This window comes from Corylus avellana, chromosome ca6 (assembly GCF_901000735.1).
Source record: "Corylus avellana chromosome ca6, CavTom2PMs-1.0".
Taxonomy (NCBI): Eukaryota; Viridiplantae; Streptophyta; class Magnoliopsida; order Fagales; family Betulaceae; genus Corylus; species Corylus avellana.
Window position 1 is genome coordinate 3,798,249 of NC_081546.1, and position 115,202 is coordinate 3,913,450.

The following is a 115,202-nucleotide window of genomic DNA, read 5'->3' on the forward strand; positions in this document are numbered from 1 at the left end:
CAAAGTTTCAATGATACAACTCATTGTCTAATTGAAAGTTACGGGATTAAATGTGATAAGGACAAACTCCACGTGGCCATTGTTGGATTCTTAGCTGCCAAGTTTGATTGGCTAACAAAAGATTTATCCGTTTGAGTATTTGACAAAACCTAATCCAAGTGCCCCCATTTTCTTGTTATCCACTGTTTCTGGTCCAATTTGAATAAATAAATCGGCAAATCGCAATTTCTGCTTCACACGAAAGTTAGAAGAAGATAATAGAAACGTGCTCGCCACGCGCGTTTCAATTATTTTGAACCATTTCGAGGTTCCTTCCGACGAAAAGTCTAAGAATAAACCTTTTTGTATTTTTTTATTTTTTTTGTGGTAGCCAAGGCAAATACAGAAATACTACAATGACTTTTGAGGAAAGCTTAATCTGCGTCTATAAAAAGCCACGCTTCTGCTCTCTCTTTGCACAACAATTATAATAATTAACCCACCATGGCTGGTTTTGCTTCTTCATTTGGTTGTTTGCTTTTGATTTCTTCGGTTCTGCTGGCTTCCTACCGTTGTGCGTCGGAGGTGGAACTAGACTATTCGTCACTTCCTATAGTGAAGGGACTCTCATGGTCATTTTACGACTCTAGCTGTCCTAAGCTTGAATCCGTCGTCAGAAAAGAGCTCAAGAAGATCTTCAAGAAAGACATTGGCCAAGCCGCTGGCTTGCTGCGTCTCCATTTCCATGACTGCTTTGTTCAGGTAATTAACAAAAATATCACTGTTTTAAGTGTAAAATCCCAACTGGGATTTTGTTGAACTGATCTGGGTTATTGATTTGTTGGTGTAATTTGCAATGCAGGGATGTGATGCTTCGGTGTTGCTGGATGGATCAACCAGTGGTCCAAGTGAGCAGGACGCGCCTCCGAACTTGAGCTTGAGAGCAACGGCATTTGAGATCATCGACGACCTTCGTGAGCGTGTCCACAAACAGTGCGGACAGGTCGTCTCTTGCGCTGACATCACCGCTATCGCTGCACGTGACTCTGTTTTCCTGGTAAATGCTTTACCACCCCCCTCTTTACTTCCGGGTAAAATTTGTAAAAAGGACGATAGTAATAAGAAGTAAGCGGGTAAATATAGTTTCACGGTTACCCCCATAAATTAGAGAAATGTTATAGGTGAATATTTGTTTTTTTTGGTTAAATACCAAATGCCTCTTGGGGTTTGATATCTTTATTTTTACCCCTTTGAGGTTTCATTTTTATCACAGGACTCTATGGGGTTTTGATAAATGACCAAGTTAGTCAATCCGTTAGTTGACCGTTACGACTGACACGTGGACCAATCAGATGTTGATACGTGGCACATATTTAATTTTTTATTATTATTATTATTTTTTTAATTTTAAAAAAAAAAATACTGGTGATTTGGGGCAACCAGGGTCGTACAATCTGCGTCTTCCATGGGTGGGGTTCTAGTGAGGCGGCAGTGGCCGAAACCACCCCCAATTTTTTTTTTTTAAAAAAAAATACTTTTTTTTTTAAAATTAAAAAAAAAATTTAAATATGTGCCACATGTCAACATTTGATTGGTCCACGTGTCAGTCCTAACGGTCAACTAACGAATTGGCTAACTTGGTCCTTTATCAAAGGGGAGTCCTGTGATAAAAATGAAACTACAGGAAGGTAAAAATAAAGGTACCAAACCCCAGGGAGTATTTGGTATTTAACCTTTTTTTTTTTATATATATATTTAATTATTTTATGTGAATTTCATATAAATTAATAATAATAAATCTCACAAATTTAAATAATTGATGTATTGAATTTGTAAAAGAATTTAGGTTAAATTGAATTTGTAAAAGAATTTAGGTTAAATATAATAGTGGGTACAGCTAGGATGAAAAAGGCCTTGATAGCTATGAGAATTAGGGTGTGTTTGAGACTAGAATTGTAATTTTATAAATAACAAGTGCATGAATTATTTAAAATTGTATTTTTTTAAAAAATATATAATTTGTGATTTTTAAATCGCAAGTAAGAAGACGAAACTACAATTTTATTGAATGCTTAATTTGTATTTTAAAATTTTTTATGTTTTTAAATCGCAATAATTTTTAAATCGAATTTTTGAATTGGCGACTTAAAATTGATAAATAGTAGATAAGCACCGGCTTCAAAGTATTGAATAAAATATCTAAAGTAGATACCACTTTCTGTCTGCTCTCCATTAATGTCGGAGTCTGGATTAGCCATGGCCCATGGGTCATGACTCATGAATCATTGAGTCTCATGACTTTTTTTTTTTTTTTAATCATTTTCTATTCAAATAATAAATTTTTTAATCATTTTCTATTTAAGGTAATACTTTTTTTTTTTTTGGTTCTATTTTTAATCGTTTGTTTCTTTGGTTTAAGAAATTAATATGAAGGGAGATTTCTTTAAGAGTTTTTCTTACAAACCTCTCGATTTGTGCATTTTGGTCACCGCAGTCAGGAGGTCCCGACTACAATCTGCCATTGGGAAGGAAGGATGGACTAACCTTCGCTACAAGGGAGGTGACGTTAGCGAATCTTCCGGCACCCTCAAGCAACGCCAGTGTCATTCTCGACTCTTTGGCCACCAAAAAGTTGGATGCCACCGACGTGGTAGCCCTCTCCGGTGGCCACACCATCGGCATTGGCCACTGCGCCGCTTTTATTGAGCGGCTCTACCCAACTCAAGACCCTACCATGGACAAAACGTTCGCCAAAGACCTCAAAAAAGATGTTTGTCCCACGGAAAATTCCAACGGCAGCACCGTGCTGGATATCCGGTCGCCCAACAAGTTCGATAACAAGTACTATGTTGACCTCATGAATCGCCAGGGCTTGTTCACCTCCGACCAAGACTTGTACACCGATAAAAGGACAAAGGACATTGTCACTAGCTTTGCTGTCGACGAGGATCTCTTCTTCGAGCAATTTGCCAAGTCGATGATTAAAATGGGGCAATTGAGCGTGCTGACGGGCAAGAAAGGGGAAATTCGTGCCAATTGCTCTGTGAGGAATTCTGATAATATCAAGTTGAAATCTGTGGTGGAAGACGAGGAGGAAGGTGGTTCTTCTGAGTTGTAATTAAGGGTGTTCCATGTCTTTACCTGTTTGGTTTATATATGAACATGTCTCAACTTATTTCATGTTTTTTTTTTTTTTTCCTAAGAAGATGAGTGGGGGATGACTTGTTTAATTATTATGTGTTTCAGACTTTGGAAGGAGTATATATATTGTTTGTCTAATGTGATAACTTTTTCTTTATTATGTTTAGTTTATAATTTTGTTTGACAAATTAAAGAATGATTCTGCTAGTTAGTGTATATGTTTTGGAAGCATTACCATGTGCCAAATAATTTTTTTTTTCCTTTTATTAGTTTAAGCTTTTAAAATTAGTGGCGATTGAATTAAAGATTTGAGTTCAAATCTTGTTTTAGTCATTTACTCCATTTTAATCAAATATTTCACGTGTTTTGTATTATTTATTTTTAAAAAAAATAAAATTTGAGCTTACACGTGAGAATGATTGTTAAAATATTAATTGAATGACTAAATTTAGTCCTCCATATAAGCAACGAAAACAAGAATATGGTAAGTGCCATTAAATTACATGAGGCAATTAATTATATGGTAAGATGTATATATCTCATACAAAAATAAATGACCAATATTGGTCCACTTAAGGGTTCATAAAATCTCAAAATTCTTGCTAATTAGATAGCTATTAGCCTCTTACATATATGTGTTTATTATGAGGTAAAAAAGAATCGGACAACAATTTTCTACAAATCGATTCGTAAGAATTTCCAACAAATCGGTAAGAACAAACGGGTGCACGATTTGGATATCACAACCGAAAAGTTAAAGATAGCGAGCAAAATCCTCTTTTTTATGGAGATTCTAAAGAAAAAGCCTATACTATTATGGTGGTATACGTTTTTGCAGTTTTCTGGTTCTCTCTTTGGGAGCTATCTTAAAATCTGTAATGATTAAAAAAAAAAAAAAAAAAAATCTGTAATGATTATGGCTAGTGTGAAAGACTAAGTTAGAAGAAGACTTAGGACCCATTTGGGTGCGTTAGGGGGCTTAAAAGTGTTTTTAAATACTTAAAAAATACATTTGAAGGAAAAAGTATTCTTTGATAAAAAAAATTAAAATTGCTTTTAAGGGTTCAAAAAACCTAAAAATAGTCAAAAACGCACTTTTGGCACAAACTTAAAAATGAAGCTTTTGTCCAAAAACTCTTTTTAACTTAAAATTCTATTTCTCAAACGCAGTTCCAAACATATTATAGAAGAAAAAAAGACTGATTTGATTTGAGAGTAGAAGAGAGACTCACGTGAGAGTTAACAGCCGTTTTGAAGTGTTAAGTTAACTAAAAAAAAATCATGTGAGATGCATATTTTTAAGGACATTTGACAGACAATTAGACCGGTTGGTAAGAAATTCTTACAAACCGGTTTGTAATTTTTGTTCCTATTTGTCCAAATTTTTGTTTCCTGGTTAATGAAATTGTCTTTGTTGAATAGGTGGCCATTTTTTTTTTCTTCTGTTTGATAATTAATTAGGATGTCGTGAAGTACATTAGTAGATAATATAATCCTGTAATCTATATCTGTAACGGGCATAGATATCAAATTTAAGTTTACGGCAAATTGAATTTTTTCATATATATATATATATATATATATATATATATATATTTAAAAAAAAAAAAAAAATCAAGAGAATTCTTGTAAAATATCAAATTTATACCTCCACGCCTTGCCGCTAGACTTGGATCCTCTCCATTTAAAATGAAATGAAGAGGAACAAGTTAGTTATTTTTAGGGGACAATTTTATTATTTTTGGGCTTCTTATTTCTCATTTGTACAAAAATACCTCATTAAAACAACTAAATGAATTCCCTCAATTTCATTTCTCCTTCTCCTTTGTCGCCTTGGGGCATCGCCATCCTCTCTACCTAGTACCTACGCGGCTATCGGGTCATCAAGTTCAAAAGAAAACTTTATTTTATTTTATTTTATTTTAGCCTTTTTAGGTGTGTATCCTATCTATCTATTACCCTCCGCAAGATTGGCTGCTATTTTTTTTTTTTTTTTTTTTTTTATAGAAAAAGAAAATTTTATTTCCCTTAAACTCATTATTAACTACTATTTGCGACTTAAATAATCATTTCTTTCCACGTGTACCCCTTTGGTAGGTTGTAGGGGTGCACACCATACTAAAACCACCTTAGGCAGTCAGCTATTTTGAGGTATTGCACCGCTCGTCCTCATTCACGAGTGGACGGTTATTTATGCCCTAACCAACCGCTTATCAAGTATGAGTCTTTTAAGCCTATTTTAATTTTTTGACATCTTTTAAAGGCCTGTTTGGATTATTTTGAGCATGTTACAGTGGTTTTTTTAATAGACTTTGTTTCAATGCTATTTAAAAAAAAAAGAAAAAAAAGAAAAAAAAATAGACCGACATAAAACAAACAATGAAGCTACAACTTTTTTTTTGTTACATAGCAAAAGTTCACAAGACGCAAAGCAATAGATTGTCTACGATTCGAGGTGGTCAAGAGACACAAAGAGAAACGAGTAATAAAATAATTCAAATACCAAACTTTAAGTACGATTTTTTTTATTTTTTTTTTATTAGGGTATCCTAATTTCACCTATGGCCCGAAACAGTACCTTGAGCTTCGCTCATATAATATACATTTTTATTTATTAAAAATGTATATTATATTAAGAGTAGGCATATACCACCACAAACCGCCTGTAATGGTCTATTAGTTGGGAAGGCTGATTAGCCATTTATGCGGTTGGCAAATTAGCGATAGTGGTTACTAAGCAATAGAGTGGTAACTTTTTTTTTTTTTTTTTTTTTTTTTCGACATGTTCGCACAAGAGGGGGAGGATGATTCGAACTAGTGACCTCCGCTTTATTATGTGTGGTCCCAGCCGATTGAGCTACCTCTTGAGGACGCAATAGAGTGATAACTAGTAAGTGGTGCAGGTCGATTATTAACCGGCCTGCTTGAACACATCCTTTGAGTTGCTGGTGTTATATGAAGAGAAAGGACTCACATGACCTATATGTGTATTTTTTGGAGTTAAAATACTCAATTTTCTTTGAACAGCATATGATGTTTAAATTAGCAATGATTTTGGAAAGAAAACCGTACAAGGGGAATGATCATAATGTGCTTTTTTTTTTTTCTTTTTTTTTTTTTTTCTTTTTTTAATTATTATTTTTTATTTTTTAATTATTATTATTATTTTTAAATGTGTGCAATTTTTAAGGAAAATATTTTTAGAGATGGTCCTTGAATATTTGCCGTTGAGTAGGGGTGCAAAGGCGGTTACGGTTAGCGGTTAGTGGCAATAACCGCTAACCGTAACCGTAACCGCCTTAGCGGTTAGTAGATTTCACTAACCGCAACCGCTAACCGCCTAATGGTTAGCGGTTAGCGGTTAGCGAAATAGATAACCGCCCGCTAACCGCTTTTTTAAAATTGGGCTTTTTGGGCTTTCTTTAGGGTTTTTTGGGCTTTTTTTTACCCTCATTTTTTTGTTTCTTGTATTTTTAATATCTTCTAAATCCTAAATTCCTAAAGTATCTAATAATGCTTTAATTAAATTGTAGACTTGTAGTTATAAGTAATATATTGTTTAATTCAATTGAATCAATTGTGATTATCATTGTACATGAATCATATGATTAACTTGTAGACTTATGACTTATGAGTTATGTCATATTATATATGCATTATTTATTATTATATAATCATATGATTTAATGATCAAGTCATCATGTGATATAATCATATCAATTATAGTGATAATATATAAATTACTAAAATTATAATGATAATACATTAATACTTAAATTGTGTTTATAAGTAACACATTGGTCATTGTTTAATCCAATGTCAATTACTTAATTTGATATTATACGAATCATATCATCATTGTACATTAATAATATGATTCACTTGAAGTCTTGAATAAAATATTTGAATTGTCATTGAATCATATGATTAAGTATTGATATTATACATTTATATTATTCATATACATATGTAGACTTATATAGACTTATAACATATATAGACTTATAAGTTTATAACATACATTGGAAATAAGTCTCTAGATATTTAATTGTTGTATTAGTATGAATTGATATACTTATGAGTTATGTCATATTATATATGTATAATTTGTTATTATATAATAAAATGATTTAATAATCAATCTCATGTGATATAATCATATAAATTATAGTGATAATATATTAATACTCAAATTGTGATTTAATTATTTTTTAAAAAAAATTGTAATTTAATGATCAAGTGATTATATGATATAATCATATAAATTATAGTGATAATATATTAATACTCAAATTGTGATTTAATTATTTTAAAAAAAAATGTGATTTAATGATCAAGTGATTATGTTATATGTATAAATATTTTTATAATTATAATTATAAAAATATATTATATAAAAAGGCGGTTAGCGGTTACGGTTAGTAGACCCAATAACCACTAACCGCTAATTGCTAGGCGGTTATAGCGGTTAGGCGGTTAGCGGTTAATGCGGTTAGGCGGTTAGACGGTTAAGCGGTTGGCGGTTAGCGGGCGGTTTTTAACCGCCCGCCTTTGCACCCCTACCGTTAAGAGATCTCTGCTTCATTCAGCGTGATCCTAGTCGATTGAGCTAGTTCCACGAAGTTGGTGATTATTGACCATCTTAATACAAGTGTTTGAATGGAACACACGGTATGACGGTAACACCTCTTTTAATTTTTTTTTTTTTTTTTTACAAGTATTTCTTAAAAAGGGAAAAAAATTGTGGTACGTAACCAATATGCGCGTGTGTGACCCGATCGATTCCTTCTAGATGAGTAACTAGGCTCGCCTATGACCTAGCCGATTGATCTAGTTCCACAAGGCCGGTGATTATTGACCATCTTAATACAAATGTTTGAATGGAGCACACGTATGACGGTAACACCTCCTTTAAAATTTTTTTTACAAGTATTTCTTAAAAAGGGAAAAAATTGTGGTACGTAACTAATATGCGCGTGTGACTCGGTCAATTCCATCTAGATGAGCAACTAGGCTCGCCTGTTTTATTCTCATAATTGTTATTAATTGAGTCTTATATTTAATTTATTCGCAAGGCGTTAAATTAATACCTGATCGTTTTTGTGCTTGTGATTTCATAGTCATGGACATCTTAGTTGGTCTTTTATCTTATTTACTCTTATTTTTATCTAAAATATTTCATATATCTGCAATTGATTTTGAGCTAATCATTTGATGAAGCTTTTCTATGGGAGGAATTTTTTTTAAAAAAAATTAATCTATCTCTATCAGTTTAGTTAAAATACTAGATCTTATAAAATTTAGACAATAAGGCCTTAAAAACACCTTGAGCACACTAATTCTATTAAATTCTCTAAATCACACATACATTTTATTACGGTGCTTGGTTAATCTTATTAGTATTAACTGCGTTGAATCATACTGATGTCTTGATGGATTAAATCAGACTATGACTTAATCGAATTTCAAGAAGTACTTGCAGTTCTCACTCCGACTCTTAATTACTATGATCATGTAACTATAATAATTAGAATTAGTTTCCCGGCTGCCTTTTTGAGAAAAAAATAAAGTGGACCATTATCTTGAACTATTCCGAGGTTACATTCCCTCCCAGGTTCTTTGTATTGGAGGAGCCCAAATTGTACATTTCTCTTTGTTTTTGTTTTTGCTTTTTTTTTTTTTTTTTTTGCGATTGTGCCCATCGAAATCGAATAGAAAGAACCGGCGGCTGAAATGGAGAGGTTCCTTTTCCCTCCAGTAGTCTACCATACGGCCAATGAGCAAAAGAATATCATAAACTTTTTTGTTTTTGTTTTTGGTTTTTTTTTTTCAAGCAAAGACTTTTCAAATTTGGCGGTACATCCATGACTTTACTGTGTTCTAAGCTATTGATGAAAGCTTAATCGGCATCTATATAAAGCCCCCGCTTCTGCTCTCTCTTTGCACAACAATTATAATTAACCCACTATGGCTGGTTTTGTTTCTTTTCCTTGTGTGCTTTTGATTTCCTCTCTTCTGCTGGCTTCCTACGCTTGTGCGTCGGAGGTGGAACTAGACTATTCGTCTCTTCCTATAGAGACGGGACTCTCATGGGATTTCTACGACTCTAGCTGTCCTAAGCTTGAATCCATCATCAGAACAGAGCTCAAGAAGATCTTCGAGAAAGACATTGGCCAAGCTGCCGGCTTGCTGCGTGTCCATTTCCATGACTGCTTTGTTAAGGTAACACAAATATCTACGATTTAAATGTAATTTTGTGGGAGGATAAGGATTTGAGTTTGGTTGCAGTTGGAATTAATAATATCCGTTTGATTTGTTGGTGTGATTTGCAATATTGCAGGGATGTGATTCGACGGTGTTGCTGGATGGATCAGCTGAGAAGAACGCGGAGCCGAACAAGTTCTTGAGAGCAACGGCATTTGAGATCATCGACGACCTTCGTGAGCTTGTCCACAAGGAGTGCGGTCGGGTTGTGTCTTGCTCTGACATCACTGCTCTCGCTGCGCGTGACTCTGTTTTCCTGGTAAATTCTCCACCACTCTATTTACTTCATAAGAAATAGAGAAATGATATGGGCCAATAAAGGGACTATTTTTTGTCCATTAGAGTCAGAGGTTATAGGCTCTCTTCATAGTTGATGTGGCTCATCCACTGATGAACCTATAAATTCTTGTCACCTAAGATTTTTATGGGTCAAAAATAATCTTTTTATTGTACTATATATAACATATCTCTAAGAAATATTAGGAGATTAAACATTAAATTGGCAAAAAACTTTATTTATTGGTATTTTACATTTTTTTTATTAATTATTTTGATATTTTTTAATAAATAAGTTTCTCATCGATTACGACCATTAGTAAAGATTTGATACTTTTAGTAATTTTTTTCCTTAATGTGTGTTTAATATTTTTTAAAAGGATAAAAATATATATTTAATAAGGCAAAAAAATTTTTTTTGGGTCTATGAAGGGTATTTTTGTAATTTTGATTGCATGAAAATATTACAATTTTGATAGGAACATTGCAAAAATTTTAATATGACTAATGTTACTTAGTAAATCACGATATAATTTAATGATATGGCAGTGATATTTAGCTCTTTAATCAACCCTCGGTTAAAAAAAAAAAAATGAACCCTTTTTTTTTTTTTTTTTTCTTAAAAGTTTAATTTTACTATTGTGACATCTTAATTGTTTGACAATTAATTTAATAAATATAATAACAGTATGAATATTGTAATTTAATCAACAAGGAATAAGGATACCCCATGGCCGGTCCATCTTAAATACAATGGACTAAAAAACAAAAATATCCATCTCATTGGGACATTTAGGACAAGGAAGTAATTTAGTTTGGAATATTTATCCTCAAACTTCTGCCCTTTACTTTACATCTTTGTATAGCTTTTGTAGTTTTAGATAAGGTCATAAAAACTCTTTGAGTTTTTTTTTCTCTATTTTAGTTAAATATTATTTATAATCATTTTTTAATTCTTTCTTTGTTCTTTATTAGTAGATAAAAGAGAGAAAGAAAATAAATATATAAGCTTGAAAAACTAAATAGCTTTCACTCTTGATATTTGGAGAGTTTGTTAAACGAAATTTGTGAGTTCTTTCAAATTTTTAAAGAAAATATAAATTTGAAAGAGTAAATTAAAAATGCTCAAAGAAACGTATAATACTTTTAGAAAATGAATTGAAAAAACGTCTTCTAACCCAATTTGAAATGAATTTCTGTCCATTTTTTAATAAAACTATTAAAAAATAATAATTTATGTCCTTCAAGATAATCTTGTGTTTATGCTAAGTTAACCTCTGTTTTTATGCAGTCAAAAGGTCCCGACTACAATGTGCCACTAGGAAGGAGAGATGGACTATCCTCCGCTACAGAGGAGGAAACGCTGGAGAATCTTCCCTCGCCTGATAACAAAACCGGAATCCTTATCGACGCTTTGGCCCTCAAAAATTTGGACGCCACCGATTTGGTAGCCCTCTCCGGCGCCCACACAATTGGGTTGGCCCACTGTTCCGCTTTTTGTAACCGCCTCTACCCAACTCAAGACCCTACCATGGACGACTCTTTTGCCGCAGACCTCAAAAAGGTTTGTCCCACCGAAGATTGTCCCCCCACAGATTCCAACACCACCACCGTGGAGGATATCCTGACGCCCGACGAGTTCGATAACGCGTACTACGTTAACCTCGTGAATCGGCAGGGGTTGTTCACGTCCGACCAAGACTTGTACACCGATAGCAGGACAAAGGACATTGTCACTAGCTTTGCTGTCAACAAGGATCTCTTCTTCGAGCAGTTTGCCAAGTCGATGATTAAAATGGGGCAATTGAGCGTGTTGACGGGAAATGATGGGGAGATTCGTGCCAATTGCTCGGTGATTAATTCTGATAATGTCGAGCTGATCAAAACTGTGGTGGAAGAAGATGAGGACGCTGCTGAGTTTTAGGGTGTTTATGAACACGTCTTTAACCTATTTTATGTATTTCTTTTTCTAAGAAGGGGGGAATTATGAGTGGTTTAATTATTATGTGTTTTAGACTTTGGAACGAATATATTTCTTGTTTAATGTTATAACTTTTGCTTCAGTTGGTTTTCAATATTACCTTTTTTTATTAAAGAAAGTTGGGAAAATATATAGGCATCCTCTAACTTCCATGCAATTTGTAATATTTGTCTTAACTTTCAATTGCTACAATATCCCATCAAGCTATCAGTAAGGTTGCAATATATTTCCTTCCTGCAAAAAAATGAAAAAATAAAAAATAACCTTGATAAAATAATTTAAAAATAAGAATAAATGAAAAAAAAAATTTCTTAAATTTTTATCATGAATATTTTTATATTTCTTGTACAGAAAAGATATACATTGTACCTCCAATTGTAATTGGGAGGAACATTGCAAAGAGCTAATAAATTGGAAAGGGTATACGTACTTTTCAGTATTTCCCTAAAAAATACTTCACCGGAGTTTTTGATGGCTACAATCTACATTATGTTAAATCACCGCTTATTTTACAAGTTTAAACTGATAGAACGGTATAAATTTAATCGTTTAATCCATAATTTAGCCAAAACATTTTTTTAATATATAAAGCACAACACGTGAAATATTTAATTAAAATAGAAATGAATATATGAAAACAGATTTCGAACTCAAGAAAAATTTGAGAGTAGAAGGGAGACTCACGTGAAAGTTAACAGGCGTTTTGAAGTGTTAAGTTAACTAAAAAAAAAAAAATCATGTGAGATGCATATTTGACAGTCTATTAGACCGGTTGGTAAGAAATTCTTACAAACCGGTTTGTAATTTTTGTTCCTAATTTGTCCAAATTTTTGTTTCCTGGTTAATGAAATTGTCTTTGTTGAATAAGTAGCCTTTTTTTTTTTTTTTGATAATTAAATTGGATGTCGTGAATTACATTAGTAGCTAATATAACCCTATAATATATATCTGCAACGGCCATAGAATTGTCTCCAAGTCATTAAATAACAATCAATGACATGGAAAATGAACATTTCCACAAAAGGAGCATATAAAAAATGCACGATTGAAACATGTGCTGAAGTTGACGAAGAATTCTCCACTAAATAAAATCTTAGGTGTGTATGCTAATTTCGATGGATTTTTTTTTTTTTTTAAAAAAAAAAATAGATACCTATGATTTAAGTTTACGGCACATGAATTTTTTCATATATAGTCTTTTTTTTTTTTTTTTTAATTTCAAGAGAATTCTTGAAAATATCAAATTTATACCTCTACGCCGCCGGACTTAAATCATCTCTATTTCATTTGAAATTAGTTATTTTTAAGGGGTAATTTTGTTATTTTTGGGCCCCCTGTTTCTCATTTAGATAAAAATACTCTCTTAAAACAACTAAATAAATTCCCTCAATTTCAAATAAAATGGAGAGGATCTTTCTCCCTTGTCTCCTTGGGACATCTCCTTCTTCTCCACGCGGCTATGGGGTCATCAAGTTGAAAGAGAAAATTTTATTTTAGCCTTTTTAGGTGTGTATCTTCTCTATCTATTACCCTCCACAAGATTGGTGGGTATTTTTTATTTTATAGAAAAGGAAAATTTTATTTCCCTTAAACTTATTATTAACTACTATTTGCGACTTAAATAATCATTTCTTTTCACGTGTACCCCTTTGGTAGGGGTGTACACCATACTAAAACCGCCTTAGGTGATTAGCTATTTTAGGTGGTCGTCCTCAACCAACTGCTTATCATGTATATGTCTTTTAAGCCTATTTTGATTTTTTTGACATCTTTTAAAGGCCTGTTTTAGATTATTTTGAGCATGTTATAGTGTTTTTTTTAATAGACTTTGTTTTAATGCTTTTTTTTTTCTTTTTTTTTTTCCTAAAAAAAAAAGACTTTGACATAAAACAAACAATGAAGCTACAACTTTATTATTATTATTTTTTTAATAAAAAAAATTAGCAAAAGTTCACAAGACACAAAGAGAAACGAGTAAAAATAATTCAAATAGCAAACTTTGAGTAAGATTTTTTTTTTTTTTTTTTTTTTTTTAAGGTATCAGAATTTCACTAATAGCCCGAAAGAGTACCTTGGGCTTCCCACACCTAAGATGTGGGTTGCCAAGTGTAGAGGCTTCAGACAGGATCCACCAAACTAATCCCCTAGCTTAATACCCCCTCCACTAAAGATATTAAGCATTGAGACTTGGGCTTCGCTCATAAAATATACATTTTTGTTTATTAAAAATGTATATTATATTAAGAGTAGGCATATACCACCACAAACCGCCCGCAATGGGCTATTAGTTGGGAAGGCTGACTAGCCACTTATGCGGTTCGCCAATTAACAATAACAGTTACTAAGCAGTAGAATGGTAAGTGGTGCGAGTCAATTATTAACCGGCCTGCTTGAACACATCCTTTGACTTGTTGGTGTTATATGAAGGGAAAGGACTCACATGACCTATATGTGTATATTTTGGAGTTAAAATACTCAATTTTCTTTGAACTGGGGAGCATATGATGTTTAAATTAGCAATGATTCTGGAAAGAAAACCGTACAAGGGGAATGATCATAATGTGCTTACCTCAAAATTTTTATTTTTATTTTATTTTTTTAATGTATGCAATTTTTAAGGAAAATATTTTTAGAGATGGTTCTTGAATATTTGCCATGAAGAGGCCGGTGATTATTATTATTTTGTTTTTTTTTGACATGTCTGCATCAAGAGGGGAAGGAAAATTCGAACTAGTGACTTCCACTTCATTAGACGTGATTCTAACTGATTAAGCTAATTCTTGAAGACGAGGCTGGTGATTATTGACTATCTTAATACAAGGGTATGAATGGAATACACGGTAACACCTCTTATAGATTTTTTTTTTTTTACAAGTATGTCTTAAAAAGTGAAAAAAATTGTGGTACGTAACTAATATGAGCGTGTGTGACTCGGTCAATTCCTTCTAGGTGAGCAACTAGGCTCGCCTATTTTATTCTTATAATTGTTGTTAATTGAGTCTTATATTTAATTTATTCGCAAGACGTCAAATTAATACCTGATCGTTTTTGTGCTTGTGATTTCAAAGTCATGGACATCTTAGTTGGTCTTTTATCTTATTTACTCTTATTTTTTTCAACTTTTTATCTAAAATATTTCATATACCTGCAATTGATTTTGAGCTAATCATTTGATGAAGCTTTTCTATGGGAGGAATTTTTTTTTTTTAAAAAAAAATTAATCTATCTCTATCAGTTTAGTTAAAATACTAGATCTTATAAAATTTAGCCAATAAGGCCTCAAAATCACCTTGAGCACATTAATGCTATTAAATTCTCTAAAACACACATTTTATTACGGTGCTTGGTTAATCTTATTAGTTGAATCATATTGATGCCTTGATGAAGTAAATCAGACTATAACTCAATCAAATTTAAAGAAGTACATGCAATTCTCACTCCGACTCTTAATTACTATGATCATGTAACTATAATAATTAGAGTTAGTTTCCCGGCTGCCTTTTTGAGAAAAAAATAAAGTGGACCATTATTTTGAACTATTCCTGAGGTTCCATTCCCTCGGGCCTCGCAGGTTCTTTTTGTAGTGGAGGAGACCAAATTGTACATTTGTTTTTGTTTTTGTTTTTTTTAGCAATTTTGCCCATCGAATAGAAAGAACCGGCGGCTGAAATGAAGAGGTTTCGTCTCCCACCAATAGTCTAGCATACAGCCAATGAGCAAAACAGTAATCATAAACATTTTTGTTTTTGTTTTTGTTTTTGGTTCTTTTTTTTCAAGCAAAGACTTTTCAAATTTGGCAGTACATCCAAGACTTTACTGTCTGCTAAGCTTTTGATGAAAGCTTAATCTGCATCTATATAAAGCCCCCGCTTCTGCTCTCTCTTTGCACAACAATTATAATTAACCCACCATGGCTGGTTTTGCTTCTTTCTCTTGTGTGCTTTTGATTTCTTCAGTTCTGCTGGCTTCCTACGCTTGTGCGTCGGAGGTGGAACTAGACTATGCGTCTATTCCTATAGAGACGGGACTCTCATGGGATTTCCACGACTCTAGCTGTCCTAAGCTTGAATCCATCATCAGAAAAGAGCTCAAGAAGATCTTCAAGAAAGACATTGGCCAAGCCGCCGGCTTGCTGCGTGTCCATTTCCATGACTGCTTTGTTCAGGTAACCGATTCTCATACGGTTTAAATGTAATTTTGTGGGAGGATAAGGATTTGAGTTTGGTTGCAGTTGGAATTGATAATATCCGTTTGATTTGTTGGTGTGATTTGCAATATTGCAGGGATGTGATTCGTCGGTGTTGCTGGATGGATCAGCCAGTCGTCCAAGTGAGCAGGACGCGCCTCCGAACGTGTTCTTGAGAGCAAAGGCATTTGAGATCATCGACGACCTTCGTGAGCTTGTCCACAAGAAGTGCGGTCGGGTTGTATCTTGCTCTGACATCACTGCCCTTGCTGCGCGTGACTCTGTTTTCCTGGTAAATTCTCCGCCACTCTATTTACTTCATAAGAAATATTAGGGGACTAAATATTAAATTGGCGAAAAGTTTATTTATTGGTATTTTACATTTTTCTTTATTAATTATTTTGATATTTTTTAATAAATAAGTTTCTCATCGATCACGACCATTACTAAAAGATTTGATACTTAATAGTAATTTTTTTCCTTATTATGTGTTTAATATTTTTCAAAATGATAAAAATATATATTTAATAAGGTAGAAAAAAATAATATATATATATATATATATATATATATATATATATATATTTGTCTATGGAGGGTATTTTTGTAATTTTAATTGCATAAGGAAATATTGCAATTTTGTTAGGAACATTGCAAAAATTTTAATATGAATAATGTTACTTAGATTGTGTTTGAGGAGTTTAAAAATGTTTTTAACACTTAAAAAGCTCGTTTGAAGAAAAAAGTATTCGTTTGATAAAAAAAATTAAAAGTGTTTTTAAGGGTCTAAAAAACTTAAAAATGACAAAAAAAAAACAAAAAAAAAGCCACTTTTATTAAAAGCTTAAAAATAAAGTTTTTGCTTAAAAAATTTTTTTTGACTTAAAAGCTCTATGTGTCAAACGCAATTTCATACAAACTCTTAGTAAATCACGATACAATTTAATAATATGAAAGTGATATTTAGCTATTTAATCAACACTAGTAAAAAAAAACAAATGAAAGGCTTTTTTTTTTTTTTTTTTTTACATAAAATGCTAAATTGTACTATTGTGACATCTTAATTGTTTGACAATTAATTTAATAAATATAATTACTCTTAAGAGATTTGGTAAAAATAGTAAAAAGGACGGTAAGGGTAAATATAATCTTACAGTTACTTCCTTAGCTGAAATTAATGATTAGAGCTGTGGCTATAGAGCCTTCATGATGGAGGCACGGCTAGCTGCGAGAATTAAAAATGGATAAAGTAGATAAGCACGAGTTTCAAAGTGCGACTTAAAAATGGATAAAGTAGATAAGCACGAGTATCAAAGTGCGACTTTTATCCAACGCGCTAAGAATAGCAGATAGAAAAATATCTACTTTCTGTCGGTTCTCCGTTAAAGCAAGGAATAGGGATACCCCATGGCCGGTCCATCTTAAATACAATGGACTAAAAAACAAAAATATCTATCTCATTGGGAGTCGGGACATCTGGGACAAGGAAGTAATTTAGTTTGGAATATTTATCCTCAAACTTCTGCTCTTTACTTTCCATCTTTGTATAGCTTTCGTAGTTTTAGATAAGGTCATAAACTTCCTCCTACTTGTTAGAAATAGGTCTTGGATCTAACTCAACTCAGACCTAACTCAACCTAAAAGTTAGGTTACCCAGGCAATGTGGGACTTCCAATACGCCCCCTCACGTGTGGCGGGAGGACATCCAAGCCAACACGTGTGACAATGGGTGACGGTGGGCCACAGCCAATTAATTGGGTTAGGCTCTGATACTATGTTAGAAATGGGTCTTGGGCCTAACTCAACCCAAAAGCTAGCTCATGAGTTGAGGTTTTTTCTCACCTTATAAATGGCCAATCTACTTAATACCCAGGCAATGTGGGATTTCCAACACTACTGAGGTCAAAGCAGCATTCTTTGGGCTTGTAAGCACCTGACTTTTTGTAGTTTTAGATAAGGTCATAAAAACTCTTTGAATTTTTTCTCTATCTTGATATTTGGACAGTTTGTTTAACAAAATTTGTGAGTTGTTTCAAATTTTTAGCTAAATTTGAAGAGTACATTAAGAATGCTCAAATGAACGTATGACACTTTTAGAAAATGAATTGGACGAACGTCTTTTAACCCAATTTGAAATAAATTTCTGTCCATTTTTTAATAAAACTATTAAAAAATAATAATTTATGTCCTTCAAGATAATCTTGTGTTTATGCTAAATTAACCTCCGTTTTTATGCAGTCAGGAGGTCCCGACTACGAGGTGCCACTAGGAAGGAGAGATGGGCTATCCTTCGCTACACAGGAGGCAACGCTGCAGAATCTTCCCTCGCCTCAAAACAACACCGCAATCCTTATCGACGCTTTGGCCCTCAAAAATTTGGACGCCACCGATTTGGTAGCCCTCTCCGGCGGCCACACAATTGGGCTGGCCCACTGTTCCGCTTTTATTGAGCGGCTCTACCCAACTCAAGACCCTACCATGGACAAATCTTTTGCCGCAGACCTCAAAAAGGATGTTTGTCCCACCACAGATTCCAACAACACCACCGTGGAGGATATCCGGACGCCCGACAAGTTCGATAACAAGTACTACGTTAACCTCGTGAATCGGCAGGGGTTGTTCACGTCTGACCAAGACTTGTACACCGATAGCAGGACAAAGGACATTGTCACTAGCTTTGCTGTCAACGAGCATCTCTTCTTCGAGCAGTTTGCCAAGTCGATGATTAAAATGGGGCAATTGACCGTGTTGACGGGCAATGCAGGGGAGATTCGTGCCAATTGCTCGGTGAGGAATGCTGATAATGTCAAGCTGATCAAAACTGTGGTGGAAGAAGAGGAAGCTGCTGAGTTGTAAGGGTGTTTATGAACATGTCTGTAACCTATTTTATGTATTTCTTTTTCTAATAAGGGGGGAATTATGAGTTGTTTAATTATTATGTGTTTTAGACTTTGGAACGAGTATATTTCTTGTTTAATGTTATAACTTTTGCTTCATTTGGTTTTCAATATTACCTTTTTTTATTAAAGAAAGTTGGGAAAATATATATGCATCCTCTAACTTCCATGCAATTTGTAAGAGAAATGTTTCGGTTCATTAAAAAGTTCATCTTTTGACTATTTTAATCTTAGGTGGTATGGACAATTTTTCAGAAATTTATTAATTTATTGTTTAAAATTTATTAACCAAAAAATTGACTATGCCACCTAGGATTAAAATAACTAAAAAAATAAACTTTTTAATAAAGCCAAGCATTTTTCAATTTGTAATGTTTCTCTTAACTTTCAATTGCTAAAATGTCGGATCAAGCTATCATTAAGGTTGCAATATATTTCCTCCCCACAAAAAAATGAAAAAAAAAAAGAACAAAAAAACCTTGATAAAATAATTTTAAAATAAAAATAAATGAAAAAATATATTTCTTTCTTAAATTTTTATCATGGATATTTTTATATTTCTTGTAGAGGAAAGATATACATTGTACCTCCAATTGTAATTGGGAGGAACATTGCAGCAATTGAAGAGCTCATAAATTGGAAAGGGTATACGTACTTTTCAGTATTTCTCCAGGAAATACTTCACTTGAGTTTTTGATGGCTACAGTCTACATTATGTTAAATTATCACTTATTCTATAAGTTTAAATTGATAGGACGATATAAATTTAATCGTTTAATCAATAATTTAACCAAAACTTTCTTTTAATATATGAGGCACAACACGTGAAATATTTAATTGAAATGAAAATGAATATATAAAAACAGATTTCGAACTCAAGATTTTTGACTTTGATACCTTGTATAAAATATCAATTTTATCCTTAAAAAAATGGGAAATTGTATAATAAATCTCTGAGTCAACCCTCCAAAATTTAAATCTCCCTAAGTTTTTTTTCCTCGAAAATTTAGTCACTGGGTCAATTGAAATGACAATAAAATCTCTGTCGTTAAAATTTTTTAACAGACGTTAGGGTAACTCAAAACGTACCGTTTTACCTGATTAAAATATTAATTTTTTATTAATTTAATTAAAAAAAAAAATTTTAAAAAAAATTGAAGGGGGGCCATAGTGGCAACGCCTAGCCGGCCACCCCACCCATGGGGTGGCTCGCAGCCACCCCAAACCACCCAAGGGGTGGCTCAAGCCACCCCATGGGTTTGGGGTGCCTCGGCTCACTTCCAAACCCCCCCCCCCTGTGGTGGCTGAGCCACCCTGTGGGTGGGACAGGGCTGTGGGTGGGGGCCATCACCCCGGCCACCCTTCATTTTTTTTTTTTTTTTTAGATTTAATTTTTAAAATTAAATTAATATTTTAATCGGGTAAAATAGTGCGTTTTGAATTGCTCCAACTTCTATTAAAAAATTTTAACGGCAGGAATTTTATTGTCATTTCAATTGACCTAAGGACTAAATTTTCGAAGAAAAAAAAAAATTAGGAAGATTTAAATTTTGGAGGGTTAACTCAAGAATTTATTATACATTTTTTCTAAAATAAAAAGTTGTCCAAAAATGCCAAAAATACAAAAAGAATCTAGTGATATACCCCCACACCTCGGGGCAATCTCCATTCTCCATCGTGTCTACCTCGGTGGCTATCGGGTCATTGACCTCCATTGCCCTCCACAAGATTGGCGGCTATTTTTTATTTTGAAGAAAAAAAATATTTGTCTCCTTTTTTTTATTTTTTTATTTTTATTATCTCATGTAGTCCTTTTGAGAAAAAGAATTTGAGAGATGGTCATTGACTAATTGCCTTGTAGAGGCTGGTGATTATTGACTACGTACGTGGGAGTAGTGTTTGAATGGAACAGACGGTAATTGGCCAACTGCCGTAGGAGAAAAGGGCTAAAAGCCCTTTTCAACCAAACCACCTATGACGTATCCGGGTTTGAATAGCACGAAGTTTCTACACTTCGTCCGAATTTTTATCAAGTATTTCCTAAAACCCAAAAAAATTAAAAAAAAAAAATTATGGTACGTAACTAATATGCGCGTGTCTGACTCTGTCAATTCCTTCTAGATGCTCAACTACGATCCCCTATTTGTATTATTAATTTATTATTATTATTATTAATTGAGTTTTTTTTTTTTTAAATGAAAAAATACTATATTTTTTTCTTCTTAATTCTTCTCTTATTCAATTCTTTCACTTAAATTACTATTAAATCTGTAAAGCCGTATTATTTTCATATGAATTTCACAAATTTAATAATGATTTTTCTTTGTAATTCGTCAAATAGCCGATGGTGCTTTTGTGCTTGTGATTTCAAAGGCCCTTTAGAATAGCTGCTCAATACCATGACACGGACACCTTGTTGGGCTTTTATCTTATTACTCTTTTTTTTTTTTTTTTTTTTTTTTTTTTCAATTTTTTCTCTAACAAAAATTTTATGTCTTCAATTGATTTTGATCTTACCACATTTAATGCAAGCATCCCGTTAAACTTTGATAAAGTTTTTTTTTTTCTTTTTTAAATCAATTTATTAAATTATTTTTTTGAGTCTGGGCTCTCCCTTCACGCACTTTCTTTTTTCAATTTATTGTTTGTTGCTCCCGAAGTTTGTTGGAATCTACTGTGGGATGCCGGTCACAATCACCGGAGGTTGCTAAAATCCACTGCAGTTTTCGTCGGAACTCGCCCAACGCCTATCATTTTTCTCCGTCGTTGATTTACTGTATGCATTAAACGCCAAAAACTATTTCTAAGATTTTTTTTTTTTTTCGTTGAAAATATTTTCTAACAAAAAACCTTTTATGTCGAAACCAACGAAGCCAAAATAAAAAATGATGCTTTTTTGATTAACTAAAATACAGAATTCTTAATTACACACGTGATAGAAAGGGTGAATCCTGTTCCCACAGACAGGATGTAATAAGTCGACCTTTTATTGTGCACTTGCAAAAATATATAGCTTTAGCCATTTTCAGAGAATATACGCATATATATATATATATATATATATATATATATATATATATTCTTGGATGCCAAGTTGTCTCCACTTGTCTTAATTTACTGTTTCTTAGTGGATAAGATTTAATTTCTATGGCTAGTCAATATCTTTAATCCAAGTTGCAATATTAATGTGAAACATTGAGAACTGTGTGGCGTGTGGAGTAGTTTCACACGTTAACATTTAATATATATATGTTTCAATATATTCAAATGAAAATTAAGGTTAAAAAATGACTTAATCTGGCTATAAATATGATATCCTATAGCCATTGTGTTCACCAAGAAACCAACAATGGCCGGTGCTGCTGCTTCCTTTACCTCTCTTCTTTTGATATCTTCTCTTTTACTAGCTTATTCCCATGTGAGTGCCTTGGGGGTAGAGTACTCCTCTCTCCCTCTGGTGAAGGGGCTCTCATGGAAATATTACGACTCCAGCTGTCCTAAGCTTGAGTCGATTATCAGAAAGCACCTGAAGAAGGTCTTCAAGGAGAACATTGGCCTGGCTGCCGCCTTGCTCCGCATCCAGTTCCATGACTGCTTTGTTCAGGTAACAAACTCTCACACGTCCACCCATATATATGACTTTAATTAAGGCTAGCTCCTTTATTAGAAAGAATGTTTTTCTTTTCTTTACTTTTTTTTTTGGTAAATCTTAAGGACGTGTTTGGCTAATGATAGAGGCATTATGTACACAAACAGTTTGCACCCCCCTTTTTTTTGGGGTTTTGGTAAAATTGCGTTTAACACTCAAAAAGTTTGTTTGAAGAAAAAAGTACCCGTTTGGTAAAAAAAAAAATCGAAAGAGCCTTTAAGGGTCCAAAAAGCCAAGAAAATTGTCAAAACGCATTTTTAGCAAAAGTTTAAAAATAAAGTTTTTATCAAAAAAACGTTTTTTGACTTAAAAATTTTATTTCTCAAACACAATATCAAGCACACTCTAAGTCATTTAAATTGCAAGAACAAATTAAAGTTGCCGACTATGTATGTTTGATAATAGTTTTGAAAAGTTGGATTTGGTTTTAAAAAGTGTTTTGATGTGGTATAAATATGAGAAGTGCTTTTTAATGGGTTCATATTTAAAAAATATTTTGTTCTTTAAATTAATTGTTAATGATTTTTTTGAGTAGTGGCCGAAAGGCCCGAAACCACCCAAAATGGCCCAGGGGTGAAACCACTCGGTTTCAAGTTTTTATTTTATTTTATATTTTAAGAAATTTATAGTTTTTAGATTTTTATAATTTGTTTATTATAAATGACACATATCATAATTATGATCGGTGCTGACATGATATTTAATGGTTTTTGTTAAAAAAAATTAGGCAAAAATTAGGTGTATAGACCTATTTGTTATTTTTGCATACCATATAGAACTCTTATTATGCACTTTCCCATTAAGTTTTGAAAAGTGTTTGTCAATTAACTTTGAGAAAAAGTGTAAATTTTTTTAAAAAATTTTAAAAATACACCCATTAGTCATTACCAAACAAAGTTTATATTTTTGTCGTTAATTTTGTTTGAATTTCAGCGTAAGCTGAGATGACCTTTAACTTACCTTGTATACATTTTCCTCTTTTATATTCCTATCTTTCGTAGTGTTTGTCACAACTTAATTTAGCGGATATTTTGACTTGAGCCACCATGACTAATTAATTAATATTTGTGTAACATAAATTAAATAAATATGCAGGGATGTGATGCTTCGTTGTTGCTTCATGGATCAACCAGTGGACCAACCGAGCAGGATGCTCCTCCCAACCTTACCTTGAGGCCCGAGGGATTTGAGGTCATCAATGATCTCCATCAGCTCGTCCACGATAACTGTGGAAGTGTCGTCTCTTGCGCCGACATCACTGCCATAGCAGCACGTGACTCTGTTTTTCTGGTAAATGACCCGATCAAGGGCTCTCTTGTTCGAGCCAAAGTCTCATTAATTTTGATCCGAATCTTCTATATGCATCTTCCTTCCAAAATATAGCATCAAAATTTTATTTTGTTTCCCAAAGTTTTTAAATTATTTTTCATCTAAAATATTAAAGTCTTTGTACTTTTTTTTTTTTTTTTTTTTTTTTTGGGGGTAGTTGTCAATTTATGTTATTAATAAGTTTTTTACTTTTTAAAGTATTGGTCACTGTTGTTATTTTATTATTTTCAATTATATAAAATGTTGAAAGTTAATTATAATATAGGGTCTCAACAAATTTAATATAAACTAATACAAGGTTCAAAGTAGAGTAACGTGCGTTGATTCTTAATAATTAAAGACACCCTTATCTTAATTTTAGTACCATTTTTATTAAAAGATGTGATAGACTCGATCCATTTGTAATATAATATAAAATGGACTTTAATTAATATTAAATCCTATACTCTAATTATAATTCCTTGCATTTTATTAATTTGTTGCAGTCAGGAGGTCCCGACTACAATTTGCCACTAGGAAGGAGAGATGGTCTAACCTTCGCTACAAGGGATGTAACATTGGCCAATCTTCCCGCACCCTCAAGCAATACTAGTGTCCTTCTCGACTCTTTGGCCACCAAAAACTTGGACGCCACCGATTTGGTAGCCCTCTCCGGCGGCCACACCATCGGCCTCGGCCATTGCGCCGCCTTCATCGAGCGGCTCTACCCGACTCAAGACCCTACACTGGAAAAAACATACGCCAAAGACCTCAAACAAGTTTGTCCCACGCAGGATTCCAACGACACCACGGTGTTGGATATCCGGTCGCCCAACAAGTTTGATAACAAGTACTACGTTGACCTCGTGAACCGGCAGGGGCTGTTCACGTCCGACCAAGACATGTACACGGATAGCAGGACAAAGGACATTGTCACTAGCTTTGCTGTCGACGAGGATCTCTTCTTCGAGCAGTTTGCCAAGTCCATAATTAAAATGGGGCAATTGAGCGTGTTGACGGGCAACAAAGGGGAAATTCGTGCCAATTGCTCTGTGAGGAATTCTGATAATATCAAATTGGCATCTATGGTGGATGATGATGATCAGGAGAGTGCATCTGAATTATGATCGAGGGTGGTAATTAATTGTGATCAACTCGTGGCCTAGCTAGTTAATTTACATATGTATTTTCCTTTCTTTTTTTCTTTTTTTTCCTCAATGTTTGTGTGTTTGAAACCTTGCTTAGTTTAATATGTTACAACTATGATAAATTGCTCCTACCAATTACCGACAGCCTACCGACTACAACTGAACCGAAATTATCCGTCAACTGATTTATGTGAGTCAAAAATCGGTATGAATTTTTTTATACTAACACAGTTAATCGGTATAAACTTTTTGTTGTCAGTTAACCGAACCGAACCAAATCGAAATCTGCATAACCGAACCGCCAAATTTGACACGGATTAAGGCTTTGACGGATGGACTTTGCAAAATGATGTTTTGTTGAAAGTATTTTGGTAATTTTTTTGCATCTTATATTCTTATTGTTTGCATCTTATGTTCAATAAGTTATTTTAGCAAAGAAAAAAAAAATTAATTTTTTGCTTATTTAAAAATAGCATTGGCCCAATTAAGCACATACTGAAATTAACCGAAAATTTTGAAATAATTTGTTATCGAAATAAAATCGGTGAACTAATCGATTTAACCGACAATTTCGGTTAACTAGCTGAAAATGACTCTACCGAACCAAACCGAACCAATACCCATCCCTATTGGGGAGCCCTTTTAGAACAACACGCAAAATAAAATACGCTCTTTTTTCATAGCATGTCTAGATGTGTAGATTGTGAGTCCACTTTTATCCCTCTAGCATGATAATTCCAAAATGTACATATGAAGTGGTTCAAACTTAGGACTTCCATTTTCGTACTCTTATAAACTACAACTTATAGGAAATCATTATTCAAGCACGTACACTAATGAATAACAATAATAATAATAATAATAATGGGCCTTACCAAAAGAAGTCTCTTTTGCTAGACCCTAAGCCCTAGTGATTAATTTTGTAAGCACTAGTTTAATTATGAATTGGAGGTTTCTTCCGGGCTGGTGTGTAGTCCATAGAGATAAAATCTCCTTGATCACCATTAATGCAGCCCTCTTCTCTTGTCATAAGTTGACTGCGGTGACTCAAATCATGATCATCATCATGAGTGGCATCAACCCCACAGGAATCCTTTCTCATACTCCGTGCTGCCAAAGACAAATGATGGGATTTATAGAAACTAGTATTATTGATTCGATTTTATACAAAATAACATCAGAAATCACAATTCAGTAGAGATAATTAATTTACCTTCAATCACAAGTGAAAAGAAGCAGAGAAAGAAAAATACCACAATCACTAGAACCCCAACCTTGCATGCCAAAACTACTGGCTTCATGTTTACCGTTCAAGTCTTCCGATCCGGCAGAAATGAATTTGGATATATATATATGTTCTTGCCTATATATGCTTCCCCAACTTTCTTGTATATATATAGATAAATAATAGATAGAGGGCTAATTAAGTAGGCCACAAAATATTGAACATGTGGTGTAGTACTACAAAGCTAGTATTGTCTTTGCGTGAGTACTTACATTACGAAATAGTGATTTTATTTATTTATTTATTTTGGTCTTTTTCTATTAATCGAATTAGCCAATTAGGAATTGCATTATATATGCGGATGAAATGAAGTGGAATTGTTTTTCTGGGGTCGACATAAGAGACATAGTTCTAAATGGCTGAAAAGCAGCCACGTACGACAGCATGCGACGAAAACTTTTGTACGTATGATCAGTTGCAGATATACAGCTTGAATTTCATATAGGAAAAAAGATAAAACAAAATGTTTTATTGGATCATCTTTGCATGGTGATCGTTGAAGAACACAATATGATTAGTGTAGCGTACGTGTTAAATAATGAAATAAGTGATTGGTTACAGTTAGTTGCACATGATTATATTGTACTGAGAAATGGCGAGATTGGGGAAGCAGCTATGTCTATGCGTGTCATGTTTTTATGTATTTTGGCATTATAGTATATGATTAAATTATTATTATTATTATTATTATTTTAAAAGAATTAAATTATTAAATTATTAAATCTTTTCGATGTGGGATTCTTTTTTTTTTTTTTTACTCATACAGTATACTAAACACCAAAAATTTAACTGATAAGAAATGTGAAATTTAATTAATATTTGTAACACTCAATGCCAAGTATAGGTCTTTTAATAATTGAGGTTCAATCTGTGCAATATTTAATTAAACTAGGTAGAAACCACCTTATAAGGTATGGGTCTTAGGCGGCCTCAAATTTCTAATTAAAAGATCTCCAAAAATATATGTTTTTATAAGAATTTTTCTTGAAAATTTATTTTTCACCCTCAAAATATACGTTTGTCAATTTTTATTTTTTATTTTTTATAAAAAAAATTGTCTGGCCCTTGGGGGTGGCTCTAGGGTGGCCAAAGCCCCTCAGGCCAAACAGTTGCTCTTGGGAGTGGTCCGGCCAACCCTTAAGGCTATATCAAAAAACAAAAAAAATTATATTATTTTATTAGTTTTTAAAGAAACATTAAATAATATTTTAAAATTTTTTAATGAGTGAGACACGTGACAACTTTGTGGTCGTTGGGTCTCTTTAAAGAGATACTGACCATGAACTGAATCCCCTCCGGTCCAAAATAGATTGGAGAGGATCCATTCCAAATAGTAAGACGCTCATTTAATGATTTGGACCCAAGATGTCGGATTTCAGTTGGACGGATACAATAAGCCCATGACCCATCGAAGTCGACAGTGCTGGCCGGAACAAGCTATGTGTATGGAGGGCGATGGTCAGGTCGAGGCAAGGGTACAAAGGCAGGGGCCCACGGGCCCAGTGGCCCAAGGCTAAAAGTCATCGAGTCAGAGCCGAACACAGCGTGCGCTAGATTCACATTATTGGCCTTTTCTGTCTTCCCATTGCAAATTTTGGAAGCCCCTCGCTCACATTATTGGATTTGAGATCAATCCTTTTGTTCAACCATTACTTCTATTTGCCGACAATCACCCAACAATGAACAAACGAATCCAAACCCAGTACTCAATATTTTCTTTAATTACGTGGATTAATATGCTCCAGAAAAATAACGCAATAATTTGCTCATTATCCAAAATAAATAAATAAATAAAAATTGAAGTAGCAACATAACGTAGATCTTCTCAACGAGGCAAAAGAATATGCATAATGATTATTACGATTCTTGTGTCTCAAATGAATTAAGTACAATCTTAACTATGTGTATATAAGTTATTGGGCACCCTCGATTTCTTTGTAAACAGGTTTTTAAGGGTGAGTTATATCCAAAAATTGTATCATTTGTATCATAGTCAAATACTATGTTACGGGTTTGAGTCACAAAAGAGACGATCTATAGGCTGGGTTTAAATATTAATAGGTGAGTGGAGCTGTCAAAAAGAGAAATTTCTACTATCGGGTCAGTATCAATAAAGTGAGTTGTCGTAGACGTTAGCTGTGGAAGAGTGATATTTTGCAAGTTGATCTCGTGCAAATTTAGTTTGCATGGAGAATTTTGCACAGTACACTTATATTGTTGCTCAAAATCAACAGTTCTTTTAAGGAAAAACTTAACCTGTAGAATAAGAAAGAGGTCGTTGCCGGCCTTAAAGGATCAAGGACACTCTGACTTCCAAGTTAGTAGAAGCTCTCTAGAAATAAGAAAGTGTGTATACCTCGTAAGGCCTCATTTCCTTTTATAGGCCCCCGAGTATGCAGTTGAGTGAGCTAGCCATGAGAAAATTGACTATTTGAGTGAGGGTGTATTCGGGTATGAGATTGCTAGGTTGCTGGGTTGTCTGGTTATCTGAGATCGACAAGCCTTTTGGATTCCTGGGAGTTGGTTGGGCTTTTCTGAAGAACGGACCCTTTTTTGAGTCCATTGATATTCGATCGGACCCTTATGAGTCCTCCAATTTCTTTGAATGATTACTAGATTCACCCATAAAAATTAGAGAAGAGTATCCTTTAGGCCCCTAATAGGTCTTTCTAGGTCGGCCGGCAGTTGGTGTTTACCCATGCCAGCTCTCCATTCTCTTGATTCCAATGATATTAAAAGTTACGCATGTCTCTAAACGACCCAAACTAGGTCGTTTTGGGCTACCACATGGTGCGGTAGTTCAAAACTACCGCACCTAAGCTGGATCCCTTGTGGAAATATATGATTCTATTGTTGGAGTAACTGATCAGATGTATGAGCCATAGATAACAATTGGTGGCCTATCTAAGGCTACGATAGTGTATATATATAAGATAAATACTATGGATTAATATTTTTTTTATATTTAGTTAATTTTTTTTTATATATATTTGGTTAATTTTTTTCTATATAAATTAATTATTAGAATTGTGAATTCTACATAAGTCAATAATAGACCACACAAATTTAAAAATTAATTTATTAAATTCATAAAAAATATAGGCCAAATATAAAATATTTATTGATCAATAACATTTCTATGTATATATTATTACGTTATGCTGATGCGTCCAATATTTCAGTACTTACCTGTTATATCTTGTCAGTCTTGTCTGTATTAGAAATGAAGATCGACATTTCAAAGGATCTCACTTATATCAGATATCTCGTGCAAGAAGACATGATGGTGGCCTTGAATCATCATAGCCATGCAATCGAGCATGCAACGTGTTCAAATATGATGCTCATATGTAATATCTATTTTCCATGCGCAATGTACACCATCTATATTCAAAAATAAAAAATAAAAAATAAAAAATAAAAACATATATAGAAAGGAAAATGCGAGGAGACGAATATGCGAGAGTCAACGTAGACATATACTTGCAAGTTTTTTTCAGTTACCTTTTCTCTTCCAACATGATTCAAATCTTAATCATGTAAAATTCATCCTCGAAAATTTACTTGTAAGGAAATGGTGTGTAAGAGCTTTTATATATATATATATATATATATATATAAAAGATTGTATTTAAATCATATGGGATATTTCGGACCGTAATATACTACCACATTTTGTAGCCTTTTTTTTTCTTCTTTTTTTTATCAGCTCCATTCATCTATTAATATTCAATGGCTTAATCTTATGTCAATATATACATAATACTAAGACATTTTAACCTAACTTATAGGTCGCCCTTCATGACTCAACCACAAAGGTGCGATTCATTCGAACTCATACTCGACAAATTGCGTCTAATTTCATACTCAACGTAGTGGTTAGTTTTGATATTAAGTTGTAAATCAACTTGTAAGGAGTGGGTATCTAAGAGCTTATATTATATTTATGTCATATATGTAGGACACTTATACGATCGTAAAACGTACAACATCTTAAATTTATTTTATTTTATTTTATTTTAATGTGAAAAGAGCAAGATTGAGTTAATGTGATAATAGAGGATAATATCTTCCAATGTGTGGCTCAGAGATATAAATGCAAATCCTTTCATAGCTTGATAGGTGGAAGATATTGGTGGATATTCTCTATGGTATATGGTTGGAGAGAGACATCCATATACATATCTCTGAATATCTGAATTTTTTTTTCTTTTTTAATTGTTTATGGGCTCTTTAATCATCGGGCCTTGCTCCTCACTCTCTCTCTCTCTCTCTCTCTGTGGACTATAAAGTTAATAAGGCCCATTTCGTCCCAACTGGTCCTTAGAATCTCTCGGGTGCCCACCACAAGATAAGAGACTTTAATTACCATGTAACTAATTGACGCTTGTCTAGTTTATTTTCACTCTTCTATTTGAAGTAGAAGCCATCTATGTTAAAAAAAATAAGGACGTGTTTGGTATGTAAAATAAACTTCAGAACAAAATGGTTTATGTTAGAGTATATCATGAAGTCCAAGAATAATAGTCACATTATAAGACTATTACTGATTAACAGTTGAAGAATATTTGAGTCACACTTGAAGACTATCACTGCAGTTACTGGTGAATAATTAAAGATTATCACTAAGCTAACCTAACTAGAGTAAAAGTCTATTTGTATTCAACATGATTCTTATATAAATAGAAACATGTTATTTTGTAAATATTACTCAGAGAAATGAGAGCTTAATGCAAACTTGGGGCTTGATCTTGTGAATGTAGGTCATAGACCGAAGTCATCTCTATCTTATTATTCTGCTTTATTATTTCCACATTATGAATTCTTTCAAATTATACCTAAATTCTTTTAGACCTCTCTTTTTCAAGCACTTCGGCTTTGGCAACAAATTGACTTTAGACAATCCTTTATGTTTGTGTATGCTAATAAAAGTTTGTTCTTCGAATCAGAAGATGGCTTCTCAAATCTAAACCATGTGGAATAAAGATATGCCTCCTGTTTTGTTTGTTCTCTTCGATTAGGTCTTTCCTAGCTTCTATTTTTTTAAATGCCAATGCAGATTATCTATTTCAAGCTTTTGAGTTGAGTGGGACTTGCTTAATTTAAAGCAATTTTGTTGCCATTGTTTTTTTTGTCATTATGCAGCCTCGTTAATATTTTTTCTTATTACTCTAATGTAATGTCATTTTTAAATTTGAACAATCAACTTCAGTTTCATGGGTAAGCTTTAATATCTCCCTATCGTTGAAGTTTTTTCCAATTTGGGAAATAATTTTAAAATTCATTTACCTTCATGAGTAGTACTCTTTCTTGTGAGTCTAGGGTTTAATTAGTTACGATTAACTGATTCTTTGATGGGTGTAATTTTTATATTCATTATGTTAGAATACGTGGAGTTTGGTTTTGTTGAAAGTGCTACTGTTTAAATGTGACATTTTCTAAGGCGTAGAGTGTGTTTGAGATTGCGATTTCGCAAGATTAATCTGCTTTTTAAAAATATATCATAAAACATAAAGCGTTTGGTATTGTGATTTAAAAAGCACTGAATCTAAATAGGTTAGGGGGTGCTCGTGCTTATTTGAAAAGATGAGAATTTAAACCAAAATCATAATTTCGCATAACAAATATTTGATAAAAAAAAAAACTTCTTAATATGTTTTACCAAATGTCATTGCAATTTTAAAAAGTATTGATTTCAAAAACGCAATTTTTAAAAATACACTTATTGAAACCGCAATCACAAACAGACCCTTAGTCAATTTTTTACGGTTTAAATTGACATGATCACTTGTATTGTTTATCTAAAAAATAGTAAAACCTCATTGAAACTTTGTGAACGCAGTCCTTAATGGAAAACTACATAAATTTATGTGTTTTTGATTGTTCGGTTTTGCGTTTTTCTTATTTTTGGCATTTCACGAAATATGATAGATAAAAATAAAAGTAAAGAAAAGACATTCCCAATTAAGCCAACCTCAAAAGTTAAATGATTATAAATCATACCAAAGCCCAAATAATTCTTGCCGTGTCACAAATGACATAATGGTGTGGCTTTTCCATAGTACTAGGCATGGCCTAGCTAGCAGCAAGCATGAGCACTGACAGCATTTGGCAAGTGAAGTGAACCAGGTTTCCTTTCTGCATGAACATATTACATATATATACACTTTTAGGACGCAAGACTAAAAATCTCCCCCACAACAGAATATAGTGGGTCTTTGAGGGAATTGCTTAGGCACAATGGTCTTTTCAAGATTAAGGCACATTTTCACAGATACCGCAATATCAACGGTAATGATATTTGCACTAGATTATCCCTACCACAAGATTCAGAAGTGAGAATAATCCAAATATGTACGACAAAGCAGAGCAATCGTGATAATGCCTCATGCATGAAAGAAACACCAAGGCCCACAGAGCGCACTAAGCCAGCAACAATGGCATAAAGTGGGATCATGATCCCATTGCTTTCATAAAGGTTGAGAGCCCTGCTGACTCACAAAGTTGCACTACTATATATCTAGCTTGACTAAACAGCATAAATGCTTGCCTTTGCTGCTTGCAGTTGCACATCGCTTTGCCAAAACTTATCTCCCAAAAGGAATTAAAAAGGAGAAAAAAAAAAAACAACCCAATTGGCTGCACATACCCCCACCCTTTTGAACTCATTTCTGCTGTTCCAGACTGTTGAGGGCCCAGATATTGACAGGCTCACAAGATAAATTAAAATTCTTATAGTTAGACTAGCACACTAATTTAATTACCGATCGAATGAATCAAATTATTACTAGAGGATCATATTACATGCCCGCATGCCTCTAAGGCTCAAATACTAAAAAAGTCAAAGATCATGCCAGAATCAAACCCATTGGCTAAGCGCACACCAGGTTGCACCACAGTCTATCCCTGCTCTAGTCTAGGGTTTCAGGTAAACCTTGAGAGACTCTCTCTTACCCATTTTTATTAGCTTTACTCTCTCAGCTAGGATTTGGATTGACTTGGGTGTTGGAGTGCCTCTCAAGTTTTATGAGATGAGTTACATCCACAAATTTTTTTATGGTATTAGAGCCTTCCATTGGATGAATATGACCTACATTACTTATCCCATGACAAGGACTAAAAAAATAATGGCTTGCACGTGAAGGAGAGTGCATGTTGAGGTCACATTGCCTGTGAACAAAACTTTGGGCATGTTTATAAGAAATAGGCAACTATTTCCTATGGAATCGGTTTTATGAGATGAATTAGGCCTATAAATTTCTTCATTCTAACAACCATTTCCTTCTTTTACAGGCTAAACTTCTCTCTAGAAGGTGGCTTAGGTCACTGTAGATGTTCATTTTGCACCCACAATAATAGTTGATGGTTTATAAAGATATCCATTTATATTAAGTCTCATATTAATTATTTATTAAATAAAATTATGCTTTATAAGTAATTAAAAATAAAATAAAATCAAAGCAAATCAAATCAGCTACTCCTTTTAGGATGATATCTAGCTACAGCTAAAAGTGTAGGTAGGGCTTTTAGTGCATGGTTACACATATGATGGCATCTCCTACACCTAGGCCCCGCAGCCACCATCACCACCACTGACCCTCATGATTCCCAAACCCAAAACCAAAAGCAACCTACCAACATCACACATGGGCTGCCACCACTCCGAATCAATGATGCTCGTACCATTTTTTCTTTTCTTCGTATATATGATATATAAATAAGGCGTGGAGAGAATATATTTTCGCAACAAAAGTAGGTCATTTTAATTAATTTTGGCCATGGAAAAGAGCAAGTCATTCCCTGAGTACTCCTCGTCTTATTCCGGCGAGTTCGGGTTCCGGGACCGGTCAAGCTCCTACAACTTTAACGGGCCATGCGAAAAAGGAGACGGGTTCGCGGCGTCGAGCGATCCAGAGCTGAAGAGGAAGAAGAGGATTGCTTCATATAACGTCTTCACCATGGAAGGAAAGCTTAAATCGAATGTGAGAAACAGCCTCAAGTGGATCAAGGACAAGTTCACCGACGTACGCTATGGTGTGTGATAATCGAGTCGCATATATTACATCTATAATTCATGAAGAGTGCATGTCCGTACGTTTTCTCAGTTTTCATGGATCCTCTATAAATATATTTTGTGTCATGGTCTTGTTTAATTGGTAGTAATCGTCAAGAAGATTTGAGGGGAAATTTCCGCAAAAAAAGTTTTGCGTGGAAACGGGTCACGATCGATCGAGTATGATCACTTGGAGTTGGGTGTAATATGTTTTGGTGATATATAGTTGAGAATTTGAATATTTTTATTTCTTTGGTTTCTTCCTTTATCTTATATATGAAATAATTAAATAGAGAAAAAGAAAACAAAATAAAGAATATATATAACTTTAATTCCTAGCCTTGAGAGTTTTGAGACATTCCATTTGGTTAAAGGATATTAGGAAAGTAAATAGAAAGCTTTATATATATATATATATACTAAAGGACTTGGATTAGCTTTTTTCTTTTTAAGAGTAATTTTAGCCATTTTGATTTAGTTGTTGTCACTTATCCAAGAATTTTTTTTTTTTTTGGGGGAGCAAAATTAATGTAGGCATGGCTGGCACAATACATCTCAACCTTTTCTTCTTCTTTTTTCCTCTTAATCACGGAGACAGTAGTTGGAGCTATGTATTAAGGAATAAGCTAGAAGCATGCAGTTTAAAGGTAAGATAAATCCCACACGTACTCCGCCATATCGAACATTAATGGACCCAGAACGTGGTTTTTGGGTTAAACAGGTTTAGATTTGGCTATATTTTGATCCGGAGAAATGTCATACACATTCTCACTCTCATTTTCACAAACTCTCAAATGTTAAATTACTATTTATCCTAAAAAGCTTAAGCTGGTAAGAAAATGTATATTTAATAACTTAACCATTACTTTAACACTCCCCTTCATGTGTGGCTCAAACTCTCTTTTAATAGGTGAGACCCAATACGTGAAATATTTAATTTAAATAGTGAGTGATTTGATGGAAATATCTTGAAATCAAGGTTCAATCCTATGACCTTTGGTTTTGATATCATAGTAAAAATCATCATTAAATTTTAGATTCAAATAGTAATTTTTACTGTCAAATTAAAAAGTATACATTAAAGAGGGTGAGAATGAGAGCAAGTGTAACATTTCTCCTTTCAGCTTAGCCAAGTGAAAAGTTTGGGCAGACCTGGCTTATTGGTACTCTTACAGTAACTTAACACAAATTTTTCTATAGATTTGTTTGGGGGGACATTCGACCCCCTAACCATATGCCTGCTTCCGCCCCTGCAGTCCTTGGTAAATGGCAACAGGAATAGCCGTACGTAAGATTCTGGCTTTCTCCAATTATGATTTTATTATCTGTGGGGTGGGCCTCAAGCCTAAGATCTAAAACTAAATTATTGAACCAATGAAATGAACTAAAAAAATGAATAAGTGCATTAGTCATAAGAAACAAAGGCAAAAAACAAATATGCTGGGGCGTTAATTATCACAATGCCATATGATACGATGGTAGTGGGGGAAAATCTGAGGAGACTTTTGATAGAAAATGTCGCCCACCTCACATCACCTCTTCTCTTCTCTAATTGGTGTACATTAAGCATCAAGCTACAGGGTCATGAAAGTAATCATATCACAGATTTGGGTCCTCTTTCTAATAAGAAAGAGAATCAAGTCTAATACGCACGCCAATCTCAAAGATTAACCGCTATTGGAGTGGATAAGGTAGAGAAGATGTGATCCAGTAGTTACGGAACATGACCAAATAATATAATTAACAAGATAAAAATGTGGTTTATAACATTATTCTTATCATATGTGAGCGCTCATCCTTGTGATTCTATGATTTAATAATATCCAACAATGAATTGAACATTTTCTAACAATCACAAGAACAGGTGACCATTTATAACAAAACATGTGACAAACAATATATGCTTATTGGTTTAGGTCCACGAAGTAGAAAAATATATGTATGGTTAAGAAAAAAGAATTATCTTATTTCTATGTAGTCCTCTCACGTGTCCTAATCATCAACAGCATAGACCTCAAAATGATTCCTAAGATCTTGTCTTTCTGAAATCTCTTGTGGATGCAGACCTTGGGATACGATTTAACCTGTACATGTCATTATCTTTGACATAACTGGAAGTGCGTGTTCTGGAAATGGGCAGCGGAGGCAGGTTCATGATGTTCTTCTCAGCATTGGGATGATCCTGCGTGTTTGGCGACAACCTTTGCTTCGAAGAAACCTCTGGGGAGAGCAAAAATGGTGAGTTCTCTGTTTGTCTGGAGAGCTTTGCGCCGGAGGCAGAGGAGGTACTTGGTGTAGTGAAGAGCGGGCTTTCTGTTCGGCTGCTTGTGCTACCCGGCGGCTCTTGGCTTTGAACTTCTGGCTTGGCTGTCTTCTCCTGACCCTTAAACAATTTTTTCGACAAAATGTTACGATCTTAGTGTTCCACATAAGTTAAGTCTAATTTTGACCATGTGTATATAAACTCTTAGGCACTCTTTTCTTGTAATAGCCTATTTGAGATTGTGTTTAGGAAATAAAGCTTTTAAGTCAAAAAGAGCTTTTAGACAAAAGCTTCATTTTTAAGCTTTTACTAAAAGTGGTTTTTCGGACCCTTAAAAGCGCTTTTATTTTTTTTTATTCAAATTGACTTTTTGAGAGTTAAAAACACTTTTAGACCCCTAAAACACAATCTCAAATAGGCTCTAAGTCGGTTTTTAAGGGTGAGTACTACTCAAGGGCTCAAGGCTTGTATCATTTAGTATCAAAGCTAGCCACCATGTCGAGGACTTTGAGTTATGAAGAGAGCGACCTATAAGCTAGCTAGATTAAAATATTGATAGGTGAGTGGAACCGCCAAAAGAGAAAGGACAACCATTGGGTCAGTGTTAATAAAATGAGCCGCCGTGGATGTCAGCCACGGAAGCATGGTGGTATGTTACGAACCTAGTGTCCCACATGAGTTAAGTCTAATCTTGACTATGTGTAATTAAGATCAAATGGTGAGTTCTATCCAAAGTTTGTATCACATAACACATTAAATCTTATATTTTCTTGTTTCTTTGAAGAAAAAAATTGTTGACGTCTTATTTTGTTTACCTTTGTAGAAGATACAGAATCTTCCTTGGGCTTTGTAGTGGCTTGATCCTTTTTCCTGCGCTCACGAACTGTTCTAGACCGTTGCTTCATTCTAGCATTCCTGTATCTGTAGAAAAGAAAAAAGAAATGGGGTACTTTGATCAGCAAAAGCTTCACTAGTTTATGTTTATGGAGAATACAGAGCGATCCCTTTTCTGCCATATATGGAAATCTTTCTCTCAATCACAGAACAGCAACATCGATCCAGGCATCTAATTCTTTCTTTAATGGTATTAAATAAAAGAAAGAAAGATAATTCAACAAAACAAATTCTTTCTCTTATCGTATTATTCACATATATAAAGGTTCATTGTGGAAAAATAGATATTTTTCAAATGACAAAGTTTTTCTTCAAATTGGGTTAGAGTTTTTAAAGCATGTCATTTTTACATGCATTTTAAATCACATGTTCTATTAAAAATACATGTGTTAACCCACTTTTTTTCTTTTGCACTTTGTTTGGTAAGTAGGAAATGCACTTACTTTTTGTCTTCATTGGGATCCTTGAGATCATCATCTTTGTTGTGGAGTACAGGTAGATCTGAAAGGTTGCACGCCAATGGAGTTGCGTGAAAAAACTGCAATCACAATGGATTTCCACTTAGAATGGACTTCTTGGCATAACATTTTTAGAAATGAGCACTGCTATTGAATCCAGAATGTAGGATTTTCAAAATCTAATTGGAATATATGCCAAAATACCATTTACAGAAAAAAAAGTTTCATCCAGGAAGGATTCCACAAGATTAAAAAATTTAGCTAAATTTTGATGATAAAGTCAAACCTTGAAAGACAGTTTCATATAATGTAAGTTTAGATGGAGTACCTAATCAAGTAAAAATTTATCATACAAGAGAGTTAGCAGGTTAGATTGTGTATTAAAATTGTAATGCTAATATTTCAAAAAATCATCAGATCATTCTTTGTCCTTTCTTTGGATGGCAGGATAAATATTCCAAATATTACTTACTACATTTTGGAGAGCCAAAGATGCACAGCCACGATATGCAGGTTCCAGAGCAAGAAGAGTGCTCAACAGACCCAAAGAAGATTCAGGCAATTCCCTGAAAGTCTCTATAAGACTAGGTTTGAATTGTGGAATTCTGAATTTCTTAGATAATTTGAACTTTTTCCAGTATTCCTCTGATGGTGTGCCACATAGTTTGAAAATCCTGTGAATTTGCTCAACCTGAATGCAAGAGAAAAACTTCATGATTTGAACAACTAGCTGCCAATGGTAAAATCATCAAACCCCATGCCCCAAAAAACTATCCACAGAGAGATTTTGATAAATAGTTTATGAATGTGATGTTTGGATACAACAATGGGTTGGACATGATGAGTTGAACTGACAATTTTTTACATGACTCGCAAACCGGAAACTAATCTAGACGGGTCTAATCCGTTTAATTAGAATGAGTAATATAATCCCTCAACACGACCAAAACCCGACACTTAAACATGAATTGCAACCCTTAATTACCTCGGTTGAACCGAGCATAATAGGTCTCCCTGCAAACATTTCTCCCAAGAGGCATCCAGCACTCCAAAGATCAATGCCAACTCCATAATCAGTAGCTCCTAGCAACAGCTCAGGGGCTCTGTACCAAAGTGTCACAACTCGGTTTGTGAGGGGACGATTGTGGAGTGGAGTGTAATAATTTGCAAGCCCAAAATCTGCAATTTTTAGCATCCCATTTTTGTCGATCAACAAGTTTGATCCTTTGATATCTCGATGCAAAATTCCCCTGTCGTGGCAGTGCTGCAGACCTGAGAGGAGTTGATGCATATAGCATTTCACCTGCATGATTTGTTCAAATCAGGAACAGAGAAAGGAGGAGCACCCAAATCTGGAAGAACTTTTGTAAGAAAAAAGAAGAGAAAATTGTGACCTGCGGTTCAGTAAGCCTCTCTTCAGGGCGAGAGATAATCGTATGCAAATCTGTCTGCATGAAATCGAAAACCAGATAAAGGCTATATTGCATCCTTGATGTAGCCAATCCTTCTAGTTTTATTATATTGGGATGATCCAACTTCTGTAACATCATTATTTCTCGTGCCATAAACTTGACACTCTCAGGTTCTGATGTGTCAAAGCGGACCTTCTTTAAAGCAACAATTTTTTTAGTGTCTTTGTCTCGGGCTTTATACACATTGCTGTAAGTTCCCTGCCCCACCTGTAATGCCAAGTTTTGGATCATATATTTTTATTACTTTGATTTTTCTTCTCTTACCAACTTAAAACAGAGAAGGTGAAAGACCCAACAATTTATAGTTTCTTTCTTTTCTACTTCCAATCTTTCATCCATCAAAGTGGAGGTACTTCTGAGGTATGGGAGTTTTAGAGAAAAGAAATAGATTGCATCAAAGAGAAATTCTTTGAATTTGTTCTTTCAACAAAGAACTATAGTGAGAATGCTGCTTCCATTTATACCAACAGCAACTATTAGGACTTTGACAGATGCACAAAACCCATTATCAGTAACCTGAGAACTGAAATATTGTTGCATCATTAGCAACAATGAAATCAAAATTGAAATTAGGGAAACTGACAAACCCCATTAGTTAAAGCATTTTTTTTTCCTTTAATGACGATCAACTTTTCAAGGTAAAGCCACTTTGTGACACATCCGTATCTTAGTAAATCTCGAATACACTATCCCATTGAGTCGGGACTCGAATAGCTAATCTCGCGATATTAACCAAACGAATCGACCATAGCCGGCTAAGAAAGCAACCATATTGATATTGCACGCTAACAAATATCAGACCAAACATTTATATTTGAAACAACAAAAATAAAACAGAAATTGGACAGAAATGCACATATGCCTTACTGAGCATAACATAGGATTCCGCACTCTTTGGAACCATCCCAGTCAACACCTCTCTTGGAACATTATCAACGAGCCATTTCGGCCACCATCAACCAACTCATCCTCTTCAATTCGCTTGAACACCGATGTTTTCTGCGAAACATTCTCACCATTACCACCAACATCAACTCTCTTTCCCATATTGGCCTTCCCTTCTCCTTCACCTTCACCACCATTGTGCTTCCTGGTCTGAGGCCTATGACGCCCACCAGACTCCCTTTGCGCATCCCTCTGCCCTGTTGATCGCCGATCGGCCATGAGTTCTCCTTTTCCGACGTACCCATTTTCTTGTTTCAACTTGTCAAAGCCTCTAGATGATGAACTCTGCGAAGGCTTTGCCTGAACAACTCCCATTCCTTTCTGGGTCTAGTCCCAGTATTCCTAGTTTCTGACAATTTATTAATATGGTATACTGAGCAACATAGCATCATGAAGAAGAACAAGAAGAAGATCAAAAAATGAAAATGAAACAGAGCAAAACGACATATGTGGAGTTTTAAGGGAGAAAGAGATACCAGAGTTGGCTTTCATATAGCTTGCCTTTCATATAGCTTTCTCCGCAAGAACGCAAAGAGGCTTTTTTGGAAATAAAAAAAATAAAAAAAGATTAAAAATTAAATAATAAAACTCTAAAATATTCTCACAAATTAAATTTTCAATTGGAATCAATGACAGTCCTCAACCCTATCACCGCTTCAGACAAAAAATTATGACTCATGAACGTAAAATATTTCACAAAACTTACCTTGGAACTCAAGAAAGTCCTATAACCGTAACACTTGTAACCACATAAAACACACAGTAAGGAAGCATATATCATAAATCAAAAACCCTAAAATATTTTTTCTAATTAAATTTATTGTTGGAATTATAATAATTAGTCACTCTATAGCCGGAATGGAAGTATGGGGCTCAGCCCGTTAAGATCATAGGCCCATCCAACAGCCTGCCAGACTCACAAACTCATCTAACACTTAATTCTCAATGGCCTACACAAGTAGCACAAGCGAGTGGAGACTATTGGAATGAAAGTATGGTGCTCAGCTCACTAGGCCCATAAGATAGTCAGCCTAAACGTGGCCCCAAAAGGACGAGCAAGTTCACCAAAATCCAACTTTGCGTGAAGCACACATCTAGGAGGAAAACGTCATATCAGGCAAACATTCTCTATGAAAAGTAACATATGAACCTACTTAATTAGGAAAGACGATTCACTAAAGGCAGATCAAAATTGCCTACACAGTCGAAGGCCAAATTAATAGCCGTCTAACGACAATTGCCTTATGAAGGCACACGACATAAATGAGACATCTCATACATAAGGTCAATAGGAAGCTAGATCAAGTATGCTCTCATCCCTTAATCTTCCTCTATCTCTCTTATTTTCACTACATATCTTTACTGATTTGAGCATCAGATGTGGTGTTGGCACCCTCCTCCCTATCTGTGTGTCACTATGATATTTGGTTATCTTGCATAAATCCTGAATCAATGACTAAATATGCGTACTCACTATATTAATTTTATGCAACAACAATAACCATACAAGTCACAAGCAATCTTGTGGTGATAAATTGTAAAATTTGAAATAGCTTTTGTTTTTAGATTCTGAGTAAAGAAAAAAAAAAACAATATGTGTTTTTCTAGTAAGAGAGAAATTTTCTCTCTCTCTCTCTCTCTCTCTCTCTCTCTATATATATATATATATAAGCTTACAAGTTTTTAGATTACAAGGATTTTTAAAATTACAAAATCTGAAAAATTAGTTTACAATCATGATTTCATGCTTATCTTTATTCTTATCCCTCATTTTTCTCAATATCTAATACCGTTTGAAAAAACTTATTAAATTTTTTTTAATTATTCTTCAATTATATCTTTTTGTAAATTCAATAAATCCATTATTAAATTTGTGAACTCATATGAATCTCACACAAATTTAAAAATAAATTTGCTTATTTATTATATGAAAATGAGTTAAAAAAATAATTAATAAAATATTTTTTATCATTTCTCAAGAAATAAATAAAAAAAACTCCAATTTTTATGCAGATATATGAAGAGAAATGTTAGGGGTCATGTCTTGACACGTCAGTGTGTGGTTCCCAGTTCCCACGACGTGTTGGGGTCCACTTTGTTTTGATGTGGCGAGTTGCGGGTGACACTGCTACGGAAAAACGTTATAGTCGCTTCGTGCCGTTTTCTTCAATTCTACCAAAAATCTTGTTTTTTCCATTCTATTTTCTTGGGCTTGAAAATTTGAGAAACTTGTGACGTTTGGGGCTTCGGATTGGAGGAGAAAGAAAACCTTGGTCTGCTCCATTGGGTGTCAAAGGTGCGCTTTCATTTTCTCTCTCTTTTTGGTTTCTGAGTTTCGAGATTAGAATGGAATGTGATCGGTCTGTTTGTTTTACCAATCTGTTTTAGGCTTTGTTTAGTTGCTGAGAAAATACGAAACATTCAACATCCTTGGACCCAAGAGACAGAAAACACGACTAGTCGAAGTGTTTCACTTTCTTGGGTTAAGTTTTTCAATTTTCAAGAAACCCCAAAACAAATGGCAAGTGTCAGTCTTTACTAAGATTATTTCCATATTTTTTCTCATTGGTGTTTTTTTATTTTTATTTATTATTTATTATTATCTCTATGCGTGTGAATTGTGATTATCTGAATCTTAAAGAGTACAAATGGGAAGGCTGTATATATGTCTTGAATTTCCTTGTTGAATTGTTTGCATGTTTTTGAACATCCAAAAGAAGTACAGCCTTTCAAGCCACTTTACTTGGATTATGGGTGAGCTTGGTAAATTTACTTAGATCGAGCTCTAGTGCAGGAGTCTGAGGAAAATCCGGAAAGAATGAATCTTTGGATTTTGTATACTTTTATTGGTATATTCATCTTTTGAAAACGTCTCACAGAGGTTTTTCTTTTTTCTTTTTCGTTGTTTTTTCAATTTCTCAGAGAAAAAGGTCAAAATAAATAAGATGGCTGCATACTATCTCCAAATTTTTCGCCAGTTGGTTCAACATTGTTGGTGTAGTCCAGTCAGATTAGAAGTGTGGTTGGGGTTGCGCTTTGTGGATGATACACTCTTATAAGGCTCTTTTAGCTTAGGAAACATTGACATTTGACTGAATGTGATCATAGGAGTATAATTTATAACATGCAATAAGTAAGTTAGGTGTAACACCCTGGTCCTATATTGAAAAGACGAGAGGAGTAGCCGACATAAGTGTTAATTCTCACATTGCCTAGTTACTAAGTAAAGCTGGACTTTATAATGGATTATAAGGAAGCTCCAAATTGACTAGTCCTTTTGGGGTGATAATACAGACCTGATTAACATTTTTCTCTGGGTCGTTACAAATAGTATCAGAGCCACCTAATAATGTCAGGCCATGTAGTATTGGAGCACTGCATGACGTGGTCCTAACAAGGAAGTCCGGAATTTAAGAGGAAGAATTTGTAACACCCAGTTCTATATTGAGAAGATGAGGAATAGCTCACATAGAGTTGGTGGTTTATAGAGATAGTTATGAGTGCTAAGTTTTACATTGCTTAGTTATTAGGTGAAACTGGGCTTTATAATAGATTTTAGAAAAGTTCCAAATTGACTAGTCCTTTTAGGTGATAACATAGATGTGGCTGCCCTTTTTCCCTGAGTTGTTACACTAGGTAATTAATCTAAAAAAGTTAATTCATAAAGTGAGATGTTTGTGGCATATATCACGGCTATGAAGCCCATATGTAGATCTTGAGCAAAAATTCTAGTCTTTCATACCAAATTAATATCCAAAATTAAGTAGCATGTAGTTTAGTAATCGGCATAAGAAACTGCCATCCACTTCATAGCAGTCAAATACGATTGGCTCAAAATAAATGTGGTTGTGTAAAATAAAGGTGGATTTGGATTATGTGCTAATTGAGCTTAGGGGTTAGCTTAACTATAAAATGAGCACATTTGGGGAGATCTGAACTTTGTAAAAATTTGACCATTATTGCAGGAATCCATCCGCTGAAATGTGTCATTGTCAACCATGGGAAGACAGTCCACCCCAGAGTGAATATTCCCCTCAAAGAACTGGAAATGGTGTAGAGCATCTGCAGGTAAGGTGGGAAACCGGGTTGGCAACGTTGGAGGAACAGATAACAAGCATCGAGGCTCAGGTGGAAACACTTAAGGCATCAGTGCTGCAGCTGCGAGGGGAAATGCTTATTGTAGGTGTGCTGTTCCTGGTTACTGTTGTGTATGCTATATGCACAAATAAATGGTACTATGTTAGTGATGATTAGACTCATTAGTCCTAATTGTACTTCTATTTCATGAGATGTGTGATTGGCAGTTGATGCATTTTGTGGACTGCAGAGTCTTCATGCATAGATGGAAGTTCAGAAAAATTATCTCGTTTTCTTTAATGCTCTTAGAGCTGCTGCTAGATTTAGCAACCTGGAAAAGCATACTGAACCCATCTATGCATTGGATTGCAGTCTCCAAATGGAAAAAAGGAGGATTTTGGCTTAAAGCTGCAGTAATAGCGACCCATTGACCTTGCCTTACACTCGACAAGCTAAAGTGAAAGATGGGAGGTTGGATATCTTCTCATGTAATAAATAAAACCTGTATTTCCTAGTTTATAGTATTCTTTTCTTAAGACTTATTACTTATAAAAAAAAAAAATAGTATTCTCTTCTGGCTTAAGATGTTCTCAAGATGACAAACTTATCATATCAAATGCATTCTCCTAAGAGTAGGGGATGCCAACTAGCCAAGTTGAGCCGAGTAACTTCAGATAGGGTAAACATAGAAGGACTCACTAGATTCAAGCTCTACGAAGCTCAAGCTTGATCACAAGTCCATAACTGACATTGATTTTCATGTCTAACCCTTGGCAGTATCATGCAGTCAGTCATCACCAAGATTGCTGGATCCCGATTCTGTGTAATAGGTTTTTTTTTAATTGCGGCAAGCTTGTGAGAGTTTGTTCGGGCCTCACTTGTTCAGACAGGTGTCTAGGCTCTTCTTGCTTGTGATGCTTGACCACTCATCCGAGCAAGTGGGGTATAAACATGATCTCACATGATGTTGCCTTATTATAGTACAATAGGGCATCTTTATTACACAAGATTTCCATTGCTTCAGGCTAGGATTGTGTTTGACACTGCGATTTTGATTCAAATTGTAAAAATAGGTTGTCTGCTAACCGTATATATATATATATGAAACGATATCGTTTTTGTATTTAAAATTTTAAATATGTATAAAAATGTATAAAAATTTAGAAATAATGTCGTATATAATATGATATTATTGTATTACCATAGAAACGACATCGTTTTGTTCTTTTGTTTTTAATTTTTTCTTTTAAAAAACGGTTTGTAGTTATTAGAGTTACTAACCGCTAACCACCGGTTAACCGCATAGGTAGTTATGGTTAGTAGTTTTAGCCAATAACCACTAACCGGAACCGCTTTTTCACCCCTACTATTTTGTTTCACTCGACGCCAAGAGTTTGTTCTGTTAACAAATGCATAGTAATTAATGTAGGCATGCATATGTTGTGATGCTGGCACAGGCTGCAATTAGCAAAATTGATTTTGGAGTGAATACTCAAGTGGTAGGTCATACAACATGTTTTCATGCATTTTCCTTATCAATCTGTTTTTTTGGAACCATAAAAACACCATTGGTTTTCAAGATCATAGATAAAATTACATTTGATCATAGAATTTAGACACGATCTTTCAAATTATGTTTTGTGCAGATGGATAAGAAAAAGGAGACCTCCAATCCCAATACTGAACCATCACAAATGAACTCAATTGCTAGAGCTACGTGGACATCACAATTGACTACAAACTTTTGTGAAGTGTGTGTGGATGAGGTGCTTCGGGGTAATCGACCCACTTCCCACTTTACTAAACAAGGTTGGAGAAACATTGAAGCTGCATTTAAAAAGAATACTGGTAGGTCATACACATATCTCAAGTTTAAGAATAAGTGGGACACGTTGAAGAAAGATTGGATTGCTTGGAACAAACTGAAAGGAAGTGAAACTGGATTGAGGTGGGACGCAACCAAAGGAACAATAGCTGCGACAGATGAGTGGTGGGAAAGGAAGTTAAAGGTGTGTTTCTATAACCCAATTTATGTATGTTTCTTTTCTTTTTAAGGAATATTATGTATTTTTAGCTATTAATACGAGTATTTTCATTACCTAGGAGGTTCCTGGAGCTTCAAAATTTCGAGAAAGAGGTTTAGAGAACCTTCATTTATTAGACATCATGTTTAGAGACACAACGGCCACTAGAGAAGGTGTACGGGCCCCTTCTTTAGGTGTTTTACCTACTAACTTTGAGACTCCTAAGGAGGGATCATGTGACTCATCTAGTGAGTCGGCTCCTCCATATGGTCATGATAAAATTGAGATACTTAGTCCTACACAAATGCCTTATCCTTCACAATTGTGTAATACTATACAACCGCCTAATTCTACACAGCCAACCAAAGAAAAAGGAAAGAAGCGAGCAGCTACCTTTATGCAAAGTGAAGGGAAGAAAGGAGTAGTGTCAAAGCTAATATACGAGCTCAGTCATATTAGTAATGATAAGGAGTTAAAGAGCTCAGCTAGTTCAGAGATTTCTGGGAGCAGTATTCGTGATGTCATGGAACGTGTATGCACCTTGGATGGTGTTGAGAAAGGTTCTAATCTCCATCTCAAGGCGGCTCATATTTTTCAAAAAAGAGAGAAGAGAGAGATGTTTGTTGTGATAGAGGAACCACATTTGCAGCTTATGTTTCTAAGAGAGGAGGCAAGATTGTTGGGAGGACAACACTTCTCCACTTGATTAGCAAGTGTAGAAATTTTCAATAAAACTATTGTTACGGTCTTGCTAGAATGTTTGAATGATGTTTTTTCTCTTTACATATATCTTTGAATAATGTGATTTTATTTCTCCACTTGGTACAGCTTATTTTATCTTTAAACAATGTGATTTTGAAGATTGTGATTATTGAACAATTTCTTCAAAACGATTAGTTTATTGCGTTCTATCTTATTGATTTTATTGTTGTTTAGATGTCATATATATGAATAATGATATGATATGGGTTATGGTAATGATAATCATTATCATGATAAGAATGATGATGATGATAAATTTTATGATCTTATTTTTGTTGGATGTCATACAGTTGTGACATATTTCATTAAATACATCGATAAATAACCTTGCAAACTTTTTTAAAGAAACTAGGTTAAATGTTATGATATGTTTAGAATGAAACCACGTTTTTTCTTTCAATTATGTAATGTTTTACAACATACATATAGACTTCAGCAACAAGAGGTAGTAGGCTAGAAGAGTCAATAAGTATATGTTTCAATTATGTCATGATAGTCAGCACTCTCTTCTCTCTCCTGAGAGAAGACTTTTTTCTCCTCAATGAGGGCATTCTACCTCCTCTGTCCCTTCTGCCTAGTGCAGCCGTGCCTCTCCTCCTCTCTGTTACCAGTCTTCCTTTCTATCTTTTTGGCCATAGAGTAGTAGCATTGTTGTTCGTCCTTCACTTGTCGTCTCCACTCTGCTTGATCGTCGTCATCTAGCCATGTTCCACTCCCAACCGTCGCGCTGTTCATGGTTCTACAGAGGATCTCAGATCTAGATCTCTTTAAGCCTGATCTGCCACCTTCCGTTCCTCCACAGCTCCGACGCGCAACTCCATTAGCTTCCTAGCTTTTCGCCACTGCCACCATTTTTCTGGTTCGGCCACCACGGGTTGCCGTGTGTTCCTCACCCATCGACATGTGTCCTCCGAGCTGCCACCAGAAGCTCTCCCACCGGTCACCATCTACCCCGTCCTCTGTTCAAGCTGTTTCTTAGTGGGCTTTTTTGCTGTTTTTTATATTTTCCATGTACTTTTATTTTCTTTTGCAACTCTGTTTGCTTTTTGCTGCTTGTTTGTTTTGTAGGTTCCTGTCTCCATCTCCCAGTTCTTTGGTGTTTAGATCTTACCATGGAGACTTTTGTAACCAAAATTGTGTTGGTTCTTCTCTTTCCTGCAATCCCTACATCGGACTATGACAATGCATTTTTGACTTCTGCCTCTTTTTGGTGGTTGTTATTAGTTCCAAGTGAAGGTTCAGATAGGTTCGCCTTAATTTATGCCTTTTTTGCTTCTATAACGGCCTTATATGGCCCCTTGAGAGGACCAGATCATTTATTTGACCAATTTCTTACGTTTTTTAATTATTTTCGCTCTGTATTAGTTTGTTTTGGGTCTGTTGTTTGGGAACTTACTCCACTTTCATTTTTAGGATCACCTACTATTTCTTTATTTCAGATCAAGAGTGAGAAGAATCTTCCCTTATAACCATTTCCTTATTCAATTAAAAAAAATAAATAAATAAAGATACTTGCACGTGAGTCATGTAATAGAATGGTTTATGAAAAATTTCAACATTCTAATGAGACTATTTCATGAAGTTTTGGAAGTGCTTAACCCAATATCAATAGATCTCTTCAGACCTTCTAACCCTACCTTTAATGAAGTTAAAAAAATAAAAATGAAGAAGAAGAAGAATGTTAGCCACATTCTAAAGTACTTAATATTCTTGTTCTTTAATTTTCCTCAATTTGTGTGTAGCCTTTGTTAAGATTATTCAACAAGTATCTAAGATTTAATGGAATACTATATTTTAAGATTGCATTGGTGCCGTTGATAGAATGTCTCAATTGTTATTAAAGACTACTTGGGATGCACAGGACAGTAACCCAAGTTGACATGCATTAATACAATACAAGTATACAACTATATAACACACAATTAGGTTATCATATTTTATAATCCTACTTAATGCCTGTTAGGGTGTACGTTTGAAAGGCCTAAAAATGCATTTAATACTCAAAAAGTCTGTTTAAAAAAAAAAGTACCCGTTTGGTAAAAAACATTAAAAGCGCTTTTAAATGTTCAAAAAGCTAAAAAATGATCAAAGCGCACTTTTAGCAAAAGCTTAAAAATAAAACTTCTGCTAAAATGCTCTTTTTAACTTTAAAGCTTTATTTCTTAAACACAATCTCAAACATGCTCTTATGCTATCTTACACGTGCAGCCCTTAAGAATGTGAAATGCAATAATACAGTAAACGTGAAGAACTTCCAGTACCATAACACTAAGGAATGCATATTATATCTAATATTATGAGTAATGCTAAAAATTATATTTTTATTTCACATCTATCCTATAATGATGACGAGACATTCCTACTAACCCTCGAGTCAATTCAAAAAAAAAAAGAAAAAATCTGAAGATTGGTTAGGACTACTAGATCAATATTGTGAGATAGGTGTTAAATAAAAATGTAATTTCTACTTATAAATATAATTTCTAGCATTACTCAATATTAGCATCAATAGGTTACTGAAAATGTGCAGCAAAAAAAAAGATGAACTTGTATTAATGGAAGAGTAATGCTAGAAACTACATTTTTATCCTACAATACTGATGTGACAGTCTCAACTAACCTGTGGATTAGTCCTTGTTAAAAAAAAAAATCCACTAGTTGGTTGGGAGTCTTGGGACTATCACATTAGTGTTGTGGAATAGTTGTATGATAAAAATGTGGTATATAGCATTACTAATTAATGGAATCCAGTAAATATATACTGTAGTGAAGATACAGGTTGATGATAGGAGATGAAAATTAAACAAATAACTCAACAAGGTTGCAAATCAAACAGCGGATGTGACTACAGCTATTACAACAATCAGAAAGTATCAAATGGCATTGAGCATCAAGCAAAAGAGTTATTCCAGATCTACAATCCCGAAATTGGAGAGAAGGATCTTTACTTGGTCAACAAAGTCCGAGCCTGTTGCAAACTCTGTTAGCATCCCAACAGCAAAACCAAACATTGCCCATCTGTTTGACCAACATCCCAGACACAGACAAATAGAAGAACCCAGATCAAAATCCATATAAAGTTAGAAAACTACACATATCAATGTAATAAGTATAATAGCATTTCCTACAGGATTGACATGGAGGCTTGTTTGAAAAGAGTTTAGGGTAACAGATAAATTGATCATAGGATTCTAGTTGTTTTCTTCAAAAGATGTTGCAACCTCACTCCCACCCTTTTTCCTTCTTCTTTCTCTCTCTCTCTCTCTCTCTCTCTCTCTCTCTCTCTTCTGAATCACTTCAAACCATGTTTCTCCCAAAAGAAGAGAAAAGAAAAGAACAGATCCTCCAATAATCATTCACAATCCATCACTAACAGCCAAATTGGTTAGTCACTGAATATTCTTGCTGTACATCTTTCATGATGCTAACATTGGTGCTAAGTGGCAAGGGCAAAAACGACTGATGCAGTGGATCATCCAAACCAAAAGATCTATATGAATGGAATCTATCCAAGGAAAGGGTAACTATAGAGTCCGTTTGGCTCTGCTATTTTGTAGGCCAAAAGCATGGAAAGTGTCCCGTTTGTGAATGCATTTGAAAAAAAATAACTGTTTCAAAATTGGAAAAAAATTTTGGTTTTCAAATTGCAAATAAGGGAGCGTTCCTAAAAATGCACAATTTTAAAGGCTGAAGTGGGATTTAGAAGCTAAATCGCAATCTTACCAAACAAATAATTGCGTTTAAAAAAAAATCAATTTTTTATTAACAGCGTTTTAAAATTGTGATTTTTCAAACTGCACGTTTTGAAATCGCTAAACCAAACGAATCGTATCAAACTCAAGCAGTCAGGATTGAATAAATTCAGAGGAGGAGATCCAAAGAGTTTAATATACAGAGAAGAACTTTATGAAGAAAATTAAGAAGACACCTAATGACCAGATGGTTTTGTTGGCATTTTGTATCTAGAAGAGATGCCATTTCATGGAGACTGGTGAAATGAGTAGGAATCATGTACTCATGCAAGAACTGAATCATATTGAATATGCATACCCAGGATAACCGCCATCTAGATTGCAACAATTAGGATGAATGTATGATTATTAGATAGCACTTAAGCATCTGCAGAATCATACTTTTGGGTTACCTGTTTAATTAGTTTCTCTGTTTAATAAGATCAATGTGCAATTCTAAATGTTCTAGGCAGTAGCACAAATAATGATGAGGCAAGGCGAATGAGTTCCAAAAAAACCCAAAGTCAAACTGCACGAGTATCTGAGCTAGCCATTTATTTCACCCCCACCAATATTTAGAAGTGTTATTGCTTTAGGACTGCAGGGATATTTGAGTGCCTAATAAAAAAAGATGGAAGCCAATTACTTTCCAAGTGAAGTGATTCTCATTGGAAAAATTCCTTCTTTTAAGACCTTGACCATTTTTTCCCCAAAAATAAAAATATACTTGAATCCCATTCAGGTTTAAACTTCCACGAATATTACATCATGTTCATCACCCAAAATTGCTCAATTTTTCATTAGAATTAAATTAATTGTTTACTCCTTACTGAATTGATCATTACCATAACTGACACAAACCCAGAAAAGGAAAACTCCAAAAACAAATAAAAAACTAAGTCACTCAAAAGGAGAAGCTTACCTTCCATTACTGATTTCATTCTTTCCAATGAATCCAAAGAATGGGCCTTGATCTGCTTCTTCAAGCTTCTTCTGCTTAAAGTAATCCTGAAGCTCCTTAGCCTTCTGCCTCTGAAACTCCAAAGTTATTACATTCTTACCGTCCCCAACAGCCACCGCAGCCGGCTTCGGCGGCGGAGCCACCGTAGATGACTGAGGAGGAGAAGGAGGAGTGGGCTTGAGAGGAGTAGGGGGAGAGGGCTCTCTGACTGAAGGAGCCACAGGTCTTCTTAGAGGCCCTTCAGTTTGGGAGCTTCTTATGGTGACTGTGTGAGGCTTACTTGAACAGAATCTAAAGGAGTAAGAAGAAGAGGCGGATGAAGTATAAGATGAAGAAGAAGAAGATGATGATGATGATGGTGAGGAAGTTGGGATTTTGATTTTGATGTACGGGATGGAGGATGTCACTGACATTTTCTCTCTTTACACAGACACGCACTAAAATTCTTGGGCTATTGGTTTTGGATTATGGTTCGTTTTGTTTGATTGTGGGTTTATCAGAACTGGAAGTGGTGTTGATGTGGTGTGCGTATGTGGATAAGATGTTGCCAAGCTTCAGCATACATACGCCTCCTTCTGTTCGCTGGCCAAGTCAAATCCTTTATATATTGGACACAGTTTTCAACAAATTGGGTTGGAAAATTTCTTTTAGACACGTTTCTTTTTTTCTTTTTAATTATGTTATTAAAAAAAGAAAAGTCTGGAAAAAAACTATGTCCATATATATTTTAAAAATCATGTAAATATAAAAATGTTTTAAAAATCATGTATTTCTTATATGCTCGCATGCTAATTTTATAAACCGAGTTGAAAGAATTTTTTTAATCCAATTTGAAGAAAAATTATTTCCTTTTAATTTTAATCCGAGGTTCTTAACAATAATAATACTAGTAATTGTTAACGACAATGACAAGAAGAATAAGTCAAGGAGGTCGCTCTTTTTATCTTTTACCTTCTAATCATATGGGCAATCGATATATGAATGAAACACATGAGAGCGGCTGCACATGAACGATGAAAACCACAACAGCAAAAAGCTGAATTCTACGGAGTTGACATGAGATGTTCCAAGCCTCATTTTCAAGCTAAGCAGGGGAGGGTAGAGAGGGGAAGAAGAAAGGAAAATCCTTGAGTGGAGGGTAGAAACGGCCCATTTAGCAATGTAATGGGCTTACTATTTTGTAAAGCTTGATCCGCGACTTCCATACACAAATATTCGAACTCCCGTCCTGCAGAGAATAGGCTGAGGACGAGTAGGATCCAGTACAATAAGAGCTGCCCTATTGCAGAGAACCCCACCTGCTCGGGTAGGTATTCAAGAAGCCCAAGTAGGTGGGCTTGAATAACTCAGACACCTATCCGAGCAGATAAAGCCCGCCCCATGCTCTCACATGGGCTGCCCTGTTGTACTAATTGGGATCCAGCTACAAGCAGGTAGGACACCTTACTTGGTATGAGAGAGGGAAATCACCTGCATCATTGCAATTTATAGCACACCGAACCTAAAAGCGAAGGGAAGCCACTATGTCATTCCCCTAGCTTTTGACAATTATGAATGCAAATGCCCACCTCTTACCTCCATATAAATGCTTTTAACAATTAAATTATAAATAGTATGACTTTTGTAAAGAAATGAAACCAAATGATTGATCTTCTGCAGCGTAAATCAGAGAAAATTACGCTGCATTGATAGCTTCACTTTCCAATGGGTAATGGCCTCAAAGCTCCACAGCATCTTAAATTCATAAAAAGAAGAACAAATGGCTAAATGTTTATTAACCCGAGAGGTAAGGAGCAAAAGAATTTCACACTAATTACGATGAAACAATAGACAATGGAGTCACACATAAAAAGAAGAATAATAAACAAAATGAAATAAAGCCAAGAGTGACAAAATCCGGCAGCAAACTAATATAGACACAAAAATAACAGTCTAACTTGTGTAGCCAGAAATAGAACTCTTGCTGTGATTGGTATTCAATGTGGCTCAAAAACCAGCAATATTTTTCTCCACAGAAATAAGTTGAGCAGAGGAGGGCGTAAACAAGCTTTGCTAGCGGATGCACCGTTTCTTTTGGACAGAAGTTGAGCCCATATTGTATTTGGCTAAAAGCCAAACTACATAATTGCACACGAACAACTTCTTGCATTTCCATTGTCAAAGTCGTCATCCGATCCATCCGCTTCACTGCCATTGCATCAAGTTTTTATCTCAGCAAAAGAATTAAAGATTAAGAGGAGCAAGTGAACAACCAAGAAAGAAGAAACAAAAAAGAAACAGAAACAAATATAGGGGAAAAAAATCTTGGGGTGGGGGAAAGACCTACTCCCTACATATAGCACAACACCTGCCAGAGCATCCAGTGCAAGACAGGCCGGAAAAGATTGTTTTATATAAATAGCTTAAATAAGCCCAGTCAAACATGACTGTTCTAGGCGGGGCAGGCCACCATCTTCGAATGAATCTCAACTTCCAAAATTTTCAGAGAGGAGATATATTCCAGATATATGCCCTCTAGTTAGCACCCAATGCTTGTGCTTTTTTTTCTTCTGGTTTTCTCTTTGGTAAAGTGCTACTTCTTTCAAAAAAAAAATTCCTGGTTTTGCATACTAAGACCCCAGAAAAACCAAGCGCAGCATGTGAAATCCCTGTAGTACTAGAAAACAAATTCCATTGCGGTCTTTTTTCTTTTTTGGTTGTTTCTTTTCTGTGTTGTCTTGTGGTGTTTGTGTACTAATTGCTCAGACAAAAGAAAAAGAGAGCAAGTTGGAGAAAAGGTGGGATTTTGTGTGGAATAAAACACCCACAACCTAGGTTAGTGGTTACGTACTTAAGAAGGACAATGGCAGAGCCAAGAAATTTTTTTGGGGGCGTCTAACTATTGTGTTTTGGAAAAAACAAAATCCAAATATAATGTTTTTTCATATTTTTGGGGGAACCGAGGTTCTTTCAGATTTTTGAGGGGATAGTATTTTTTCTGAATTTGGTGGGGGGTGAGGCCATGGCCATCCCCACTTGCCCCCCACCGCCCTATTGATCAGCATCTAGCAGTTGGGAATCATCAAAGAGTTGAACCTTGTAGGGCCTCCAAGAGATCATTTAGAGGCCTATTTATGTAATGAAATTTCTTGACCCGTAGAAACCAAAATTTTCAATTGCAAATAGAGAAATTCTCTAATTATTCAACAGATAACATGAGCATCTAAATGTTAAGGTACGCCTATTCATATTCTTCAACATTTTCAATCTAAAAATTACTGAGAAAAAATTTCATGAGGGACCTATAATTAGGTTACAGCCATACAAATAAAATCCCAAGAAGTTAACAAACAAGTGTCGCATTTGGAGAATTCATTCGAAACTGAAAATTCACCTGCACCTTAGCTCCACATAAATAAGATCCACAACTTGATCAGAAACAAATAAAAGACAAAATAATAAAAATAAATAAATCTTCAAAAAATGTGAACTAAAAGAACCATGAAGGGATCCAACCCAAGTTTCATCTCAGCTTAACTAGTTTTATAAAAATAACATAAAGGACCGCATGGCAATGGACATAGAATAAAGTGAAGCAGAGTACCAACACTTGGAAACAGTTGATTACACTTTCAAAGTAAGAAAAGTGTGAGAAAACTTTCTGTAAATTGCTGTAAACTATTGCGAATTTGCACTTCAAAGAAAACATTTTTTCGCTAGGATAGTCACTAATGTTTACACTCACAAAGATAGTCCCTGATGTTAAACCTTCATAATGGACAAGGATAAAGGATGAAGGGCAATGAATAAAAAAATCAAAATCCCAGCATTCACATGGAAACATTTAAAATTAACTAGTTTCTAAGTGCCTATTTCCCAGTAATAATAAACGTAGTCCCTTATTAAGAGAAAAAGAAAAATCTACCGAGATCCATCCTACCAACCTCCGATTTATCATGTGTCCTCAAGTTGCAACTATTTCACATGTAAAGCACATGGAGGTTTCTTTTCTTCTACTGCTGCTGCTTCCCCTTCATATTTAACTGTATCAGATCTCTAATATTTTCTTCCTACTTCATCTCTCAAATCTTTTGCTTTTTACCTTTTGGATTTTTTCTCATCTCCACGTCATTATTCATTACTTCTCCTTCCTCTTGTTTTCCATCGACATGTGTGTTTTTTATCTCGACAATAACTTTGGAGGATCCTTCAGAAAAGCTTCAACACATAAGCTAAAAACTATGGCCTTGGCCTCCACATGTTTTGAATAGCATTCTAAACTGAGCCTTTTTAAAAAAATAATAATAATAATATCAGGAAGCCAAACTTCTAATTCAAGTAGCTTATTAGGACCAATGGGAAGAATGTACATTTCATATGCGATAGCAATGATGACCAAGGCTTTTGAGAAGCGAAGGCCAAGAACTAGCTCAGAGAACCGATGGTGATTGCTACAATCAGAGAACTCCTAGACAACAGTCATTAGCTTAGCATCCATGGCACAAATAATTACATATCTAGCCCTCCTAACATTTCTACATCACACACAAAGCCAGAGACATCATTTAGGGTTTGGGGGAAGCAAACTCCTACAATTACATAAAATACAAATAAATTAAGATTATATAACATTTCTTAAAACAAAGTTCCATACCTCGGCTCAAATTCCCTAATCTCAACAAGCTCACTCCCACAAGTATCTGTCCACTGCACTTTCCGCCTTTCTGTATGACCAGGGATATCACTACCCTTTTTGCCCAATGTTTCACGTTCATTAGCATTCTCAAAAGAGACAGGAGCTCTATTTGATGGCTTCTTCAAGCTACTTTTAAGAGCAACCTTTCTTGCGTTACTATCATCATCTAGATCAGTGGTACAATCCTTGCCCTTGTCAGAAACAAGAGGCCCCGGCAAGACATCTTGCTGATGGGCAGGACCCACTTTAAGAGCCGATGAGGTGTCAAGCCCTGCGGAAGCGCGACCAAAACAGACAAAGGAGGCGCACCCGCGGGGAAGCCAGTTCTTCGTGGAAGCCAGCTGGAGGTTAGGATCGGATTCTTGGTCCACCAACTGGTACTGATTCCACGGAGAAACTCTCATGGGTTTATCTTCGTTCTTCTGACCCAAGAGAAGAAGGGTCAGACCCTTGCTATACCCAGAAGCTGAAGAAGAGAAGAATCCTCCTCCTTCTACTGCCAATAACATCAGTTCTGCACATTGGGGCACCCAGGAAAAATTTCTTTACAGCTTCCTCCCTTAGAAGGACCAAATTAACCTGTTATAGTTATCAAGACCATCAGCTTTGGCATGTTCAAAGAATAACTGACGTAAATCCGGTTCGCAAATTCTCTGCCTTTTTTTTTTTTTTTTTTGCAGATGTCCAATCGAACCAGTTTTCTTTTTTAAAAAGCATTTGCAATGTTGACCAAAAACTCATATGAAGTATAGTGTAGGCAAAAATTCCAAAATCTTAGAAAATTAAATTGTTATAATTAAAAGACGAGGAGAACCACATGATCACACAGAATGAAGACTTCATACCAAAAGTTGACAAATTCCCAGAATTGTAAGAGAATGCAGTTGGCAGTAAATTGAAAGAATCTGAAAGGTCGTGAATAGAACAGAGTTTCATCAAAATTATCAAGGCAAGCCGAGTATTATTGGAAAATTACTAGGATGCTGTAGCAAGTACGAGTTTCAAGCATCCATAAGCATTGAGAAAAATAAAAGGAAAAAAAATGGCGAGAGAGAGAGGGAGAGCAACAAATCTGGGCGCAACAATGGGAAAGAATGAAAAGGAAAAAAGAAAAGAAAATTGGATGCAAATATTAATGGAAATTAATCACATAAACCATCAGGAAATCAATCAACACTAAAAGTATATGTTACGAAAAAAAAATTAATTGATGATTCAATAATACTAATAAAGGATTACTTGTGAATAACGGAGGTTGAAGATCTCCTTACTTCAAAGCAAGAAGAGGAAAAAAAAAATTTGATAACAAACTTCGTGACCCCCTCTCAGTAAAGTTTCTACTTAAATTAACAGTTATTTAATGAGCGAAAAAAACGGAGGAGTATGACAAGACGCACCACTTCACACACAAAGCTTAAATCCACCTCAATCTCAAATAATTCCGAATCTTTAGCTCAACCAGTTGATTTCATTGAGTTGTGTTTCACATTTTTCAAACTAAAAAGAAAAAGAAACGGAAAAGAAAAACACATCAGCAAAGCAAAGCAGAGGATTAAAAATTTGCTCACTCCGTTTCTCGAGAACCAACCGGAAAATCAGATCGAACGAGAGGTAAAAGCGTGCAATACCTGAAAGAAATGCAAAGTCCGAGTAAGATCTCCGGCGAGTAAATCAAAAAAGGCGGCAGTGGTTGGTCCAAATCGTCAGCGGCTGCGGAATCTCCGATCGCCGCTTGAAGGAAAAAGTCGCCGAGGAAATGGGAGAGGGATAAAAATAAAAATAAATAAATAAAAAGATTGAGCGAAGCTCTGGACCGAGTTATTTAAAAGGAGGATAGGGATAGTGACTCCCAGGGCGCATGATGGCGATGGGACCCCTTTTTTTTAATTTTTTAATTTTCTCTCACTTTTGAGAAATTATTAAAAGTATTGGAGCAGGGTGTGTTGGTAGTTGTGATTAAAAGAGAAAGCTTGCTTTTGTTTGATTGCAGATGGCTGCTTTAAGCCATTTGATTAATTTAATAAACCAAGCACTTGAGTACTAAAGTCAATTAAGAGTTTTTTTTTTAATGTAGAGAGTGTTTTCTTATTTTTTGTATATGGTATTGAGATTTTTTTTTTTTTTTTTTTTTTTTTGAGCCAAAAAATGGGCTCACAGGTATTGGTCACTGCTCCCAACCCACTTAAACACCGAAACACATGGCGTGAGACTATCCATACAGTAGTGGAGCTCGCCAAATCTCAATCTCTCAACCTCGGACTCGCAAGGTGAAGAGAAGATCGGCTTCCTACCACTAAGCCACCTCCACGGGTGGTATGTTATTGAGATTACTTATAAATCGAAATCTCATATATATATATATATATATATATATATATAAAGTGTGTCGGTTGAATAATAAAGTCAAATGATTTATGTTTTGTGGACTGTGGTTGAAATTGACACGGAAAATTAGAACATTTTGATTAGTCTTTTTTACTTTTTTATGTTTTATTTAAGAACTATTAATCTTTTGAATATTATAAATTGTTAATAAAGCTTATTTATTTATTATATACATGAAAATGTATGAGACCCATCAAAATTCATAAAACGCCAATCGGTCATAACCCTTAACTAAAAGACTTCGCTTTACTTATTGCACTTGTAACGGAGATAAAAAAACCTCATAAATTAATGACTAGTAAATGGCTAGAAATGTGCCAAAATTTGCTGTAGATTTGAAATTAATTGGGACGGTAATATTAAAATATATTTTCTTGTAATACCCGAAAGACTATTATGTTATAGATAGTGTTTGAATTGTGGAGGTTCCAAATTATATTTTTGGCATTTTACTGAATGAGCAATTTGTCACATTTGATTGTTATATGATTAAAAAAAAAAAGACTTATATTTACTTTCTTTTTTCCTTTTTAATTAGGGTTAGATTCCATTTTGGTCTTTGTAGTTTGGACCATTACCAAAGGATTACGTCGGTTTTCAAAATTATCAGTATTTTTTTTTTATATAGAAAATTATCGGTATTAATATATGCTATTATCCCTCTATTCATGTTCTATCCAAAAACTTAACAACCCGCAACGTCAAAGCATATCAACAATCACCACTTATCGTATATGCCATGCACATCATCGTTACTTAAAAATTATTATTATTATTCACCCTAACATCGGCAACCACCATGGGTGGTGGTTCCACCATCTCAGTAGTGGGGAGATTCCACCCATGGGGGAGAACTCTACCAGGTGGGTGGTGGGTCGAACCCACAATCTCCCCTTTTTCTTTTCTTATCTTTTTTTTTTTAATTTTTTATTTTTTATTTTGAATCATTATAATGTGACAGAATCACATGACATGGGACACGTGGCAGATGTTGATATGCCTAACGTGGCGAGCCATTAGATTTTTGGATGGAACATTGAGAGAGGATGGATGAAAAAAGTTAATGGGACAACAAGAGATAACAATAATGATAATCAAAATAGTCATGTGATAAAGGTTGGAACAACATGGATTAAAAGAGATTTTAACCGTTTTAACTATTATAGGAGTTTTGTGGTAAAGAAGCAACTTAACTTGGTATTCTACAAAAAGTGAAAGTGTTGTTGGAACTATCAACTCAACTTGATTCTTCTCTAATATTCTTCTGTCCTTTGTCTTCGGCCAACATCTTCACATTAAACTTTTGAAAATACAACATTTTTCAAAATTTAGATTAATACTTGTGTGTAAAATGATTCTTATGATAAAGAAAATAGAGGTTTTGATCACATGATCCGCACATGACTCAAATTGTTTATTATAGCATGACATGAACTTTATTTTATCTTAACTTATGATCCGTTTACTTATGTGATTCCGTAGGCTAAAAATATGTTTTTAAACAAAATCGTAGAAAGTGTCTCATTTAGGAGTGTGTTTTTAAGTGTAATTCTAAGTGGTTTACTTATGTCCTACTAAGAATGATATGGCTATTAAAATTACCAGTGAGATTGTGATTGATCATTATTGAATTTTGATCAAATAGTGATTTTAATAGCCGCATCATTCTTAGTGTGACACAAATAGGACAAAAGTAGGCCACCTAAAATTACTCTGTTTTTAAGTGTGGTTTTAAATGCAAAACCCACAATTTTAAAAATCAAATCGCAACTATATCCCCCATGTAAAAGGATCTTCTCCATTTCAAAATCCCTTCATTTCCTCTATTTAATGTATTTTGAAAGGTATTGCATTTAATACACTACCATTATTAAAACTGTTGGACAACACTACCCTTCAAAATACACTAAATAGAGGAAATGGAGGAATTTTGAAATGGAGAAGATCATTTTCCCATGTATCAAACGGGATTGCGAACTAGATTGAGATCCCCTATAATTCCCTTTAAATTTGAAATTCTCAAATTCTTAAATCTCATCCTTTCATCTAATTTAAGCGTCTAAAATAAGCTTTGTTTCAGCATTTAATGAGTAAATTTAATAAGGAAGCTAACCTCAAGAAATTTAATAAGCCATGGAGAGAATCATTTTCCAATCTTAAGGGATCTCGCTTAACTATGATAGAATCCTATTCCAATCTTATGTGTAACGTCATAGCTTTGGTTATAATTTATCAAAGCTTTATGTTGATATTTTTCAATAAATGAATATAAAATATTCTCCTAAATTACACATTTTAAATTTTAAAATCACATATTTTGAAACCGCAAAATCAAAAGGGCCGTTACAACTTACAGCCACCAATGCTCAAATGCTTTAAAATCCACAAAAACAATAACTCCTCTAATCCAAATTCCACTTTCTTTTCTTTTTTTTCTTTCATATCTTAATATATAACACATTTTCCTCGCCAGCGCCGCCATCAGTTTAATTTTCATAGAAACGCATGCTTCTTTGAATCTCAAAAACAACTCTTTTTCTAGGCACCATGTATAGCGTGCTTATACTAATGATTGAGGTCCATCATTGATCATTTCATGCCCTCAGTTATGAGATCTAATGTACAAATAGCATGAATAAATTATCCATATATTTCTCAAGAGAAAAAAGGTTTATAAATCGATGTTTAATGATTTGATATGTTGCTCTTTTTTACACACATCGTGATATTGTGTTGACTGATCAGGCACATCAAATGCTAACTCAATGAAGAATAGGGATATTGTTGTGAGTGGACTTGTAAATGTTGTGTCCCACGTTGAGAAAATATAAAAGAAAAAAGTACTTAATATACTTAAGTAGACCTTAGCTCATTAACTTAAGCTTTTTTTTTTTGACATGTCCGCACAAAAGGGGAGAGGGGAATTCGAACTAGTGACCTCCACTTCATTAAGTGTGGTCTCAGCCAATTGAGCTACCTCTTGGGGACATTAACTTAGGCTTTTAGGCTATAGTTGTGTTCAATTATGTATATTAATGTCCTCTAAGTAAAAACTCCATAACTGTTTTATCTCCCGACAAATATTAAGTGGTGAGCTATATTAATTTGCTCAAAATAAAATGAAAAGAAAAAGGTCAATAAGTTTGTTTCTAACCCTATAGATTGTTTTATTTCCCATTTTCTCTCCTGTCAAATGGGTTTGAAGTGGTTTTGTTAAAAAAAAAAATACTAATATTTAAATGGAGTTGAGAAATATTTAAGAGAAATGCTTATTTGTATTCTAGAATCCATCTAGCATACATCTCTACTGAGTTTGTATACTCCAAGTCCCCATCCATCATTAATTAAAAGGAAAAAAAAAAAAATACTAATGATGAATGAAGCTTACTAACTTAGTGAAAATGTATTAAAAAAAGAAATAAAAAAAAAATTCTTAAGATTTAGAAAGTGAGACAATCTCTCTGAATGTTAATTTCTCATCGTAATTGGTTGAGATATTTTCATTTATATTTATATGACGAATACAAGTTGAGTTACATACAAACTTGTGTACATGTGGCGTGTTTTCTCTTGAGCTGAAGTTTTGTTCTTATCTTGATCTTCAATATTATCACATGTGGCGTGTTTTTAAAATGTTAATAGTTATAAAAAAAAAAAAAAAAAAATTGTAACTAAAATTTGGAGTATGGGAGGTGAATAGCATGTGCCAAAACATGCTCATTGCTCATGACTAGCTATAGCTATATTTAAAAGATTTATAAAATGGAATAATTTGTGAAAGAGTGTTGTTTTTACTTTATCTCGAATAAAATAAAATGGAGAGAAACCAGGAGGCATCAAGTAATGTCCCTGTAAAGTGGGAACCACACCCCTGCAATCACATTTCACCACTTTCTTTTGGAGGTTTGGACCATATTTTGCAGCCAACAAAAAGCAAGAACGAAGGCATATATAGGGTAAAAAGAAAACAATGAAAAGCAAAATGAAGCCTCCCTCTATAAAGGCAGCAGGCAGGAGCACTGAAAAAACTTTCCCAAATGCTTTTGTTAATGAGACAGACAGACAGCCTTATTGTACGTTATAGGAGAGAGAGAGAAAATTGTAAGGATTGATATGTGGCGTCCCGCATTGTCCGGATATAGAGATGAAGATGTATTTATATGTATACTTTATACTTATACTCTTTATAACAACAATGCATTTTAAAACTGTGATCCCGTCAGAATTCTAATGTTCATGATGTTCACTAAACAAGAAAGAAAAAAGGAAAACCCCAAACCGACCATTAAAATGCCAGACATTAATTTATGTCTCAGATGGATGATGACCCATCACATACTCGTACACATACACACAGTGACGTTAGGGAGGATGATATCACATTGGACAATAAGAAGACACCATTATATGTCACCAACAGCAGGATATGGCATTGTGATACACATGTTGCTTTCAATCATTCCATGCCCATTTTGCTCTGATGTAAATGTGGAATGTTTTAAGTATAAGAGTAAATTGCGGAGTAAGTATTTGAACTCAATATCCCTACTTGAATGTTATATTAAATTCCTACTTGTTAGAAAATATAGAAACATACCCTACGATTTTTGACGGGTTGTTTCACATTAATTAGGTTCACATTTCTACATTCAATCTCTTCTCAATTTGTAGTAGTGTTGGCTACTAGAATTTGTTTTTGGACGACCGTTTTGATTTCACACACCCATTTTTAATTCAGAATAGAATCCTTTTCATTTTAAATGAAATTGGTAGTATCTTTTTCATGATCATAATTTAAAGTTTATACAACTAACGGTGTATATGAAGTCAATATTAGCACGTCTTTTAAAAAAAACTAAATAATGTGAAATCATATACACCATTAAATACGTCAACTTTAAATCTTGACCATAAAATAAATATTATCTATTTCATTTAAAAGGGAGACGGTCCTTATCCTGCCAACTCACGGGTGCTTAATTATTACACCACTCGTCTCAAAAACTTTAACAGATAAAAATAAAAATAAAAATAAAAATTTATTTGATTAATGTTTTAAGAAGCTGCTTTGACCACTAGCAACTTGATTCAAAGTTAGTTGAGCTTGAAGGCATCCCTACTCCCAATCCCACCAACCAAAAGCTAATTACTTGATCTCTAAACAAGAGGGCCAATCTAAACTATTCATTACCGCTAAATTAATATTCATTGAGGCTCAGTGCTTAAGAAAATAAGTAGCAGAAATGATAATGGAAAATGTAATTGATTTAGTTCCATCATTATAGCCATACGGTAAACATGAGATTCTGAAGGATTTTTTTTTTTTTTTTTTTCTGTAGTGAAAAAAAAAATACTACTCCTTTAAAATCTTCGTAAATTTCTTTTTACATGCGCAAGTGTTAAAGTATTAATTAAATAATTAAGTTTGTTTATTTTTATCTTCTTAAACTTTTGAAAGTCGATTATAGCCCCTCTAAAAATAAATAAATTAACCTTTAAATTTGTTAATATATATATATATATTGGGTATTAAAAAACAAATTAATGCAATCCAGTTCCTAAAATTAAATCAATGCCCTACCGTGTGGGGCAGCAAAAGGAAGACAAGTGGGACTTTTACCTATCTAGCAGTTGCTCATTTGAAATGAAAGTCTACAGAGAAGGCATTCAAGTTGACAGTACCCTACACTAACCCCTACCATATTTTGTCAGCAAAATTTTTTTTTTTTTTAAAAAAAAAAAATTGTTGACAAGTAACCTACCTTCAGGAAATCTATAGAAGAAAAAAAAAAAAAAACAAAAAAACAAAACAAAACAAAAACAAAAAATGTTGCGGCTAATTTTTTAGCTAAATTTGTTATAGGGTAAAAATAACCTTTTACTCTTACAAGTTGTTTAATATTTGATAACAGATGTAGAGCCTGTTTGAGATTACATTTAAGGGGCCTAAAAGTGTGTTTAACACTCAAAAAGTTCATTTGAAGAAAAAAATACTCGTTTAGCAAAAAAATTAAAAGCACTTTTAATGGTCCAAAAAGCCTAAAAATGGTCGAAACGCATTTTTTGCAAAAGCTTAAAAATGAAGCTTTTGTCCAAGAGCGCCTTTTAACTTAAAAACTCTATTTTTCAAACGCAATCCCAAACAGGCTTGTAGTATTGTAGAGAAATTTTTTTCTCAAGATTTTATTGAAAAATAAAAAGTTCAATTGTAACCCTATCAGCACGATGTATCTCATCATCCAGGATCAAATTTATAAAACTTGTCCACAATTTGTAACTTATCCTGAGCGTTTAATGATAACTAGAAAGTAAAAGTTAAGGGCTCGTTTGATAAAATTTTGAAAAGGTGTTTTGTATTTTGGATTTTGAAAAGAGTTTTCGAAAAGGTAAAAGTTGAAAATTGATTTGGTGGATGCCACATTTTAAAAAGGTTGAAAATTGGTTTGGAAAATTTTTTGAAGTGTTTTGTAAAAATCAAAAATTGAGAAATAATTTTTATAAGAAATGAAGAAATATTTAAAAAGTGTTGCACAATCGCCGTGGTGTTGATTCAAAGCCCTAGCAAGTAGCGGTGGTCACCAGGCCGAGAGTGGTCAAGAGTGGCTGCCAGACAACATCACCACAAAACAATTTTTTTTTTTTTTTTTAAAGAATAAGTGTTTTGTGTGTGTGTTTTTTTTTTTAGAGTAATTTTGTAGTTTGTTTTGAATGTGTTACTGGTAAGCTGCATCCAAAAATTTGTTTGGTAAACCAATTTTAAAAAGAGTTTTTAGCTTTTGAAGGGGTGAAAAATCCTAAAAAGGCCAAAAAAATTGCATGGGATTCTTCCATCGTAGGAACTGATTGTGAGAGCATCTCTGGTAGGTAAGCTGCACATTCATTTCATGTCAAGCTAAGGAAAGAGTGATTGGTGCATATGGGCTAAAAAATGGTAGGACCCAATCATCCTTGTCTGATTTATCAAATTAATCAACGTGCCACTTCTTCATCACCAATACCGCGGTTCAGTTTATGGATTTTTTTTTTTTTTTTTTTTGTTCTCTTAAATTTATCAAGTCGACCTTGAACGGAACATAATTGTATTCTCTCAAGTTCGTTTTAACGGGAGAATATCCAAATAGAAGTATTTTTGTCTTTTCATTGTGGGAGGTTTTTAAGAGTTACACAGATGCGGTCTAAAATTTCTGAACTTCTTAAGAATTCTATTTGATGGGTTTGAGTGGCCCATTTATTTTACGGTCATGATTCAAAGTTTGTGCATAACGGAATAAATGATGTCAATGTCGACAGAGTTAAAATTTACAAAGATCCTTGAACAAAAATAACAATTCCAACACAAACATAAAGACGTGTTAAGAAAAGGCGAGGAAACAAAGGCGACGGCAAAACCATAGGTGCAGAATTAAATATTTTAGATATATTCAATAACAACAAACACTTTACAGAAGATATAAAAGACCCAAACTCAAGAGGAAGTAAAATAAGAGGTTCTGTTATCAGTTCCATCTTTTACTTTCATTCCTTAATGAAACGAAGAAAAGAGGTTTGTAATCACCATAATTCTTCCAAATCTTTTGACCACTGGCATGGGAAGAGAGTAGTGATATGGGCAATTTCAGTAACTGGATTCATGAGCAGGACTATCTGCATGCATGTCCATGGCAGAATCATTGGAACTGAGAGCACTAGAATCCCTGCTCTGGTTATTGAGAAAGGTGGGTTCATTGTTTCTCACCCCATTTCCTAAGGGCAGACCACCATTTAAACAGTAACCACCCCGAGTAATGTGATACTGCTGAAGGCTCTGGCGAAGAGGGCTTGATAAAGCATTTGAGAAGACTGAATTCTTAGGTTGTTGATCACAGTGCTCCGAACGAATTCCCTGCCCAGCAGCTGTTAGGCCAGATGAGCCTGATGAAACTGGGAAACCTGAGTTCGTGACATGCATTGCAGGTTGAGACTGCTGATGTTGCACTGGAGCTCTAGGGGACATTGATGGCTCCTCCGCACAGTAGTCCAACTCATTCTGCTCAGAAATCAGAAAACTTCCCATTTTCAGATATAGCTAAAACAATGCAAACAGCTAATATAAATGTTGGAATTCTCAATGCAAGAGAACAAAATCGATTTTATATATTAATAAAAAAAATAAAAAATAAAAAGAAATTAGACTATGTCGTATATTTTGAGTGTCTAGGTTTTACTGTATCACTTAACGTACACATTTTTCAATGTAAATTCAGAGCCCACATTAAAACAAAATAAAATTACTAAAGGAAAAGGTGGGGGGACCCCAACAAACACCCCAAAAACAGCCATCAGTGCATGAAACTAAAACTATAAATAAAACAGAAAATTGAGCCAAATATATCAGGTACCATAGTTCATTGACTAATAAGCCAAGGAGAGGGATACCATAATGGTGGTTATGTGGCGCAGTCCAATGAATGGACCACTGAAAGAAAAAAGAAAAAAGAAAAGTACACTGACAATGACTACAATGAAGCGGTCGATAAAGATCACATTTCCCACATCTTTGGACATAAGAACATGCTCTACGACAGCTCCAGACAAAAGAGTCATTCCCGCTTTATTGAGGGAGGAGGTGTGGATAGGCTCTCGGAGGGAAGATTTGGAATTGGACATCATTGGAAAGGGCGGCACTCTAGTGAAGAGGGGGCGGTGTGTGGGCCACACGCGCTGGTGGAGGGGCTGGCTGGAGGCAGCTCATGAGGAATCTAGGGTGAGGAGGCCAGTGGAGGGGCGCATGAGTGGCAGAGGTAATCAGGCGGAGATAGATCTAGCTTCTATCTTCCCACAAAAGAAGAGAGAAAAAAAAAGAAGAGAAAGAGGAAAAGAGAGGAGAGAAGAGAAGGTAGAAGAGTAAGAGAGGAAGAGAGGGAGGAGGGCTTCTCCTTCCTCCCATCTGCTTTGCTGATGGGGGGGTGCAGATGGGGGCGCAGAAGGGAGGAGTTTGTTTTTGGGGAGAGAGAGAGGCTCCGATATTCCTCATACCACTTAGCTATAGAGCGCATACATGGTTACTATGTTATAAAAGTCTGCTTACAAACACGATACAAGATCATAATTAGATCAGGCACGGTGAATAGTTAACAGTACCTGAATGTAATTGAGAATATCAACTGTTGCAACTCTAGATCCTTCCTCTTGTTGCCTCCGGATCCAATGGTAGAGTTTTTCCTGAAAAAAGAAATACCAGGCTACATCAATGAAATGTCAAGGCCATTAATACACACTATTAGAAGATATAGATTTAAGGCAAAGGCTTAACTGAAACAAGATATGTAATGCTAAAAGTTTACTGCCTGTTGCCTATGCTGGTGCGAGTAATTTCAAACAAAGATGATCAAGCACCAAAAGAAACATAAAACATAGACCTCATGGCTTATGCAAGGAGCTGAGATGTGAAAAAGTAGCATTCACCTTACTAGAAAAAATAGTCAAAAGAATTATTTCCAAAAGCAAAACATGGCAGATGGGAAAACGTAGAGCTCAGAAAAGTTTCAAGGTAGAAGGGTTGAACAAGGAAAGAAATGAAAGGTAAAATTAAAAGCAGGCACCAGAACCTTTAACCAGGCATAAAGTGAACAGTTTGGCCTCAGACCATCAAGAGTATAATAACAAAAAGTTTAAGAACGTAATATATTGGTTTGCTGTGAGAGAAGATGCCAGTGACTACTTGACAATAACATCGAGAGTAAACCAACTTCAGCTACCTTATATATAGTTTGCTTAAGAAAATAATATTAACTGCCCACTTGTGACATCTAAGCCACTCCACAAACACAATTTAAAAAAAAAAAATTGAAAGGCAGAGGCTCGACTACTAAGACCCATATACATTTTCTGACAAGAAGATGACCATCAAGTAGATCAGTCCTAAAAATGGGAAAGAAAATGGTATATACTTTCTATTGAGCAGTGGACTAGACGATCATAGACAAAACAACTTCTGAACACTTCATTACTAAGTAAAAGAGAAGTGAAGAAGCAGTTTACTGAAAGGTTTACAGGCATTGCACCTTCTAAGCTTGGTTCAAGAAATGCAGCAACAAACGGAGAGGGGTGGGTGGATTTCAATTTCAAAGTGTTTTTAATCTTTTCTTTGACAAGTAAAAGTTCCATTTCAGTTTCAGAATTTCTCTTCCTCCAACAACATGCTTAATATCCCATTAATCATCCTACTGCTTAATCCCTGAAAAGCACAGATACAAGTCCGGGATATGCGGAATATGGATATTATATAGACATGGCGAATACTATGTCTGTGAAAAACACCATACATTCATTACATTTTTATAAACTCCAAATTGTACCTTATCATATAATAATACTCAAGCATCCCTGCTTTGGACAAGAAAGAAGGCACCAGTACTGAGAAACTCAGATCAAAAGGGTCAAATTTCCAAATAAAACAAAGTCAAGTTCTAATGTTTGACACACATTCAAATGTGTTTAGGAGTATCTAAGAGGTAACATATATGTTTCCAATTTTTTTATTTATTTATTTTTTTAAAAGAAAAAAAAAAAACTAGAGATGTGTAAAAGGGGCATTGAATAACTGATACATATCATGTAGCAACCCCAAAAAATGTTAGACACATCTGCGCTATCACTCCCAAATAACTAGTCACTTATAAAGCCCACTCTCACCTAGAAAATAGCTAATGTGGGACATTACACGCATGAGCTCCTTTATAGTTCACCCACTTTTATGTAGGCTAATCATCTTCCTAATGTGAAACTGGGGTGTTACAATTCCCTCATCTTAAATCCCTAACGTTCTCGTCAGACAGTGCTCCAATACCACATGGAATTACTAGGTGGCTTTGATACCATTTGTAACGATCATGTGAAACCGCTAGACACCTATTCGCCATCACTCCAAAAGGACTAGTCAATTTGGATCTTTCATAAAATCACTTATAAAGCACAATCTTATTTAGTAAAGAACCAATATGGGACTTAGCACCCATAAGTACCTTTATAATCTACCCACTCTATGTTGGTTATTCATTTTCCCAATGTGGGAATTGGGGTGTTACAATTCCAACCCCAAATTCTTGATGTTCCTCGTTGGGGTCACATCATACAGTGAGTACCACATAGCATTACTAGGTTACTCTAACATCATTTGTAGTGACACATGAAAAGCGCTAGTCACATCTGTATTATCACTCCAAAATGACTAGTCAAGTTACAATTGGAACTCCCTATAATCGCTTATAAAGCCTAGTCTTACCTAGTAATGAACTAATGTGGGACTTAGTACACATGAGTTTCTTTATAATCCACCCACTCTATGTGGGTAATCATCTTCCCAACGTGAGATTGAGGTGTTACATATCCAATATGAGTAAGTTCCCTTGCAGAAGTATCCTAGCAACTTAACTTGTACTAAACCTAAAGTAGTCTTAAGCAATAGGACAAACTAGTGGAAACTGATATCTATTCCGTGTATTTAAAATATGCATAATAAAACTAACAACTTCTAACCAGGAAAGGCCTCTTGTTAAAACAAAATATGTGCTTATACACACAAGAACTGAACCCACAATTTGTATTTGCCCACAATAATTTTAAAAAGACTCAATCTTGCCTTGTAATCTGGTGCCAAGTAAAAATATAATGTCATGTTTGATCCAAAGCTTTTCAAGCCATGGCTAAAGCGTATTCAATATTTTTTTTGCAATAAAAGGGGAAGATGTAATGCCCTTAACTAATAGATCCCTCACATAAAATCTTAAATCAACTTCCACCATCAATCAACATCCTCCATATTTACTTTTGGCAAATTGTGCCTTTTCTTTTAATTTGATTCTAGGCCCGATTCTTTGTTTCTTCAACTGCCAATACACCTTCTTGCTCTTTTATCATTTATTGAAGCAACCAGCCAAGTCATTTAACAATCATACACGAGTACAAATTTTCTACACAAGTAACAATGGGCCATTACAATCTTAGATACTATGAATAACACTCCTGATAGTTGATATCATCCAATACTCTTTGGGTTTTTTGCAAGTATTTAGCCCATAGCGGACCATTCGCAAACCTATGATGTATCTTAATGTTTCTCATGTATCACACTTTGATTAAGCTTACTGCAAACTATACTAGATGAATCTTCACAGTATGTGTACAGTGGCATTAATTATTCATGTTAAGATCAGATTCATTCATATAGAAAAAGATTCTCCCTTCAATTGTACTTGTTTAAACTTGATTTAGTTCTTTCATAAACATTAATGTAGATGGAGACATGATAGGTCTAAAGTTCAATTCTTACTGAAGTTCTTAGTCACATGCATACATTGCAACCTTTCTCCCTTAAATTGCTGATAACTCTAATGATTGTAGCCACAGGCCCACAATGCCACATGGCTAGCTAAACCTTTGAAAAACTTGAAAAGTAAGCCTTAACTTAAAGGTACTTACATCAGAACTCGTTCCCAACTTTTACATTTTGTATTTAGATCCCTTTTTAGTATTTTCCATATAATTAAGCAATTCCAGTAACCCAGTTCAAATAAATGCTTCTCTATAATAAGAAAGTCCACATACTCCGATACTCCCATACAGAAACACGCTTGGTCTGTTGTTCACACTCTTGAGATTAACACTATATGCTTGTCCAGATTTTGATAAAGTGGTGTTGATTCTTGCCTTAGTTGCCTAATTACTATTCGAAGATCCCAAGTATCCCCTAGACTGGTAAAAAAAACCAATAGTTTTTACAAAATTGGAGCTTTTCTTATTCCAGGACTCACTCCACCATTGTCTCACCCGAAGTACAATTCACCAAACTATAACCAAAGCTTCGGAAACAAAAAATTAGGATAAAAAAGACACAATATTTCAATTGATTAAATGTAAATGCAATCTAATTAACAATCAAACCATAAACGAGATAATCTAAAGCCAAAACTAAGAACAGTAATCGATAAACTTTTATGACCAAGCAAGCATATAAAAACGATAATCGCCGAGCCAACAGACATCGAATATCATCAGAATCAAAATAATATGTGAATATCAAAGAGAGGAGAGTGATACGTACAAGGCCGTGGCGTTCGCCGGCTTGGAAGGAGAACTTCTGGTGGTTCATGGCCTGGGTATAGAGCTGCGAGAGCGAGTTGGCCGCGCTGCAAAACGACGCGTACATGGTCCGATCCACCTCGTCCAGGCTCGTCGCCACGGACTTCCTCTTCTTCGCCATCGCTCTGTTTGTTATTGCGATTCGATTCGGCGATCGAAGAAGACGCCTTTTTCTTCTTCCTTTCACGTTGCGATATTGGAGGCTTTTGGAATTATAAGAGAGAAGGCGAATGTAGAAGAGGGGTGGCTTTTGTACTTTCTATAGAGCACACAGTCGCAGAAGGAAGGAGGGGACACATGCTACCTATCGTGGCAATACCACCCACGTGATAATTGCTTCATTACGAAATTGTATAGCGACATCATTTTTTCTTTCTTCGATAAACTATATATATTAACCCCAAAACTACATATATATATAATTTGGGAGGGACATTAATATCCCTCCGAAATTATTTGTTCGTTGTTAAGATTTTCTGTTAAATTATAACATAAGTATGTCATATAACCATGAATGTGACCTTTTTACCATTTTTGGTTCGTTATACCCCTCCTTTCAACGCTTTTGTTGGATTCAATTTATTTTGTTATATTCCAATAAACCTATGTGTTTTGATCGAGACGAGTAATTTTATTTGTCATTCCTTATCACTCTCAAGTCTCGTGTGGCGTATTTTTTACAACAAAAAAAAATTAATTTCTATGGACCAAATGTTATAGAAACCACACCACATGAAATTAGAGTGATATAGCAAGGGATGGCAAATAAAATTACTCGATCAAGATGGGTCATCTTTTTTCTTTCTAATACATGGAGCCATTGTGAGAGTCCCTCCTAGAAACCCACGACATATCTAGCAAACTCAAAACAAAGAAATCCACAACCGGACCGACCAAAGGCAGGAACCCATCAAAACCATGGCTTCTTCACATGATGAAAAAAGCGATGCAAGTACACGACGTTCATAAGGATGCAAGTATTTCACCCTACAATCAAACAACCAAGGCCTTCCCGACAACACGTGACAAATCTTCATAGGAATTACATCGCACCATACCGACTCATAGCAATGTTTACCCAAGGAAAATGAAATTAAACATCTAGATTTCTAGAGGAAATTTTAATTTATGAACTACCTCATGTGACATACATTCATTTCGCTTTCATTATCGATGATGAGGTTCAACACCTTGCCATTATGCTCCACTCGAGTGTGAAAAATGTTTGTTCGAAGCCATGGACACGCCTGATTACGCAAATCGGTAGTTGGGCTGCCATCTTCAATCTTCATGTGTAAGTTGTGTGCATGCGCTTCATACTATCCTTATGCTACACTTGGGTTGGAGAAATTTTTGAATGTTCTATATTTCCTGTATAGGATGCTCCTCTAAGGTCAAGAAACCATCTTAAACCCTCTTAGAGGGTACTTTGCTTCACCATTATCCAGCCAAGAAAGGTTGTTTTGTGAAAATCAAACCACATCCTTCAACCATTTGAAGCCTACAGCTGGTTGGTAGGTAAAGCAGATTATGTGTAGAAAATTGGTCAATAAGAAGTTGGAGCTTATTACGAGCTTGACTGTGTACGGATTGTCTTAGTTTTACAAAGGTTGTAAATTTTAATATGTATCTACTTTGTATGTAATTTTCTAAGTTTGACTATCCCGATGTGGTTTTATCTTTGATTTGTTCAAAAGATTTCTACTTGTCAACAAAATCTTTGTATTGATTATTTGTGCAGATTGTTATTTTTTCTTTAATTGCTGCATAATCCTTGTTTGAATTTGCTGCATTGTTGTGCACTTCTGAAAAGGGTTAGTTTCTAGTCCTTTCATAATGAGGCAATCCAGTCTTGAAAAACATAGGGATCTAGCTCGAGAAAAATGCTGCCAACTATTACTAAGATTGAAAAGAGACACAGACCAAACGACAAAGAAGAAACATAAGATAGCATTGAGACATCATGGGTACTTAAGACATTTTTCATGTCTCATCAAGGGTAACTTTACCATTTTGTTAGCTTAGGGGGTACTTCGGACACTTTGTAAGCAAGGATAGGAGTGCTTTATTTGGGCATTTTTAATGGCTTCTTCGGCTAATTCGATTATTAAAGTTATACGAGTTCTACTCCTTTAATAAACAAGCCTCGATTTATGATTAAGCTTAGTTTATTTAATAAAAGAACCAAACTCTCAAGTCGAGTATAAACGAGTTTGGTTTATATATACTATAAAAACATATATATGTTAAGATTCAAGTAAATTTATCTAATTAACTCAAATGATAAATTTTTAATAATAATTAATTAACAAATTATTAGTATGAATTTACGAGAAAAAAAAATCATTATATTTAATTATTTAATTATTAAATTATTAAATTAGTTTTAATAACATTACTTTGGAGTTTCTGATATTTTAACAACTTGTTTTGAAAACTACGAGTCAAACAAAATTTTGTTAAATAAAAAGCATTTTTTTTTGTTGGTTTTAAAACCAAAAATAAGATTTTAAAACTTATTCCCAAACAAGGCCTATGTTTTGAGTTTTTTCGCTATGAGTCTATGGCACATTATTTAAATAAGAAGTTACCTTGTGAGAAACGTATACAACTTATTCTCAAAAAAATTTCCTTCATATCCCTTTTAAGAAAAGTATACAACTTTCCTAATGGGTACTTAAAAAGGCATGATAAAGGCACAATTTTTGGCCTAATTTTTCTCTCATTTTTATTTTTTATTTTTTTTTAAACAAAATAAAAAATAAATTTTTTTGGAAGCAATAACATTCTATGTGGTCCTTTTTTATTTGGTATTTTTTTATATTAAAAATGGTATTTTTCTTCATAAAATGGTCATTTTTTTTTAAAAAAAAATACCAAATAAAAAATGACCACATATATAGGATGTTATTGCTTAATTTTTTTTTTTTTTAAAAAAAAATCACAATAGGAAAAAGTTGGGCCAAAGTTGTGCCTTTATCATTTCTCTACTTAAAAACTACGAAACAAAAGAAAGTATCTATCACGGTATATTGTTTCCATTGATGTTCGTCCCTTTCTATCCTAATCATCACTTCTAAACACACACGATTAATTATAGGAAAAATTGTTAAATTAGTTTATGTGGTTTGAAGTTGTCGCAAATAATTTCAAGGGGTTTCAAAAGTGATAAATAATTTTATGAGGTATGCATGTGTAACAAATAACTCATTTTGTACAAATTTCAACAATTTTTTCTAACAAAATCATTATAAAGTTGTAAATTTACCTTTTGTTTTTTAAAAAATAATAATAATTGGTTTGGGCGGGTGCCGAGTGCCACCATTCTAGCCGATTATGGAGTTGTCAAATTACCCACACTCATAGGGGTTGTCGGCCAACTAGCACCAACCTAGACTACAAGTACAAGGACCAATTTAACAAATTTGCCTTAGTTATATCATGCTCTATTTGCTAGGAAAGGTGCATTTTTTTGGGTTAATTACCTTTAACCCTCCTCAACTATTACTCATTTACACACTGCCCCACGAACTATCACTTGTGACACTCATCCTCCTTCAAACACTAATCTTTAAAAAAAAAAAAAAAAAACCCTCTATTAATCAAGATCGTTAAAAGAGACGAAATATTGATCATATGCCATACATGTGTATTTTATAGATGTGAAAAATGACAAAAATATCTTGAGTTTAGAAACTAAATTTACTTACATACCTTTAAGGTTAACAAATTAAAAATAAAACAAATAATAGAAGAAGAAAAAAAGCTAAAAATTAAAAATCTGATAAAAATGCCACTCCAACACTTCGGTCCTAGGTGGTGACCGAATCAATTCAAGGGATGACTTGATCTCCCAAGTATTACTAGAGTAGCCAATCTAACCCTGAAATGGATCATCAACCCGCAACTGTGATTTTGGAGGTAGTCGATCGACCCTAAGGCGGCTCAATTACATGGGATGTCATGTCCACCAATCCAACTAGGGTAGTTCGATACTACCACTCTTTTGCTTTTTTTCTATTTTAAGTTTTGAAGTTTTCTTTTAGTTTTAAATTTGGAATTTTGTTTTTTTATTTGAGGATATTTATGCCATTTTACGTTTTTTAAAACGCATATATTCATGCAGGTGATCGAGAGTATTTAAGGATGTGGCCTAACGGAAGTTATGTTTTTTTTTTCCCAAGAAATAGCAGTTAAAGATAGTTAATTGACAATTGTGACGTGGTAGATGTACAAATAATTATTGATAGATGACGTATTTAACCATATATAAATCTAGTACAAGTAATCTAACCTTTGATTGGCTGGCGGCAGTACATCTCCAAGAGCACGAGCTCTTCATTGCCTAACAGAATCGCTGTGAAACTAGAAAAAACAGCAACGAAATTCCAGAAGAGCCAAAAAAAAGAAAAGAAAAAGGAAGCCCAAGGACGAAGAGCAAAAGAACTTCCAGACTCCCAACTCTCCTGTAACTGACTGCACCACAATCAGCGTGACACCACTTTCACTTTCGCCTCTGAAAGCTCTCACTCACGGCGCCACCTCGCTCGCTCTCGTTTCGCCGGTACGTTTCGAAACCAGACAATTGCGGTTCATTATGTGCTGCGTTATATTTGTACTCTTTTCTTTTATCGTAGATCTGTTTTGTGGTCGCTGAATTGGCTCCAATACTGAAGATTTTTGGATCCAAACGTGAGTTTGTGTCTAAATCTGGATCTGATTTTCCGAATTGTTTGCTTTCGCTAAGATTAAGTGTGGATTTTGCGCGATTGATCTGAATCCTTTAGGATCTGATTCTGATTGATGAGAAGTTTTTGTTATGGATCTGTGTAGTGCTATAAGTTCTATTGCTCTGTGATCCTTCTGAAATGAGCTTTAGGAAATGAAGTTTTTTTTTGTAGACTGATTTAAAAATTGGACGTGTTTGCGCTGAAGTCAACAGTCTATGATTAAACAAAGCAAAGTTAATTTTTCAAGCTTTTGGATGACCAGATAATGATTTTCAATATGTTCATACGGTAGTGATGCTGATAATATTCCGGATTTTTCCAATTTTATCTTTGTAGAGTACTTTGTTTCTAAGTGAGTGGAACTCTTGGACTTGATATGGATGTGGATGGATTTCATTATGGAAGCTGACTAGCTGAGGGATAAGGACTTTGCAGTGGTCAATTGTAAGAAGTACATGGTAATGGCTCCTTCTAGCAAGGCTGATGAGAAGGCTGCAGTTGATGCAGCCGCATGGATGTTCAATGTTGTCACTTCTGTTGGGATTATCATTGTCAATAAAGCTTTGATGGCTACATATGGCTTCAGTTTTGGTAAATTTCTGTCCTCTTTTTTTTTTTTAAAGTAGTTTTTTTCTCTTGATTTAATTTACCTTTTCCCGTTACATTCATCAGCACGCTTGAATATGGTTGCATGGTTATCTGTTAATTTTTTTAAGCAATGCCTTTGTGCACTTTAACGTTTTAATTCTCTCTTGCTAGTTTTTTTTTTTTATTTTAATTTAATTTAATTTTTGGTAGGTAAGGTTGTTCTATTTATCCTTTAAATAGTTTGCTGCAAGTAGATGCATTGGAGTTTGGGAATCTTATAACATGCTTTCAACTAACTTTCAGATGATGGATATCGTGTACTTCTGTTGGATTAGGTTAGGATTTTTCCCTTTTCATCATGTTCTTCCTGCTTTCTTTTTCGCTGTTCCTATTACCAACAGTTTCCTATAATAATTTTGGTCAGTGATCGTCGTTATTTTTGTATTACTTTCAGATTTTTTGGTATGAGTCCCTTTACCTATTTTTTTCTAAGTTGTCTTTATTGGTTTTGCTCTCCCTTAAGTTTCTAATGTCTGGACTGACTCCATCTTATACCGTGAGGACCCTGCTTGCTGGGACCTTCAAATAATCCCCCTTTCCTCATTTTATTTATTGTCCTTGTGTCCAAAAGTTGTTGCTCTTTATTGTTATATTTACCAGAGAGAACCTAAATAGCCAGAGGTCTGCTTGTGGAAAATTTTTTTGAGACAGTTTTAATTTTATTGGGTATCACATTCACTGCTTATATTTTAACTGAATTTCTCTAGTTTCATTACCTATTGACGTGGACATCAATCTTTAGACGAAACTTCATTAACTTATTTCTTCAGCCTCCCCCCTGCCTTGCTGAATTAGATTCCCTCTTTTAATTTTGTTTTTTAATGTATAAGTCCTATGTCAGTGGAAGCTCCAAGTCAGATATTGGAATTAATTTGTTTTTTTTTTCTTTTTCAAGCTATGGATATCTTTTGTTGTGTGTCTGGATTCTGCATTTCCTTGCAGTCTGGAATGACTAGTTTGTTAATTAGTTTTAATTTTAAGTAATTTGTGGTACAGTATTTCCATGCTTTTCTTCAACCTTTTTTTCCCCTCTCATCATGACAAATTATTGGCATCAGCTCAATGAAAGATTAGTCTTATTTCATGTTAGTTGTAAGTGACAAAGGCTTAAGGATATAGGCTTGGATGAGGGATTGATGATTAGATGTTTTGTATAGAAATGCTTTTGTCCTAATATCTAAAAATTAGTCAGAGCATGTTGGAAATGCTTGAAATGGATATATGGTTTCTGAGTGCTATGTGAACAATTTACTCAAATCAAACTAATGAGGAAACAATATGATCAGTCATGGGTAAGAAGCATGATGGGCCAATGAGTTTTGGCTCAAATGATACTTCCTCCCCTCTTGAGAATGGTGTGGAGGGTAAGGTCAAGACCCACTTGGTGTATGTGTGACTTACCAAACAAAAAACAAAAAGTTAATGATTTAGTACACGTAGTAGGTTTGGTTTTGCAAAGAATTTGATTGAGTGGTAGAAGTTGAAGGGATTGAAGGGGACTTGTGTGTGAGAACAATCTTCTAATAATCACTTAATTGATGGTCTAAGGAATATTAAGTAGAGTGATTATTAGAACTCTAGTGAAGACCAGATTTTGTTTAAGATTTGGGTTGCTAACAGTTGAGGCAGGAAGTAAGAGCATATGGGTTTGATGTATAGAGAAGTATAGAGAAATAAGCCATTAGACAGTGGATCTATAGGAGTGTAGTTGACCCGTAAATAGTTTGGATAAGGCTTGGATGGCGGTGGTGGTTGGTTGTTGATGGTGATGATATTTTCTTTAATGACCTTTGAGTTAATAAAACAGTGATTTTGTTGTCATTGGTAACAATTTTGAGAAAATTTCATAGCTATAAGGATGCTGGTCATCCGTTCGTCTGTTCACAGTTCTAAGTACTTGCTATCTTTTGCAGCTACAACATTAACTGGTTTGCATTTTGCAATGACAACTCTGATGACGCTTGTTCTAAGGTGGCTGGGATATGTCCAACCCTCTCATCTACCATTCCCAGAGCTTCTAAAATTTGTTATCTTTGCTAACTTCTCTATTGTTGGAATGAATGTTAGTCTAATGTGGAACTCTGTTGGATTCTATCAGGTAATTGTGTATGATTTTGGTTTAGGTTTTCATTCGGGTGATATATTCCAATGATTTTTAATGTTACGTATTCTCTACCTTATATGCAGATTGCTAAGTTGAGTATGATTCCCGTTTCCTGCCTTTTGGAAGTTGTGTTGGACAAAATTCGATACTCTAGAGACACAAAGCTAAGCATAGTAGTTGTTCTATTGGGTGTTGGTGTTTGCACTGTGACCGATGTGAGTGTTAATGCCAAAGGCTTCATTGCAGCCTTTATTGCAGTATGGAGCACTTCTCTGCAACAATATGTAAGATGACCATTCCTCTACACATACACTTGCAATTATCTGTATTTCTGCATGTATATAGTTACATATAATAGGATACAGACATTGTGTTCATTGGTGCATGTATGTATTTACCTGCATCTGCGTGATATCGTAATTTGAAGAATGTTTTCAACATTCTAAATTGTTATTATGTAGTAACTTTCGTTTGTTAAACTCATAAACAGAGTTGTCTAAAATTCTCTCTCCCCCCTCCTCCTCCTGCTAAATTCTGTCTATATTGTTTAGAAAGGCTTATCTTATTGCTTTGTCAAAAAATCTATGTATGCAGTATGTTCATTTTCTTCAAAGAAAGTATCAACTTAGCTCATTCAACCTGTTGGGACATACTGCTCCAGCGCAAGCTTCTTCGTTGCTGTTAGTAGGCCCCTTTCTAGATTATTGGTTGACAAACAAAAGAGTCTACGCTTACGACTATAATACAACGTCTTTGGTAAGTACAACAGCAATTTTTTCTTTGTCGTCTGTGATTATTATACAAAGTTATTGTTATTTTATCTTTATAATGTGTATATGAAAATTGCACTAACAGTTTTAAATTATCCTATTATGGGCAAAACATTAGTGTGGGCATATGCCGTCAGTTGTTTTTATGCAATTAAAAAGTATTTAATAATTTCCTCAAATTGTTTTAAAAAGTTTCTTGACTGCAAATGGAACTTCAAACATTGTTTTCGCAGCAATCTCTGGATCGATTATTTCATGCCAGAATGACGCACAAAATTGCTTTTAATATATGTTTTACTGTGTAGTTATTTTTATTTTAAGTGATCCTTTTCTGTAATTTTTTGCAGCTGTTTCTATATGTACACCCCTTTTATTTACATGCATAAAGGGGTGACTGTACTTTGCTTCTTACATATTCTGATTTTAATAGGATGATAACTCACAATTCCACCTATAACTTGGTCTTAACAGATATTTATAATTCTTTCGTGCACCATCGCCGTGGGGACGAACCTCAGCCAGTTTATATGCATCGGCAGATTTACAGCTGTCTCTTTCCAAGTACTTGGTCATATGAAGACAATCCTTGTTTTGATTTTGGGGTTCTTTTTCTTTGGGAAGGAAGGTCTCAATCTGCATGTGGTTTTGGGAATGGTCATAGCTGTAGTTGGAATGATTTGGTACGGCAACGCATCGTCTAAGCCCGGTGGAAAGGAGCGTCGGAGCCACTCACTCCCAACCGCCCGGCAACAAAAACACAGCGGCTTATCAGAATCCGGTGAGCTTGACGGGAAAGTGTAAGTGTTCCTTAGGAAAAATTGAGCATACAAAGGATTCCAGGAAGGTATTTGATCAATTGAGATTAGAAAACCACCCATCGGTTTTAATTATTTTCCAACTTTTTTGTAATTCCTAGTTTTATTTCTTGTTTTGAATTTTCCCCCTTCAGGGGAATGGATATTTCTGGATAGGTTTAGGTTACCTACAATTTTATTTTTTTTTCATGATTATATTTTATAGTAATCAATTTTTTTTAAAACCCAATATCGTACAATAGGATTTTCTGTTAAATTATAACATGAGTACATCACATACCATGCATGTGACCTTTTAACCACTGTTGGTCCGTTGTACCTCTCCTTTTAACATGTGTTTTGATCAAGACGAGTAATTCTATTTGTCACTCCTTATCACTCTCAAGTCTCATGCGGCGTAGTTTTCAAAACTAAAACATTAATCTAAATACACTAATATTATAGAGACCACACCACATAAAATTAGAGTGATAGCATAAGGTGACAAATAGAATTACTTGATCAAGATGGGTCATCTTTTTCTTCATAACATGCAGCCATTGTGAGAGCCCCTCCTAGAAACCCGCGACAAATCTAGCAAAATCAAAGCAAAGAAATCCACAACAGTTCTAGTGAAACCAGAGAAAAGAAACCACCAGACCGAGCAAAGACAGAAACCCACCGAAACCAAGGCCCCTTTACACGGTGAAAAAAGCGATGCAAGTACACGACATTCATAAGGATGCAAGTATTTCACCCTACGATCATACAACCAAGGCCTTCCCAACAAAACGTGACAAATCTTCATAGGAATTACATCACATCGCACCATGCCGACTCATGGTAATGTTTACCCAAGGAAAATGAAATGAAACATCTTGATTTTTAGAGGAAATTTTAATTTATGAACTACCTCTTGCGATATCACATTCATTTCGCTTACATTATCGATGATGAGGTTCAATGCCTTGCCATTATGCTCCACTCAAGTGTGAAAAATATTTGTTTAAAGCCACTCTTTATCGAAAAGTAAGGACGCACCCTGATTACATAGATCAATAGTTGGGACCCTTCTAAAAGTTCATGCCATCTTCAATCTTCATGTTTAAGTTTTGTGGATGTCGCCTACACTATCACCACATCATGCTTACGGACTTTACGAATGAAGACTTTAAGGATCAACCCGAGAAGCGCTCTCACTAAAGGTGTCACCTTGACATGCTAACGTTAGGTGTTCCAAGGGCTTCCACAGAGTACTATCACCTAATTCGTCATGTTGACATGTTGACGCAAAATGTTTCAGGGACTTTCAGAGAGCTTCGTCACCTAGATCATTAGCTAGTTGTGCTGACGTAGCTAGTTCCAGTGGATCTCTAGAGAGCTTCGTTACCAAAAACACCGTATGGTCTTGCTGACGCTGATGGCTACAAAAGACTTTCAGATAGTTCCATTACCATGACCCTCCCCTAGCCGTGATGACACTGATGAGCTAGCACTGGAAGTTAGCAATGAAACCCTAGTGACCATGTGGAATTAGGATCCTCTGGGGAATATCTAGTTAATTATATTAAATGAGTATTTTTGTTCTTTCAAAAAGTAAAAAGACAAAAATGCCTCTAAAGTATAACTAACTGAAATGAACTGGAGATGATCATGTTCCGATCATGTGCACGCACTTCACACCATTCTTATGCTGCACAGGATTTCTGCTTGGGTTGGATAAATTTTTGGGTGTTCTCTATATTCTATAAATACTTAAGGATGCTCCTCTAAGGTGAAGTAACATATCAAGAAACCATCTTAAACCCCCCTTGAGAGGGTACTTTGCTTCACCATTGTCGTGCCAGTAAAGGTTGTTTTGAGAAAATCAATTTTTTATTTTTTTTATTTTTTATTTTTATTGAGCGTTGAAAATCAAACCACATCCATTACACATTCTTCAACCATTTGAAGCCTACTGGTGGGTAGGTAAGCGAATTATGTGTGAAAAATTGGTAAATGAGGAGTTGGAGCCTATTGGGAAGATAGGAAGGCAAGCAGGAGCTTGACTACATATAGATTGTCTTAGTTTTATCATATTTTTACTGTGTATGTGATTTTCTGCGTTTGACTATTTCGGTATGGTTTTACTTTTAATGTATTCAAAAGATTTCTATTTTGTCAACAAAATCTTTGTATTGATTATTTGTGCAGATTGATTTTTTTTTTTAAATTGCTGCATAATCCTCGTTTGAATTTGCTGCATTATTGTGCACTTCTGAAAAGGGTTAGTTTTAAGTTTCTAGTCCTTTCAGAATGAGGTAATCCAGTCTTGAAAAGCATAGGGGTCTAGCTTCCCATGAAAATCAGGAACAATCCACTCGAACCATTCGATATTCCATATAGTCACCATGATGATCCATAAATAAATGGTGGTTCAATCATGGGTACTCAAGACATTTTTCATGTCTCATCAAGGGTAACTTTACCATTTTGTTAGTATAGGGAGTACTTCGGACACTTTGTAAGCAAGGATAGGAGTGCCTTGTTTGGGCATTTTTAATGGCTTCTTGGGGTAATTCGATTTTTTTTTTTTTTTTGATAAGATGTGGTAATTCGATTATTAAAGATAAATTTTTGTTTTCCTATATAATTCGATTACCACATCTTACCAAAAAAAAAAAAAAAATTCCTTCATTCAAATACCCCTTTAAGAAAAATATACAATTTTCATAATTGATACTTAAGAAACTACCAAACAAAAGAAAATATCTATCACTATATATTATTTTCATTGATGTCCATCCCTTTCTTGCCTAATCATCGCTTATAAACACACACGACTAATTATACAAAAAATTTTTAAATTAGTTTTCGTGGTTTGAGGTTGTCACAAATAATTTCATGGCGTTTCAAAAATGATAAATAATTTCATATGGTATATTAGTGTAACAAATAACTCACTTCGTACAAATTTTAACAATTATTTCCAACATAATCATTAAACTAACAAATTTACCCTAAAAATTATTTTTTTTTTGAAAAAGGTTTGAGCTAGTGCCGGGTGCCACCGTTCTAGCCGATTATGAGATGGTTGAACTACCCACATAGTCATATAGGTGGTCGGCCAATTAGCACCAACCCAAACTACAAGAACCAATGTAACAATTTTACCTTAATTGTATCATCCTCTACTTGTTAGGAAATGTACATTTTTTAGGATTAATTTCCTTTAACCTTCTTCAACTATAACTCATTTACACATTGCTCCCACGAAATACTACTTTAGAGGTATTTAAGTAAATTTAGTTTCTAAACTCAAGGTATTTTGATCATTTCACATCTAAAAAACACATGGGCATGGCTCATGATCAATATTTCGTCCATTTTAACGATTTTGACTAACATATAGTTTTTTTTTTTTTTTTTGCTAACGATTAGTATTTGAAGGGGTTGGAGAAAATACCACTCCAACACTTGGATCTTAAGTGGTAACTGAACCAACCCAAGGAATGGCTTAACCACCCCATGTGTTTCGAAGGTAGTCAATCTACTCCGAAGTGGATCAACCACCCCCATGTGATTGGAGGTAGTCGATCAACCCCCTAGGGGGTGGCTCAAGTGCATGGGGTGGCCACCCTAGTAGTTGTCGATGACCACCGCTCTTTTTGTTTTGTTTTTGTTTTGGTTTTTTGATTTTTAAGTTTAAGTTTTCTTTTAGTTTTAAATTTTGTAGTTTTTTATTGGAGGATACTTCTGTCAATTTACGTTTTTTAAACGAATATATTTATGCAGGTGATCGAGATTATTTAAGGCGGGGACCTAACGGAAAGTATTCGTATATGTTTTTTTCCAAGAAATAGCAGTTAAAGATAGTTAATTGACAATTGTGACGGGGTAGATGTACAAAGAAGTGGTAGATGACGTATTTAGCCCTATATAAATCTAGTATAAGTAATCTAACCTTTGATTGGCTGGCGGCAACACATCTCCACGAGCACGAGTTCCTCATTGCCTAACGGAATTGCGCTCTCTCAAACTAGAAAAAACAGCAACGAAATTCAAGAAGGAAGAGCCAAAAAAAAGAAGCCCAAGACGAAGAGCAAAAGAACTTCCAGACTCCCAAGCTCCCTCCAACTCTCCTGTAACTGAATGCACCACAATCAGCGTGGCACCACTTCCACTTTCGCCTCTGAAAGCTCTCACTCACAGTGCCACCTCGCTCGCTCTCGTTTCGCCGGTACGTTTCGAAACCGGACAATTACGGTTCATTATGTGCTGCGATCATATTTGTACTCTTTTCTTTTATCGTAGATCTGTTTTGTGGTCGCTGAATTGGCTCCAACAGTGAAGATTTTTGGATCCAATTGTGATTTTGTGTCTAAATCTGGATCTGATTTTTCGAATTGTTTGCTTTCACTAAGATTAAGTGTGAATTTTGCGCGATTGATCTGAATCCTTTAGGATCTGATTCTGATTGATGAGAAGTTTTTGTTATGGATCTGTGTAATACTATAAGTTCTATTGCTCTGTGATCCTTCTGAAATGAGCTTTAGGAAATGAAGTTTTGTTTTGTAGACTGATTTAAAAATTGGACGTGTTTGCACTGAAGTCAACAGTCTATGATTAAACAAAGCAGAGTTAATTTTTCAAGCTTTTGGATGACCAGATAATGATTTTCAATATGTTCATACGGTAGTGATGCTGATAATATTCCGGAATCACAATAGCTGTTGAAATTTCAAAATTTTATTCAATTTTCGGTTATTTTTCAATTCAGCGAATTTTCTTACTTTTTTCCAATTTTATCTTTGTAGAGTACTTTGTTTCTAAGTGATTGGAACTCTTGGACTTGATATGGATGTGGCTGGATTTCATTACGGAAGCTGAGGGATAAGGACTTTACAGTGATCAATTGTAGGAAATACATGGTAATGGCTCCTTCTGACAAGGCTAGAGTTGATGCAGCCGCATGGATGTTCAATGTTGTCACTTCTGTTGGGATTATCATTGTCAATAAAGCTTTGATGGCTACATATGGCTTCAGTTTTGGTAAATTTCTGTCCTTTTTTTTTTTTTTTTTTTAAAGTAGTTTTTTTCTCTTGATTTAATTTGCCTTTTCCCTTTACATTCATCAGCACGCTTGAATATGGTTGCATGGTTATCTATTAATTTTTTAAGCATTGCCTTTGTGCACTTTAAAGTTTTAATTCTCTCTTGTTAGTTCTTTTTCTCATCTTTTTTCTTAATTTAATTTTTAGTAGGTAAGTTTGTTCTATTTATCCTTTAAATAGTTTGCTGCAAGTAGTTGCATTGGAGTTTGGGAATCTTATCCCATGCTTTCAACAAACTTTCAGATGATGGATATAGTGTACTTTTGTTGGATTAGGTTAGGACTTTCCCTTTTCATCTTCTTCCTGCTGTCTTAGTACACGTACTAGGTTTGGTTTTGCAAAGAATTTGATTGATTGGTAGAAGGTGAAGGGATTGTAGGGGACTTGTGTGTGAGAACAATCTTCTAATAATCCCATTAATTGATGGTCTAAGGAATATTAGGTAGACTGATTACAAGAGCTCTACTAAAGACCAGAAGTTTAAGATTTGGGTTGCTAACATTTGAGACAGGAATTAAGAGCGCATGGGTTTGAAGTAGAGAGAAATAAGTCATTAGACAGTGGTTCAGTAGGAGTGTAGTTGACCCGTAAATAGTTTGGATAAGGCTTGGATGGCAGTGGTGGTGGTTTGTTGTTGATGGTGATGATGTTTCTTTAATGACCTTTGAGTTCATAAAACATTGATTTTGTTGTCATTGGTAACAATTTGGAGAAAATGTTCTTCTGTTCACAGTTCTAAGTCATTGCTATTGTTTGCAGCGACAACATTAACTGGTTTGCATTTCGCAATGACAACTCTGATGACGCTTGTTCTAAGGTGGCTGGGATATGTCCAACCCTCTCATCTACCATTCTCAGAGCTTCTAAAATTTGTTATCTTTGCTAACTTCTCTATTGTTGGAAGTAATGTTAGTCTAATGTGGAACTCTGTTGGATTCTATCAGGTAATTGTGTATGATTTCAGTTTAGGTTTTCATTCTGGCGATCTATTCCAATGACTTTTGAATGTTACAAATTCTCTACTTTATATGCAGATTGCTAAGTTGAGTATGATTCCCGTTTCCTGCCTTTTGGAAGTTGTGTTGGACAAAATTCAATACTCTAGAGACACAAAGCTAAGCATAGTAGTTGTTCTACTGGGTGTTGGTGTTTGCACTGTGACCGATGTGAGTGTTAATGCCAAAGGCTTCATTGCAGCCTTTATTGCAGTATGGAGCACTTCTCTGCAACAATATGTAAGTTGACCACTCCTCTACACGTACACTTGCAATTATCTGTATTTCTGCATGTATATAGTTAAATATAATAGGATCCACAATATTTTTTTTGATAAGTAATAGGATCCACAATATTTAGACTGACATTGTTTTCATTGGTGCATGTATGTATTTACCTGCATCTGCATGATATTGTACTTTGATGAATGTTTTCAACATTCTAAATTGTAATTATGTAGCAACTCTCTTTTGTTAAACTCATAAACAGAGTTGTCTAAAATTCTCTCTCCCCCCTCCTCCTGCTGCTAAATTCTGTCTATATTGTTTAGAAAGGCTTATCTTATTGCTTTGTCAAAAAATCTATGTATGCAGTATGTTCATTTTCTTCAAAGAAAGTATCAACTTAGCTCATTCAGCCTGTTGGGACATACTGCTCCAGTGCAAGCTTCTTCGTTGCTGTTAGTAGGCCCCTTTCTAGATTATTGGTTGACAAACAAAAGAGTCTACGCATACGACTATAATACAACGTCTTTGGTAAGTACAACAGCAATTTTTGCTTTGTCTTCTGTGATTCTTATACAAAGTTATTGCTGTTTTATCTTTATAATGTGCATATGAAAATTGCACCAACAGTTTTAAATTATCCTAATTATGGGCAAAACATTAGTGTTTTATGCAATTAAAAAGTATTTAATAATTTCCTCAAATTGTTTGAAAAAGTTTCTTGACTGCAAATGGAACTTCAAACATTATTTTCGCAGCAATCTCTCGATCGATTATTTCATGCCAAATGACCCACAAATGTGCCTTTTTAATTGGTGGTGTTGGTCCACATGACTTACGTACACCCCTTTTATTTACATGCATAAAGGGGTGACTGTACTCTGCTTCTGTCTTACATATTCTTATTTGAATAGGATGATAACTCACAATTCCACCTATAACTTGGTCTTAACAGATATTTATAATTCTTTCGTGCACTATCGCCGTGGGGACAAACCTCAGCCAGTTTATATGCATTGGCAGATTTTCAGCTGTCTCTTTCCAAGTAATTGGTCATATGAAGACAATCCTTGTTTTGATTATGGGATTCTTTTTCTTCGGGAAAGAAGGTCTCAATCTGCATGTAGTTTTGGGAATGGTCATAGCTGTAGCTGGAATGATTTGGTACGGCAACGCATCGTCTAAGCCCGGTGGAAAGGAGCGTCGGAGCCACTCACTCCCTACCACCCGGCAACAAAAACACAGCGGCTTAGCAGAATCCGGTGAGCTTAATGAGAAAGAGTAAGCGTTCCTTAGGAAAAATTGAGCATACAAAGAATTCCAGGAAGGTATTTGATTAATTGAGATTAGAAAACCACCCATCGGTTTTAATTATTTTCGAACTTTTTTGTAATTCCTGGTTTCATTTCTTGTTTTGAATTTCCCCCTTCAGGGGAATGGATATTTCTGGATAGGCTTAGGTTACAAACAAAAATATATATATATTTTTTCATGATTATATTTTATAGTAATCAATATTTTTTGTGCTATTTACTTCCAAACCATGTTTACCGACGATATTATTTCTTCTGACCCACCATTATTGAATATTCCCATCAAAAGTAGAACCTTAAAGCCAATTCAACCATTTCAGCTTTAGTAATTTAGGATCAAGCTTGAGTTTCAACAAATTAATAAGCTGTTCAAGTAGCTTATCAATGACGTGCCTGTTAACCTTTATGCTAATATGGAGAAAGCAACCCTAGAATAATTCGGCTTATTCCTTTTTGGATATTAATTTTTGAATTAATATTCCCATCCGTAATTCAGTCTTTTTTGTGACACTAAGCTTTATTTACATTATAATAAGGCTAGTAGCTACTGCTATAAGTTGTATATATGAATGACTTCATCTAATATATATATATGATCGTACTGATCCAACTAGAAGTAGAACAATGTTTTCTTTATAACAAAGCTTATATAAGCTAAAGGTTCAAAAAATTAATCACATCTTTTAATTGTCAAAGTAAAAATTTTCATACTTTTGATTAGGGTTGCAAAAACCTGCCCACCTAACTTTCAACTCTTGCGGATCGGCTTTTTTCAAAAGTAGGTCAAATGTTAGATAACATTTTGAATTTATCGTCCTCAATGGCCCTTTGCTGTATTTAACCACCCTCCGCTATCGTCCTTGGTAACCTTCCACCGTCTATAGCCTCCATCCACCTTTGGGTTGGCCAGTAGGAGGTTGGGTCAAGCAGTGGTCAATGGTCGGCTAGGGTGGACGGTGGCTAGAGATGGTGGAAGGCCGCTAGATATGGCTGCCAATGGTTAGATGATGGCTGGTGGTGGGCTAGGCTCGGTGGTGGTGGTTAGTGATTAAAAAAGTCGAGCAATGGGTTAGACTAGACGGTAGCCGATGGTGAGCAATGATCTAGTGATCGCAGCCATTATATAGCACGTTGGGGGTAGCATCAAGCATTAGGAGTGATCACACCAAGCCATATGGATGGGCCGGAGGTGGTGCAACCACCTATGGATGGAGTCCATAATGAAAATGACATGATTTTTTTGAAATATTATTTTACATTTATTCTATTTTTGGAGAATACCTACTCTCCTTTTTCAAATGAATAATTATTAAAAATAGTTATTTCAAGTAATGGTGGCAAAATCAATTAACAAAATAGTTATTTGATTTCCAAGTCTATTCATACGTACCAACCATGCCCTACCAGTTGAAAACACAAAGTAGGAGTATTTTTTTTTTTTGTAACAAAGTGGGAGTATTTAAGTTGATGAAGAGGTTATAAAAGTAAATTTATTTTATTTTTCTTTTACCGATGATTCATATGCACTCAATAAGGTCCCATCAATGCTTGATTATTACTTGTCTGCCAAAGTTTTCCATATAGACTAGCTAACTAGACGAGGACCATATTCATAATCGAATTGCAACATCATTTTGGTGTTTACAGGTTAGGGTGGTTATGGAAATAAGATATTCTATTCTTTCCAAATATTTTTCCTCACAAATTAGTTTTCAAGTGATGCATCATCTTCCTATAAAAATGCATTACTCATTACCCAAACCTAATAGAACGGGTTTGACGCTTGTAAGAGCCAAGTACGAACTTTCAAGTCTACCACAAACAGCATACTTTGGTCTCCAAAGCTAAACAATCGTAAACCATCATCCATCGAAGATTGAGTTTTGTTTTCCCAAGTATTTCTGAAAGAGTAAGAGAAACATAAGACTTATGTGCATACTCTGAAATCCAACCCAAAAGCAATATTCTCACTCCCAAGATAAATGCTCAAACCCTCGTGTCTATCTTTTAACGAGAGGTATTCATCCGTATAATTGGAAGATTGCTTTTGTTTTCGCCGAGTAAATTTGAGAAGAAAGGAGGATGACACCCACAAGCAAATTCCAAACTTAAAAAAAGGTATTCTCACTCCCGGGACAACTTTGACAGCCAAATTAGACAGAACCATAGAAGAACCAAAATTGAGCAAATGAGAACACTAATAGGGCTACAAGGTTCAAAACCCAACCATAGTGAAACATCCAACCACAACCACAGAACAAAAACTCTAATAATGTCTAATCAAACATGTTAAATAACAAAAAACCTGGCTTGCCCAACCATATATTTAATTGTTTAAAACAAAGAAAGAAAAAAGCTCAACGCTTCTTAGAGACACCAACGGTCTTCCCCCTGCGGCCTGTGGTCTTGGTGTGCTGGCCACGAACACGAAGACCCCAGTAGTGCCTTAGACCACGATGGTTCCTGCATAAGAGTCTCAACGTCAGCTCAATCCTAGTAAAAGTTGAATTGCAACCTTTTATCAACAGAAACTGAATTCCTGTACCAGAAATGGGTTTCTTTTTTGCTAACAGCCCATAATCATATTTAAGTGATTAAACAAATTTGTTCAATGAACCTAACTGCACTGGCAACCATATTTATCACTATACCTATATTCATGACATGCTTTCAAGAAAGCAACTACCATAGTTCTTCAGAGTCCGAGATCAACTATTTTGCACATAATACGAATGTCTCACACTACGCCGTATGGTTGCTAACCTCTCAAATTCTGATTATATTGAGGGTGGTAATTATTCTCCAGCAATATACCAAACATCAATCACGTAATTTGTTGCATTTGCTTTGCTTTTAGAAAGACTTGCTTAGAATAGGATCAATATGTAGAGAAGTAACTCCATGAGTTCCACAGGGCTCACCTTGACTACCTAACAATAACATTAAAGAGAAAGCAGACACTCATCCACAAATACAAGAGACCTAGCTGGAGAGTGTCTTGGGTGCTGTAGTTGTAACTTGCATTATTTCTAGCCTTTCAGTAAATTGTGTGACCGCAAGTGGTAAGGACCAAAAGCGGACCACTGGTGTGTAACTAGAGAAAATAGAAGTCAAATGTACAAGATAATTGTTTTTCCGTATCCATAAATTTGAATTCTCTGCAAATGCCTCATATTACCATATAAAAGTATGAATACAAAAGAGTGTTATAGTTACCTAATCTTCTTCAACCGTTCCAAATCATCTCTCAACTTCATGTCCAATGCATTGGACACCACCTGAGAGTACTTCCCGTCCTTGTAATCCTTCTTCCTATTCAAAAACCAGTCTGGGATTTTGAACTGCCGAGGGTTGGCAACAATAGTCATGAGATTGTCCAGCTCAGCAGCAGTTAGCTCACCAGCTCTGACAATAACATCATTATAACAAACAAATCAACACAGGTATGAATTAGCTACGTTTATCTTAGAATAAACGCACATTGGACACACGACAAGTTGAAGACAGAGAAATTACCAACCAAGCAGATATTCAACAAGATACAAATCCCATAAATGAAATGCCCCATCTAATTCATGATCCAAAAGGAGCTATTTGACATCTAATTTCGCCTTCAATAAAATTATATCAATCCAAGTCCTTAAATTGTTATAAAACCATCATTTCATGAACAGATAGATACACCATATAAGTATTTCCATTAACAATTCTAAACAACTAGCTAAAACCTTCCTAGCTCCAAAACCCAAATCTCATAGTCATCGAGTGAAACGAAAATCCCCAAGCAACACACAAGAAACAAACATGTTAAATTAAATCCATTTTCCGACAGAAGTGGGAGAGAGAGAGAGAGAGAGGAACCTCTTGTTCATGTCTACGTCGGCCTTCTTGCAGACGATGTTGGCGAAGCGGCGGCCGATACCTTTGATGGAGGTAAGAGCGAACATTATCTTCTGCTTTCCGTCCACGTTCGTATTGAGGACACGCAGAATGTGCTGGAACTCCTCATTGGCCACCAGAGACTGCGGTTTCCCCCACCACCAGATACATCAGAAATCCACATCCAAATCCAAATCCAAATCCACACACTCACATGCACATACAAAATTAACCACAAAACAGAGCAAAAATTTGAGTTTTAAGTTCTTACCATTTTGAACTTGCAGAGACGGAGCCTGCGAGAGAGAGGATTCGGAGGCAGAAAGCGAAGCTGCGCGGGAGGTCTGAGGTTAGGTTTTCGGCTTCCTTCTTATGTTATATACTGTGACGCGGCAGCCTACTTCGCATTCCTTGTTAGGGTTTTGTTACTTTTGCTCCGCTTGGACGATTTTGCCCTCCATTGGATTTAAAAAAATAATAATAATTATATAGTTTTATAAATATGAAATTCAACCAATACTAACAACAAAACAAGAGTACACGGCCTGTCAAAAAAAGCCCACAAAAAAAAAAAAAAAAAAAAAAAATGCTATTATGGGGATTTTACCACTTCTAGGCAAAGATTTAAAATGAATACAAATGTTTTAAGGATATCTCAATCGGTTAGAGACCACGCCTTACAAAGCGAAGGTAACTACTTCGAATCTCGTTCTTTCCTCTTGTTTAAACATGTCAAAAAAATAAAAGGAATACAAATATGTTAAAAAATAAGCTGCTAATTGAAGTTGAATCGGGGATAGTGTGGCTCAATACGCTATCTTGTGAGCACAAAAGTTTGCATTCGTCTCAATCTTGGTGACAGTTCAATTGTCAAAGGAGCTGAGAAAGACCAAATATATCAGAAATAATGAGATAATTCTCCATTGATATGAGGTTGTTGGAGGTTAAGAATGACAAATAAAGAGTCCCCCAATAATATGCTGGCATTGTTTTGCTTGGGCTGATTGAACAGCATGGGCTGTTTTACTGAAGAAATGAAAGATTTGTTCATGTTTACTTCCTGTCCAGACCAGCTTGCAAGCTTGCATAACAATTAAGCAAAGCACCCCGCTTCTTTTTCTTTTTCTTTTTTTTAATATATATATTGCTTTTATTAAGTAATAATTAGTGAAATTATATTTTTGTTTAATTTAACCTATGAGTTGTTATAATATAACTATTTATCCTAAAATACTTCTGAAAAAAGTGTTTTTTAAATTGTTTGTTAATAAATTTTTTTTTTAAGTAATTAAAAAAAAAAAAAAAATTAGGAGACAAGGTCTCCGCCATAAACACATTTGCAAGTGTAATAAGCTTGCTAGCTGGTCACAAGTTAAGAGCTTATTTGGGTGTGCATTTGAGGGGATATGCTCAAAAAGTCCATTTGAACAAAAAAAAGTATTCGTTTAGTAAAAAAATTGAAAGTGCTTTTAAATGTTCAAAAATTTCAAACATAAAACGCACTTTTGACAAAAGATTAAAAATAAAGCTTTTACCAAAAAACATTTTTTAACTTAAAAGCTCTATTTCTCAAACATACTCTAAGAGCCTGTAGTCATTAAATCCCACTTAAAAGTACGATTTACAATAATCTTGTTATATCATATGTTTGAAATTTAAGAAAGCGAATGTAATTAACTTGATTGGGGGGCTCCGTATATTAAAATTCTTATTTTTCTGTCTTTTATTTTCTCTTCTCAAACTCAATTATAAAACTCTTAAAAGCACTTTCATATCACAAATGTTACATTTCCTCCCCCGATTCCCACTTTTCAAAATTACCATTAAATATGTAGAACCATTATAAACCCCAAATATACAATAGTGATTTTAAAAAAATAGAACTGGAAGAGAATGTATAACACATGTCAAAAATAAAATAATGATAACACCAACGACAAGCTTCTTGCTTGTACGACACTGACTGGTAGCTTTAGATCTCTAATTGACACTAGGACCCAAGATTACAAGAGTCCAACTAACAAATGAAGTCGTTTAAAGCTGATTTCATCTACGAATCTAAGGTTAAATTTCGACCTATTTTTAACAAACCACAGCATAAAGCCTAATTGTAGGGCTGTCAAATCACTGTACAGAAACAAGCTTGCAGAAGGATTATATTGTCCGGCCAATGAAAGCACTGTAATTGACATTCTCAGGCTTCTATATCTACGACAACAGAATGTATAATTACTTGCCTGCAAACCCATGTCCTTCAAGGCAATAAATAATGTATGTTTTTATGTGCAAGTTTCACTACAAAAAACTCGAAACCTAAAATGGCTGGAAAAAGCTACTTGATGTCATACAGAAATAGTACAGCCTAATTCCTTGGCAGCAGTTTCAAGATATTGAATAGGCATTCCGGTTGCAAGTCTGCTGTGAGCTTCCCATGCTAAGCATTTTTCAATGTCAGCTTGCCAGTTAATAACGTCTAAACTAAAGTACTGATAAGATGAACCGCAGATGCCATTTATTTCCGCTGGTTTAAAATTAGATTTAATTGAACCAGTGTGCAAAATATCGCGAAGGACTGAAGTGCTCAGCGCCCGCACATGTGCACTTGGGTGAGAAAGGCATCGGATGGAAGCCGGTAGGCGACACTGCAGCATTGGACCAAGCAACTGACATTAGTAGAGGTTTCATGGGCATACAAATGAAAAGAATACTGCTTACGGAGTTTGAAATTTCAGGCAAATCATAGTAAATTTTACATTCAGCTTGGAATCCAACTTGACCGAGTGAGTCAATAATGGGTCTGTGTTTACCTTTAAGAGGTTTGAAAGGCCATCAGCGACTCCCAACCCAGATTCTCCCCACTCCAGCACAGGCTGAACCGCTCTAGCTGTTGCTTCCAGTAGCTGACAGTTTATATGTTTTGATTGAATATTAATACGACATTGAAGATTTAAGGATAAATTAAAAAACATGTGGAGTCAAATCTTTTCAATTTTGTAAATCATGAATCGGTCCGATGTGTATACTTTAGATAAAACACAGACACACGTGCAATAGGATCAGGAGGTTGGCGAACTACAAAATCTAAAACTAAACGTAGTTGCTAACATGTTGAGTCATGGAACTGCAAAAACATAAATCAATATTATGAGATGTTACCTCCAGTTGTGGTAAAGTGCAAGCTTCTCCATCAACGAGCATTCCATCTGTGGCACGCAGAAGTAAATCTGATGCACTTGCCAAAATGACCAATGATTCTGGCCTATCATGATTTCTCATGAGCTCCACAATCAATTTTACAATCCGTTGGTTGATTCTCCACATCTTCTGACCTTGATCATCATCTTTGGCAATCCAAGGCTGCAATTCCCTTTCCGCCTGACAAGCGCAGAAGCAAATGAAGCATTTGAGATTAAAATATACCAGTAAATAAGGCTGGTGATTTTGACATCAGCAAGGCAACACCTTCATTATCAGAGAATAAAATTTCACAGATAACCATTTGTTTTACTAGAAGCTATATTTTGGTCCTATCACAAAGGTAGTTCCGAAGTTCTATCAGTTTTAGCAAAAACATGAGGTGTTACGTGAATGATTTTTGCATTTCAATCCTAAAATACCTCTATTATTAGACCCCTAACATGAGGTTTCAAGATAAAGGACAAAAGCAAATCTAAAATATACTTGGGCGACAATTTACAAGTAGAGCAAAAGTTTAAACCTGAAGGACAACTGCGGTAGCTGCTTTTGTTGGTGATGCTGATACAACATTGCATAGTGCAGCAACGACCTAAAATACATCCAAATGTTAGTCAGTGAAATAAATTTGCATTGATAATAGATACAGTTACTCGAATAAACTGTGGCAGAAATATATTAGATAAGTTAACTGTCCCAGAAGTGCCTCTTGTTAATAGTAATGATCTTCTACTGTAACATAGAATGTGGAACCTATTTACTAGTACTTGACTCATATTTTATCTTTTAACTCACAAATACAATCTACGAGCATAGATTGAAGGTTACACTAAAAACTCTTATTGACGGAAAAGTACAAAGCGACAACAGTAAACACATGTTTGTGTTCTTATTTTCTTTTTCTTTTTTATAAGTGTTTTGTGTTCTTATTTTCACAAAGAAAAAAGCATATATATAAAAGGTAGCATGAAAAGATCCTTTAAATATAGACATTTAAGAGATGGTTCCTTTTGTCCATGACAAGAATTCAGTTCCCGCATTGCAACAAGGCACAGTTGGACTTCTAATATATTGTTGGAATATGAATCCAAAATAGGGAAATTATAGCCAGAAAGTTATGTTTCTTCTATTCAGGAGCTCATAATATAAAATATGGAAAAAGGAAAATGCTGCTACAGGGATGACACAGAATATTACCTGCCTCCATCCTTGTTGGGCAGAAGTGCTTTCTGCACTAGGTTGGGTTTCAGGAGCTGCAATCAACTTGTGCCACAGCAAAGACACAACAGAGAAACATAACTCTTGTTTATCCACCAGCATTGATCTTAAAAGAACTTGTGCGCTGCAATTAAATCCTATATGCCTGTCCATCGTGAGGAAGTTGGCTAAATCTGAAGCATCTAATGGGAAATTGGCAATACCTTTACCCAAGGTATTTCCTGAACTTTCATCTGAATGTGATGCTCTCTGAGACTTAAATTTAGTACCCGAATGGGCTGAATCCAAAGACTGTGGGGTAGATAGCTGCCCTGGATGAAAGGAAACACTGTTTTCACATTGATTTTCTTTTTTGCCATCGAAACTCAGGGGGGAATCCTTCCACACTGTTGCATGTATTAAGTGCGCTTCTAAAGGTTCAGCTTTGTTAACAATGGATGCAACAGCTTTGCTGTGAATATCAACGAGGTTGTATAGTGATGATGCCCTAGTGTAGATTTCATTGTCCCACTTGCATCGCATCAAGACAGCGAGAGCATGCATGCAAGCCTTTGACCGTCTAAATAGTTCAGAAATATGAGCAGCAACCATGGCTGCAGCAACTATCTCGTTTGAACTGTAACTCCATGATGTGCCAACAGAAGACGGCTTCAGTAAAAAAAGTGCCTCTAAAATTGTTAAGATTCTGTGAGTATGACGAATTGCTGAGTCAATACTAATCTGAAACCCATCAGTAGATCCATTGATTTTCACAGGCTTGGCTACATGTGATGCATCTTTAGAGTTTGAGTGATTACTTGACCTTGAAATCAGAGGAAATAACTGAAGCTCGCAGGCAAGAGCACAAACAGCAGCTAGAACATATGAATCAAATGCTGCTACAGGCCCTTGCCTTTTCAACTTCCTAGTTTTCATTGGTCTTTGCTTTTCAGATATTGCCTGTAATTCCTCAATGCTTTCATTGGATAGATAACTTTCTTCACCTCTTGGCCTCTTGCTCCCATTGGACTGAGCTTCATGACTAACACACACAGTTAACACAACAAAAAGCAGACGTGAAGCAAGCTCTACAGAGGCACATGATTCTAAGAAAAGTGAATGGACCATAGTACGAAGCTCCGCCACAGCAAGGTTTTTGGAGGCAGACCCCATGCCAGAATGGTATCTTGCCTTTCTTGTTTGTTCTATAGAAGACTCAGATGGAAATGTTCTCTGAAGAATCGCTTCAACAGTAGCAACAAATATCTTCATGAGACATGCTTCTGATGGGCTTCCCCGAGGAAGATATTCCAGGACCTTCAGGAGAGGTATGTAGAGATTCCATGATAACATGGGTGGTTGCAATGGAGTTGCGACTATGATTTCAGGAAGATCAACTGCAGATGAACTCAATGGAATCAGGCCATAGGCAGCTTCCCATATGGTACAAATTCTCCACTCAACCTCAGGGCCATGGGCACAAAGCATTGACGCAATCCCTTGGGCAGTAGCTTCAATAGTTGCTTCAGCCGCAGGCACTTCTATCTGGTAAGAAGTAGTTTTTGAGATGGTATTTAATTTGGATATCATTTAAAACAAATAAAAAATAATAAGAAAAAAAAAAACCGACCAAAAGAAAAGAAAGAACTAATAAAATTTCAAGAAAACTATAGCAAAGGGCTTTTCAGCATCTGGACGCCTAAAACTTGAGAAAGATAAAAAAGAAATGCCAACAATTATCACTTGTACCTGCTTTCTATAGCATGAAATATAACCTCCTAAAGGTTCATGTTGAACTTCAATTCCTTCAACTTGCCGTAGTGGAGGAAAAAGCAATGCAGGCTGTGAGAGTACCCGGAAAAGTAAAGCAGCTGCAGCATCAGCAGCTATGCCTGCTCTCATGGACATTGCAGTCCCAATTGCACGCAAGAAATGCAAATGCATCCAGTTCCTAGGAAGCTATATCACAAACAAAAAAGAATTAATATATATCAGAAAGGAAAACACTATATGCATTTAGATGGATTAGTTCTGAAAGGTATGACAAATTTGTGTCCAGAAAAGAATCTTAAAGTGCTACAATAAGTCATCCCTCGGTAAATAACTCCATCCAAATGAACATAAATATTATTTAATAAAATTTTTTGTTTCCTAACAGTTTATAAGATGAATTTCCATCCCCCCTGCTTGATGAAAAGGTTACTGATAGATGTTATTTCTGGAACTTCAGATATAACTCCAGTACCTTAATATGCAGAATGGCCACCACTAAACTCCTACTTCACCTTTGCAATCTATTGTTGATTCTTGGTATAAAATATCTGATACTGAATCAAGTTTTTCCTTTCTTTATGATATTTTTTCTAGAAATTTAGGAAAGAGGGTAAAGAAAGAAAGAAAGAAAGAAAAAAAGTAACACGTAAATACTATCAAAATACTGTGTCCATAATTCAGTGTTTCCAACTTTCTTCCCATCAATACCCAAATTGAGGTGGAGTACAGGAGATGATAACTATAAATGTGTCACTTTTCTGCCGCTTTCTTACCTTTAGTGCTAGGACTATCAATTTGCAAATTTGATCCCACACATAGCTATTCAGTTAAACATATTTTGTCTAAGCTTCGGTTGAACTTGGACTGTTGGTCCAGTCCAGTAAATGTTATAGCCTGAAGTTTAGTTCGGCTGAATTAAAACAACAGCAAGCTAGCTAGAATTTTGGCAAATCAACTTAAGAGAAAAAACTTTCCATTAATGTTGCACATAAATTAATGCTAACACTCAATTAACGCTAACACTTAAGAAGGAGAAGCAGTCTTGAGCCAGATTTGAACCCAATTTCGCTTGACTAATGCTGAGTTAGCCAAAAATTAAACTAAGGAAGAGATACTATTCAGCTTCAAGCAATTTGAATTAAGTTAAACATCAGTCAAACACATTAAACCAAAGCGTATTGAGAAAGAAGGTATGGATCCAATGTAGGGTGAGGAAGGTATATCCTTTCTTCTGCTGCTTCTTCTTTTACTCCTCTCCAATCCAAAATCCCTAGATTGAATAACTAACTACCATCTTGCAGTCACCATGTAAATTTTTCTGTCAACAACCAGTTAAAAACTAATGGATGCATTAGTTGTAGAAAAAAATGGTCATCTAGGAAACTCATTAATAGCAGTAATTGAAATATCAAGATCCATTGAAAAAATAAATGACAGAATGCCATGTATTGACCTTTAAAATATAAAAATGCAAGGTTTGCATTGACATCTAGCTGCTTTGTTCATGGGGGCATGCATTTCCAGTTTTCCATCTAAACAAAATCTTCCCAAGATCATTGATACAAATAAGGATTTCTCCTGAAGCAGGTTATTCATGGGATACCAAAAATGAAAAAGATAGTGGTATAACTGAGTTCAATTGATATTTGATCGACAGCATAGTATCACAGCTATATAAACTTTGCAACCTAAAGAATCCAGCTTACCCTAATGCCAGATACATAGTCTTCGGCAGCCCGAAGGAGTTCTACAAGCTGGACAGCGGCATCAAGTGCATCTGGTGCCCATGATGGTGGTGCTTCTAGAAGTCCAAGAAGAAGTCTCTGGGTGGCACTAGGAGTAGCAATGGCATAATACCTAACACAGGAAAGAACAAATATATTAAGTATATTCAGCAAAAAGACAGATACCAATAGCTTCAGATTCTTTTCTTTTCTTGCTTTGGCTAGAAAAAGTATGTAAGGTTCAGATATTTACCTATGAAATAAACGTGCATATGGTTCAAGAGCTGGTAGCCCGGCAACTAGATGCTCATCCAAAGCTGTTGTTGGAGGAGGAAGCAGAAGTGCAGGGACAGCGGCCGCTGTTAAAGTAGCAGTTTCATAGCGAGCAACTTCCTCATCACAAACGCTTAATATCACACCAGCACCATTAGCAACAGCCCACCTTGGTGTTGATGGCATGAGCTGAGGATGCTTTCCAGATCCACGAGAAGAAGCTGAAAAAAAGAGGGGGTGTCTCATTGCCATCTCGAGGTACAATTCCTTCTTAATATAAACTAAAGAAAATTATCAAAGTTTTTTCTTTTTTTATCCCTCTTTCCTATTGCTTTTCTTTTTTCTCACCCTAACAACTCCCCAGAATCCAAACCATTCAAGCTTAATGCCAGGGAGATCCAAACCCGTTCACCATACAGAGTCCGCACAATTTCAATGAGTTCCACAGAGTTCAGTATGATTCAGTATACACAACTGTTTCGTAGTGGTTAGGGGTTTAATGTGGTTTGATTTGCCTAAGCTATTTTGGTTTGAAGTTTTCATGTTACCAACATGCTGTTGGAGTTATAGATCAGTTGTGTGAACATGAAGGTTTTCAATGAGTTCAATTACTTGTGTGTATCCACTGACTAGACTGATGGTAATTTGTAGTAGAAGAGCATTTTAAAAGTGCATGTATTTGAATTAATTCATAAAGAAGACATTAAAGTGAAGACATTTTCTTTTCTAATTCTTCAATCTATAAAATGTTAAAAGTTATATCTAAGCGCTCCAATTTGATACGAGAATGTCAAAATCAAGCTGACCAGTGAATGCATCAGTAAACCGCTAGTTCAGCGAGCCTGGTTTGAACCTTTCATGACATCTTGGATACATTTGGCTATTTGAATTGTTATTGCCTCTGGTTTTGAGAAAAAATAAATTTTTATGATCTGTTGTAGTAAATGGACTAGTCGACAAGTTAAAGATTTAATGAATTGAAACTGGTGGTGGTGGGATTGTGGGATCAAAGAGTAGGTGTTTTTGTTCCTTGCTGGTAAATACAGAAAAAAAAAAATGCATCCGTGAATTTTAATGAATAGAAAACTGAGAAAAAATAGGATTACCCTTATTTTCCAAAATCCTAGTCAAGTAGTTTTGAACTAAACAGTTGCAAAAAAATTGTGCAAGTTGTTCTTCAGTTTTCACAAAACTTGTATAAATCAACCAATAATTTCACTACCATCTATGTTGTCTTATGTACTTATGTTTGTCCTGTCATTTCACATAAATTATATTTAATAAGTTACAGTACAAAAAGATCAGATTGCATAACATGTGTGGCAAAATCACTGCTTCCAGATGAAACTTCATCTCATAGATAACACTAACTAGGATTATTCCAAATTGCAACTCAGGGCCAAGTATCAAAAATATAAGAATTGCAGAATGCAAAGTCATATCTATATTCTGTAGAGAAATTTAACTAACCAGTTGTAGGTGGCTTGAGTTCTCCAGCAGCATATTTACCCATAACGCCACTGCACCTGCAAATGCAAGAAATCGTTTGTTAAATTATCTAAGGGCATATGAAAACAAACCAAGAGGAAATGAAATGTCTTCCATTTCAACAGTGTGAAAATTTGTTCTGCCAATTGATAGCTATAATCAAAACAATACTTTCTAATTTGTGCTTGGAAATGTGAACCATCAATAAAATGAGCAAAGTTGAAACCAACATGGTGCTAATTTTGGAATGTTACAGAAAGAATGATAAATGGGCCATCAACAGAAATTGCTAAAGTCCTCAAGTCTACCTTTGATACAATTGGCATAAACCATTGAAAAACATTTATATATAATAACCAAAAAAGAAAAGGAACACAGAGATAATTAAATCATCAATTACAGCCTTCTCTTTTCAGAGAATCAGTTACGGTTTCATTTTGTGAAGTTTCTCAACAGGGTGAAGGAAAAGGGAAAAAATGAAAAGAGACTATCATTAGATTATGTTGCATTCATGAGTTGAAATTACATGCTGCCAACATTTGCACTCCAGCTAGTAATAAAGATATCTTGCACTTGCCAACTTGTCAAGAATCTCATTACAACAATACCAGCATGATGATGAAAGTTCTGTCATTATAAAACATTTAGTTTATGATAGACAACATGCAGCTTGCCATATACCATTGTAAATATATACAATGGTAAATATATATTTGCAACTTAGCAAGTTTCATCAATAAAATGGCATAGTTTGCAGACCCAAAAGCAGATTGTACAAGAACAAAATTCATTTATAAGCCTTTGCCTCACATAAAGAGAACGTGCTGTCTACTAAATCAAGATGAAAAAAAAAAAAAAAAAAAAAAAAAACCGATGCATTATTAGAGAGAGAGAAGAAAAGACAAGCAGTTGTAGATGTTGCTATATAAAAAGTACTATCAAACAATGAAGGTAGTTTGGAACCCCGTGTTGGAAAGGATATTATTGTAATAAAGGTTAAAGGGCTATTTCTGGCATTATTATATTTCTCTTTAATATATATAAGAAAATAGTGAGAGGGCCAAAGTATGTTCTGAGCCTCTCTTTTTCAGCAAACCCTAATCTTGGCATGGTATCCGAGCAAGATCCTAAGGTTGAATAAAGCTCTGCCTGATATGATAAACAATTAAACCAAATTTGTGTTGGATTACATTTTTCCCCACAAATTGGGTCAGATAGCACTTTGCCTTTCCATCATGCATGACTTACTTTCAGCATTATATCTTTCTATGACTTTCCAACCAAAATGGCAGCACTAAGCCACAGATAAATGATGCACTCACCATCGGAAGTAGTCACTTCTGATAGCGAGAGGTGCAGCTAGCAATATATCTGTAATCCAGGGAGATAAAGGCCTTAAAGGTTTCCTCTCCTGTTGTACCACAGGAATATGGCTGGATTCCCTGTCAGTAGCGTCACTTGTAGTAGCATGGCAGCCACTACTGCTTCTTTCTGTATCGCTATTTGGTTGTTCCATCTTGTATATTGGGCGATTATAGTGAGTTAATACTCTCAAGATCTCCCCACATGCCAGAGCCCACTGTTCAGAGTACTCATTCTGTAAAAAGGGGAAAGAAAAGTTTATGTGAATATCCTCTGCAATTTGTAAAGCGTATTGCAGGCTCTGTTGAAAGGAAACCAAAAAAAAAGAAAAAAAAGAAGAGATACGATATAAGCATGTAAAAAAATAAAGGCAGAAAATACAATTTATCAAGTAAGGAAAATCTTCAAAACAAAATGAAATAGATTTGAAAATAGTGAAATCAAACTACTTAGGATCATACCTCACTACTTGGGCAGACTAAGGATATGAAGGAAGCAAATGGAGGACTTGTCCTATCATACACCAACGTACCATCAATGATACACGAAATAATTGGAAGAACAACAGCATGCCCATGCTCAGGATGATGAAGCACAAAGGTAGCTGGAAATAGATTTAAACACATAAAGCAGTCACTATACAGAAATAAGAAAATATTTTCAAATGAGAACTTAAATGTTTTATCAATTATTGAAAAAGCTAACATGGGGAAAGTATCAATACCTAGAACATCATCAAAAAGACGCTTTTCCCTTGATGGATAACGGTTACGGATCAACTATCAAAAGAACATATATCAGTGCTTAGAAAAAAAAAATAGAACATATATCAGTATATGAGTACAAAAAATCTGTTATAAACACTCAATACCTAAAGTCTCCACGAAATTAGCATTTCTTTCATCCTAATAGTTAATACTCTTAGTTGAGTATATTTCTCCTTCTAGTTTTTCAGGGTAAGAACAATCTGTTCATAATTGAAAGCACAAAGAGCATACCTCGGCAATATCCTCTGGAAATTGTTCTGATGTAAACTGACCAAAGTACTCAACGTAGGCAGTAATTTGAGCCTGGGGAAAAAGGAATAAAAGAAGCACATGTCTCAAATACCGTAGGAAATTGACTTAAAAAAGGAAAAAATCATATAAACAAAAAGAAATTAAGTAGATAACATAAGATATAAAATAGATCTAAAATCCACTGTCCAAAGCAATCAATCATTTTCAGAGACATACAAGAAGTTCATTTTTTAACTTTTCACTTTTGGATAGACGTACATAAAGCAAGTTCTATATACCTTAACATTCAGCGCAAACAAGATTAATATTATAATACTTCCTAATTATCTCAAAAGCTTAAGTAGATGAAAAAAAAAATGTGAATTTAATTATTTAACTAATATTCTAATACTTCCCTTCATGTGTAGGCATCATCTTCAACAAGTGAGGATTAGCACGTGTAATATTTAACTGAAATGGAGGTAAACTCTAGCGCTAGAATTTGAAATCAAGACCTCTACTCTTATACCATGTGAAAATTAGGGTCTATACAAAAAGATCCTCCAAACCTCTCACTAATTTTATTTTTTTATATATAAGTAATCAGCAAATATCATTAAAAGAGTAAAGGCGACCCTAAGTACACAGAAAGTATACAAGAGGAAGCACCTAACTAGAATAAGCAAAAAAAAAAAACAAGGAAATCACTTAAAGGAGAAACATAGGCAGTTGTCTAAAGATACAAAGTTTTGAAAAAAAATGACTTAATCTCCTCTAAAGTCCTCTCGCGGTTGTGTGGAAAATGATCCCTCTGTGTCTTATGTGGTGTATATGGAAGGAAAGAAATGCTAAATGTTTTAAAAATTTCACTAGGACTATAGAGGAATTGACTCATTTTTTCTTCTTTACTCTTTACTCTTGGACAGCCGCTTGGCTAGCTCCATTAGTGATTAGCTTTTCTGATTTTCTCTTTCATTTCTCTCCCTCTTAGGCGCTCTCTGTTTATACTTCTCGTATATGTGGGTTGCGCCCCTTTGCACTTTTTATTTATATCAATTACTTATCAAAAAAAAAAAAGTCCTCTCAAGGTCCTCAAAAGTCTATCATTCATTTCCCTCCATAAACATCATAACAGGCACGTAGACACCATTTTCCACACAGCAGCATTTCACGTACTGCCAGTAGTCCACCAACAAGGATACAAGTCGACTACACGTCCCTCTCACTATGTTATTATATATAAAGGAAAATACAATAAATGACAGAAATATCTTTTTTTCCCTTTATTACAATAATACCCTTTTAACGCAATCTAAACCCCAATTTTCCATCTTTATCAACTAAACTTTAAGCATTGAAGTTCCAAATATCTGCATCTCAGTTATTACAATAATGATGAGGATTAATATGTTTCAAAAACTTTTGATAACTTTCTATGGATTATATACGTAGTTCCAAAACATGATTATGTTTCAACGTTCTAGAAGACATTAATGTTTCATAAGGTCCAGTGATAATATCAGTATTCCAATAACATGTTATAAAGGAAAACTAAAAATGTAAATGTGAAGAGAGAGAGAGAGAGAGGGGGGGGAGGGAGAACTAGGTCCGATAATTGGTTTTAACCAAAAACCTTGTAATATTATCAATTCATAGACTTATAAAAACTACATATTCACTAATTCATAACCATAGGGAAACGGGATACTAACTCTCTATTAGAATATAAATTAGGTGATTAAATTCATCCCCTCCTATAAACTTAAGTTTATGAGATAAGTAGTGATTAATATAGTATTAAACCTTGATACCACTTGTGGGTGAGATTGATACATTGAGGAGAGTTTTTTAGTGAGAACATAATATAGCATGTTGAAACACCACTCAACTTAAAAGCTTAAGCCTATAGGTTTGGATTCAACTATTCTATATTAACCACTCAAACTTGTTACAATTTTCCAGTGTGAGACTCAATCTTTTTACAACCACACGTGTAAACTCAACAATCTCCCCTTCATGTGTGACTCCATAACCACATTGCTACACTCCCCCTCAAACAGAAGCTTTTTATCAATCTTATGGGCCTTTTCTAAGATCACTTGTGGGTTATGTGGGTTTACCCGCGCAATGCACCTTTGTCCTTACTCTAGGGACTCTCGTTTGTGCCTGTGCCATGAACCTTTTCCCCATACGCCAAGAACTCAGCGTCCATGCTCACACCTTGCACCTTTGTCCGCACTTTAGAAACCCTTGCACAAACCCATGCTATGAACCCTGCACCTTGCACCTCTATCCCTACTATAGGAATCCTTGTCTATGCTTGCGTCACTCCACCATACCGCACGCCACCATCAGCTCTAATACCATGTTAAACTACTACTTATCCTATTAGAGGTCCTGAATTCGAATCTTGTCTCCATCATTCAACTCCCACTTCAATTAAATATTTCAAGTGTTAGGGCCTCACTTATTAAGAGGAGCTTGAGCCCACGCGTGATGAAGTGTGTAAGAGTCACTTCCTATAAGCTTAAACTTTTGAGATAAACGATGATTTAACACTCTCTACCCTTGGCACAGCAACTAACTTTGGTAAACAAAAACAGGACTTAGGCACTTTATTCACTTTATTTAGTTGCAAACTTTGTATGAACAAAAAGAACTTATAATAGAGGTACAAGAAACAGTTTGGGGGGCAATGAAGTAGGTGAAGTGGTTTGGATTTTATACCATCTCCACGGTGCAAAATGGAAAGCAAAATTAAGCTCCATGCTCAGAAAAAATCAAAAGATTCCAGCTCAAGCAACTTTCCGCAGTAAACACTTCACCACATCACCCTCAGTCTGAGGCACTCACAGGAACCAAAGTATCTCTCCAACTATATATCTAATATCATAAGCTCCTCAATATTCAGTACATCCTATGCACTTACTCATTCGAAAGCAAATATTTCAGCGACTTGATCCGTGTAAACCAAAGAGAAACAAACCAGTAAATTAATATGAAAAAAAAAAATGCAACTTAAATTCAATAAATAACACAATAGCAACTAACAGAACTCAGAAAAATTACAAATAAAAACATGCGCGCACCTTTCGCTGATGCGCGTCTTGCGGCGGCGGCCAGAATAATGAGGAGAACTGAAGACCATCGATCCACCTCTCAGACGACGCAGCCATAGAATAGAAACTTATCCTCCTACTCGCAAAAGTTAAACGGTAACCGTTACTGCAAACCGTTACCAATCAAGAATCAAAATATCGTAATTCAACATTCCGGCCCTTGATGTTTCCCTGAGGGCTGAGATCCGTTAGCAACGTGAGATTAAAAAAAAAAAAATGAAAATAATTCTAGAAATATAATTCAAAAAATATCTTCGCCTCTCAAAAGCTTCAGACTTACAAATCTTGTTACTTGTTAGAATAATTATCAGCCAGAACAGACTAGACATTAAATATGATTATATACCAAAAATATTCAAATCGTACAAGCCTTCATTTTTAAAAAAAAATAAAATGAACATAAAATAGAAAAAATAAAATCACTTAGCAACCAGTACCTAACAAGTTCAGCTAAGCTTTGTCTAGCTGATAAATTCAACCAAATCATACAAAACGTAAGCTCGAAATTTCAGATTTTTTCTCTAATGCAAAATTACAGACTGATTACACTCAAACTAAATATAAAACAACGAAAACATCAAAAACAAAAAAAAATCCAGTAGAAACAAAGAAAAAGTACCGGGTATCTCTGCCAGCCGATTTGTCTGAACAAAAACTTCCAGATTTTTCTTTTTCTTTTTTTGGCTCTCTTCCTTTTTCTTGTTCTTTTCTCTTTTAGAAAATATTAAGAGGTTGGAGTTTTTGGTGGTGAGGCACAGAGAGAATATCTTTAGGAGCGCTGCCCTGCGAAGCTTAAGATTTGGCTGCGTACGTGGCAATGATATTTTCCGCTCGCCTTAGAGGCTGGCTGTCACGTCATGTCAGTCTTTACCATCCACATACCCATACATGCCCATCACTCTATACATTCGCAGCATACATACGACATACGACATACGAGAGTTGTACACAGTTCGTCAACCACGAGGGACTGAAACGAACAAAGAGACTCGGACAAGCACTGGAGTGGGCTGTGAAATGACGATAGTAACCCTGGGTTGCTGAATATAATTTGTGGCGTTTCTAAATTAGAATGATTGCATGACACGTGGACAATAAATTCATAAAAAAACTCGGTTGTTGAAGTGGCCGGTGCTAGATATTTTTGCTGGAGTTTGGCTTGACGTCGTACGCGGGTGTATGTCTTCCTTGTGTTTTGACCGTTTGATTGCTTAATTATGGAAAGCCATTATATGCGTCGATGATGAGAGTGATAAATTAAAGAAAAGGTCAAAAAAAATATCCGAGTTGCTGATTACTTTCTGAGGTTTATAATAAATTAATTATACACTCATTTTCATTTTTTTAATCGCACATTTTCTGCTGTGTAGTTAAAATTATAATTAAATTTTGAATGAATTACTAATTTTTTATTGTCACGTTAGAGAGTGCGAACATAAGAATACGGAAATAAGAACATGTATGACATTTATCTTATATATGATAGGTTAGTTAATGACAAAATTACATTGGTAATTTATGTAGAATTCTTGCCTTATACGTCTTTGTTTAGGTCATAGCGGTGTGCATAAGACATATTGGAGTCAATATTTATGATTTTGTATTTCACCTCTTCCAGCATAAAAAAAAATAAATAAATAAAAATAAAAAGATAGAAAATATGTTACTCTTCCTTTGATGGAGGTTATTCTCCTCTTGTTTTCGACTCCAAAATGTCGAAGGTAGAGTTGAGCATAAGCGTCGGAGATGGTTGAAAAATAAGAGATCTCATATTTTTATGTTCATCAGATGAAAACTTTGTCTACCTATGTTAGAATATATTTAAATGACTCTAAAGTTAAGGATTTGATAAAGATAACAACCCCCGAGACAAAGATACCATGTCTTTGTCTGAAACAAATGCACCTCATCTTCGTGCATCTTTATTTTTATTGAAGACCCTTCGGAGTGCAATTGTGCAAAGAAAGACAATAACAATATGAAAACACAAAAAAAATCGCCTTTAGAGCGGGTGTGAAGTGCGAAGAGAAAGGAGAGAAGAAAGTGAAGAGCACAATATCAACGTAGAAATTCATCCATAGAGAGAGAAATGGACGAACAGTACAAACATGGGAGGAAGTAACTTAGGTTTGCATCAAAGAGAAGTAAAAAAAATTATAGGGTTCAAATCGATGCTAGCATTTTCTCTGTTTTCTATTTAACAAAAGCAAACTAAACCTAAAATGATGCCATTTATTAATTATATTTTTTTAAAAAAATAAAGTTGGGTGGGTCGGAATTCGCTAGAGACCAAAACGAACATTTATCTTTACTTTCGACTTTCGTAAAAATTCAAAAGAGAATTCTTGCCCCGCCACATCTATTGTCAAAAAACAACACGTACACACGAGTCGAAACCATATCAACAATAGATCAACGGTTGAAAGACCGAAAATCTGCACATCTTAAAGTTGCTATGGACAACTTCATACAAATTGATTTGCAATTTTGTATGACATTTATAATCCAAAATTGTTAATAGTCTAAATTTTAATTATATTTTCCCTTGCTGATAATATAACACCAATATATATATATGCGTTGTTGAAGTAAGGAACCCAGGTGTAAAAGTATATGCGATGCACCCTAAAAAAGCCCAATTTTAAACTAGATTAAAACGGTATGCACAGAACATACTCTGACAAAGTCACCCACGCATCTGATACTTTAATTTAGAGGCCGATGCAAAAAGCTCGTCGACAAATTTGCTCCCATTTCGGGCTTCTCCGATTGGCTTGTTTTACTTTCTTGTTTTTTAAACCAAATATTTTAACAAGCATGATTGATCCATCCAAATAAATAAATATTAAATGGAACATCAAATGCAATATAGAATGATGACTAATGGCAATTCTACTTTCCTATTACGTTTTGATCCCGTAACTTTTTCAAGTTGCATTTTAGTTTGTATTTCTAATAAGATGTATTTTAAAAATTGTACAGTTTTAAATGCCGATTATTATTATTATTATTTTGAAAAATGTGAAATTTCTTTTGATAAAATTTCATGAGCATAAAGTTCTTACATCACTCTGAAAAATCATAGTCAAAAGTTATGAAGGTTACAAAGTCATCAAAATGACTTAAAGCTTCCACTAACTCATATACAATTACATTTAAGGAATATATCTGCTTCGTGCAGATTAAATATAAGACATGGGTAGCTCAAATACAAATAAAAATTAAAAAAAAAAAAAATTAAAAAACAAGAAACTAAAAATCCGGTCAAGCGAGTTAAGTCCACACATCAATCTACTCAATCCTCAATCCAAAGGCCAGAATAACAAATCTATCATCAACCCGAAGGCCAGGACAAGCTAAGTAATATTCTTACTAAATGCTTAACTGCGTTTTTAAAAATTGTGTTTTCTGTTAACTTTATTTTGAAATTATTATTTTTTCAAACCATAAGTTATATATGAACACATAAGAAGAAGATGGTGACAAGAGCCAAAACTAAACTATAGCCTAAAATGCTTATAAGAAGAAGATGGTGACAAGAGCAAAAACTAAACTATAGCCTAAAATGCTTACTTGTTTTGTTCATATGTTGGCAGATTATATGTTGGTATTGAGACTTGAGCCTACCATATCTATATGTACGAGCAAGCAAGCAATTAGGTGCATTAACTTTTCTAAATATGCCTTACGCTAGAGATTTTGTTAGTTTTTGTGTTGGCTTAATTTAGTTTTAAAAAACAAAGGATACTGTTCACGGGTTCAAACACTGATATACAATGCTCATAATCCAATCTCCACTGTTCATAATGTAGATTCATGTGTTATGAACGTCCCTGCAAAATTTCAGCTCAATCGGACCACAAATGCCCATTGATCGGAGCTGTTGATCAAGGTTTAACATCATTTATAGAATGCTGTTTCATCCATTGCATGCCCTGTCCGGACAGGCCTTCCCCGGGTCCGGATTCCATAAACTTTATTTTTGCTCCGCAAGGCCCCGTTCGGACACCCTGTAAGTTTTAGGCTAAAAAATGTGACTTTAAGTGGGTTAGGTCTAGGGTTTTGTTGGGGGTATATATACATTATTATAGAAAAGAGAGGCACAAATTTTCACCCCCAGGGAGTTCATCGGAGGTTGTGCTAAGAGACATCATATGTGGTGAGCGTTAAATTGAATCTCTTAGAGTTTTAGTTATTCATTTGATAAATCTACGGTTGAGAAGTCTATCGGAAGAGTCTGGTAAAGGAGAATCACGTTAAAGAAGATTGTGAGCAAGGAGACGAGTTGTAAGCTTGTCGATCTTACATAGCCAAGGTCTTGCAAAGGGTCGTAAGTGTTCATAGTGTCTATAATCTCTAGGTAATCTTTTGATAGTGATTTCCTGAGTTTTGCTGCCCCGGAGAGGTTTTACTTTTAGATCGGTTTCTAAAAGGTTTCCTCTTCGTAACCAAAATATATGTGTCTGCCTCTTTATTGCTTTATATATTTTGAGTGATTGAATTGTTTATTGCTTTATAGTATTAATTCCACATAAATTGTGATAAACAAGTTTTTGGAGTCGGCATAGCGTTTTTCATATTTGTTTCTTGTTCTTGCATATAAGCTGGCTGCCCTAACATGCGTTTTATGTTAGAACATGTCTTAGACGAGGAGATTTAAGGTGGCCAACATGTCATATATATTATATGTTATATTGTATTAAAAAACCTTTTATTAAACTAAATTAAAATAGAAATAACAATTAAATGCAAAAGGTTGTCTTCCTTGAAATTTCATCAAAAGTTCTCTCCTTTAATAGAAGAAAGCGCAATGTTGGATTATAGACAATATATGTCTTGACCTATGTATAATAAGCATGTAATTTTTCATGAGTAACAATCATCAGTTATATTTAGAAATTCTGTGAGCAGCTGCCCCTGCTTTTACATCTCTCTCGTTATTTGAGCATTTCAATCTTTTTCTTCAAATTCTAAGAAAGTATTCAAAGATGTCTAATATGGGTTTTCAATTGAAATACTTGAGCAATAGTAGTCAAAAGCAAGTCTTTTTGTGATTTTCTATTCAAGTTTTCATATGTTAATCTTCTCACAAATTCTTCCATTCTAAACTAGTAGTGGGCATACCTTTTGGTGACTTCACCCCTTCCATTAACATGAGTGATCCTTTTGACTCTTGCATCAGACAAATTATAAATGGAATTTTAATTCCATGTCCATGGACTAATCTTAAATTCAACTCCAAGTGGATCAGAGTTGACTTGCCATGAAACTCATGCTTAAAAATTTGTAGTGCGTTGAGAGAGAAAGAGAGAGCACAAAAGATGGTTTTCATTGACTGATTTGCCATAGTGCCAATTTATTTTTCTTTTTTCTGAGCATTATATGGACAAAGGAGGGGGAGATAGTGCCAATCTACTTGCTATTGCTAAATTAGTACAACTAGGGTACCACTTCAATTCACTTGGAAGTGGGGAAAACACGCCGAGATGGGTTTTGCTTAAAACTTTCATACCGATTTATTTATTTTTAAATAAATTATTACTGAGCGTATGCGGCAGTACCAATCAATTATTAGAATTTTCTTTTTAAGTAAAACTCTACTTAGACTAATTTCATCTTAAGTTTTTCATTTGATTTATTTATTTTTTGAATTCATGATCGACTGAAACATCTCAAGGAGAGGAAGAATTTAAGGAGGCTCAACACAAAAAATGGGAGGTAAGTTAGGAAAGTCGAAATTCAAGACTTCAATTATTTTTATTTTAAAAATTAAAGCTGGTAAAAATAAGAGACATAATATTTCAATGAATATTTTAAACATTATATATATAATAATAATAAAACTACTGTATATATCAAGCTTGACTTCTTTGACCACACTGTAGCTTAACTTCATGCGTCCTGGCCTAATGATAGATTAAAAAGATGTAGGATTTTAATTGGCCATTTAGAATGCTAGAAAGCTACAACCCATTGTGCTAGCCACTTTACCATATCCATAATGGCTTCTTTATGAGTGGACTTGTATAGTCGTCCCTAATTTTATTTTTTTTAAAAAGAAAGTATTATAAAACATTCTCCCAATTATGATCTTATCTCTGTGCTACTTCTCGCATGGTGAAGGAGATTGTATTTATAATTGAGTTTGTTACAAATGTTGAAAAATTTATACAAATGGTAAACAATGACAATTAATAGATACATCTTAATAAGATTGATGTCGTATTCGAATGCCCTCCCTCGGTCATGTTCGAATGTCCGAATTCTAAAGCATTTAACTTAGGATTTTTCGTCTGTTTTTTTTATGAAATACTCATTAATTAGCTTAACTTTGTTCCAACTAATTCCACAAAAAAATGAAAACATATTATTATTATTATTATTATTTTATTTGCTTCATGTGTTACATGCCGGGTGTCGGGTGAGAGCCACCCAAGTGGCTGAGGGCCTGACCCAGCTAGGCAACCACCCGTGGCCAGGTATGGTTGCCTAGTTGGGCATGATCCAGCCTTTTATATATATATATATATATATATATATATTAATCTTGAAAAGAAGTATATATATATATATATATATATTAATCTTTAAAAGAAGTGGTGACTACAAAGTCTAGGGATGAGGATAGGTGCAACGAAACTAACCATTGCACCATGCCACCATTCCACGAGATCTGAATCTAAAATCTACGTGTCCTGCAGTTGCTGCCCTAAAGCATCGTTCCACAAGTCTCACGCCACGTGGGATGATTGGTGGCTGGGAACGAAAAGGGTAGTGTGACGGTCAAACCACAAATATCTGGTCCCAGGGGCACCACTCCTTTAGCATCCTTTAGATATTTCTTTTGGGTACCACTTGCTGGAGGACCAATCAGAGCGCGGCTCAAGATATAAACCCGTCGGATCCGGCCTAACACACACGTGGCTCAATGCGATGCGAGGAATATATCTTCCTGGTTGCAGCGCGTGATCTTCCCCCCCCCTCCCCCCAACCCAACTTGCCTCGTGAACCGTGTGGGCCCTACGTTCGCATGGGATGGAGGATCACGGGACGCTGTATGCATGAGTCATAAGCCATTATGTGTAACGTGCATGGGGATGTTAACATGTTATGCGTGCGCATTGGTAATTACTATTTAGTTCATTCTGATGTCAATCACGCTATCTTTTTTCAAACTGACGAATAAGTCCTCGAGTAGATCTGTTTACACATTTCTTTTTGTCCGAAAAGTGAATTAAACAACTTCTTTCTTCTTTTTTTTTTTTTACTATTTGTGCGTATTGGGGATAAAAAAATAAGGGTAAATATAAAAAATTACCCTTATTCCTAACCTCTTCTATTTTTTATTTTTTTCCCTTGTACCGTTCATGAATAAAAAATTAACTATGAAATAACTCATCTTCACTTCAAGTGAAATTACGATGATCATTGTGCTTCGGTAAAAGATGAATGTTGTTATTAATGCATGTTTAGTATTTATAATTAAAGCTCCACTTGTTTCGGTATAAAATAATTTCCTCAAAATAGTTTTTGTATTTTCTGGTGTTTGGTGCGACGGAAAATAGTAGTCAACAAAAAATATTTTTGAT

At 34.9% G+C, this 115,202-nt stretch overlaps 12 protein-coding genes and 1 pseudogene across 24 annotated transcripts; 7 read left to right on the forward strand and 6 right to left on the reverse strand.

Moving 5' to 3' along the window:
- The first annotated feature begins 345 nt into the window (after positions 1-345).
- On the forward strand, positions 346-3,277 carry LOC132184430 (peroxidase 12-like). Its single transcript, XM_059598059.1, has 3 exons — positions 346-741; positions 842-1,036; positions 2,474-3,277. The coding sequence occupies exons 1-3, from the start codon at positions 484-486 to the stop codon at positions 3,095-3,097; spliced, it is 1,077 nt and encodes a 358-aa protein (XP_059454042.1). The 5' UTR covers positions 346-483; the 3' UTR covers positions 3,098-3,277.
- A 5,743-nt stretch (positions 3,278-9,020) lies between these two features.
- Positions 9,021-11,723, forward strand: LOC132184431 (peroxidase 12-like). The gene is made up of 3 exons (XM_059598061.1): positions 9,021-9,342; positions 9,461-9,643; positions 10,952-11,723. The coding sequence occupies exons 1-3, from the start codon at positions 9,088-9,090 to the stop codon at positions 11,582-11,584; spliced, it is 1,071 nt and encodes a 356-aa protein (XP_059454044.1). The 5' UTR covers positions 9,021-9,087; the 3' UTR covers positions 11,585-11,723.
- A 3,692-nt stretch (positions 11,724-15,415) lies between these two features.
- On the forward strand, positions 15,416-18,823 carry LOC132184433 (peroxidase 12-like). The gene is made up of 3 exons (XM_059598063.1): positions 15,416-15,806; positions 15,925-16,119; positions 18,066-18,823. The coding sequence occupies exons 1-3, from the start codon at positions 15,552-15,554 to the stop codon at positions 18,681-18,683; spliced, it is 1,068 nt and encodes a 355-aa protein (XP_059454046.1). The 5' UTR covers positions 15,416-15,551; the 3' UTR covers positions 18,684-18,823.
- A 3,250-nt stretch (positions 18,824-22,073) lies between these two features.
- On the forward strand, positions 22,074-24,967 carry LOC132184432 (peroxidase 12-like). Its single transcript, XM_059598062.1, has 3 exons — positions 22,074-22,328; positions 23,469-23,663; positions 24,188-24,967. The coding sequence occupies exons 1-3, from the start codon at positions 22,074-22,076 to the stop codon at positions 24,806-24,808; spliced, it is 1,071 nt and encodes a 356-aa protein (XP_059454045.1). The 3' UTR covers positions 24,809-24,967.
- Positions 24,968-36,159: 11,192 nt separating this feature from the next.
- LOC132183996 (probable serine/threonine-protein kinase At1g54610) lies at positions 36,160-40,589 on the reverse strand (annotated as a pseudogene).
- A 1,750-nt stretch (positions 40,590-42,339) lies between these two features.
- On the forward strand, positions 42,340-47,209 carry LOC132184436 (L10-interacting MYB domain-containing protein-like). 8 transcript variants are annotated; one of them, XM_059598069.1, is made up of 6 exons: positions 42,341-42,495; positions 44,165-44,378; positions 44,649-44,747; positions 45,706-45,775; positions 45,923-46,285; positions 46,380-47,209. In XM_059598069.1, the coding sequence occupies exons 4-6, from the start codon at positions 45,722-45,724 to the stop codon at positions 47,004-47,006; spliced, it is 1,044 nt and encodes a 347-aa protein (XP_059454052.1). In that variant the 5' UTR covers positions 42,341-42,495; positions 44,165-44,378; positions 44,649-44,747; positions 45,706-45,721; the 3' UTR covers positions 47,007-47,209. The 8 variants fall into 8 exon arrangements, with proteins under 8 accessions (XP_059454058.1, XP_059454052.1, XP_059454053.1 ...); XM_059598070.1 differs by lacking the exon at positions 44,649-44,747 and having other exon boundaries at positions 44,165-44,382; XM_059598072.1 differs by lacking the exon at positions 45,706-45,775 and having other exon boundaries at positions 42,342-42,495; positions 44,165-44,431.
- Positions 47,210-49,796: 2,587 nt separating this feature from the next.
- On the reverse strand, positions 49,797-52,318 carry LOC132184352 (light-harvesting complex-like protein OHP2, chloroplastic). Its single transcript, XM_059597964.1, has 2 exons — positions 51,716-52,318; positions 49,797-50,080 (listed from the first exon to the last, which is right to left on the reverse strand). The coding sequence occupies exons 1-2, from the start codon at positions 52,165-52,167 to the stop codon at positions 49,966-49,968; spliced, it is 567 nt and encodes a 188-aa protein (XP_059453947.1). The 5' UTR covers positions 52,168-52,318; the 3' UTR covers positions 49,797-49,965.
- A 1,141-nt stretch (positions 52,319-53,459) lies between these two features.
- Positions 53,460-58,218, reverse strand: LOC132185678 (uncharacterized). Of its 3 annotated transcripts, XM_059599449.1 has the most exons (4): positions 58,058-58,218; positions 57,827-57,926; positions 56,388-57,008; positions 53,460-53,941 (listed from the first exon to the last, which is right to left on the reverse strand). In XM_059599449.1, exons 3-4 carry the CDS (start codon positions 56,936-56,938, stop codon positions 53,872-53,874), a joined length of 621 nt encoding a protein of 206 aa, XP_059455432.1. In that variant the 5' UTR covers positions 56,939-57,008; positions 57,827-57,926; positions 58,058-58,218; the 3' UTR covers positions 53,460-53,871. The 3 variants fall into 3 exon arrangements, with proteins under 3 accessions (XP_059455432.1, XP_059455431.1, XP_059455433.1); XM_059599448.1 differs by lacking the exon at positions 57,827-57,926; XM_059599450.1 differs by lacking the exons at positions 57,827-57,926; positions 58,058-58,218 and adding an exon at positions 57,998-58,019.
- Positions 58,219-66,192: 7,974 nt separating this feature from the next.
- Positions 66,193-72,201, reverse strand: LOC132184579 (uncharacterized). The gene is made up of 3 exons (XM_059598266.1): positions 71,896-72,201; positions 67,935-68,015; positions 66,193-66,840 (listed from the first exon to the last, which is right to left on the reverse strand). Exons 1-3 carry the CDS (start codon positions 72,052-72,054, stop codon positions 66,430-66,432), a joined length of 651 nt encoding a protein of 216 aa, XP_059454249.1. The 5' UTR covers positions 72,055-72,201; the 3' UTR covers positions 66,193-66,429.
- Positions 72,202-76,247: 4,046 nt separating this feature from the next.
- LOC132184089 (UDP-rhamnose/UDP-galactose transporter 6) lies at positions 76,248-81,229 on the forward strand. The gene is made up of 6 exons (XM_059597579.1): positions 76,248-76,497; positions 77,000-77,254; positions 79,225-79,409; positions 79,499-79,699; positions 80,010-80,171; positions 80,657-81,229. Exons 2-6 carry the CDS (start codon positions 77,119-77,121, stop codon positions 80,984-80,986), a joined length of 1,014 nt encoding a protein of 337 aa, XP_059453562.1. The 5' UTR covers positions 76,248-76,497; positions 77,000-77,118; the 3' UTR covers positions 80,987-81,229.
- Positions 81,230-84,943: 3,714 nt separating this feature from the next.
- Positions 84,944-88,812, forward strand: LOC132184303 (UDP-rhamnose/UDP-galactose transporter 6-like). Its single transcript, XM_059597882.1, has 6 exons — positions 84,944-85,198; positions 85,776-86,010; positions 86,832-87,016; positions 87,107-87,307; positions 87,662-87,823; positions 88,248-88,812. Exons 2-6 carry the CDS (start codon positions 85,887-85,889, stop codon positions 88,575-88,577), a joined length of 1,002 nt encoding a protein of 333 aa, XP_059453865.1. The 5' UTR covers positions 84,944-85,198; positions 85,776-85,886; the 3' UTR covers positions 88,578-88,812.
- A 1,946-nt stretch (positions 88,813-90,758) lies between these two features.
- LOC132185904 (small ribosomal subunit protein uS13z/uS13y/uS13x) lies at positions 90,759-92,867 on the reverse strand. Its single transcript, XM_059599717.1, has 4 exons — positions 92,756-92,867; positions 92,467-92,627; positions 91,822-92,010; positions 90,759-91,068 (listed from the first exon to the last, which is right to left on the reverse strand). Exons 1-4 carry the CDS (start codon positions 92,756-92,758, stop codon positions 90,963-90,965), a joined length of 459 nt encoding a protein of 152 aa, XP_059455700.1. The 5' UTR covers positions 92,759-92,867; the 3' UTR covers positions 90,759-90,962.
- A 1,745-nt stretch (positions 92,868-94,612) lies between these two features.
- On the reverse strand, positions 94,613-108,395 carry LOC132185942 (protein GIGANTEA). 4 transcript variants are annotated; one of them, XM_059599758.1, is made up of 15 exons: positions 108,233-108,395; positions 107,584-107,689; positions 104,495-104,566; positions 104,221-104,275; positions 103,958-104,100; positions 103,457-103,731; positions 102,117-102,172; positions 100,627-100,867; positions 100,356-100,506; positions 98,626-98,835; positions 96,877-98,421; positions 96,203-96,271; positions 95,641-95,859; positions 95,292-95,384; positions 94,613-95,126 (listed from the first exon to the last, which is right to left on the reverse strand). In XM_059599758.1, exons 2-15 carry the CDS (start codon positions 107,668-107,670, stop codon positions 94,827-94,829), a joined length of 3,516 nt encoding a protein of 1,171 aa, XP_059455741.1. In that variant the 5' UTR covers positions 107,671-107,689; positions 108,233-108,395; the 3' UTR covers positions 94,613-94,826. The 4 variants fall into 4 exon arrangements, with proteins under 4 accessions (XP_059455741.1, XP_059455742.1, XP_059455743.1 ...); XM_059599759.1 differs by having other exon boundaries at positions 107,584-107,784; XM_059599760.1 differs by having other exon boundaries at positions 107,584-107,791.
- Positions 108,396-115,202: the final 6,807 nt, after the last annotated feature.

Bases quoted from the DNA above. Each gene is read 5' to 3' on its own strand.
- LOC132184430 (XM_059598059.1), top strand. From the start codon at position 484: ATGGCTGGTTTTGCTTCTTCATTTGGTTGTTTGCTTTTGATTTCTTCG. The intron at 742-841 runs GTAATTAACAAA...TTTGCAATGCAG, and splicing joins TCCATGACTGCTTTGTTCAG to GGATGTGATGCTTCGGTGTT. The intron at 1,037-2,473 runs GTAAATGCTTTA...TGGTCACCGCAG, and splicing joins CACGTGACTCTGTTTTCCTG to TCAGGAGGTCCCGACTACAA.
- LOC132184431 (XM_059598061.1), top strand. From the start codon at position 9,088: ATGGCTGGTTTTGTTTCTTTTCCTTGTGTGCTTTTGATTTCCTCTCTT. The intron at 9,343-9,460 runs GTAACACAAATA...GCAATATTGCAG, and splicing joins TCCATGACTGCTTTGTTAAG to GGATGTGATTCGACGGTGTT. The intron at 9,644-10,951 runs GTAAATTCTCCA...GTTTTTATGCAG, and splicing joins CGCGTGACTCTGTTTTCCTG to TCAAAAGGTCCCGACTACAA.
- LOC132184433 (XM_059598063.1), top strand. From the start codon at position 15,552: ATGGCTGGTTTTGCTTCTTTCTCTTGTGTGCTTTTGATTTCTTCAGTT. The intron at 15,807-15,924 runs GTAACCGATTCT...GCAATATTGCAG, and splicing joins TCCATGACTGCTTTGTTCAG to GGATGTGATTCGTCGGTGTT. The intron at 16,120-18,065 runs GTAAATTCTCCG...GTTTTTATGCAG, and splicing joins CGCGTGACTCTGTTTTCCTG to TCAGGAGGTCCCGACTACGA.
- LOC132184432 (XM_059598062.1), top strand. From the start codon at position 22,074: ATGGCCGGTGCTGCTGCTTCCTTTACCTCTCTTCTTTTGATATCTTCT. The intron at 22,329-23,468 runs GTAACAAACTCT...ATAAATATGCAG, and splicing joins TCCATGACTGCTTTGTTCAG to GGATGTGATGCTTCGTTGTT. The intron at 23,664-24,187 runs GTAAATGACCCG...AATTTGTTGCAG, and splicing joins CACGTGACTCTGTTTTTCTG to TCAGGAGGTCCCGACTACAA.
- LOC132184436 (XM_059598067.1), top strand. From the start codon at position 44,181: ATGTGTCATTGTCAACCATGGGAAGACAGTCCACCCCAGAGTGAATAT. The intron at 44,379-45,922 runs GTAGGTGTGCTG...TGTTTTGTGCAG, and splicing joins TGCGAGGGGAAATGCTTATT to ATGGATAAGAAAAAGGAGAC. The intron at 46,286-46,379 runs GTGTGTTTCTAT...TTCATTACCTAG, and splicing joins GGTGGGAAAGGAAGTTAAAG to GAGGTTCCTGGAGCTTCAAA.
- LOC132184352 (XM_059597964.1), bottom strand. From the start codon at position 52,167: ATGTCAGTGACATCCTCCATCCCGTACATCAAAATCAAAATCCCAACT. The intron at 50,081-51,715 runs GTAAGCTTCTCC...TTGGTCAAACAG, and splicing joins AATGAAATCAGTAATGGAAG to ATGGGCAATGTTTGGTTTTG.
- LOC132185678 (XM_059599448.1), bottom strand. From the start codon at position 56,938: ATGTTATTGGCAGTAGAAGGAGGAGGATTCTTCTCTTCTTCAGCTTCT. The intron at 53,942-56,387 runs GTATGGAACTTT...ATGCAATGGCAG, and splicing joins ATTAGGGAATTTGAGCCGAG to TGAAGCGGATGGATCGGATG.
- LOC132184579 (XM_059598266.1), bottom strand. From the start codon at position 72,054: ATGGCGAAGAAGAGGAAGTCCGTGGCGACGAGCCTGGACGAGGTGGAT. The intron at 68,016-71,895 runs GTACGTATCACT...TTCTTTTTTCAG, and splicing joins CCGGCGAACGCCACGGCCTT to GAAAAACTCTACCATTGGAT. The intron at 66,841-67,934 runs GTACTGTTAACT...ATTTCTGAGCAG, and splicing joins ATATTCTCAATTACATTCAG to AATGAGTTGGACTACTGTGC.
- LOC132184089 (XM_059597579.1), top strand. From the start codon at position 77,119: ATGGTAATGGCTCCTTCTAGCAAGGCTGATGAGAAGGCTGCAGTTGAT. The intron at 77,255-79,224 runs GTAAATTTCTGT...TATCTTTTGCAG, and splicing joins TACATATGGCTTCAGTTTTG to CTACAACATTAACTGGTTTG. The intron at 79,410-79,498 runs GTAATTGTGTAT...CCTTATATGCAG, and splicing joins ACTCTGTTGGATTCTATCAG to ATTGCTAAGTTGAGTATGAT.
- LOC132184303 (XM_059597882.1), top strand. From the start codon at position 85,887: ATGGTAATGGCTCCTTCTGACAAGGCTAGAGTTGATGCAGCCGCATGG. The intron at 87,017-87,106 runs GTAATTGTGTAT...CTTTATATGCAG, and splicing joins ACTCTGTTGGATTCTATCAG to ATTGCTAAGTTGAGTATGAT. The intron at 87,308-87,661 runs GTAAGTTGACCA...CTATGTATGCAG, and splicing joins GCACTTCTCTGCAACAATAT to TATGTTCATTTTCTTCAAAG.
- LOC132185904 (XM_059599717.1), bottom strand. The intron at 92,011-92,466 runs GTTCCTCTCTCT...TGTTATTGTCAG, and splicing joins GACGTAGACATGAACAAGAG to AGCTGGTGAGCTAACTGCTG. The intron at 91,069-91,821 runs GTAACTATAACA...ACTCTTATGCAG, and splicing joins GAACGGTTGAAGAAGATTAG to GAACCATCGTGGTCTAAGGC.
- LOC132185942 (XM_059599758.1), bottom strand. From the start codon at position 107,670: ATGGCTGCGTCGTCTGAGAGGTGGATCGATGGTCTTCAGTTCTCCTCA. The intron at 102,173-103,456 runs GTGAGTGCATCA...TTGCATTTGCAG, and splicing joins AGAAGTGACTACTTCCGATG to GTGCAGTGGCGTTATGGGTA. The intron at 95,385-95,640 runs GTAACATCTCAT...ATAAACTGTCAG, and splicing joins GCACTTTACCACAACTGGAG to CTACTGGAAGCAACAGCTAG.